The 144,179-nt window shown below is 40.1% G+C and overlaps 5 protein-coding genes, 2 long non-coding RNA genes and 2 other non-coding genes across 9 annotated transcripts; 6 read left to right on the forward strand and 3 right to left on the reverse strand.

The window, feature by feature from the left end:
* The first annotated feature begins 14,443 nt into the window (after positions 1–14,443).
* On the forward strand, positions 14,444–15,630 carry LOC141602486 (uncharacterized). Its single transcript, XR_012524472.1, has 3 exons — positions 14,444–14,557; positions 14,876–15,026; positions 15,478–15,630. It is a non-coding gene; the product is annotated as an uncharacterized LOC141602486 (long non-coding RNA).
* A 6,312-nt stretch (positions 15,631–21,942) lies between these two features.
* LOC141599309 (uncharacterized) lies at positions 21,943–29,591 on the forward strand. Its single transcript, XM_074419291.1, has 9 exons — positions 21,943–22,190; positions 23,375–24,958; positions 25,212–25,438; positions 25,526–25,858; positions 27,396–27,642; positions 27,999–28,127; positions 28,208–28,423; positions 28,626–28,749; positions 29,151–29,591. The coding sequence occupies exons 2-9, from the start codon at positions 23,417–23,419 to the stop codon at positions 29,384–29,386; spliced, it is 3,054 nt and encodes a 1,017-aa protein (XP_074275392.1). The 5' UTR covers positions 21,943–22,190; positions 23,375–23,416; the 3' UTR covers positions 29,387–29,591.
* Positions 29,592–30,325: 734 nt separating this feature from the next.
* LOC141599310 (proline-rich receptor-like protein kinase PERK15) lies at positions 30,326–34,324 on the forward strand. The gene is made up of 9 exons (XM_074419292.1): positions 30,326–30,341; positions 30,578–31,314; positions 31,476–32,018; positions 32,697–32,783; positions 32,993–33,063; positions 33,185–33,261; positions 33,373–33,517; positions 33,627–33,788; positions 33,876–34,324. Exons 2-9 carry the CDS (start codon positions 30,648–30,650, stop codon positions 34,098–34,100), a joined length of 1,977 nt encoding a protein of 658 aa, XP_074275393.1. The 5' UTR covers positions 30,326–30,341; positions 30,578–30,647; the 3' UTR covers positions 34,101–34,324.
* Positions 34,325–35,518: 1,194 nt separating this feature from the next.
* LOC141599311 (coatomer subunit gamma-like) lies at positions 35,519–42,843 on the forward strand. Its single transcript, XM_074419293.1, has 18 exons — positions 35,519–35,706; positions 35,993–36,090; positions 36,198–36,248; positions 36,971–37,084; positions 37,186–37,386; positions 37,472–37,573; positions 39,037–39,144; positions 39,222–39,452; positions 39,762–40,012; positions 40,140–40,311; positions 40,422–40,577; positions 40,656–40,706; positions 40,861–41,001; positions 41,074–41,271; positions 41,366–41,497; positions 41,593–41,766; positions 41,918–42,157; positions 42,419–42,843. Exons 1-18 carry the CDS (start codon positions 35,661–35,663, stop codon positions 42,611–42,613), a joined length of 2,661 nt encoding a protein of 886 aa, XP_074275394.1. The 5' UTR covers positions 35,519–35,660; the 3' UTR covers positions 42,614–42,843.
* A 993-nt stretch (positions 42,844–43,836) lies between these two features.
* TRNAE-UUC (transfer RNA glutamic acid (anticodon UUC)) lies at positions 43,837–43,908 on the reverse strand. Its single transcript has one exon. It is a non-coding gene; the product is annotated as a tRNA-Glu (tRNA).
* A 2,654-nt stretch (positions 43,909–46,562) lies between these two features.
* Positions 46,563–51,472, reverse strand: LOC141599312 (cyclase-associated protein 1-like). The gene is made up of 10 exons (XM_074419295.1): positions 51,025–51,472; positions 49,821–49,989; positions 49,657–49,721; positions 48,559–48,859; positions 48,322–48,469; positions 48,122–48,231; positions 47,965–48,020; positions 47,824–47,880; positions 47,394–47,537; positions 46,563–46,992 (listed from the first exon to the last, which is right to left on the reverse strand). The coding sequence occupies exons 1-10, from the start codon at positions 51,316–51,318 to the stop codon at positions 46,906–46,908; spliced, it is 1,431 nt and encodes a 476-aa protein (XP_074275396.1). The 5' UTR covers positions 51,319–51,472; the 3' UTR covers positions 46,563–46,905.
* A 90-nt stretch (positions 51,473–51,562) lies between these two features.
* TRNAE-CUC (transfer RNA glutamic acid (anticodon CUC)) lies at positions 51,563–51,635 on the forward strand. Its single transcript has one exon. It is a non-coding gene; the product is annotated as a tRNA-Glu (tRNA).
* A 255-nt stretch (positions 51,636–51,890) lies between these two features.
* Positions 51,891–55,750, reverse strand: LOC141599313 (putative receptor-like serine/threonine-protein kinase At4g34500). Its single transcript, XM_074419296.1, has 7 exons — positions 55,253–55,750; positions 53,565–53,669; positions 53,325–53,447; positions 53,071–53,241; positions 52,841–52,970; positions 52,539–52,748; positions 51,891–52,196 (listed from the first exon to the last, which is right to left on the reverse strand). The coding sequence occupies exons 1-7, from the start codon at positions 55,579–55,581 to the stop codon at positions 52,113–52,115; spliced, it is 1,152 nt and encodes a 383-aa protein (XP_074275397.1). The 5' UTR covers positions 55,582–55,750; the 3' UTR covers positions 51,891–52,112.
* Positions 55,646–62,047, forward strand: LOC141599314 (uncharacterized). The gene is made up of 2 exons (XR_012523796.1): positions 55,646–55,758; positions 61,850–62,047. It is a non-coding gene; the product is annotated as an uncharacterized LOC141599314 (long non-coding RNA).
* Positions 62,048–144,179: the final 82,132 nt, after the last annotated feature.

The following is a 144,179-nucleotide window of genomic DNA, read 5'->3' on the forward strand; positions in this document are numbered from 1 at the left end:
CAATTTGATTACTCAGACCGTATCTCATTTAATCACATTTCAATTTGATACGTAAATTTTACTTCCAAAATCGTCCGTCAATTTTCAAGTAATTTAATTAACTCGTAACATTATACGATTAATTAAATAATCAATTAAGAGTGTTGCCCTATAGGTATGACCTAGGGGTCAATCGATCACCACCGTCGCACGACAAAGTAATGTCAAACTCTAGTCGCCCAATCATTACCGATATATGTTGACCAGTTGACAAGAATAATATTACTTCCCAATTGTATTCTTTATAATGAGATTTAAACATGTGATCATCATGATCAACAGTCGTGATCGCATTATTGTCGGAGGACACATATTCCAACAATTTCCCACTTGTCCTCGACAAGTGTGCGTCACCAATTCTCTTGTCCTATTACTATCTCCCACTCAATGCAAGGTGTCTTTCAGGTCGTACTTGCAAGTGATCATATCGAGAGTGGTTTCCTCGATCTGGAGAATAACTGATTGGCCGGACTTATCTATCATAGATACTTTCCGAGCGTGGCCACGCATTTCCAGTTCATTACTCCTCGAGTGGCCCTGAGATATTGTTATAACCCTGACTAGGGGTGGACAATTCCTATCGCACTCATTCCCTTCGACTAGCCACAGCCATCATAACCCAAAATATGCTCATTTGACCCCATTTACGAAGGTCGTAGTAACACAAATCAAAGTTAATCTGAAACTATGCCATCTTAGGCGAATAGTCTTTAGTCAAAAGAATCGACTCATTTGAATACTATAGTAGCTCTCGCCACGACCAGGCTATATAAATTCGCCAGAACTCTATAAGCGGTCATTAGGCCCGACAAAATGTTCCTAATGATCGCCTATGTGATCGACTAGTCATCTCACATGACTCTATGGCACTTGAACTTGCCATCAATCGCATCACACTCTAGTCACTTCGAGACGTCACCTCATACAAGTAACTATGGGCAAATACAATGTTAATCCATGTTCACTTTAACGGGGTTCAATTGTCTCCACAACCCGTTTGGATATAACAATGTACAAGGTGAGTTAATAATAACTCAAACGACAAATGTCGACATCACACTCGGGTAGTCAATATCATATTACAACCTTGTGATGTATATCGTAAGTGTAAACACTTATTGATTGCAATAGAAGTTTAACATGCCATGTGTCCATGTGTTCAAACTTCTTACACTTGCAATTTCCTTCACATTCATGTTCTCTCTCATAGCATGAATCTTACCAAGTACACATCAAGGTTCCCGACCTTGGTTTTGGTTCTTTAACTTGAAAGAACTTTCTTATCGACTATCACATAACGAACGAATTTGTGATGAATGAAATAACTTGTACTGATCAAGTATTCCATCCACACACATTGCACTAGGTATATATTTTGTAGAATCTTGTAACAATTTGTCAAGATTATTAGCTTAGCACTTCTCACAAGTCCTAGCTTAACTAGGAAAGATTATTTTTGAATAACTTCTTATTCGACCAAGCATCTTTCCAAAACTTCTTATTTCTCTTTCTAGGCTTGAAAGATTTGGGATTCTCATAAATCCTTACATGTGCTCGGACTTTCTATAATATGTGCAACCTCTTATCACATAATGGAGTATTCCGTCAAACACCGAAATCGCTCATCGGATTCTACTTGAGAATTCATGACGTTTCTATTATGGCTCACCAATCAATCATCATGCTCTTATGCATATGATTCATAATTGGATATGTACATGATTATTCTAATGGCGGAAACATTAGTTACTAATAATCATGAGATCAACCGTTCATAGGTTCAATGAACGACCATGACTGCTAATGGTAATTCCATTTTCATCTACATGAATAACCTTTGTGAATGTTGATACGATGTGTATCTCTTAATACTAATCCAACATCCCTTAATGTAATTGGATTCATCATTGTCCATTTTCATCCAGAATTGAAAACTCAAATGCTTCTCTATGAAAGAAGGTATTAGCTCGTCATTCTTTAATGAGTGATGAGTTGTAAACATTCAAAGGATGATAGCTCCCACTAAATTCCATGTCTTCACATGAGAATTTCCTAACTCCCACTCAATTCTACACATTTCGAAATTGACTTCTCAATCGAAATTTATCAAGAATTGAAATATAAATTGCATTGCCAAGTTATTAGGATAGAACCATATATGTTCCCATCATATCCCTTCAAAATACCTATTTTGAAGTGGTCTCATCTTAACCTTACGGAAAGAGGTTTTAAATCTCCAACACACTCATGTCATAATGATGTGTAGTAATGTCATTATTCAAATATAAACAATATCTAGAATACGTCCTTCGCAAATACCCTTTTGGAAGGAGGTTTAACCATTTCATAGTGAGGTTAAGCAATGACATTTGCGTGGTTAAAACTTTGGCCATTGAAGATATCGGTATATCAATTTTTGCAACTCGATCATAACTAGTATGTTACTATGATTCATTTAGGTTCTTAAGTAAATCTCAAAGTTGAAACTATTGGTCAAATATTTCATAAACTTAGTCAAAAACTTGTTGAGACTTTACATTAGTCATTTTCTTCCAAAACCTTCTTTTGGTCTCCTCGTGTAGTTATCTTGAGAATATACTCTTATGATTACTTCATTTGGTCTCTTTAGTCATATAGAGCTAACATGAGACTATAGATCTTATCTATTCGGCATACTATGCAAATAGTTATGCCTTCATTCAAATCATTCTCTCTTACGTAGATCTTCATTTACACAAGTACACAATTTTTATCTTGCCTTGTGTGTTGTGTCCTCATATTTCTCCCACTCTATCTTTAGAATAAATACACTATAGATTCAAAGATAGCATATGAGACACAAATTAATGATGTTGAAGTATAAGGAGAACTATCTCATAGATAGACTAATAGTTCTTGATTTCATTTGTGTACTTGGTGGTCGACATTCCTTTAAGAGAGTTCATAGACTCAAAATCGCTTTATAAATGATCATACACAAGCTTTAAGCATGTGGACATATAATGAAACCCGTCATTATATTTGTCTATTAGATCACTTTAAGTGAATAATCTTATGTTCCTAAGAGCAAGCATTTAAAGATGAAAATTTAGAACATAAAGAATAAATGATAAAACGGGTGACTTGGGTTGCAAACCAAGTCACCATCATCCAAAATACAAACCATTATCCAAAATACTTTTCCATGTCGAACACGGAAACTTAAAGTTCTAAAGATTCAAAACATAAATTAAAGTAAGACAATGAAAAGCAAAACTCCATAAAAGCTATCCATAGCTTCTTCATGGTTTTTCATGCTTGCTTTTCCTTTCCTTTGTCTTTGCTTGGTGGAGGCCCTATTTACAATAAAAAGGGAGATACATTATCACAACTTTGTATTATAATACCATAGTTGAATTAGAAACATAAAAGAAGGATAGTCATTTACCTACTGGAGTGATCTTTCCAACTTTGATATCACCAAGGTATTTGGAACAATTTCTTTTCCAATGTCCCATGTCATTACAATAATGGCATTTATCAAGAGGACCCTTCTTGACTTTTGAGGTGCTAGCTTCATTAGGCTTAGCTTTGGTGAATGTGGGAGCTTGCTTCTTGCCCTTTCTCCCATTCTTCTTGAACTTCCCCTTACTTTTAGTGCTTATGTTAAGCACATCCTTGGGAGGGTTCACATTTAACCCCATGTCCCTCTCGGCTTGCACAAGTAACTTGTGCAACTCCTCAAGAGACACATCCTTGTCTTGCATGTTGAAATTCACCCGGAATTGCACATATGCCTTGACTTTGGACAAGGAGTGTAGAATCCTATCTACGATGAGTTCTTTGGGGATTTCAACCTTTTGAATTTTCAAGGTCTCGACAAGCTCCATGAGTTTGAGCACATGAGGGCTAACCTTTTGGCCCTCTTTGAAGTCGAGATCAAAGAATGCCGCGGCCGCCTCATATTGGACGATCCGCGGAGTTTGTGAAAACATGGTCACAAGTTTGGAGTAAATCTCATTAGCATTGCCCATTTTAAAGGCTCTCCTTTGGAGGTCCGCCTCCATCGCAAATATCAAGACATTTTTCATTGCGGCGGACTCCTTTTGGTAAGCCTCATATGCTTCCATAGTGGCCGCGGTGGACCTAGTGGAGGGTTCGGGTGGAGAGGCCTCGGTAAGGTAACGAAGCTTGTCGTCACCTTCGGCGGCTAATTTGAGTTGGGCATCCCATTCGGAGAAATTTGACCCATTCTTTTCAAGTTTACATCGATCCATAAAGGATCGGAGCCAAGACGAACTAGCAAGAGGCGTGGCATTAGGGGTTGGTGTTGCCATTTGTTATGAGAAAAGAGAAGTGGTCTACAAAACAAAATGGAAAGAGTAAAACAAATGTCGTTTTAATAATAATACTCGTAAAAATGTATGATTTAAACAAGTTTTATGCATTTTTCTAGTGACCTCTACCCAACTAGATAAATGATTCCAAGACCCAAATTCATATCAACTTAGGCACGGGGTAGCCGATGCAACCTTTATCAATATAACTCGGTGGATTAACCTTTTAATCGATTCTACTTTTAGAACTCTTGGTCGATAAAATTACTCTAATGTTTATCTATAGCCCAAAACACATCAACAAGGGCACGGGGTAGCTGATGCAACCCTTATCAATAACTTTTGTTGAGTTCAATCCAAATTTCGAATAAATGTGTCCATTATCCAAACCCACATCAACTTAGGCACGGGGTAGCCGATGCAACCCTCATCAACATGAATTCGGTGGATAGACATTTATCACCCACTTCCCCTACGTAACAAGGTTTGTACCGGCCGAGTGCACTCCCTCACGAAATAGGTTTTCATGGTTTCTACTATTTGGTAAGGCTATGTCTCAATTGTTTGTTTTAGCGAGAGGTCATGTCAATTTATTATCTATCACGTTTTAAGTGAACTAAAGCGGTGAACTACGATAATTCTAATTGACACGGTCGATAAACTCGATAAAAGATGCATGTTTTAGTTATGGCGATTTAGCGATGCATGTGACATAAAATAAAATGCAAGCATAAAGATAAATAAATCCTAGTATGGCCTTTCCTAAAATAGAAAAACTATTTAACTATTACAAATTCGGAAACCAACTCCATTGGTCCCTTGAACTTCGGTTGTGGCACGCATCTCGAGGTAACACCGTCTTTATGTATCGCCATCTTGAAGAAATTCGTCTTTGGGAACTCCGAAATGAATAAAATTACATAATAAATTACATAATTTCCTATTATACATTTGTAACTATAATAAAATAAATCTATTAAATTACAAGACGGTGATACGAGATCACAATAAAATTACAACCGAATCGATATTCCCATACATTTCGGGTAATAACAATTAAAAACTAAGGCCATACTAAGTAAAAATTACATAATTCAAAATTACATAAATAAAATTATGACAATCATAAAGAAAATGCAGCATTATAATATGTATGAACATGCTTAATTTTATGCTAAATCGCCTTTAATTAGCCAATATCGTATATTACTCGGTTTTTACGGATTTGCGTGATTTCAACATTTTATAATCACAAAAATACATAAACTCATATTTATGCATAAGTTAATTACCCTAACCTCTTAGGACTCAAAATTTAGTCTTCACTAATAATTTGACCATAATTAACCCATATTTACAAAATTGTTCATAAATGGACCAAAAATTACAAAAATAAGCTATTAAACTTCAAATAAATCACAAAATTTCAAATAAATTCAAAATTTGAAATTTAAACTCATGAACATTCTGGAAAAATACCATGACACTCATAATGTTCAAAATCTTAGGTTAAAAATTTCGAAATTTTTCCGGAAAAACAATGTTGCGGTTTATCGATTTTTAATAAAATAATCATAAAAACATGGAAAAATTATTTTCATTAAATTTTCAATTTTAGATCTGAAAAAGATAATAAAATGCAACATTTGACGTTTTTCCTAAGTCATAGATTATGTTTTATTAATTTTCCACTAATAATGTCACTATTTATGCTATTTTTCTTCAAAAATCCATAAATCATGCAAAAAGACTTCTTTATAGCCAATTATTTTACACACATCTTGTAAAATTGCATGTGAGAACATATTAATTTTCTATGACCAGATTCGAAATTTAACTCATATTAACCTATTTTTCACCTAAATCCGAATTTAATAATGAAAAACTCATTTTTCGAGCATAACAAGTCCAAAAATTATGAAAATTTACAGGTTATCTCAAAATAATATATGTGACAACATATCCAAAAATCAACTGAAAATTCGAAGTATAGCTAATTTTAGACCAAAAATGACATTTTTACTCATAAAATCATATTTAAATGTCATTATAGTATAATATGAACAATAAAAATCCGTAAAATTAACCAAAATATCCTAAAACATTTTAGGACCAGAAATATTAACATGCATGAATTAATTTCGTGATATATCATAATAACACAAATTTTACAAGTTTTATTTGTTATTCTTATAACTCGGAAAAACTTTTAACCAATTTGCATGCAAACAACCGTGGCTCTTGATACCGATTGAAAGAAATGTAGATCTTTATACACAAACATACTCATATATGTTGAAATTAATTTGTCATAAAATTAAATACGGATTTTATGCATGCAAACAATATGATAAAATAGAGGAGAAATCATGTTCTTACATTGGTGATTTCGGTTTTATTGGGCACAAAAGAAATCTCCTTTTCTTTTGTTCTTGAGCTTTCCTAAGATGGAAGAACAAGATCCAAGTGTAGGATCTCTCCTTAGGATTAATACCCAAAGCTTTCTTTTAATTTAATTAATATTACAAGAACTAGTATAATATTAATTAGTAGAAAATTGAACCAAAAATATTTATATACACTTAAATATTTCGGTTTATAGAGAGAAGAAGAGGAGAATTTTTGTTCTCTCTAGAAATTGTATTTTTTTTTTATGAGTGAAGAAGTGAATGAATACACTAAAACATTTTTTTGTGTTATTAGGTAAAAATTTAAGAGAAAAAACAATTGTTTTTCTCTCTTAAAAACCGGACAAGGGGAGTGGGAGGGGAGCCAATGCATGCACACATTTGTCTTCACAATGAGTAGTAGGGTTGCATGGCTACTAAAGCAAACAATCATTATGTTTACCTAGTAATTAAACAATTAATTAGCTTAATCCTCCTCTTATTACTTCGGTCCATTTGATAATATGGAATCCATATTATTTTTGTCAATTGTCAATATGTCACATGTCACATGTCACATAAATTTGTTATGTAATTTTTAACATATTAAAAATCAACGTATTATCAAAAATACGTCACATACAAAAATCGACTTAATAATATCATAATTACTTGTACCAAAAATTTTACCAATTTATAAATCACAACTGATTGTATTTATAACAATTCATTCAAATTTAATTGTTACATTAAACAATTATTTCATCCGAGTAATTATACAATTTGATTACTCAGACCGTATCTCATTTAATCACATTTCAATTTGATACGTAAATTTTACTTCCAAAATCGTCCGTCAATTTTCAAGTAATTTAATTAACTCGTAACATTATATGATTAATTAAATAATCAATTAAGAGTGTTGCCCTATAGGTATGACCTAGGGGGTCAACTGATCACCACCGTCGCACGACAGTAATGTCAAACTCTAGTCATCCAATCATTACCGATATATGTTGACCAGTTGACAGTAACAATATTACTTCCCAATTGTATTCTTTATAATGAGATTTAAACATGTGATCATCATGATCAACAGTCGTGATCGCATTATTGTCGGAAGACACATATTCCAACATTCAATGCCCCAATTTTGCTATAAATAGGGTTGGATTTACGGGATTCATGTTCTGCGTTTTCTCACAATCATCTTTCCTCTTTGCAACTTCCCTACTTCATCGACGATGTCTTGTAAAGAGGTCGAGAAGCCACCAACCGGTGGTGACCCTGGTGGTGACAAATGCTTCCTCGGTTGTCGAGGTTACTTCTGCCGCATTGGAACTTCTAATGGGCATGGCATTGCAGCCCATCATAGAGGACGTTGAGGATGACTTGGATTCGAAGGCGTCCAGCGAGGTACTTGTAGCCATTAGGGGTGGGCATAATCTGGTCCGGGCCGGAAAAATGGAACGATCCGGACCAGAATCTACCGGACCGGAACTGGAATTAAAAATTCCGGGCCAGTCCCCGGTCCAACATTTTTAATGATTCCGGTCCGGTCCGGTCTTGGAACGGAATTTTCCGGTCCGGAAAGACCGGAATTATTGTATTTTTTAATTTTTTTTAAATATTATATAAAAAACAAGTGTACGCCTATTTAATCCGGTCCAACTGGTCCGGTTTTTTGGACCGGAAATTTGAAAAAGAGGGTATGTAAAAAAAAAATCGGTCCAACCGGTCCGATCGTGGACTGAAATTTTTCCGGTCCGGTCCGGTCTCTGGTCCATGATTTTTTTGGATTCCGGTTCCGGTCCGGTCCGGACCAGTGCCCAGCCCTAGTAGCCATCCCTTATCATAGGGGGGTTGTGCACAATGATGATCTGATCCAGTCACTGAATGACGCTGTGAAGCCGATCTTAATACTGGCTTTCATGAGTCTCAATTTCCCGACTTCACTAACTTGGATAGCGACGTTATGACGAATCTCCGGGAGTCTTCCCAAGATTGTTCTTGGCATTGGTACAACTTCCACATCAGGGTGTCCCCGACGTCTCTTAGACAAGTGGACGTATCACATCCCCTTGTTGAAGAAAAACGTGACTTGGTTCTCCGAATGACTCAACAATCATCCCGATCACACCGCGACCCTTGCCGTCAAGAGGTTTCCCCTTGGGGGAAGGTTATTCGTCGGTGGTCCTTTGTCCAAATGGTACCGTATGCCAGCCACTCGAGGGCTGTATGACTTTCCCCTTCATCGTTTCTTGGTTGATTTGTTCAACCGGATGAACGTGGCCCTCAACCTCATCAACCCTCAGGCCATGCACACCATTATATCATTCGCTTGGGTTTGCCTGTATCATGGACTATCGCCGACGGTCTCTACTTTCCGAGTTTAATACAACTTCCATAATCCGGTGCAAAAGTCGCCAGGGTATTCATCCTTTCGCTCGAAGAAAAGGTTCATGACCTCCTTTCCCAAGTTGTCCTCTTGCAAGGACTAGAAAGACCAGTTTGTGTACATTTATTCTGATCGAGGGTGGAACATCCCCTGACGATTTATAAATAACGTTAATGCGAAACTCATTACTCTTGCCGAGCTCTGCCATCACTTCACTTTAACGATCACTCGTGACCCTCTTAATCAAAAAATTCCGGCGTTTCTTAGTCGTTTGATGGACGGCCAAACTATGCCCCAGAGGTGGCTTTCGCCTATTGTGATTATTGTTAGGGATTGATTTTTTGTTGCGGTCGGTCCGATCCCGGCACACTTGCCAGGTGAGCTTGGGCCGGGTCAGGCGTTCCTATTTGCTGCTTTGTTGATTATGCTTTCTGATATTCCTACTTATGTCTTGTATTTCTTTTTGCAGAACAATTTGGAGGCGACCAGCCGAGCTTTTCTCGAGGAGATCTGAAGCTTCTTGGACTTAAGCCCGATCGTACTCCTGAATCCAACATTCCTCCACGTACGAAAATGGAAACATTCATGAGTGAAGTGGAGGACTTAGCTAACCTTGTTTCGTTCAGAAAAGTCGCCAAGCACCCTCCTCCTCCTCGCCAATAGTCGGTCACTCCTTACCAATAGTGGGCCTCTAATAATTCGGCAACCAATCAACCACGAATTGAGTTTGCCGCTATTGATGTCATTGTCGAGTCGGCTCACGTGAATGAGGTAATCGACGTTGAGCAGATTCTGAGTCTCTGACTGATGGTCTTGGCAAGAGGAATATCTCAGAGGTTACAACCGTTGGAGGATCTACCACGTCCTCCTTGGGGCGGAAGGTAACTTTTTCTGACCTTACTTGTGGAGTCGTCGTTGACTTTCCCCTCGATATTCCCCCGGATAGCTTGAGTTCAGTTCCTTTGTTCGGTGAGATGAGTCTTACTAAGTTTTTCTATTCTCAGCAGACCGCTCACATATGTTAGGGCATTGGAGGACGACGCAACCTGCGTAGGGAGTTCCTAATGCTCAAAATGTGCCTACCGTGGGGACTGCCCTGCCTACTAACCAGATGGTCATCTCTACTTCTGTGGCTGAATTTTAGCCCGTGTCTTTGGTCAGTCAGACCTACCTCCCGGTGTTGCGGATTGACCGGGTCCCGTTATAAAAAATTTCGACAAAGTATCATGAGCTAATCTGTATGCTGTTAAGTTGGAGAGGGCCCTTCTTGTCTCTAGAGATGCTGCTCGGTAGTCCCGCCTCTCGGGGGATTTGATAAAGAATAGGGAGGAAGTTAAACAACTTCGGGTCGCCCAGACTACAGGGCGCAGCTAAGACGGAGAGGACCACACTCGGCTTGGATTTTGCCTCAGGCTTAGGCTGACAAAGAGCAGCTTGAGGTAAAGCTCTCTTCTGTTCAGGGGGAGCTCGACCAGGAGAGGCTCGTTCATCAAGCATCTCAAGGAGACGTTTGGGAAGGAGATCGAAATCGCCTTCGTTCTAAACTTGACTCCGTGACTGACAAGTTTTAGAATTTGAAGGTTCTAGTCAAGGATTAGCTTATCGATGCCCATAACCGCAGGAAGAAGGATGCCTAAGAGAAAGTGACATGGCGTCTTCAGTATGCTTATCCTGACTTCAATTTCAAGGACTTCTCTTTCGAGCCCCTGCTGGTAGAGTCCGAGGATGATCAAGGACAAGGCGATGGCAGTGATTAGCCACAAGGTGGTAGCAGTGGGAATAGGCAGTATCAGGCCGTCCATTGAAGGTGCAGGCGGATGTCTATTGAGTGATGCTCCTTGCTCTCCAAGGAGTGAGAATAGTTATGTCTGATCTGCCTCCAACCTACTTCTGAGACGAGCTGGCCGCTCCGTGCTTAAAGATTTGTATGTCTTCTTCTTTTGGGTTTATTTTTATTTTAGAGTAGGCGGAGTATATGGACATCGCCAAGCGTGGTAGGAAATTGTACTTAGCTTTGCATGACCTTTGTGGATCCGTGGGGCCTCTTTTAATTGTAATAGTGGTTTTGTTTGTAAACTTTATTCCAACTAAAATTTCTCCTTTAATGGAATTGTCATTTTCCAGTTTCAGATTCTCTGGGTTCGTTTTTTTTACTTTGACTTAACATTATGCATAAGCTTTTATGTGGCGTGGGCCGACCATTTTGGCCGTGGCCTTTGGATGCGTCTGATTTTTATTCATACAAGTGCCTCACCTCTTGTAGTCGTAGATTGGGTGGGTCCTTCTTATCTGAACCTCGGCTTGACCTTCTTAGCCGTAGCGTAGGTGGTACCTTTCGGTCTAAGCTAGGGCAGCTTTTATGTCTTCGTTTTGATCGGTGCCCGAATGAGACCTTCCTGTTCGAACTATGTTTGACAATCTTAGACGTGGCGTAGGTCGTAACTTTAATTGTTCAAGTCAGGGAAGCTTTTGTTTAGCCGCCCGCCCGCACCCCTTGCGGCCTCGACCTGGGTGGGTCCTTCCCGTTTTGACATAGGCTCGAGCCTATTTAGTCTAAGCCGAGATTCGCTTTTGAATCAGAAATCTCTAATTTATGATTACTAGGGTTTATTCGGCTTGGGAGGTGACCCCTCCCCTATATCCCCGTCCGTACTATAATTGAAGAGTCGTGCAATTCTCGATGATTACTGGGATTTATCTAGATGTCATTCTTGTGAGAAATCCATAAGAACCCTGTGTAATAGTCGTTTTGGTTAACCAAATGGGATAATTTTACACTGTATTTCACTATTTTGTATACCCTTGTATTGGAATGATACGTTCCGTTAAATTTAACTTAGGAATTGTAATTACGATGAAAGTAATAAGGTTTTTCAAGGAACTTCATAATGAAGCTTGTCAACTTAATTTGTGATTTACGTGTGAAGCTCAACGCACTTGTCATCTATCAAAATAATTGATTTACTTGTACCAAAAGGAATAATCGATTATTGAAATGATTTAATAATTTGAACATAAATTATATTTTAATTTCTTTAGCCGATCTAAGTAGCTGGCGAATATCTAATGTCTTATTCATGTCATGGTAATACTAGTCTAGATCCCGCGCAAATGCGAGGTACATATAGACCTTTTAATTTTTAATGTAATACTTATAAATTTTAGATTTATATCTCATGAATTTTTGTAAAAAAAATTAACCGTAAAATTAATCAAGAGAATTGAGTAATTCCATGAGATGTGTTTTTTATGAAAATATTTTAACTACCTCAAATTATTTTAATAAATTCTTTTTTCGTCACGAAGTTAATAATAGGAGTAATATAGTTTTATAGCAATTTTATTTTATTTTTGTTAAAAGATTATATTTTTATGTTTAATGATGAGAAGATTATTCTAAATGAAAAATTAGTTTAATAAATGAAAATCTAATTTGTTTCCATATATAAGCTTGAGCATTTTGAAGGGAAAATTTTAAAGAAATTTTATTCTCTTAGTATATAGGGGGATTTCTTTAGTATAAATAATAAATAATATAATTATTATACAATACAGTTTTACAATAAGATTATCACGAAACTTTCATTACGCATATATTAAAGTAAATGGTTGGGGGTAAGCTTTTTAACTCATTGACCGAACATTTAAGTTTCATAACTGTTTTTTTTTTTTAACTCTGTTTGGTAAAACTAACTAAAAATATAGCTGAAATATGAAAAGGCAGTTGAAAACTGAAAAGGTAACTGAAAATTAGGAGCTAATAAGGTAAGTGACGATTATATAAAAAATGTTTGACAAACTAGCTGAAAATGTAGCTGATTTTTGGTGAAATGATGTAAAAGAATATGATAATTATTGAATATTATAAATTGAATTAAGGGGAAATCAGGAAGATAAAATAAGATAAACCACCTTATTTCTCAAATGATACTCTATGTGCATTTCATTTCAAGTAGCTTATTTGATTAAATAAGCTATTTGTCAAACACTTGTAAGAAAATAAGATAGCTGAAATTTTGGTCAAATAAACTACCTGAAATGTTATGTCAAACAAAGCCTAATTGTTTTATATAACAGACAATTTATTGGATAGATTAAAAAGAAATCAAAGATACAAAATTACTTTGAATAATCTTCCATTATACTCTAAATTACATTTCAATCATTCATATTTATATTTATTCTACTCATACGAGACCTAGCTTAGGCACGTTTTTTTGGGATAATATTATGTGAGTTGGTCAAACATGTAGTGGCCTCGATCATTATAAGGTATGTACATTAAATCATTAATACATTTATGAAAGAGAGGAATTGATATTTAGGAAGATTATTTTGTGCCTAAAATGGAGAACAAGCTCATTTTCAAGAGTGTTATTTTCGTGGTTCTCATCCTTGCATTGGGTAATTTCCTTATTTTGATTTGTTTAACTTTCTTAAATTTGGAATTGGCACTAATTATCTTACCATATACCCGTTTTTAAGTAATTCGAATCAAATACTATGCGTTTTTGTATGCATATTGTTTATGTTTGGATTAAATTAGTTTAAAAACTCGTCTTATTCGCTTAAATTACTATCGGTCTTTGTATAAAGCAATGAACAACTAGAAGAATGCACAAACTAACTTCTTGTGAGTTTTGAACTTCATGTTGAGAGACATGAGAGTTGTATGAAAGTCCTCGGAACTCCCAAAAGTAATGCAATTTTTGAACAAAATACATGATATTTTTTATTTGTTTCCGCTTTGTACATCATATATTTTTTTTTGTCATTTGAATATATTGTTGGAATTAAACAACAATAACAAATTATTCCTCTAGAATTTAATTTTGTGTTACGGCTATGATTACTTTTTCTTATCGTTTTCAAATATGTACCTAATGATAGTTTTATCTATTACGTACATTATGTGTGAAAGATATTTGTCACAGTTGAACTTTTATATAAAAAAACAGTGAATTATTCGATTTTATTTAACAAATTCTATTCAAGTTTACGTATTGGTTAGCAGACAAAAATACGAGATATTGAAAATTCAAACGTGAAATTTAAATTGCAATGAAATACTACGTAATAGTTTAATTAATAAGCTAATTTGTACGTACATCATTTTATCATATCGTGAAATTGTCTCCTACAAAAAATGGTGATAAAAAATTTTCACAAAAAATAAAAGTTAACAAAGGTATCTTATTCTTCACAAATTCTTAAATATCGGTCTTAATAATTAATATAATGTATAAGAAAAAGTAATAGATGTGTTTGATATAATGTTTGATTTGAAACGATTTCAGTACAAGGCATGGAGGGCCAAAAATGTAAGAAAAAAGATGAGAAGTGTCTATCCGCAAGACCCGACGGTAAACCACATTGTTGTTCGGGATTAGAATGTCAGCGGGGAAGATGTAAATCACGTAAGTACATGACTGATAATGCATGGTTGACTCATGATTCCGAGTTCGATCCATCTTAATTTACGAAGCATCTAAGTATATACTTAATTACTTCGTAGTTTTTTTTTTTTTTTTGGCAGCCGTTATACTTGGTAGTTAAGTGCTGTACGAACAGAAAATGTGCTGGCTGGCCTGGATTGATTATATAATACCGTCAACATCACATATATCGGACAATATATGCTTTTAGTGATCATATATGATATACCTCTTGGTTTATATATATATATATGAATCGATTTCTTCTGTCATCTAATTTGTTATAATTTTTTGTTCAAGCCACGCCAGCACCAAAGATAGTTCCTAAATGTTTTCCCCAAGGGGGGGAATTGTGGCTTGGCCTCCTTGGAGGAGTATGGCCGAGACGCATTACTACTTGATTGTTGCTCGGGATACGAATGCAACGTTGACACCCAAAAATGTGAAACGGGTAAGTTAGTCTTTTGGTTTTCGGGTTGGTCTCTCTTAAGATGGACCTTTTTCATCTGAAATATAAAATGGAGTTTTATAATCATTTTCAGCCAAAGTCCAAATATGACCACTTTTAGAATACAAGCTACTAATAAGCTGTAAAACTAGCTAGATCATTATGATTACATTTGATCAAAACCTTGTCTTATTGTTTAAGACAAGAATTTGCGTTTTCTTAATAAAGAAGCTAAGTCTTATAGCATATGGTTTTACACCCGTATAGACATAATACATGATATTTAATTTGCATAACACAAATTCTCATTCACTCATTTGTGACGGACATATCCATCGCAAACTTACAACGGGTCAAATATTATATGTAGGGCAGTAGGGTTACATTATAACTAATTGTATAGTCTATTAATTAACTGTGTAACATGGGTTGAATGTTGAAAATCCATTTACAGAATCAACATGTATTAAACAAGGAGCTACATGCGGATTACTCCACCGTTGTTGTGACGATCTAAAATGCAAGGGCGGATTTGACAACAAGCACGCGATTTTCAGCGGCACTTGTTGCCACAAAGTCTATGGCTGTGATCCTTGAAGTCTTGAACCATTTGTTTCAACTTAAGTTTACTATCACTCGGAATTTTACTATTCCCTTCTATTTTTATTTTCTTGTATTCGTTAAACAATTTGTTTGAATTTATTTCATTGCTGGTGTAATTTGAATTGCATGGTTTAGTACGACCTTACTTGAACATGATCTGTTCTATAGGCTCGTACATCTGTATCGTTGAATTGCATGGTTTATTTGCCTCCACTTTTTTCATGTTTTCACCTTTAATTTGTAACAGTGCACACTGTCACTTGATTAATAAAATAAAACTTTCTTATATTATTTTAAAGAAAAAATTGTTACTTGTTTTTCTTTATCACAACGATGAACTTTCATAAAAAAAAAAGGACAGTTTACATAGCTTTAGTTTACATATTAACTAGCTACTATGAAAATGAGGGGGCACTAGAAATCCCTAAACTACTAACTAACCAACTAACTGAGCTAGAATCATACCTAGAAAACGAAGTAACATAACTAATCTTACAAATAGAGGCATCACAAGATCATAAATACGACGTTTCTTATAAAGAGGATGATAAAAAGGTTGTCGAAGTCAATTAAACGTTGCCTTTTTGAATGTGCTACCACCTTCGTAGACCTAGTGAACCTGCAAGAAAAAGTTGAGTGTCTAAGAGTTAACAAAGACTTTTCCTTTAAATTAACTCGACCACGACTCATTCAATGTCGCCTAAGAGAAAGATCCGCAAAACAGATGCATATAGTGATGGAATGCATCTTCACTACTGAGAATACAAAGTGAAACTGATTTGGCAAGGGGCTCGAAAGCTTCATAATAAACTGCTCTAAAGTGTTTCAACAAATGAAATATAGTTGACAGGATCAAGTGATTTGAAATTCCAAAGTGAAACTTATTTGGCCAGAGGAGCACTTAGGGGAGGTGAATTAATGTGTCTATTTAAAAATTTAAGTTCATTTTACCTCAAAAAAAAATTTAAGTTCAATGAAAGTTTTTTTTGAAAATTCTTAGACACTTTAGACTATACTTAATTAGATTAAAGGAGATGTTGATACTTAGAAGTTAGAACTATGGAGTTAAAAGTATGCAACAATAATTCAACATGTAGGAGTCACGGTTTAATCAACAATTGCTTCTGTAACTATATCGAGAGTTAAAGTGTAGCGGAAATAAAATGTAAATAGACTAAACACAACGATGTTTTTAAAACTGGTTCTCTCACTACTCCGCGACCTATGTGCAGCGTTATTTTATTGAACGTTTTAAAAGTAAACTCATACAAAGTCAAACCCCGAACAAAAAAACAACTCCCTAACCTACTCCGGTTGCTATTTGCTTAAAGTTACTCCGCTCCAAGACTTCTGCTTTGGGTTACTCCGCCGAAAGATTCCGGTGCTTAAAGCTACTCCGCAATAAGACTTTGATTAGTTAGAATAACCTCTATCCTAAGACTTTGATTTGGTTCTATCTCGGTTTTGTAACAAGACTCACGAATCTCATATATGTTCACACCTTGAACGGAGGAAGATAACGTTTAAGAACTAACACGAGATCATCGGACAAGATAAATGTCTTAGTGCAACGAACTAGCTCTTTTAAAAAGACTCGAAATGATTTTGCAAAACCCGACTCAAAGATTAAAAGTGAAAACGATTTTGCAAATTTACTCGATAAAGCTTATAGTCTTTTTCTCGTTTTAAATCGTTGTTGCACACATGCATGTCCAAATGAAATTAGTATTGTGACACCCCGCGATATAGCGGAAAATATAACTAATAATTTAAAGCGGAAATTTTGAGATTTTTAAAACTTTTTATTACTAGCTAATGTTTAACATGCAGGAGTCACTGATACAATGAAACAAGTTTAACGGTAAGCAAACTTAGGTTATTACAAACCAAGTCTTAGCCAAAAAGGGGAAAAGATATCCCACGAATGACAAGACAAGAATAGGTGAGTTTAGCAAACGATAAAAAGAAAGTCCAACGGTCAAGGTACTCGCTAGCTCACACATGTCTTCACCCCAAATAAGCACCAACTAATACCTGCACTACGCCAAATAAGACCTTCAATAACAGTCAGATAATGCAATTGCCGTTATTAAATAGAAACACGGAACCGTTATTGCAACGACTGTTGTTAAATATATACCACGGTTGTATACAAACACGCGACCGTTATATAACATCAATAACGGATCTATAACATCAATTGCCCGACTCAAGGCAAGATGCAAGCGACAAGGATCTTTGTACTAGTGAAGGATCGCTCACTAGCACGATACTCAGGTCTCGGCAACACTCGACAGGATTGCAACTAGAGCGTCAAGCACTAGTGTTTGTCAAGCACTAGGCATTCGTAATCGGTCTCGGGTGTGTGAGTCGGGATCCTAGTGTCGATCTCACAAACACGGCTTGTTAGAAAAGTGAAGGCAAAGAGTCGTTCACAACAAAGCAACAACAAGCAACACGAAGGCACAAGGTAGGAAGCAGATTTTCATTCACTAGTACTCCCTAAAGAGGGAAATTTGATATTTACATCCTGGTAGCAGGAGACATTGAAATTACAAAACTAGTGTAGAATAGCGATATACCTATTTATGGAAAGAAAGTTATGCTAATTATGCTAAACTAGGAAAGTATTTACTAAAAATATACAAGGGAAATGAAATTACATAAGCATGAATAAATCTAAGGGTTCGAAGTGTGCGGATCATCACACTCTCCCCCACCTAATCTTGTTGCCGCCCTCGGCAACGCCATAGTCTTGAATGGTGCTTCAGTGAGACATCGTGCTTGAGCCCTGGTTGTCCATGTTGTGTTGGGATTTGGCTTTCTCGGCACTCCGGCTTGTGGGCAAGCTTCTGACCACACAATGATCGGCGTCATCGTCCCTTCAAGGATAGGCTGAAGCTCCTTGACATAGAAGTTGCCGAACATCATGTTCTCCAAGTCCATTCCTCGCTCCTTGTCTTCCAGGAAATTCCACTTTGCCGTTGTCCGAGTAAACATCTCTCGGGGTCTCTCCAAACACTTGCTCCCATGGACCTTCCCCTTGTCTATCTTCACTGCGGTACCTGCATTCAAGGACATGTGAGATCTCCAGGACGCCGAATCGGCATTTCGGCGCGGCCTCCTGATGGTACGAGGCCTTATCTCTTGGGTCGACTGACCCGCAAACCAGGACGTCGATTCAGCATATCGACGCGGCCCCCTGATGGTACGAGGCCTACTTCTTTGGCCATCTCGGCCCTCATTGTCTACTCCTCGGTGAGGTGGTAGACTCTCCTTTCGTCCCCCAGGCCACTTAGCAGCGTAGTTAGCCTGGTCTTGTTCGCCCTCGGCTCCACCGAACCTTTAGGCATTCTCCAAGGTCACATCCTTTGTTTCGGCGTCGGTATCACCCTCATAGCCGAAATTCGATGCTGCCCCTTGTCTTCGTCGCCGTCTACCATCTTCACTACGATAGACCCCATTAGTAGCATCGATCCCTCACTCGGTTTCAATACTACCAATGCTTTCTGAAAGAACTGCATCCCGAGTACTAACTTGAAGTCATCCAGCGGAACGGTGGTGAAGTCGAGCTCCCTGCCCATTCACCCACTTGGACCGCGACCTTCTTAGCCACTCCTTGGACGCGTCTCAATTTCCCATTGACCGACTTCAGGCAGCTGTTAGCATCCCGCAGAACTAGCCCCAACCGATCAGCTTTCTCTTTCGTAACAAAGTTGTGGGAGGCGCCCGAGTCGATCAAGGCTCGTGCTAGCTTCCCATTCACCATCACGTCCACGTACATGAGCCCGTTGGATTTCTTGGCGCAGGAATCTTCGTACTTCCCCATCGCGCTAATCCTTTGAAGTGAGCCCATCCGTGGTTAGTCTTCACCATCACTCGAGTCTTCGTCATACTTTTGGTGATAGTCGGCCAATGCCCCATCAAGACGTTCATGAGCCCCTTTCGGCATCTTCTTGAACATGGCATTGAACTCCACTTTGTTCAGACAATCGGCCATCTTGTGAGGACCCTTGCACACAAAACACGCGAACGGTTTCTTCGTAGTGGAAGCAGTTGAGTTCCCGCCTTCGAAGACGAGCTTGAGGGCGAGTTCGTAGTGCTCGCCGATTGGGCTTGACTTCCTTGCGAGCGGAACCGACTGTTCCCAACTGAAACGGCGCTATTTTGTGGCCTTTGTCCATTATACCCACTCTGTGACGCACCAGTATTTCCCGTTGGTGCCACAACTCTTGGTGCCTCTCGCTCCCCGTGAAAGTCGAGCAGGCGCTCCGCAGCCGATATGGCCGAAGACAGAGTTTTGGGATTCTGCCTCATGACCTCCTGTTGTGCCCACCTCTTCAACCCGTCAATGAATTCGAATGTCATGTCCGTCTCGGACATTTCGGTAATCTCGAGCATGCACGCTGAGAATTCCCTCACATATTCTCGGATTGATTTGGTGTGCTTGATTTCCTTCAACTTCTTCCGAGCAACAAACTCCGTGTTCTCGGGGTAGAAGTGACCCTTCAAGATCCTCTTGAAGTCGGCCCACGATGTTACCGTAATCGTGCCCGCATCGATTTCCTTGTACCTAGCCCTCCACCACATCTTGGCATCGTCGATTAGATACATGCTTGCCGTGACAACTTCCGCGTCTTCGTCGAGCCCACTTACTCGGAAGTATTGCTCCATATCGAAGATAAAGTTATCGACCGCTTTCGAATCCCTCGCCCCATCGTAGGTACGAGGTGGAGGTGCCTTCACCTTATGGCCCCTCGCAGATTTCCCGTCATTGGCCACCACTTTCACGAGCGTGGCGCAAGTGTTCTCTAACATCTCGACCTTTCGGTGGAGATGATTGATCTCTTCCTCCCGGTCATCGGGGATCGCATCACTGATCGCTTGGATGCGGGTGTTCATCCCGTCCACCTTCGTCTCGAGTTCACAAACCGTCTTCTGCAACTCCTCGAGGCTCGCGGCCATCCGCATAACGACGCCCTCGAGTTTGGGAAACTTGACGTCGATTGATTCCTCTAAGGCATCCATTCGATCCTCAATTGTTTCGCCCATTTTCTCGATCTCGATAAACAAAAGCGGCGTGCAGAAACCCGTCCAAAGACTTGGCTCTGATACCAAATGTCACGGTCCGGTACTTTTGCCGGATCGTGGCGCGCACCCTTTCCCGACTCAAGGCAAGATGCAAGCGACAAGGATCTTCGTAGTAGTGAAGGATCGCTCACTAGCACGATACTCGGGTCTCGGCAACACTCGACAGGATTGCAACGAGAGCGTCAAGCACTAGTGTTTGTCAAGCACTAGGCATTCGTAATCGGTCTCGGGTGTGTGAGTCGGGATCCTAGTGTCGATCCCACAAACACGGCTTGTTAGAAAAGTGAAGGCAAAGAGTCGTTCACAACAAAGCAACAACAAGCAACACGAAGGCACAAGGTAAGAAGCAGATTTTCATTCACTAATACTCCCTAAAGAGGGAAATTTGATATTTACATCCTGGTAGCAGGAGACATTGAAATTACAAAACTAGTGTAGAATAGCGATATACCTATTTATGGAAAGAAGGTTATGCTAACTATGCTAAACTAGGAAAGTATTTGCTAAAAATATACAAGGGAAATGAAATTACATAAGCATGAATAAATCTAAGGGTTCGAAGTGTGCGGATCATCACACTGAGCAAGGGGTATTTGAGGTAGTTAGGGGAATTTTGGGTACTACATGGAGTGAGCGGAAAGATGTGCAAATGACGAGTTATTTGGGGAAAGTTGTACTAATTGAGTAATATGTATACTGTGAAAATAAACCCCAATAAGGTCGTAATTAGGGTTGTGCACTGGTCCAAACACGAAGCGAACCTGTTTGGACCGGAACCGAAATCGACAAAAATTCCGACAGGGATTGGACCGGAATTTGCCATAGTATGCCCACTTTTTCAAATTTTGGTCCATTGGACTGATCGGGTTGGATTATAATACTCCCTCCGTTCCGGCCAGTTTTTGTTCTTTGGTTTTGACACAAAGACCAATGAAAGAGGAGGGGACAAATTACTAAATGACAAGTGGACCAAATTGTGTAATCAAATTGCTTATCAAGTCAATTCTTAAAATAAAAAGGACAATAATTGACTGAGACACCCCAAAAGGAATAGGACAACAAATACCTGGGACAAAGGGAGTATGTTTTTAGAGGAAAAAAAAAAACAATAATTTCGAACTTTCCGGTCCAAACCAGTCTGGACCGGAAACCGAAATCTTAAAAATGTTGGATCGGAACCGGACCGGAATTTTTAATTCCAGTTTCGATAGATCCGGTTCGGACTGCTCCATTTTTCCGATTCGGACCGAATTTTGCCCACCCTAGACAAATGCATCGCGTAGAACAAGAGAGCCTTTGAGTCATCAATCAAATACGTGTATTTTCTCAAGTCTCATCTATCTTCTCTATTCTTCTCTTGACTCTTGAGCGTCTCACCGTTTTTACAATGTCCTTTCGACTTTCTCTCGCCTACCACTGATTCCTCTTCTTCTTCTTCTTCTACTTCTACTCAATTATTCTCTCCATTTTCAGGTTAATTATTCTTTTCTAAATTCGATCTTAATTCTTCATTTCTCCATTTTTTCGTTGAATTTTCGAAATTCTCTATCAATCTGTTGTTGAATTATGCTTGAATTGTTCATTTCAACCTATTTGCGATTCCTTAGATCGATTTCGTTGATTAATTATTGTTAGATGCATAATTCTTCTTCATAAGTTGATTAATTTGCTCTTGTTCATTTCTTTCTCATTTCTTATAATCTTACCCTAAGATTTTGCGTCATAGAATGTTTGGTTTCTGATCCGTTTGCAAGAGTAATATTAGTGATATTTTTGTTTAATGCTCAATTTAGCGAAATTAGCGACTTCTTTCGTCGTTGGTTTTGTAGGCGATTGTGAAGAAATTATGGTAAAATTAGTGATCTTGTGCATTCTGTTGTCAATATTCCGAGTATCTATGTTTGCTATGGTGTGAAATGATGTATACATTAATAGATAGGTATACGATACGATTTCTCCAGTTGCGTTTTAGTGTTTGTTAATTTCGGTTGTATTTAACCTGTTGTTTTATAAGTAGATGAATAAATGTATAAATGATGCTGTTCCACTCCCATTTGTCTTGGTCTTGTTTTCGGAATTGACTTGATTATAGTGTTTTGATGCTTTATACTCCCTATGTCCCAGTCGTTTGTTCTTTTTTATTCTTTGTGAAGAGTATTTTAATTAAAGGTAAACAAATGAATATGAATGAAGTGGAGAGAGTAGTAGGTGAGAGCTGGTTGTCAGTGAATTTGTGATCCGCAGTTATGGTTTGGTTTAGGCCTAGTTCTGTGGGACTTAATTTCAGTTCAGATTTTTTGGCCCTTCACCTCAGATAATTTTAGTCCAAAAAGAACAGGGCATTTATGGCCGGATCGTGGATTGCAAATCTTGTCATTAGGAGACCCTATCGCAAGGACGAACTTAGGAATTGATATATAGATATACAATGCGATTTCTTCAGTTGCTTTTTAATATTCGTTAATTTCAACTGTATTCAATATTCATAGCTTATTTAATTATTTTTTTGGGTGAAAATAGAGCTTTAAGCGGTTGTTATATAAATAAGCTACATTAAGCTACTATGGATGAATGACGTTGTTGCACTTCCATTTAGGTAGTACTCCTGATTGTTTTCAAGTTGGCTTGATTAAAGTGTTTTGATGTTGTGTAAGCAGGTTAGAGGTTGTTCTACAAGGGGGAATTTGTGATTCGTAGTTATGGTTTGGTTTAGAGCTGGATCGAGGTTGGCAAATCTTGCCGTTAGGAGAACTCTATCTCAAGGACGAACTTATGTGACCAGAACGCAGGTCATTGATACTCAAAGACGAGCTTTTCATAGCACACCGTTTAGAAGAGCTGCTCCGGTTCCTCGGGCCGTTCCCCTATCTAAGCTTACGGATAGTTTCCTTGATGGGACCAGCAGTGTTTACTTAGAGGCCCTACAGAGAGATTGGGAAGCTGACCCGAGCAGTGTTGACGAATCATGGGACAATTTTTTCAGAAACTTTGTAGGCCAAGCATCTACTTCGCCTGGGATCTCTGGGCAGACTATTCAAGAGAGTATGCGTTTGCTACTGCTTGTGAGGGCTTACCAAGTTAATGGTCATTTCAAGGCCAAATTAGATCCGTTGGGTCTTGAGGAAAGGCCGGTTCCTGATGATTTGAACCTAGAGCTATACGGTTTCACTGAAGCTGACTTTGATCGAGAATTTTTCCTAGGAGTTTGGAAGATGGCTGGGTTTTTGTCGGAGAACCGTCCTGTGCAAACCCTTAGAAGTATCCTTAATCGTCTTGAGCAGGCTTATTGTGGAAAAATTGGGTTTGAGTACATGCATATTGCTAACCGTGAGAGGTGTAATTGGCTGCGAGACAGAATTGAGACTCCTACTCCTATGGAATATAATAAAGAAAGACGTCAAGTGATGCTGGACAGGCTTATATGGAGCACACAGTTTGAAAGTTTCTTGGCCACTAAGTGGACTACAGCGAAAAGGTTCGGTCTTGAAGGCTGTGAGACCCTAATTCCCGGTATGAAGGAAATGTTTGATAGGTCAGCTGATCTTGGGGTGGAAAATATAGTCATTGGAATGTCTCACAGGGGTAGGTTGAATGTGTTGGGTAATGTTGTACGTAAACCTCTCCGACAGATATTTAGTGAATTTAGTGGTGGCACGAAACCTACAGACGAAGTTGGACTTTACACGGGAACTGGTGATGTCAAATATCATTTAGGAACGTCATATGATAGACCTACTAGGGGTGGAAAGCGGATTCATCTTTCACTGGTTGCCAATCCGAGTCACTTGGAAGCTGTGGATCCTGTAGTGGTTGGGAAAACTAGAGCTAAACAGTACTATTCTAATGATGTTGACAGGACAAAGAATATGGCTATTTTGATTCACGGTGATGGTAGCTTTGCTGGACAAGGTGTAGTTTATGAGACACTTCATCTCAGTGCTCTTCCAAATTACACCACTGGCGGCACCATTCACATTGTGGTGAACAATCAAGTGGCTTTCACAACTGATCCAAGGTCAGGGAGATCTTCACAGTACTGCACTGATGTTGCAAAAGCTCTGGATGCCCCAATTTTCCATGTCAATGGAGATGATTTGGAGGCCGTGGTTCATGTTTGTGAGCTTGCTGCAGAGTGGCGTCAGACATTCCATTCAGATGTTGTGATTGACATAGTCTGCTATCGTCGATTTGGTCACAATGAGATTGATGAGCCATCATTCACACAGCCAAAAATGTACAAGGTATACTGCCTATCCTTGTTTTCCTCCTTCATTGGGTTTTATGTTATTAGCCTTATATTTGGCTTGCTTAGAGGCTTCAAGTATGTGTAGATCATTCATATTCATCTGTTTTAATTATTGACGGAGTAGTACATATTGATTTCTGTCGTTGAGACAACAAGGTAAAAACTGTCAAATCTGTAATTGCATTCTCTGTTCCGGAGGGCGAGAAAAAAAATAGATAATAGTCTCAGCTCTAGTTGATTTGTAATAGGTCATCCGCAACCACCCTTCGTCTCTTGAAATATACAAAAAGAAAGTCCTTGAGAATGGAGAATTGTCAAAAGAAGAAATCGATGAGATCCAGAAAAAGGTTATGACAATCCTCAATGAGGAGTTCGAAGCTAGCAAGAATCATGTGACGAATAAAAGGGACTGGCTTTCAGCTTACTGGCTAGGATTCAAATCTCCTGAGCAGCTTTCTAGAATCCGTAACACTGGGTACTTTTTCTTACACCTTGGCACTATCTGGCTCCTTAGCTGTAGATTTATGGTCTGATTTATGTTGCAATCAATGGTTTTTTACAGCGTTAAACCTGAGATCTTGAAAAATGTTGGCAAGGCAATCACCACCATTCCTGAGACTTTCAACCCACATAAGGCAGTGAAAAGGATTTATGACCAACGTGCCCAGATGATTGAAACTGGGGAAGGCATTGATTGGGCTGTTGGAGAAGCACTGGCATTTGCTACATTGCTAGTGGAAGGAAATCATGTTCGGTTAAGTGGTCAAGATGTTGAAAGAGGTACATTCAGTCATAGGCATTCGGTAATTCATGACCAGGAATCTGGAGAAAAATATTGCCCATTGGACCATGTCATGATAAACCAAAATGAGGAATTGTTTACTGTCAGTAATAGGTGAGTTCTGAATATGGCTTTCTAGCTGTCATTTATGCGGTGATATATTTTATCATGTTCCTATTCCATATGTAAATTAACTATTATTATTCCGGCTTCTAGGTAGCTGAATGTTGTATATGGTATTCCTGCTCGTAGCCTAACTTTATTGTAACAGATGTTTGTTATTTTCAGTATGCTTGTTTATTTTATTTGTGTAATTCAACTCCATATAGGTTATCTTGAAGGTTCCTTATGATGGTTCTTTGCTAGTCAGCACAATTATGTAGGGACTATGGCTTTGTTGTTATGTTGTTGACGATAAAATTTTTGATGTGGTTTTTTGTGTTTTTTTGTTGTTGTTAGTTCGTACATATGTTCATACTCTCAGCTAGGGTTGTTTAGTTTGAGCCTTGAGGGTCTCGGGTAAGGGAATGAGGGATAATGATTCCCTTTGTTGATGTTTGTTTGCCTCATTTTCTCATTCCCTTTTCCCCTCTCTTACCCCCAAACTCCTTTACATCCATTCCCCCCACCCCCAAGGGTATCCCATTCCCTTTCCCTTCTAGCATAGTAATCATCAACTCCGATATCACCCACAACCAACCGCCAACCCCCATCCCTGCTAGCCCATCTATGGGTCACCCCACTCTGCCACCCCAGTTGCTGGTGACCCTATGACGCTGTCGCCACCGTCACTGCTACCATCAATCCTTAAATTAAGAAACAACCCTTAAACCACCACTACACCAACTGACCACCATCCTACCACCCACAAACACAGTATAATGGAAGTTAAAGCTCCACTATATGAATAAGTACCATCAACTGGAATTGTGCTCAAGTTTGTCGGCATGCGCATGTCTGACTCCAACTCATGTGACATATTGACAATATCAAAGGCAATCATGAAATTGACATTGTTGAGGGGTTTCAAGGGCGGTGTCCCTGATGGGTGGTTTCTAGGTGGTGGGGATAAGGATTTCATGTGGGTGGGGAGAATGGCAAGGGTTAATAAGGGAGGGTGGGGACGGGTGCGCTGGCAACCGGGGAGGCGAGGCAAGGGGGTGCTGGCAACCGGGGCAGAGAGGGACGCCGGCACTAGTGGTGGTGCTGGGGCCGTGGTGGTTGGTGCGTGGTGGGTCGGGTGGTAAATGGTAATGGGTGGTTAAGGTGTGATTACATTATTTAACTTATTTTTATCATTGGGTTACATATTTCGTATGGAGTATCAATGTACCAAACAACATGTTTAATCTAAGGGAATCCCTTTCCTCTCCCCTTGAATCCCTTTATTGATTTCATTCCCTTACCCTTTCTTGAACCAAACGCCCCTCAAATTATTTTTATGTTGCCCTGTTAGTCAAACATTTTCACTTTGGCTATTGGTAACTGTAGGCAAGTTTTTTTTTTTTTTTTTTTTTTTTTTTTTTTTTTTTTTGTGTTAGTGTTATCTTGAGAAATTAGTTTACTCCCTAATATGGAACTCTTGTACTGGCCTTTTGCTATCCCTTTTCTATGATGTTTAAAAAAAATTTCATCGATGTTCTGGATGCAGCTCCCTTTCAGAGTTTGGTGTTCTTGGATTTGAATTGGGTTATTCTATGGAGAACCCTAATTCTCTCGTAATCTGGGAGGCTCAGTTTGGGGACTTCTCTAACGGAGCACAAGTTATCTTTGATCAGTTCTTAAGCAGTGGGGAGGCAAAATGGTTGCGCCAAACTGGTCTGGTGGTGCTACTGCCTCATGGATATGATGGTCAAGGACCTGAACATTCGAGTGCAAGATTGGAACGATTCCTGCAGGTATATTGATGTCATACTGAATGTAGGTTTCAAGTATTATTATCTGGTTGGATAATGAGCATCGGCATTTGATATAGAAAGTTCTAGAGTGTCATTTTTTTTGTATAGTTTACCCATTCGAGTTTGTCAAGGGATGCCTACATTCACTGCTTCACTCTGATGCTATTGCTTCTATCCCAGGTGCCTGAATGAAGTTAATAATAACACACTATTCTTTCTATATATACGGGAACTGTAGTTAATGTTATCTAGATGCATCTGATAGGCGATAGCTTTGACAGTTGGGCCTACTGCTGCATGATCCATATTCATAGTGCTGACTAAATAATTTCGGATGATTTGCTTTTTCATTGCAGATGAGTGATGACAATCCCTACGTCATACCTGATATGGAGCCAACACTTAGAAAGCAAATCCAAGAATGCAACTGGCAAGTTGTCAACGTGACCACGCCAGCTAATTATTTCCATGTTTTGCGTCGTCAGGTTGGTGTTAGTTTTCTTTATTGTGTATAACCCTTTGGAAATGGAACTGTCTGCTTATATGTAGTTATTACTGAATTCAGATACACAGGGAGTTCCGTAAGCCTTTAATTGTGATGGCTCCCAAGAACTTGCTTCGACACAAAGAATGCAAGTCGAATTTATCTGAATTTGATGATGTCCAAGGCCACCCAGGGTTTGATAAGCAAGGAACAAGATTCAAGCGTCTCATTAAGGACCAGAATATGCACTCAGATCTTGAGGAGGGAATTAGACGTCTGGTTCTCTGCTCTGGAAAAGTACGTTAGTTTGTTATTATTTATATTGGTTTACTTCTACAATCTACATCATCCTCCATTTAGCTACTTGTTACACGATGATTCACTGCCCTCTTAATTGCTTTCCAAAATTATAGATGTCATCTGAGAGCTGTTTGACCACAAATTTTTTCTCTATCCGGCTGAGTGTGTGTTTTTTTCTCTCTCACTAAAATCTCTGTAGGTTTACTACGAGCTTGATGAGCAAAGGAAAAAGGTGAATGGCAGTGATGTAGCCATTTGTAGAGTTGAGCAGCTTTGTCCGTTCCCATACGATCTTGTCCAGCGGGAGTTGAAGCGATATCCAAGTATGTTCAAGTTTTTTATCACGTTTTAAAAGCTCTTGTACAGGTTTTTCCTTGTCATCATTCGTAAGATGATTTCTTCGATTTTTTTATGGGAGCATGAGAACAACAAATTTAGTTCACAAGTTCTAGTATACATTGGTTTCGAGTTAAAAGTTAAAATTTATCTACATTCTAGGATCCTGTTTTGTGCAACACCATTTTTTTTAAAATATTAATATAATGTGAGACAAACTTAACTAGCTAAAAACTCTACCCATGTATCCATCATCACGCTGAAAACTATACTACCCCATTTCCAAAATACGAGTCAGTCTCATGGTATTTTTATTATGAAGCCGTCTTATATAAGAATTTGTGATGCTGCAATATCTTACGTGCTGTAAACATTGGTGGTGTTGCAGATGCGGAGGTGGTATGGTGCCAAGAGGAGCCGATGAACATGGGTGGCTACAGTTACATTGCGCCTCGTTTGTTCACAGCAATGAAATCAGTGGGTAGAGGAAATATTGACGATATTAAATACGTAGGTCGCCCTCCATCTGCTGCCACGGCCACTGGTTTCCTCATGGTCCATGCTAAAGAACAGACCGAGCTTGTGCACAAGGCATTGCAGCCTGAACCCATTCAATTCCCTTGATCTAATGGCTCTAAATTTGACCAATTTTCTGCTCTTCTCATTGTGAAGGTGTTTTTTGCATATTGAATAATTTAGACCGAAGAATGGCAGTTTTGGTCATTGTAAACTACTATAAACTTCTTTTGTCTGGCATTACAATAATGATCAGCAAAACATTGTAAACAAACATCTTTTTGTATGGCATAAGATATCATTTGTTCGTCAAGGTTTCATGTAATGTGTCTGTTGAACTGTTGAAGACCATGTATCCGGCACATACAGAACAGTAATAGTTTTGTTATAAAACACAGAGAAGAAGCGGTGTCAAGGACGCGTATATGTTACCATTCTCAGCTTATATATTGCTCAAGTCTTTTTACGAACAATATGCCATCGTAAAATAACATTCAATTAACAATGATCCAAAAACAGGATACAAATGACCAACAATCGAACAAATATGTTCATGTCCAACAATCGAACAAATATGTTCATGTCGTGCACCCTCCGTTTTGGTTGATAGCTATTTATTTCCTTTTCAGGTGTATTTAACTATAGTTACCTATTTCTATTATTGGTAAGTTTTTGACACTCCGCTTTTTACAAAATTGTCCTACTACTTTCTTATCAACTAGGAGAACGGGAGAAGTCAAATTACTTTCCACGAATGGTAAAAATACCTAAACTATCGTAAAATAAATCACATATAGATACATGATTACCTCAATTACGATTTGCCAATAATATAGTAAAAATCGTCAAAATTTGCGATCAAATTAATACTTGAAATTAAAAAAAAAAAAAAAAAAAGGTAGAAAAACAAGGACAACCAATGCCTTCTATAATGTAGTAGGGGGTGGGAATTGTAAGGCATTATTTTCCCTAATTTTTGTTTGGTCTTTAATTAACAATACTCTACCTTTTTTGTTTTAAATTTTCTTGTCATTTGGGAATTTACCTGCCCTTCTCCACAAAGGTTATTTCCTTCTTTCTTCTCTTATTTTTTCTTGTTCTTATTATTTCATTTCTTTTTTATTAGATGCCATAACATATTGTTGAACTTGATTAATATTTTGCAAAAAATATGAGAAAAGGCTAAATATTGATAAATAGTTAAATTTTTGCTTTATACATTTCAACATTTTTTGTGACATTGTTGTAATAATAGTTACAATAAGCATGGCCATTCTAAAATTTGTTGCATAAACATAGGGAACTATTAGTTGGAGAAGAGGCAGTATTGTAAGGTCATACGTTAACCATATTAAGGCGTGACTAAAGTATGGCGTCCTCGGAAAATGATAACGAATCCTCGTCGTCTTCATCCGATTCTCCTAGTGATTCAAATTCATCCGGTTCTCCTACTGATTCAAATTCATCCGGTTCTCCTACTGATTCAAATTCGTCACCGCCTTCAGATACTAATTCATCCCCGACTCCACCATCCGACCAATCATCACCAACACCACCATCACCTCCAGAAAATTCCGATAATAACAAGAACAACAACGACAACACCAATGGTGGAGGCAACAACAATAATAACAATGACAATAACAACAACATCAACAACAACGACAGCAACAACAACGACAACAACAACAACAACAAGAAGAACGACAACAACAATAATAATAACAATGGTGACAACTCGTCACCATCAAATAACAACAATTCACCGAATTCTATACCATCACCACAAGCTCCGGAAACAAAAGAAGGCTTCCGATCATTATTCTTGTCACCTCCGAAATCAAGTCATCGTTCTTCTTCATCTTCACCGTCGTCTTCATCCAATAATAATGCTCCTATGATAATTGGACTTGTAGTAGGATTTGGAGTACTATTTTTGCTATTAATTATTATTCTGGTTGTTTGCTGCTGTAAAAGAAAAAAACACAAACGTGATGAAACCATGCAGCAATACTACAGAGACCCTTCTAAAAAAGGTACGTACACTCTAATTTCCTCTTATTCCGCTGTATTTCATCTGTTCCATTGAATTGTATACATTTTTCAAAACACGTGTCAGAAAGTTCAATTGGACTATAAATAAATATGAGACACTGTAAATAACCTTAAATAAATTTCGGCATGTAATATGTATCAGGACAATCGCAAGCACCACAACAACAACAGCAACAACAACATTATAGCGGGCAACACGCTCCATGGCAATCAGGGCCGAGCCAAGACATGAACTACGGAAACCCATCAGGAATGTCCATAAACCAATGGGGAGCGGCCGCGCCCATGATGAGCGCTGAAATGACAGCTGGCTACTCCTCAGGCCCCACCGGTCCAGCATTACCACCACCACACCCATCAATGGCCCTAGGATTCAACAAGAGCAGTTTCACATACGATGAATTAGCTGCGGCCACAGATGGGTTTGCCCAATCTAGATTGTTGGGTCAAGGCGGGTTTGGGTACGTACACAAAGGAGTGTTACCAAATGGTAAGGAAATAGCAGTGAAGAGTCTGAAATCAGGAAGCGGACAAGGCGAAAGGGAGTTTCAAGCTGAAGTTGAGATTATTAGTCGGGTTCATCATCGGCACTTGGTGTCGCTTGCTGGGTATTGTATTGCCGGAGGCCAAAGAATGCTTGTTTATGAGTTTGTTCCTAACGGTACTCTTGAGTACCATCTCCATGGTATGTTAACTTAATCCATAACGTCGTGTTCTTCTCATTTGACTCGACTTTTTAAGCTCAAACTTCGACCGTAAATATGTGCAAAAATACAAAGCATGAAACATTTTTTTTGGATAACGAGGGAACTGCAGACGCTACCTTTAATGTGCACTGTGTAAACCCCTGGGTATACGTAATAACCTACAAACCACGTATACTAGGTTAGTCACCCTTTTACGGAGTCACGGGCTCGAAATCTACAAGGCTAGCTGGCTAGGTATAGACTCATGCCATAAGTAACCCCTCAAAATTGCTCTTGATAAGGATTGAATTGAACCTGGGGCCCTCGGAAATTTCACAAAGCATGAAACATTATGAGATAATAGAGAAATATTTACATTTTCTATATAAAAAGGTTGACAAAAAAATTATATTTTCGACAAAATTAAATAATTCTCCAACATTACGGGAAAAACCTTCATAAAATCAATTGGAAATGATAAGAATGACACAGACGATATTGACTCTCAAGTCTCGATACTACCTTCTCACATAATGTATTTTAAGGATCCATCACATGTTTCTTTCATGGTGAATGTGAGAGAATGGAATCGAGATTTCAACGATTTTTAATTGAGTTTTTCACGGTCGAGTCTATTAAATTACAATTGGCAATTTTCTTTAAATTTATATGTATAGGAAAGGGTAGACCGGTCATGGACTTTCCATCGAGGATGAGCATTGCACTCGGATCGGCTAAAGGATTGGCGTACCTTCATGAAGATTGTAAGTACCATGAATTCCAATTTTTTTTGTTTTTTTTTTGTCTAAAGAGAGCCACAAGGGCAATTGTAGTGCTGACGGGATTTAAACTCAGGTCATGAGTATTACCTCACATACTTCACCAATTAAGCTAATTAACATATGCAAATTGCAAATTTTTTTACTCAATTCCTTCAACAATAATTATACTGATCTAATTTTACTAATAATAGGTCATCCACGCATTATTCACAGAGACATAAAAACCGCAAATATCCTCATTGACTTAAGCTTCGAGGCTAAGGTTTGCATCATTATTACGAGTTTTACTTCGCAAATACGGGTGTTCTATATGGTCTTAGTTGTTTAATTTGTATTCCGTAAATATTGTATATCGCTAATAACTGATATATTTTGGTTTCAAGGTGGCTGATTTTGGATTAGCTAAGCTATCTTCAGATACTCAAACTCATGTGTCGACCCGTATTATGGGAACATTTGGGTAAGTGGTTACACAAATTTGATATTTACCGGATTTCAAGTCCACCTTTTATGACTTTACCAGCTGAGCTAGCTGATACGGAGTTCAACATTAACGGGTTTTTAAATGAAGGTACTTGGCACCAGAATATGCATCAAGCGGAAAATTAACAGAAAAATCCGACGTATTTTCATTTGGAATAATGCTGTTGGAATTGGTCACCGGACGTCGCCCCATTGACCCTGACAGTGACGACGAAGATACCTTGGTTGATTGGGTTAGTTTATATACAACCGCGTTACAGTACACTCTTGATGCAGGCAAGGCCTCTTATATCACAATTACTTGTCTAAGACGGTTTTACAAAAAATTATATCTTGATGCAGGCAAGGCCTCTTATATCACGAGCGATGCAGGAAGGCGTATTTGATGGGCTTGTAGACCCACGCTTGGAAGGTAATTTTGACCGTCAAGAGATGTTACGACTGATCGCTTGCGCTGGTTCATCTGTCAAACACTCGGCCAAAAGACGACCAAAAATGAGCCAGGTAACAGTCTCTACACACGGCCTTGTCACAATTCTATATATAGGCCGTCTGGCTACTGATAGTCGTAATGACATGTATTAATAACAGATTGTACGAGCATTGGAAGGAGACGTGTCGTTGGAGGACTTAAACGAAGGAACGAAGTCAGCAGGAGGGAATAGTTCAAAGTTCAGCTCAAGCGGAGGAGGTAGCTCAGACTACGATACAATGTCATACAACAATGACATGAAACAGTTCAGGAAAACAGCATTTAGTAGCACCGAGTATGCTAGTAGTGACTACGGCAACACCAACGAATATGGGCATGTCTAAGGACAACCAACCTATATATGCCCAACAGGCAACAGGACTAGCCCATTTTTTGCGTAACGCGTCTTTTCACAGCTTTTTTCGAGTTTTCAGTATAATTGGATCATTTTTAAATTTACAAAGACGAATGTGATTTCGTCCTCGAAGACATGTTTAAATACTATTGTTAATGCCAATATAGCAATTATTTAGTGCCTTGATATTTTGAGATCGAGATGTTCACTTGTAAGTTTTATCCATAAAGAAAGCACAAGTTGAACGTTGCATTTGTGTGTGAAGAATCACATGTTAAGTCTCCCAGGAGAAATATAGAGGTGTAATTTACTTTATAAGTGAAGGGACTACTTCATCCATAGCCAATTGATTTTCAGATGAAATCTCTTTGAACTTGTAAAGTGGACCCTCTCTCCCTCTTGAGGGCGCGGCCCAACAACATGATAGCTTCAACAATGGGATATAATTCTAGCTTGGAACGTTGTGATTGTCAAGAAAATGGAGGAAATGGGAGAAATTCATAAAGAGAATCGACATTTTATTGACAGTTTTTCGTTTGTGCTTCTAACTATTACAATTGCGGTGTAATATATAGTACTACCGAAGATCACATAATATCGCTAACGAAATATATCTTATTCTAGAAAATTACACTACTTGCTTTCAACACCTTACTGATAACCAATTGAATATCCGATTGAGTAATCCGAGTAGTACTTGAAATCCAATTCAATCATAATTAAACTGAGGTTGAACCGCATTCAATATAATCGAAAGATACCTGAACCCGAACACATCTGAACTAGACATGTCAAAGGGGCCGGGCGAGCGGGTCACGTGTCCGGTCGTTTCGGATTCCGGTAAAATACAAGTTTGTACGGGCAGGGTTTATATAGGATTCAGGCCAAAAACGGATCAGACTAACGCCTTTTTACAAATGTTTATTTTCTTTAATTTCAATCACAAACATATGATCTATTATTATATATATTATCGATTATGAATTTCTTTACCTAAAGTTAATAATGGTTATCGATCTATCCTTTTTTCTTCTTCTTTTGTTTAAGCTGCGGTGTCCACAGCCAAATCGTGAGTAAATTTGTCATCGTCACTTTCCAAAATGGTAAACGGTCAGTTACAAAATTTGCTCCATGCTTATTACCGTAGACTAGGACTGGTCAAACATGTGAGTAGGGTCAGGTCGGACTGACCAGAGTGCGCGCTGAGCTTGGTTAGGGAGACCCAAAACCGGCCTAGTTAAGGCCGGGTCAAGGGCTCAGTGGAGGTGGAGGTGGACTCGGGCCCGACCCTAATTTTGAGACGAGCCGGGCCAGGCCGGGCTAGACACAAGTCACCCAAACCGGGTAAAAAACGATAGAGAACGGGGCGGGTCAACCCGAATGTTTGACCACCCCTGCAGTAGAGCATATATAACACATGAAATGAAATTAGCAAGATCCAACAATGCTCCACTAAACTCCTCTCCTCTATGTAACACAGAAACTTACCCCCAATTCAATTAATTCAATTCAACTCAATTTCCTCACCTTCGATTAATCCAATTCAACAATGGCGCAACCTTTCGTTAAGAAAGATGATGATCGCGATGATGAAGGTTCTCTTTCTCGTTTCTTCTTTATTTGTGATCTTAATTATTTAAAATTTATAGTTCATCATTGTTTTCGCGCCATTTTGATTCACATTATACACAATACGATCTATAATTCATCATTCAAACTACCGGATCTAATTAATTAGGGTTGGATTTTGAATTGTGCAAATTATGCCGCATTTCCGATTATCGAATTCCTTAATCGTAGTTCAGATCTAGGGAATTTAATTGTGTGATTTGAGTGAATTATTTTGTAATTTGGATCTGGAAAAATTGTTGTTGTTTACAGCCGATTACTCTCCTTTTATGGGGATTGAAAAGGGAGCTGTTCTTCAGGAAGCTAGGGTTTTCAATGACCCTCAGCTTGATCCTAGGCGTTGTTCTCAGGTTTCGCTTTCGACATTGTTGTTATTAGCGAATTGATTTCAGTTTTCGATTTCTTAAGTTGTTTGAGCTTATTTAATGTGTGTTTGATTGATTGATTGATTTGTTAGGTTATTACTAAGCTTCTCTACCTACTGAATCAAGGAGAGACTTTTACAAAGGTAACTACTTAAATTCCTTTCAGGGTTTAATATAATAGACCCTGATCCTGATCATTTCTCTACTTTTGCTTTTGACACAAAGCTTAGTTCAAAAATGTGTGCCTCCGGCTTGCTTGGGCCCAAGGCTTGGATGGGCACTAGCCAAAACACCTTATGCGCTAGTGCGCCTTGCACACAAGGCACATTCATGGAGGCACACTACTAGAAATTTTAAGAATTTTTCCTTCTCGTCCTTTATTTATGCCCTTCTCTTTGGAACATGACCCCTATGTTCACTCCTTACATGATAACCCTCGTTAACATACAAAAAAGGAATTTTGCGCAAACGATTATCTTAAAGATAAAGTACAAATTTATTTGTAAAAACTGTGTGTCTCATGTCTATAAGGCGCTCACGTTCGCCTTATGCCTTGCGCTTTGTTGCCTTGTCCTCATCGCTTCAATGCATCTCGCGCCTTTTAAAACTAAGGGGTCAAAGGCACAGAGATCAGAGATGAAAGAAACGAGAGAAGATATTTTTTAAGAAATATGAAAAGAGAAAAAGCTGCTTGCATGTGTGAAGGATTACCAATGTGTAGATGATTGAAACAGAAACGTAAAGAAATGACTCTAGAAAATGTAAAGAAATGATCGGGAGTACTCTATATATACTTGATCCTCTGCCTCGACTGTCATCTTTTAGCATGTTGAATTGGTGCTGTTTCTGATGTGATGTGTAATAGGTTGAAGCCACAGAAGTGTTCTTTTCGGTCACTAAACTTTTTCAGTCGAAAGACACTGGGCTAAGAAGAATGGTTTATTTGATGATCAAGGAACTCTCACCTTCCGCTGATGAGGTGTGTGTACTGCTGAACATTGATTCGGTTTATACCATGATAATGTGATTGTTTGTTGAAGGTTCTGATGCGGATCTGTTTATTTTGTCTTCCTTTTTTAGGTCATCATTGTTACCAGTTCCCTGATGAAGGACATGAACAGCAAGACTGACATGTACCGTGCGAATGCTATTCGGGTGCTTTGTCGGATCACTGACGGTACACTTCTTACACAGATTGAAAGATATCTGAAGCAAGCTATAGTTGACAAAAATCCTGTTGTTGCTAGTGCTGCTCTTGTTAGTGGCAATCATTTGCTCCAGGTAATTATGTGAGCCTTTAAATGTAAAATTAGCATTCTGTAATTCGTTGGTTTATCCAACTCTTGTATGTTTTATTGTTTACCAGACAAACCCTGAGATAGTGAAACGATGGAGTAATGAGGTGCAAGAAGCTGTCCAATCACGTGCTGCTCTTGTACAATTTCACGCTTTAGCTTTGCTGCACCAGGTACAATGTCCTGTATTTAACATGGTTTGCTTTCTCAGCAACGGATATAGGTTTTCCATGCATAAGAACATTTTCACATAGGTTTTCCAAATGCGCCCTTGTGATGTGTTCATGAATTTAGAGACTTTTCATAATGTTGGTTTAACTAGTACAAACTTATGTCCTGGCAAATTGGTTCACTTCTAGTGTAAAAAAAGACATGCAGACTTAACTAGCAAACCGTAGAAGTGAGATTTCTTGAATTTTTTTTTGGAAAAATTACAAATTACCACCATGTATTTACGTATTTTTACAAATAACCACCATGTATTTGCATTTTTACAAATAACACCCAAACTATCATGTATACTCCCCAATCACCACCGTATATCTACCTCGAGACCCGTCTTTGTTATTTTCCGACTCGTTAATTAACGATTTATGTCTAATACCCATATTACCCTTTCTCTACATTACTCCTTGTCCCCAAAATCATTCCAGATCATTTGTATAATACACCCAAATCACATGAATCCCTAACTAAATCCCCAAATCCATAGATCAATTGCTTACAATCAACTGACACCCAAAACCATCGATCAATTGCGCACAATCTTTCAATCTTAATCTGCTGAAGGGCAAGAAGTTGAAGGTTATTGGTTGCAAAAAATGCGGGATGAAAAATCAGCAGTATGCCAGGTTATATATAGCATCTCCGACGAAAATCGATTCAATGCAGAGACAATACTCGATTCAATTCTGGGACGAAAACCGTTTACAAAAAAGGGACGAAATTTAAAAACGCAAACTGGGACTAATACATCTCGGTTTCGATTCCGAGCCCGACCTTGGTGTTGCTCTAATGATGGTTTAAGCTACGGCGACTCGAATGGTAGTCAGAATGGTAGATGCCGGGTCTTGTCACCGAATCGGAATCGAACCAAGTAATGGCAGCCATTGGTGATGGTAGTACAGATTTGTGAAGTGAGGGTAGCTTTGATGGTGGTTGTCAATTTAATTACGGAGTATATGATGGATTGGTGATCAAAGGAGATTAATTTAGGATTGGATGATAATGGTATAAGCTTAGTGGTAGCTTTGTAGATAGTCGGTAAATGGTGTGAACTATGAAGATGCTGACTTGTGATCAATTGATCATGGATTTGGGGATTTAGGTGATGATTTGGGGGATTTGGGATTCATGTGATTTGGGTGTGATTTTACAAAATGATCTCGAATGATTTTGGGAGTAAAGCGTAATGTAGAGAAAGGGTAATATAGGTATTAAACATAAATTGTTCATTAACGAGTCGGAAAATAAGAAAAACGAGTCTCGGGACAGATATACGGTGGTGATTGGGGAGTATACATGAAAGTTTGGGTGTTATTTGTAAAAATGCAAATACATAGTGGTTATTTGTAAAACTACGCAAATACATGGTGGTTATTTGTAATTTTTCCTTTTTTTTTTTTGGCCTTCGCAGATAAGGCAGAATGACCGCTTAGCTGTTAGCAAGCTTGTGTCGAACTTGACCCGAGGATCAGTTCGCTCACCATTGGCACAGTGCCTTTTAATTAGATACATAAGCCAGGTAAACATCTTATCACCTTTGTTCCAACAGCATGAGTTATATATCCTGGATGTCCTTCTGAAGTTATTACCTTGTAGGTTATTCGAGAGTCGGGATCTTCCCAAACTGGTGAGCGTCCATTTTATGACTATCTTGAAGGTTGCCTTCGTCATAAGGCGGAAATGGTTATTTTTGAGGCTGCAAGAGCAATTACTGAGCTCAGTGGTGTTACGACTCGGGAATTGACCCCAGCCATCACCGTCCTACAGCTTTTTCTCAGCTCTTCAAAGCCTGTATTACGTTTTGCCGCTGTCCGTACTTTGAATAAGGTAATTTTATCCCTGTCACTTTTCCTCGTCTGCTTATACTCCATGATTTTTCCACTAGTCACTAATGATCAGGCTATACCATGGAAATGATATGTTGAGGGATCGGTTGGTGTGCTGCTTTTCTTTTACATGTAAGCTTTTTGGGGGAAGTGTGTTCCATGATTCTAACAAGGCATTGAAGTTATTATTTGAAGTACCAGTTGCTTGAGAAGCTTTTTGATTAGTATATATGTCAGCATTTATTTGCCGCTTCAGTTTATCCTTTTGCTTGTAGGCTGATATGCTGTGGATGACTCTGTTGATGTGCAGGTAGCTATGACACATCCCATGGCAGTCACAAACTGCAACATCGACATGGAGAGTTTGATTTCTGATCAGAATAGAAGCATTGCAACTCTTGCTATTACTACCCTTCTGAAAACTGGCAATGAATCAAGTGTAGATCGTCTCATGAAACAAATCACAAATTTCATGTCAGACATTGCAGATGATTTTAAGATCGTTGTAGTTGAAGCCATTAGATCGTTGTGTCTAAAGTTCCCCCTTAAGTTCAGATCATTGTAAGTTTTCATCCTTTGTTCTGTGTAGGTTTATAATAAAAAGTAGCTATCTACTATTTGATTTCGTCTAGTGCAATGAATATTTACCATCATAGGTGACTGATGTTAACACATGGCTCCATTCCAGGATGAATTTCCTCAGTAACATCCTAAGGGAAGAAGGTGGGTTCGAGTATAAGAAGGCTATTGTTGACTCTATTGTGATCCTTATCAGAGATATACCAGATGCAAAAGAAAACGGGCTTCTGCATCTTTGTGAATTTATCGAGGATTGTGAATTTACTTATCTTTCCACGCAGGTGAGTTTTCTGCATTTTCCAAAGGATATTTTTTTTAATATTATCATTTCGTTACATCTATTGCCACACTCTACAGCTATTAGTGCTGAAACTTGCTTTGTTACATTTAGATCCTGCATTTCTTGGGTGTCGAGGGACCAAAGACTTCAGATCCCAGCAAATACATACGCTATATATATAATAGAGTAATTCTGGAGAATGCTACTGTTAGAGCCAGTGCCGTGAGCACACTGGCTAAGTTTGGTGCAATGGTTGATTCACTGAAGGTATAATAAAGCTTTTTAATTGTCTTTAGTTCTTAGTTATTCAGCTGGGACTAATTGGAATCTATCTTTCTTTTGCAGCCCCGTGTTTTCACTCTGCTGAGGCGCTGCCTCTTTGATAGTGATGATGAGGTAATTTGATTGATTAAGATATTGATAATATGACTTGGGTACAATTGACTAGGCCATTCAATTTAAGTAACGTCTTTAATAACAAGAATGTCTACAATGACTACTGAGGCGCTGCCAACCGGACTTGATTTCAATATTTTATTGTTGTTTTCAGGTCCGTGATAGGGCTACTCTTTATCTGAACATGCTGGGAGGTGATGGTGCTGTTGTTGAAACGGACAAAGATGCAAAGGAATTCCTTTTTGGTTCTTTGGATGTCCCGCTATCTAATCTGGAGACCAGTCTAAAAAATTATGTTAGTATTAATTATAGCTGCTAGTCCATTATTGTATCGTGGTCAATATTTTATTGATTGTAATACTTGCAGGAGGCCTCTGATGCACCATTTGACATCAATACGGTTTCCAAGGAGGTCAAGTCGCAGCCCCTTGCTGAGAAGAAGGCCGGAACTAAAAAGCCAACTGGATTAGGCGCCCCTCCAACGGAATCTTCAACTGGTGTTGACGCATACGAGAAACTACTTTCATCTATTGCTGAATTCTCTTCCTTTGGCAAGCTTTTCAATGTATTATTACTTAATCTGTTTCTTGGATTGTGTATCAATTAATATAACAGTTTGCAATGTAAGTATTCTGATTATGCAATCTGCTGTCTTCCAGTCTTCAGCTCCTTTTGAGCTAACTGAACCTGAGACAGAGTATGCAGTTAATGTTGTGAAGCACATATTTGATGGCCACATTGTTTTCCAGTACAACTGCACCAATACAATCCCGGAGCAACTGCTCGAGAATGTAACTCATTCAGTCCATCTGACTTGGTGGTTTCTATTCTTTTCTCTTATTGTCCTATCTACAGAAAGTCAAAGCTGTTGTGTGCTTGCTACCAGGTTTCTGTCCTTGTAGATGCTTCTGAAGCAGAGGAATTTGAAGAGGTAGCATCCAAGCCTCTCAGGTCTCTCCCATATGACACCCCAGGACAGACATTTGTGGCCTTCCAGAAGCCTGAGGGAGTACCAGCTGTTGGAAAATTTACAAATATCTTGAGATTTATTGTCAAGGAGGTATTCACATTTTTTATTCCGCTTTCTGTTGATTGTCAGTCATAATTGGTCTACAATGCTAATATAGGTTATTGTCATCAAGAAAATGTATCCTTGAGTTTTCAGATGTGAGTATATGTGAATTTTATGTAAAGATTTATTGGTAATTCAGGTTGATCCGTCTACCGGTGAGGCAGAGGATGAGGGTGTGGAGGATGAATATCAGCTGGAAGACTTGGAGGTTGTGGCAGCTGATTACATGTTAAGAGTCGGTGTTTCTAACTTCAGAAATGCCTGGGAGGGTATAGGCGCTGACTTCGAAAAGGTAGATGAATATGGTCTTGGCCCAAGGGAGAATTTGGCAGATGCTGTAAATGCTGTCATCAGTCTTCTGGGAATGCAACCGTGTGAGGTAAGCTTGTTATAAAATGTTGGAACAATTATTTGACATTGTGGTTGAGGGAAATCAGCATAGCTCTAGAGCTCTATCTGAATTAAGAATGAGCTTCAAAAGTGTTGGTTTTATGGAAATTAGGTTGTTTGTGAAATGTGTTTGGCAGAAAGAGAATCTTACATGCTTTCTCGATAAAGGCATCGTTCTTATATCCATCAATGTCATTAGACATGTAATTTTGCTGATGATTCATTGATTTGTGTCTGTTGGAATTGGCAGGGTACGGAAGTGGTCCCAAAAAATTCAAGGTCTCACACATGTCTGCTTTCTGGAGTATATATGGGAAGTGCGAAAGTCCTTGTGCGTTTGCAATTTGGTCTTGATTCAAGCCGAGAAGTAGCCATGAAATTGACGGTTAGATCAGAAGATGATGCAGTGAGTGATACCATTCATGAAATCGTTGCAAGCGGCTGATTAAATGAGAAATGTTTTTTTGGTCTTCTTTTTGTTGAATCTCAAATAGTGTGAGACAGATAATATGTGATATTTGTAGAGTACAGACCTTTTCTATACACACAGCAACTTTTGCCTGAATTCCGGGTCTTGATTTCAAGTTTATGCAATTCTGTAGAAAATTATGTGCGATTTGTAATCTGGATCAAAGTGCAATTAAGATGAGTGAATACCCTAATAATGTTGTACTATTCGATACAGTATTTAACATCCCTCATGGAGTCCTGGTCTATCGCGATGTTTCGAGAAAGCAGCACTGAGATGGTAAACCATTTACGTGGTCTTGCGAGGCCGAATTTTGAAGGCCATCATCCGTGCACTAGATATCTCTCCGGAGTCCATTGAAGTTTGTCGGAGGGGTTACTCATAATGTTGGAACGTAGAAGTTGCAATCATATTTTAGCCCATTTTGAAATGATCACACTTTTTAATATTTGGGAGGACTTTACTCTTTCACATACATTTTTTCATTAACTTTCCATATCATACCCTTTTCCCTAACCTAAACAAATTAAGTGTTCTATATGTACATTTTCCCCTCAAATCGAATTTAATTGCTCTAAAACTTGAACAATGGATCACATAATTCTCCAAGTGAAATAATCTAGTTGTTTAGCAATTATTAATTTATTTTGTTGAAATTATTAAGGTTATCTATTGGTAAAATTAATGTATAGTTTATCAATTAGGGTTTATAATTGGTAAAAAGCAAGAAGTAAAAGTTATAGAGTTTCATATTAGCGCGAACCCTGATGATTGCCAATTTATTTGACAAAATATGAGCGGCCACACGATGCAATGATGATTGATTAGTAGTGAGGATTGATTAGTGGGGCAATAATGCAAGAAGTAGTATCAGTCGCATATCATAAGTGAGGCAGTAAATGGGTAGTCAAATCTTGCACTCTTTACACTTACGTCGAAGCATGGTCGGCTGGAGCACGGGCGTCGACCGGAGTATGGTTGGATAGATTGGGTTGTCGGAGGAAGGTGAAGGGAAGAGAGGTGAAAGGAAAGGAGATGAAAAAAAAAATCAATTCAGGGAGGAAAAAATGGTAAGGGTATAATTGTAAAATGCGTATGTGAAAGAGTAAAATTCGTATGTGAAAAAGCACAACCCATTATTTAATTCACTGTCGTCACATACAAAGCAAAATCAAAAAAAAATAAAGAAAAATAAAAAATTCCGATGCCGGGAATCGAACCCGGGTCTCCTGGGTGAAAGCCAGATATCCTAACCGCTGGACGACATCGCATTGTTGTTATCTATAGACATGTTTATTATTAAGTAATAAATCATATGTATCCTCTCAATCTATATTATTATTGTTAAATATCAAACGTTAACTTTTATTTTTTGTATTGATCGTACAATGGATATTGTCTTATACAAGTAGATTACTGAGTACATGAAAATTAATAAAATGTATTTCGCCTCAATTTCCGTCCATAGTTTATAATTTTTGGACTATGAAATATGTTACTCCATTCTAATCATAAAATTCTATGCCGAATCCAAATGTCATTTTTTTAAAAAAAAATCCGTAAAGTGGAGTTCTCACGGTTCACATTATGTTAGTGGTTCTCACCGGATCCCAATTCTATTACAAACTTTTTTTTTTTTTTTTTTTTTTTTTTTCTTCTTTCAGGAGACCAACTTAATGATGATTGTCTATTACTCCGTATTTCTTTTAGGCCGCTACCATGATGATTGTGAACAACTTCACGAAAAATTGACGGGAATAATCCCACCTTTACCTGGTCTTCCCAAAACAGTCTCACCTTTAACTATTCCGAAAATAATCCCACCTTTATATACAATCTTCTCAAATCGAGCCTCTTTACTTTTAACCTGATAAACCTATATCAATTTCTTAATCAACACTCGCTCACCCTTTTTCTCACTCTCACAATTTGTATTTGTATTGCTCCAGCCACATTTCCATTTAATTTTACTGTCTTTCCCGAGTCATCCAATATTAATGTAATTCCATAATTTCATCATCCTAAGTGATTAAAAACCCAAAGTTGAAATCAAAATTTGATTATCGAGCAATAGATGGCTACAATCAAGGTAAATATTATCAAACCATCTGAATTTATGATAAGAAAATTTCTCATTTTGTTATAGACGAATTAATGATTAAAATTATGAATATAACTTCAAATATAAAATTTCAATGACGCCGAATTTACAATTTTTGACTAACCATTATAGCTAAACCACTGGTTTGTACAATTTGAGGGCGCTTGTTAGGGGGATTTGGAGTTTCCCCATACAAATAAGTTGCTTTTAAATAATTATGTTGGGACTTTTTTGTATTCGCCAATTTATGGTATCTAGACATGAAAAGTGAAAACATTAAACTGTGTAATGTCAATGTGTCTGTCTGGTTTAATTTTAGCAATTATGTACTCGCAATACTAATGGAGTAATGGGAAGCTCATGTATGGCTGCGTATGTATATTGGCAACATAAAGGAAGGGGTAGAACCGTAGAAGTACGGAGAGTATAAAGGAAGAAAAAATGGGGTTAAGAAAGGAGGAGGTTTGAAAAAATAGAAAAAAAAAACAAAGAAAAAAAATCACAAGTTTCAGTCAGATCAGTATGATTACCTACAATAGTAGGTTATGTTTTAGTAAGGATCAATTTAAGAAGATTGTATATAAAGGTGAGACTATTTTAGGAAGATTAGGCAAAGGTGGGATTATTCTCATCAATTCTGACGCATTCTTAATTTCAGTTTATTAATAAGGCCAGAGTATTTGCTAGCTATCGCGTACAATCATGCTGGGTAGGGCTGAGCAAAACCGTATACCCGATACGGTTTTAAAAACCGTATCGGGTATACGGTTTTTAAATTCACAATTTTGCCGATACGGATCCGACCCGGTTTAACCGTATACCCGATTTTCGTATACCCGGTTTTTCCGTATATCCGGTTTTCGTATACCCGGATACGGATTTCAGTTGTTTGTTCTTCAATTTATTGCATACGCGATAAAACTTGTACACCCTAACTTAAATTTAATAATAGGTTACATATTAAAATAATCAAAATTTCAATATTCATTATACAAGTGCATTAGGGAAAAAGAAAGTGGACAAATTAAAGTGATTTTGGTTAAATTATTTAGTTTTTGTAAGATATTTTTGGGTTTTTTTATTTCTTTTCAAAAACCGTATCAGAAACCGTATACCCGGTTTTGTTTTTGCCCGACCCGGATACGATACGGTTTTCAAAAAACCGTATCGTATATACGGAAATCCGTATCGTATATACGGATATTCGTTTAATTGAAACCGTATACCGTATCGTATCCGTATATTAAAACCGTTTCGTATATTTTTGCTCACCCCTAATGCTGGGGGATTGCCGGATTGATATAAATTTTGGAAGGATAACAGAGCTTTCAATAAACTTCAAATGCAATGTTGAGTGCGAGCTCATGCTGGTAAGACGGTATGATGGTATGATCAGACGCCACTAATTCCAGTTCTCGGGAAAGAACGGTTCTCATCATCACAATTCACAGGTGAAAGTTCACAACATACCACTTTACTCCTATTCCCGATATTAATTTACGTATTCCACCTTGATACGTTCCACTAATGATACATATATTTACCAAAAAAAGGAAACATGAAATATCGGTGTAGACCAAAGGAGTATAAACCTATAAGAGGAGGCTAAGGAGCTTGTGATTTTGCTATCACAACTCGTCACCTTACAAGTTCGAGGCCCTTCTTCCTGGCTGAGAAGGGTTTTGGTTATCGATAGGCAAATCATAACAAAAATCAATAGAGATCAAAATATAAAACAACTCCACAAGATAAGCAGTTCAAGATCAAGCGTACAGATTCAGTAATCTTGCTACTAAGAATAATAGATCGAGAAACACTTTCATACAGGGAAAAACCAAGCAATATCTTGATATATATGTGGAATATGGCAAACCAATACAAAGTATGGGCTCATACAAGAGTGTAACTGTGACCTCACGACACAGCGCTCGAACAAACAAACAATTTCACTCACAAACAGCATATTACAACAACTCGATAAATAAAAAAATACAATAAAAGAAATGCTCACCAGATACAAACCTTAACTGTGGTTTAATAAAACAAATGGAAAGTAATTCAACCAAAATAGCCGGAAGTAGGAATATGCACTTCTTAACCTTGGCCAGGGAAAATTTGGGATATGAATTGAAAGAAAACCTAAAAACTTGTTTGAAGTCTCTTAGGTTTAGCCGCCCGAGTGAGAGACTGGACTGGTCACAAACTGGCCATCCTTGAAATTATGAATGTACTGCTGCGGCAAAGAATGCTCTCCCTACATTTTGAGAAGTCAAAACCAGAAGTCAACAACATTTGCCAATCATGTACAATGCACTAATAAGTGGAGTACTCTCTTTCTGAACCCTCTTCCACGTATTTCATTTTCGTTTGTCTTAGCCATTTCTCTATGTTTCCTGTTTAGTTAAGTTTGTGTCAAAAAGATAGCTTGCTCTCATCAATTTTCTAACTCGGCCCTCACGTGACTGGTGGATGAGTGGATCCACCATTTAACACTTAAATTACCCATAAATTTGATCACAAAATACCCCTACACCACTTGCAAATGTAAATAAATGGATGAGATTAACGGAGTAATAACCTAAAAAAACATGTACATATGCAGGAAAAATCAAAGCTATGATAGCGCAAGTTAAAATTCAAAAGCATGCTACATACCCAATCACCATCAGCATCAGAAGCAGGTACCATCACGTTAATTTCACTAGATTTGGCAGTTGTTATAGATGTCTCCAAAGAATCTTTGCTCAAGTACAACTGACATCCTGCCGTGTTATCAACAGAAATGGTTGGCGCTGAACCCTGAAATCCAAAGCTACCGAAGTTAGCGCTTACGAGTTTACGACACCCATGACTCGTTCACGCATGGTATTAAATCTTGGTTTAAGACTTGATCCCAAAATTGGTCGTCGTGGCCGAAAATCGGACATTACGCCGTAAATGTTGTTGCAGTAACCTTTATAACCTTGATAACTCGGTTGCCATTTGGTGCAGTAACCCAAATTTAATACCATGCATTTCACATCATATGTATTATGAATGCTAGTAAAATTTAAGAGAAGTGTTTGCTGCTTATTAGCCACAGTACCTGGCATTGCACCTCAACACTGTTACAGTTCACAACCTCACAGGCTGCAACAACATCCTGTTTCATGAACCATCACGTAAGTAAGTGAACACAGCTTCTTATATGTGTCGAATAAACTGAAAAAGTGAGTAACATACACACCTTAAATATAATTCCCATCTTTGTGCATTTATCGATTGTGATATTGTTAACTTTTCCTGCATTAGAAGGATATATTCATGAAAATCAAGGTGCAAGTAGCAAATAAACATAGCTATTCAAGGTCACAATATACTCCTACAAAAAGATACAAACATACCTTTTATCTGCAAAACAGAATCCTTACACCCAAAAACATAAACAGATTGCCTTGAGTCACAGTCTTCTATTACCAAATCCTTCTTTCCGATTTGATTTTCAACAGCCCACCTATTTAAAGGACAGAAAACAGAGGTATATATATCAGTGATCGAAACTATAGGAGATCTAAACAGAATCTAAAATTTGTGGTTTACTCACTTTCGACCCATCTGAAGCTCCAGCTTTGGAGGGCCTGTTTTCGAAAATGCTGGAGAACGAACCTGTGGGTCCTTCGCCACCACAGGAACAACACCACTGCGGTCAGCTCGGTTCTTTGTCTTCATGTCAGCTGTAACCTTTCTCAAGCCTAAAGAACAATATAGTATTAGTGAGAGTGTGAGACAACTAGCATTGCCAAATTAAAAATACTAACTGAAAAAGGCATGTAAAGTGAACCTGATGTAAGAGCACCGCCTGAACTGATTTCATTAAACACAGCAGACATCCCTTTCTTTGGTTGTGAAGAGGAAGGCTTAGCAGACTCACTGGAGAATAGTGAAGCCGGGGGAGCAGGAGGTGGTCCAGGAGCAGCAGCTCTAGGTGCAGCAGAGACTGTTGCTTTACCAGATGTACCCCAAACAGGACCCAATGGATAGTAACTCTTAACATAGTCCCTTAAACCAGGTAAATAGACTTCCTTCATGGCCTTGGCCCATTCTACATGATTGGGATCCTTGCTTCTGTACTCGATCAGAACCTACGAAATGAAAATATTAATATGTAGTACTTCCACTTTGTAAATCACAGTACAACAACAACAACACCAGAGCCTTAATCCCAAAATGATTTGGGGTCGGCTGACATGAATTATACTTTGTAAATCACAGTCTGTTGCAAAAATGCTACAGACACTTGCAGAGAGTACATGACTGAATTGACTAAAACGAAGTAAGGATTCATAATGCACATTTTCCATTCCTTCAAGAAAGAATTCAAACAGAACTATTTAAACCCTACTCCATTCAATAAATAACTCCCTAGTTTAAGCAACAGAAATTCAAATAAGTGACATAAATTAGTCATACAGACACCTATGAAAAGAGAACACCCCCTTTGGTTGACAATCTATGAAGCACAAATACTTTGTATGTCAAGACGGTAAAAGTAGAAGAAACTTGAAGGCAAAATGAGAGACATAGTGCGAGGAAGAAGAAAAGTGGAGAAGCAAACTTTTTTAAGCTCCTAAAAAGGGTGGATTTTTAGCTTAAAAGGGGATATAATGTCGACCTTCTTGATATTAGTCCTATTAGTCTATTACTAATTATCAGTTTATGCGAATAAGACTACAAAATCATATATTTTGAACAGCTACTAGTTAATGCTGGAAAAAATAAGATATCCTGGGAGAAAACATCAGGGCTGATGATTGATAACCAATCAGAATACGCCAAACTATATGTCACTCAATGAAGTGCTAAAATCAATTTTTGAATCACTCGCATGATAGTTATAAGCAGAACATAAAGGCAGCACTACTAAGAAAACTAACAATACCTTATTGTTATAAAATTCAGCCATTTGCCAGCTTTCTTCCACATGCGCTATGGGCATGCTCATGCCTATCAATAAAACAATTAAGTAACTTTTAAGAAACCAACAACATTGACTTAATAAAATATTTGCAGCATAATAAGGTCGGAAAGGGAAAAAGAACTGACCACAGTCTTTGCCAGTAAATGCAATCCATGCCAAAGCTGAAAGACTGTCTGCAACAGATTTCTGATGATTGAAAAAATTAGAGCGCTTGCCTTCCGTCAAGGAACTAGCTTTCATGATCACTTCATTCAATGGTTTTAAAAATTCAGCCAATCCTTTGTTGTCAGGTTTCTGCAAAAAATTAAAATACATTCAATATAAAATTCGTACAAACCCTGCCGTATCATGAGTCAAACCCTTCACCGCAACCCAACCAATGTCCTTAGTCAACTAACTGCACATGAATGAGAGTTGGGCACTTCACATTGACAATCCCTCTCTGTGCCAAAACCAAAAAAGAGAACCAAGCATCACAAAGAAAACCGAAAACCTACCCCATAGTATGTTGCTCTAACTCAGTTCGAAGGGTCGGAGAAGGGTGCATATCTAAGTGTCGGACATGATTATTTTAAGAAAAATTGACACGTCCTTGGTATAAAGTGAAGTTTCGAAGTGTCATACCAATGTCCATCCAAGGGCCAATTTTCCACACCCCTACCACAGTACCACCCAGTCAATTTTGTTCCCATAAACATTCAGAACGCGGAAAAATCAAGCTATTAAAGAATCAAACAAAAGTTCCATTGCCTAATATGTACCATTTTGTTTGACACCAAAGAACCATTCTCCTATCTAATCATACAAACACTAGCAACTAGTAAAAAAATTAAGCGAAAGTATTCGTTACTTATCAAATCAACAATGTATCAATCACATTGACACAGGATAATCGAACAATGAGAACTTTCCCCTTTTAAATTAATCAATCAACAACAACATTACCCCAATACCTCAATGGCTCCCACAAATCACGGAGTAAGGGGTCGGAATTACACAGCCTTACCCCAGCTTTAGCAATTAGCAACACAAATTGGCCGTTTCCAAATGACCCAAGGTGAAAGTTGGAAAATTGCATCGAGAACTACATCAAAGGATCGCTACTCGAAAATAGAAAGAAGATCAGCCACTTAATCAATTAACAAGTAGCAAAATTCAAGCAAAAATATAATCAAATCCATGCTTATACCAATCAATAACCTCACATTTCCGCCTAAATTAACACCAAAATCTTTCAAATCGCAAACAAAGTGTTACTACTCCAAACTCCTCTAAATTCAATGCGAAATCAAATGCATTAATAAATTCGATTAATTAATCAATTAGTACCTGAGTAAATTTGACTTTAACGAGAAGATCACGCAACACAGTAAACGCCTCTTTAAGAACATTCGAAGAATCTAGAACCTTGTCTCCAATCTTCTCCGCCGCGGCCGAAATCCTACCCACTCCATTCGCAATAAGATCGTCCAACGCCGCGATCGCCGGATCGGACGCCGCATCGCCGCCGTCTAAGGCGGTGAAGTCTAAATCTCTCGACGACGACGACAATTGCTGCGTTGAGGAAAGGGATTCTAACCTCGCCACTGCCTTCTCCAACCTATCGATAAGCTCGGCTTCCATTGTTGTAGCTCGATGAAGATGAGGTAAAATGGTGGATTTGAGGTGGTGTAACAATGGAGGTGAAATGTATAAGATTATATGGCGGACATTGTCGTATGGATTCAAGAAAAGAATGTTGTTTACCAGATAGTGGGATAGTGATGGGGGGTTTGCTGATCTGACTGACACCTGTCCGTAGCACATATTTTCCCTTTTTTCCGTACAAAGCTAGAAATAAGTGTCGTACTCTGCTTATATCAACTATTCCGTTGTAGTCTAGTTGGTTAGGATACTCGGCTCTCACCCGAGAGACCCGGGTTCAAGTCCCGGCAACGGAATTTTTTAATCTTTTTCATCAGCTTTGTGAATGAATTTTTTTTTTTTTTTTTTTTTTTTTGTTGACGAGGGACCCGCGCAGCCGCTACCTTCGTATTACATCTTTTATTAGTTATTAGACCTTCTTGAAAAAGGATACAGTCTTAAGTTTTCTTCATGTTCAAGTTTAACCAAATCCTATGTTTGCAATAGATACGGATAACTCGTGTCAGTATTATACGCAGAAGACATAGGAATTACTCTACGAAGAAGACATAGGAAACCAACACTTATACTCGTATTATAGAATACTTCGTATCTATTTTACTAATTACAAGACTGACTTAATGCCAATTGTTGAAAGTAGAGAACTAAAAATCCATAAAGCCAAGGAATCAAGCTTGAATTGTCTATACAGGGTTTATAGTTTTATGCCTTCTTTGCTTGTCTTCTATGTAATCACCAGCTTCGATTTGACCTCTAATTATCTCTGCTGATGGTCATCGTGCAAAGTCCTTAACCGAGTAACTTAATTTGCAGTTAGCAGATGCTATAGGAGCTTCCTGAAGAGTAGACCGATGATCCTGCAAAGCCCAAGATTGACATAGTTATTAACGTAGGTAGCATATTTTAACGACGACTGTCTGAACTGCTTTCTGAGTTCTTGTTGATAGGATTCCAGGTTAAGGAGGACTAGACCAGTGAAATAACTAAAGGGATTTTACAATACTGACAGGTATCGAACGAAGATCAGAAAATCATTACTCTGACTTTACCAACTAAGATGACATCTTTGTAAGACCGATATTATCAATTTCATTACTGTTGTAGTCTGATGCATATAATCAGTTTTTTTATGGAATACATAATACACTAAATTTGTTGAGAACACGAGGGTTTATCGGGATTGCAGAAAACAGACTTACAGAACGGAAGGGAAACTCATCAGCTTCAAGCATATGCACAATCTGACCCATCTTAGGCCGCTTACTGGCATCCAAATCTATACACCGAAGGCAGATCAGCAAGACTCGCTTCAGTGCCCTTGACGAGGGTTTTACAGTAATCAATGGGTCTACCATATCTTCTCCATGTCGGTTTGCTACCATTCCCTTAAACCAATCGACTAAGTTCATCTGAAACACACAGAAATACTCATTAGTTACGAGTAACCGAGAATAAAAGATAAGATACTGGAAGAACACAATTGTAAGGTTAATTCAGTAACCTCTCCAGGTGGTTTTGAATAATCAACCGGGCATTTTCCTGTAATTAATTCCATGAGAAGAACTCCGAAACTGTATACATCACTTCCTTCACTGAGCATACCTGTACTTGCATACTCTGGGGAGACATACCTACAAAATTAACACTTCAGCACAGCGCAACTACTACAAGATTTGTAAAACCGTTCTACAAGACATATTTTATGACAGAATAAAGAGAGGAAAGACAAACCCGAATGTCCCCATGACTCTTGTGGTAACGTAGCTTGACTCAGATCCCAACAGCTTCGCTAGCCCAAAGTCAGATACTTTAGCATTCCAGTTTTTGTCGAGAAGAATGTTACTGGACTTCACATCACGATGGACAACTTTCGGTTCTAGTCCTTCGTGCAAGTAAGCCAATCTGTGCCACAAATAAGTAATTTTACAAAGGTGATAGTCTTAAATAAGAGAAGATAGAGGATCTAAGCTAGGAGTGAAAATTACCCTTTCGCAGTTCCAATGGCAATTTTCATACGAATATCCCATGTTAATGGGCTTACTGGTCCGATGTCTCCATGCAACCATTGTTCTAGATTGCCATTATCCAAGTATTCATACACAAGCATCCTAATAAGATATAGCACCAAAGTTGCAGGAACAAGATATCATTAATTACTTTGTAAATTGTAATGACCATCAGATGGACAATATTTTAATCCAAGAGGTTAATAATCGAAAATGCACCTTTGCGCGCCATCTGCACAGTAACCAGCAAGTCCAACCAGATTCTTGTGTTTTACTTTTCCGATGGCTTCCACTTCCACTTTGAACTCCTTCTCAGCCTGCCCCCTACAGTAAGCATGTCCATGACTTGGTCATTTTTCGTCGCATTCTTTACATCAGGACAATTTATTCACAGGTTTACTAATACTGTCAGTAATGTTTTTCTGGTGTGAAAGAAGGCGCAGGGCGTAGTAATATTCATCCACACGCCCTCCTTCTCATACCATTATGCCAAGACCTCATCGGTTTCTCAGTAATTGATTAATACCCTTTTTTCAATTTATCACTACAGTGTTCTGTGTCATAGGATCAGGACTTAGAACATCATCTGAGCTCACAAGAGAAAGCAAGTGTTAATAAATGCCAATTCAAATTATTGTACCATGGAACACCCTGTCATAAATGATATACCTCACTTTGTCACTGGTTACTGTTTGAATTGTCATTTAAGCATGAATGATTTAATCTTTTATATCTTCATGCTCAGTTTTTCCGTTTCCAATAGAGCCGAAGACTCATTACTGTTTGGTTCTGGATTATGAAGGAATAAAGCAAAATGACTCACAAAAATAGTTGCACTTCTTTCGATTGTGAAGTACCAGTCCGTCAAAAAGTTCTTGACGCAATTCTCATCTTGGGTCATTCAAAAACAGTCTTTGACTCTTTATGTTGCTAATACAAGGGTAAAGTTGTGTACAGGCCGTGCACTCCCTCCCCCTACCTCTCAATTCAGTCAGCTGAGCTTGAGTACAAGTTAATTTTCCCACATTCTCAAAAGTAAAATAAAGGACCCCAATAAAGTGGAGTACTTGATAGTTCACATACATATAGAAAAAGAATTAAAAGAAGAGAAAGCAAAAAGTCTTCAAAGGAGCCAAACAATATGATGTAGATGACAAAAAAGGATTAAAGACTTAATTGAGCATTCTACTTTCTCTTACACAAGATACAAAAAAGATTAATAGACCATTATAGTATACTTAATTAATCTCCTACCCGACTCGAGTCCAGTCTACAACAGGGAAAAAAACCCTATACTTCATGGAATATGCAATCAAGTTCTGACATATGTAATTCCCAATTGTACCCTTAGATCTAAACAAACAGTGGAGTACCCATCAAGTTCTTCAAACCGACATCATGACTTTTTAACACACAACAATACATGGACAGAATAATCAAAAGTCATCAAAATTCAACACTACATAATGAAATTTCTGCTTTCATCATGGACAAAATTTGGTGCTTTATCATAAACATCAACACATACTCCCTCCGTCCTGATCAATTAAACGGGGTTTGAACTCAGGTCATGAGCACCATCTCGTCCTAATCAATTATACTCGAACAATTGCATTATTAATTGGTTCAAGGACTATTTGGATAGTATTAATGACTTAACTACAAACATTCTAGCAATAATTATAATCACTGTTAATAAACTCGTAGTATTCAGGGCTCGAACACAAAACATCTGATTAAGAGGAAACAACCTCTTGCCAATTGATCTAAGTACTCATAGAGTTTGAGGGAATCCGGCAATCCGATTTATTACATACCTGACTTAAATCCCTTTATGTAAAAGTATTCCTTTACGTGTCTCAATTAAAAAAAAAAGGTAAATAAATAAATGGAACGAATCAACATACTTGTCATACTTGTTGTTAAGGAGGTTCTTGACAGCAACAACAGAGCCATCTTCAAGAACACCTTTATAAACAATACCATAACCACCTTCACCAATCACATTATCCTCGGAAAATCCACGTGTCGCAACCTCAAGCTCTCTCAAGCTATACCACCTCCCCCAACCAATGTTAACCACCTCAACCGCCACAGTCGACGACGAACCCACCGACATCTTACTTGAAGAGCAAGCATCACTACTACTTTCACCAGACTCAAAATTTCTCTCTTTTCCTCCATCAACTAATATCCCAATTTCCTCTATTTTATTTCCCTTCAAAATTTCACTCATTTTCGTTGTCTTAACCACATTTTCTTCCTCAAATGCCTTAATAACTAAAGGAATTATTCCTGAATTCTGCCTGAATAATACCCGGTTGCGGTTTCGACTACCCACATTGTGTTTCCTCTTGATCAGACAGAAACAGAGAAGAAAACAGGAAAATATCAAAAAAGTAATGAAAATTATGTTGGAGAAAATGTGCAGCAACAATGAAAAAGCGAAAAAAACAGAAGAGATATAACCCGAATAGTAGTGCCGTGGTAACGGAGCCACTGCCTTGAAAACTATATTCCGGTACGACCGTGGTGGCGATCAGCTAGTGCCGGTAGTTCCCCAAGGATAACACTACAGTCTCCAACTCAGTTGCGCCCACTCGGAACTGTGAGACTTGGAACGAAAATTAATATCTTTACCCAGAATTATAAGAAGAGAAGAGAAGAAGAAGAGGAGAGTGATGATTTTGTGTGTGATTACTGTGACGGTAGGGCTCCTATTTATAGCAAAATAGGAGCTGTTAGAGGAGCGTAAACAGCTTCCTAAAACGGGGCAGTCAAGGACTGAAAGTGGGGAGGAAGAATCGCACCCACTAACAGTCACAAAGACTGACTAAAAAACCGCACAAGCCCACAAGCCCAATGAACTTAGACAGTTCAGAAACACACAAAACCAAAAACAAAGGACAAAAGGGGGCCTTTGGCCCGCACCGCAGGTGCTCTACCCAAACCCAAACCCAAACCCGAGCCCGAGCTCGAGCCGGGCCGGGCCGGCGCGCGCGCGCGTGTGTGTGTTGGACCCAAACCCACAGGCCCAACAAACACAACAAAACCCACCTTGGTCCATTCTCTTAACCATACAAAGGAGGGAGGATATAAAAACAAGAGGAACTTGTTGTTTCCCACCGATGTGGGACAACAAACAAGTTATTGCCTTCTTCAATTAGGCATTATGTCCAACAATCCCCCACTAATGGCTAAGAGAAGACAGAAAGAAAGAAAACTGGGTAAAGGAAGGATTGGATACTTAGGTATCAATATCTTTCGATTTGAATTGACACTTTAGTGAAATGAGGAAACAACTTACTTACAGCGAGAGAATATCTTGCGATTTGAATTCCTAATGAGCTTTGGTCGATACCCCCACAACACATATCATACCTTGATTAAGATCGTTCGCGAAAGTGCAACGCGCTTTTTAGAGCTATCGTTTACCTCGGTACTAATAGATGTGTTCGAAGACTTCACATAGTCTAATGATCGTTACATCTACGTAGGTGACTCAAGTGCTTCTCAATAGCACTTCTCACATGAGTCATTAAGGACCTAAGTCCAACCTGGTATATAATTCATCAAGTGCGTCTCAAAAGCACCACCATAAAGGCTATGAATCATGCAACGCCATAGGAATAGAAGCTTTAGACCTAGTCAAGTCTCACTCTTGACCTAAGGACTTAAGCCCCATTCCCCTCGACGTATCAACGACTAGTCTCCTAGCCTTGACCCTTTAGTAAAGGGATCGGCAAGATTGTTTCGGACTTCACATAGTCCAAAGCAATCACTCCATTGTCTTGGAGTTGTCTAACTGCAGCGTGCCTTATTCGAATATGTCTCTTTTTGGAATTGTAGACACTATTCTTTGCAACACCAATGGCGACTGCGAGTCACGGTGCGGGAGACCGGTGTTAGCCGTCCGCCCCCACATGGTATATCGGCTAAAAGGTTTTTCAACCATTGACCTCTTGTCCGCCAACTCAAGAGCTATGAACTCGATTCCATGGTAGAGCGTGCAATACAAGCCTGTTTAGAAGACTTCCACGATATAGCACCTCCACCCATGGTAAAGACATAACCACTAGTAGAACAGATCTCATCGTTACTGCAACCTGATTCGCATCACAATATCCCTCTAACACAAGCAGAAATTTACTATAATGCAAACACAAGTCAACTGTTCCTTTTAGGTATTTTAGTAAACGACGAAGAGCATTCCAGTGTTCATTGCTAGGGTTATGTGTATAACGACTCGATCTACTAACCGCATAAGCAATGTCCGGTCGAGTACGGTTCATTAAAAACATCACACTACCTAGGATTTTAGCATACTCTTCTTGGGAAACACTCTTGCCCAAGTTTTTACACAATGCTACACTAGGATCATAGGGTGTTCTAGCAGGCACATCATCAAAGCAGTTAAACTTTCTCAACACTTTTTCAACATAATGAGATTGACTTAGGCAGATTCCATTGGGGTTTCGGATGACCTTAACTCCTAGGATAACATCAGCTTCTCCTAAGTCCTTCATCTCAAATTGTGATGACAAAAAATCTTTGGTTTTAATTATCACCTCTAAATTATTACCAAGTATTAACATGTCATCAACATAAAGGCATATAAGCACACAATCAGATTCTATTACTTTTGAATAAACACATGAATCAGAATTGTTAACCACATAGCCATTACTTATCAAAGTGTTGTTAAATTTCTCATACCACTGTTTAGGTGCTTGTTTGATCCATAAAGAGACTTGTTCAGTTTACACACTTTACTCTCTTGACCCTCAATCACAAAACCTTCAGGTTGAGACATATAGATCTCTTCCCTTAGTTCACCATTCAAAAAGGCAGTTTTAACATCCATCTGATGTATAACAAGGTTATGAATAGCAGCTAAGGCGATAAGAGTCCTAATAGTCGAAATTTTGGTCACAGGAGAGTAAGTATCAAAATAATCAATACCCTTCTTTTGTGTGAATCCTCTAACTACAAGTCTAGCTTTGAACCTCTCTATTGTTCCGTCAGGTCTCATTTTCTTTTTAAAGATCCATTTACTTGTGATGGGTTTACTACCTTTAGGTAAATCAGTCAACTCCCAAGTCTGATTTGACACAATAGAGTCAAGTTCACTTTTAATAGCATCTTTCCAAAAATTAGCATCAATGGATTTCATTGCCTCACTATACGTTTTTGGGTCATCTTCTATTAAAAAAGCTGAAACAAATTCATCACTAGCACAAACAGAGTATCCATGTTCAGACAGCAAAGTTGAAACAAAATCAGCTCCAAAGTTCTTTGGACATCTAGGTCTCTTAGTTCTTCTAGGTTCAACAACATGATCAATAGAAGTGCTACTACTAGCATGTGAAGAGATATCACGGATGTAACAGGTAAACTAGGAGGTGAATCAACATTCTTCTGTAATGGAAAAACATGCTCAAAAACACAGCATCTCTAGCTTCAGATATAGAACGGTCACTTAAAGACATGAATCTATAAGCGAGTAACTATTTTGAGCATAACCTATAAAAACACAATCATAGGTCTTTGGTCCAACGGTAGGTCTCCTAAAATCTGGTAAACCCACTTTAGCCAAACACCCCCACACCTTAAGGTAACTCAGGTTAGGAGGATAGCCCTTCCAAATCTCATAGGGTGTCTTGTCAAGTTTCTTATGAGGTACACGGTTAAGAATGTGACAAGCCGATAGAATTGCTTCCCCCCACATATCGTCAGATAGGCCAGAACTTAAAAGCATAGCATTCATCATCTCTTTTAAGGTTCTATTTTTTTCGTTCAGACTACGCCGTTAGGAGGCGAGGTAAGTAAGGTGGACTAGTCTCGTGTATTAAACCGTTAGCGGCACAAAAGTCGGCTAGATAACTAGATTTATACTCACCACCCCTATCAGACCTTACCCTTTTAATTTTTCTGTCGAGTTGATTTTCGACTTCATTTTTAAAGTTTATAAACGATTGTTCTGCTTCATCTTTAGTCTTAAGCAGATAGACACGGGTGTACCTTGAACAGTCGTCTATAAAGGTGACATAATAATTCTTTCCACCTCTACTTGCCACATTTTTGAAGTCAGCTAGGTCGGTGTGAATTAACTCAAGAAGACTCGTATTCCTAGTTGTGACAGGTTTACTAGGTTTCTTTGTGAATTTAGCCTCAACACAGCTAGCACATTTAGAGAATTCTTGACTCGTCAAACTTGGAATTAAACTCATAGTTCTAAGTTTTTTAATATAGTCAACATTCACATGACCTAATCTACCATGCCAAACATCAATAGACTCAGCAATATAAGCAGAAGTAGATGCATTATTATTAAAAACTGAATCAGTGTTCAATACAAAAAGACCCCCAGACAGATAACCCTTGCCCACAAATTCCCCATTACGCGACATTACAACCTTGTCAGCCTCAAAAACAAGTTTCAAACCAGCTTTGTTCAATAAGGCACCAGACACGAGGTTTCGACGCAATGAGGGTACAAATAAAACATTGGTGAGAGCAAGTGTTTTCCCCGAGGTGAGTTTGAGAAAGATCTTGCCTTTGCCTGTGATGATTGCAGATGAAGAATTACCCATGTAGACACATTCCCCATCAGCTACTTCCTCGAACTCAAGCAAATAACCCCTTATCAAGCCACAGAGGTGTCTAGAAGCACCAGATATCAAGACCCATTCAAAGAAACATTGCCCACCAGATTAGCTTCCACAACCACGGCAAAGCAATGACATCGTCGATCACAAAGAACATTAGCTTCAGCAGATTTTCTTTTCGGTGCACCTTTGGTAGGCTTTGTGACCGGTCTTCCCATGAGACGTAGCAAACAATGGGACCCTTTGGTTTCTGAATCTTAGCAACTGGTTTGGTATGCTTCCCTGGACCATTCTTCTTAGCCTGACCCTGGTTCTTACCCTGACCAACCTTGGCCTTACCCTTACCCTTGAACTTCTCAGTATAAGACGGACCACCAGACTCAACCAGATTAGCATTAACAGCAGCAACAGAAGTTTTAACAGGTTGACTCACAGGTTTGTCTTTAAGGCGATTTGCCTCTTCGGTCCTCATGTGTCCTACTAGTTCTTGGAGAGACAGGTCCTTTTTCTTATGCTTAAGGTGGTTCCTATAGTCAGACCAGGAGGGAGGGAACTTTTCTAACAGAACATTAGCCACGAAAATGTCATCTAATTTCATACCCTCATTCACTACATCAGCACATAGGTTTTCGTAGACATGAACTTGTTCCATGATGGGTTTCCCGTCAGCCATCTGAAATTCCAGCCACTTACCCACAACATATTTCTTTTTCCCCGCATCATCAGCCCCATACTTAGCCTCTAAGCTTTCCCATATCAGTTTAGACGACTTATGAACCATAAACAGTCAAACAGGTGTCGATCATGTTGTTTAGAAGCGGCATCTAACAAGTTTATTATCCTTATCAAATTTCTTAATATCCTCTTCGTTTGACTTAACAGCAGATTTAGCAGGAGGGGTGTTCTCTACGGTCTCAGTAGGCAGCCTCTTTAACAGGAGCAGGCGGGTCACTAAACAGCACATAATCAATTTCCAATTGTTCGAAGAACATCAACAGTTTCTGTGACCAACGCTTATAATTATGACCGTCTAATTTTTCCAGTTTAGTCAAATCAGGAAGAGTTTTTGCTAAAACAGACGACATTGTTACAGCAATTAACAACAACAGATATATAGTTTTCAAATTGTTGGAGAAAATGTGCAGCAACAATGAAAAAGCGAAAAAAACAGAAGAGATATAACCCGAATAGTAGTGCCGTGGTAACGGAGCCACTGCCTTGAAAACTATATTCCGGTACGACCGTGGTGGCGATCACTAGTGCCGGTAGTTCCCCAAGGATAACACTACAGTCTCCAACTCGATTGCGCCCACTCGGAATCGTGAGACTTGGAACGAAAATTAATATCTTTTGCAGAATTATAAGAAGAGAAGAGAAGAAGAAGAGGAGAGTGATGATTTTGTGTGTGATTATCGTGTGGACGGTAGGGCTCCTATTTATAGCAAAATAGGAGTGTTAGAGGAGCGTAAATGACTTCCTAAAACAGGCGATCAAGGACCGAAAGTGGGGAGGAAGAATCGCACCCACTAATGATCCACAAAGACCGACTAAAAAACCGCACAAGCCCACAAGCCCAATGAACTTAGACAGTTCAGAAACACACAAAACCAAAAACAAAGGACAAAAGGGGGCCTTTGGCCCGCACCGCAGGTGCTCTACCCAAACCCGAGCCCGAGCCCGAGCCCGGGCCGGGCCGGGCCGGCGCGCGCGCGCGTGTGTGTGTTGGACCCAAACCCACAGGCCCAACAAACACAACAAAACCCACCTTGGTCCATTCTCTTAACCATACAAAGGAGGGAGGATATAAAAACAAGAGGAACTTGTTGTTTCCCACCGATGTGGGACAACAAACAAGTTATTGCCTTCTTCAATTAGGCATTATGTCCAACAAATTAGGATCAAAATGTAGAGTTTTAGACCCAGAAATGTTGTTGAATTAAGAGTTTGGGTGAGTAAATTTTCTTGTGCCATTGTTAGTTGAGATTAATGAAGTTAGTTTTAAGAAAGAAGTGATTTGAAAGGAAGAGTAGGTTTGTGTAGTGAGCAATAAGAGTGAAAGGAACAGAAACCAGAGTTCTTGGAGGACAGACAGTGGTTAAGTGAGGGAGTGTGACAAAAAGAGTGAGACAATAGAGTGAATGTGGGGAGCGCTTTCAACGGATACAAATCATACAATACAATGCAATTAAATGTAAACATGGCATCCCGCAAAAAAAAAAAAAAAAAATGTAAACATGGCAAACATGTCATTCGGTTCTCTTATGGATCGGGATAAATTGGTTTGGTTTTAATCGGATTGAACTTAATTTCGGTTCACTTCGATCTTGATCAGGTTTTCAGTTAATCACTTTAATCGGTTTGTACTATTTTGAGTGGGATATAGTTTGCGTCGGGTTAATATCAGTTTAAGTGAGATTCAGGTCATAATTTTCTTGACCTATGCTAAACAATAGTGGTTTAATGTTCCTTTTGAATGTAATAATTCAAACTACTCTTATAATAAATAAATAAATAATTCACGCAGTACTCCTATGATTTGACATATTTTCCGAAATACCCAATTTTTTTATCCGGGAAACTTTAAAAGGTCATAAAACGTGTTTACGAGCTCGGAAAGTGACAATTTTTTTTCAAATTGCTCATCTTTTTTAGAACTACGACTCGAAGAAAATTGTCGAGTTTGGAACTCATGACCAAGAGATATGGTCACTCAAAGTTTGTTCGATCAAAAAAACTTTGACGTACAAAAACTCCTAGCCATAGGATCCAAATACGACAATTTTTTTTTCAAATCGTAGTTATTATTTGTTTAGATGTATTCGGGCTCGCGTATCATTCGGTTATATTGAAATCGGTTCAATTTTGGTTCGATTTTGATTGAATCCAGTTTTGGGTGTTATTTAATTTAGTCATATGGAGTGTTCGATGATTACCAATTCAGATATTTTTGCATTTGATGTAATTAGAAGAATATTCATTTTGTGGTCTTTTGTACATGTATTTTATTGTTTTTATATCATTTCATTAGTTGTATACTTGTATTATTGACTGAATCGTATTTCCACCTGAGCAGTTGTAAACTTGTAATGGCTGTATGCTTGGCCGGATTGTATTTCCCCCGAGTAATTAGCACATGGTTTGTAATACTACGGTTTTATGAGTCTATGGGTACTCTATCGAGTGGGCCTTACTCTGTCGAGTAAGGGTGTTTTGGTTTTAAAAACAGTTTCTGTCTGTAGGGTACTCGATCGAGTAGCCTTGGTACTCGATCGAGTAGGGGGCACTCGATCGAGTATGTTGGGCACTCGATCGAGTGGCTCGGTTTACGGGTAATGTTTTATTGGGTTTTGTTAATAATGCGAATTAATATATAAACCTTTCCGTCACTTTCATAATACACTTTTATCAAACCTAATAACTTCAAAAGAGATTTCAAACTACGTTCTTCGCATCGTTCGCATTATTGACAAATCCCGGAGCTTGGGAGGTCGGAATCTATCGTTCTTTACATCCTTGTGATCCTTGCGTCGAGGGTAAGATCTACGTACCGATTTTATAGTATTTTATTAAGATTGTTTAAACCCTAATTTGGGGATTTAGGGGTTTTGTTGGTTTTTATGATTGTTAGTAATTATGTGATCATATGTTAGGAGGAGAATTCGTAGAGGAGGCTTTTTGATAACAACTGTTGAGATCGTCTGATTGTTTTGCATTCCAGGTAGGGTTTCCCTACTCAGTATTATTCACATATGTGTTGGTTGTGATCTTTGTTTGTTGAGTATTATCATACGAGTATTGTGACGGTTGTGGAATTGTTTACTGCTGGTAGTTCTGATTGATTGTATATGTCTGTGGTATTCGGGGTCCGTCCCTGGCTGAGTGGGGTCACTTGCGGGAGTGGCTTCACGCCCATTATTCGCCTTCTGTGGAACCCGCCACAGAAGGGATGTGCACATTAATGGATTTGGGTTATTCGCTCTATGGTATGAGCGGGGCTTAGGTGGGAACGGCTGCGGTCCCCCACTGGCGGAGTGGAGTAACCTGTTGCGACGGGTACTCTGGCAGGACTACACACTTTAGTGTGTAGTCGGTGATGAGGAGTTGATTATGGAGTTTGGGTTATGTGACGATTGAGACATGTTGGTTTCTGTCTTATAGTAGTGTACATGTATGATTGTGTGAATAGTACTGACCCCGTTTTATTGTTTTAAAAACTGTGGTGATCCATTCTGATACGATTCCGCATGATGACATATTTAAAAATTCATTAGTTTATTTTCTAATTTAGTTATCTCCTTATCTCAGTTTTAGGAAATTTAATTATCTATTATATCTTTTAGTTAATTTATTATTTAGCAAGAATAAGAAAGATCTCATCAGAGATACTAGGTCGTTATTAGGTTATTTTTGAAGCCTATATAAGGCGTGTAATTGCGGTCACAATAGATACGTTGAATATTGATATTAAAATTGAAGCTTATTGCTGCGTGCAATTGTGCCTCCGGTTCAACGCGTTCGTTCCAAAAGGTTTCTGTCTGACGCGTTTTCAGGCTTAAACTAGATCGACTAGCACGCGCTTTGCTACATCGGTCACCATTGTTCGATCTACAGGTCTAGATCGCACAAATATCCCACTGTTTCGATTTCTAGACAGATTTCGAAGCAAATATCTCTTTTTCACTATTGTTCGTTATTCTTTAAACCGCTTCCGCGCAACTTTCGTATCATAAGTGGCATCAGAGCTTCGGCTCTTGATTTCCCTAAATCTAGACGGTCCTAGGCATGTCAAAGCCAAGTTTTTAGTTGAATTTCTGATTGCGATTGGAGTTCAAGGGTTAAACTTGAACAGGTAGTTCGAGGATTAATCGGTTTTGCATCTCAGGAACAAGGTTCTAGTAACTTGTTATTCAAGGCGTGATCGGTAAAAAAAAAAAAAAAAAAAGAGTTACTGTTCACGAGACGTGGTACTGTTCATCTGCGAAAAAAAAAAACTTAAAAAAAGGGCAAAAAGAAGTAGATATGTCAGGAATGTTATCAAGTCAAAGCATCTACGAGGAGAATGTTAAGTTTGATCCGAAATTGCCTCCTATTTTTGATGATTATAATGATGAGGAGACAATTGAGGTTATTGGTGATGTTATTTTTCAAGAACAAGATCTAGTTAATAAGTGCATCAATGGAAATTTATTTGGTAATGCTGAAAAGCATAATTATTTTAAGAACCGGATTCATGTAGTTGACATAGGTGATTCAAAAAGATTAAAGCTTGATCTCATGCAAGGAGGGTGGTGGGGTGGAAGGCACGAGCTCGTATGGGAAAAAATGGATAAGCCTGTAGGCTGCATTGAAGACGACGAGCTGAAAAGGAGGGCAATTATTTTCACGAATAACTTCATGTTCTTAGTCAATTTTGCATCTGAATTTGCTAGGATTGTATTCGATCCCGGTGGATTCTGATGTTCTAAGAATCGGAACGATTCTTTTGAAGAAAGGGAGTATGATACGATTCCGCATGATGACATATTTAAAAATTCATTAGTTTATTTTCTAATTTAGTTATCTCCTTATCTCAGTTTTAGGAAATTTAATTATCTATTATATCTTTTAGGTAATTTATTATTTAGCAAGAATAAGAAAGATCTCATCAGAGATACTAAGTCGTTATTAGGTTATTTTTGAAGCCTATATAAGGCGTGTAATTGCGGTAACAAGATACGTTGAATATTGATATTAAAATTGAAGCTTATTGTTGTGTGCAATTGTGCCTCCGGTTCGACGCGTTCGTTCCAAAAGGTTTCTGTCTGACGCGTTTTCAGGCTTAAACTAGATTGACGAGCACGCGCTTTGCTACATCGGTCACCATTGTTCGATCTACAGGTCTAGATCGCACAAATATCCCACTGTTTCGATTTCTAGACAGATTTCGAAGCAAATATCTCTTTTTCACTATTGTTCGTTATTCTTTAAACCGCTTCCGCGCAACTTTCGTATCACATTCGGGGATGGTGAGCAGTTGTTGAGCAGGTATGAGTCGAGACATATGGGCTAGCTGGGATGTGTCACCTTCAGAAGATAAAGTCTTCCGCTGTAGCTTGAGTAGTTTATCAAACATTTGTTTAGTTGTTTAGACAGTTGGCTTATGAACATGTAAACCGTTTTTGGCAGTTTGGTTTTTGGAGTGTATTCACTTTAAAATTTATACTATTTAAACGTTGTTTCTTTACTGTCTTTTGATTATCATTGCCTCGGGAAATCGAGATGGTAACAGTTTTATACCTGAGTGGTCCTGGTAAGGCACTTGGAGTATGGGGGTGTTACAAAATGGTATCAGAGCGACGATCCTGAAACCTATAACTAATGAATCTAATGAACATAGGGAGTCAAATAAAATGAACCCAGGGTAAAAGTTGTAGGAGTTAATGCAAAGGCTTGGGAGACGTCCTAAAGTCACGAACTCGCGCTACAATTTTGAACCGGTCACATGGGGTGTATGTGTCAGAGTCGCGTGTGTTATCTTTTGGTTTGTGTGTGTACGTAATGATATATGTTGAGAATCATTGGATGTTGGAGATGGAGGATTGGGTGTGTGGTTAAAAGTTGAAGAGGTGTGTTTTATACGTGGAATTGAATGAAAGGCATGTTAGCTGTTTATAATGTGGCACTTGATAAAATGAAGTAGATTATCTTTTTTGTTGATTGTGCGAGGAGTTGTGTAGATTTGCATGCGTATTTGTTGTTATAATGTTTAAGATAATAATGAATGCAAAGTACGTTGGGGTATATGAGATAACATGCGGGTAGTATTCACGAGTCTGCATGACTCGATCGAGTGGGGGGGCACTCGATCGAGTGGGTGAGGTACTCGACCGAGTGGGTCTGACTCGATCGAGTGGGTATTTGACGTTTTCATGATCAGAACCGTGCTTTTGGGTACTCGATCGAGTACATAGTGGCACTCGATCGAGTAGGGGGCACTCGATCGAGTGGCTTGTCAGCTCGATCGAGTAGGTTAGAGATCAGAAGGTCTGTTTGGGGTCTCGAGTCGGGGTACTCGATCGAGTACGTGGGGCACTCGATCGAGTAGCCTCCACTCGATCGAGTAGGTTTGGACACTCGATCGAGTGGGTTCTGGGCAGGCTGTTTTCGTATTTTGAGTTATAGTACGTATGTTTATATCTACCTTTTCTTATATAGTTTCAAGATGCCACCAAAGAAAACGGCTTTGTATGCGAGAGCTGAGAGCATGAACGTGGATAACATAGTTAAGATGTTGGAGCACCAAGATGATCTTACGGAGGCCCTTAAGAGAGTGGGGAAGGATAAGGAGGTTGATAACTCTAAGATAAGCCTGTACATAGAAAGGTTTAACCCAAAAGAGTATAAGGGGACCGGGGAGCCAATTCTTCTTGACAATTGGCATAGAGAGATGGAGAACATTCTGGATTTAGTGCATTGTCCGGATGAGATGAGGGTAGAACAAGCTGCGTTCTACTTGAGGGAGGCAGCAGGAGAGTGGTGGGACAAGGTGAAAGTGAGTGCTAGAGAGATGTATGAGAAGCAGGGGCTGCCTGCTATTCCTTGGGAAGAGTTTAGGAAAGCTATGAAGAGGGAGTTCGTGCAGGAACATGTGAGGAGTAAGCTGAGGGAGGAGTTTGATGGGTTCAAGATGACCTCTGAGATGTCTGTGGCTGAGTACTATAAGCAGTTTAATGAGAAGTCTAGATATGCTGAGGATATGGGACTGCGTGAGGAGAACCTAGCTCTGAGGTTCGAGAAGGGGTTGACCCCCAAGATAATGGATGAGTTACCCGTGGGAGTCCTTACTGATGTTAAGGAAGCTTATGAGAGGGCTGGGAGAGCTGAGAGGTTGGTATAGATGGCCCGGGTGAGAGGTGCTGAGAAAAGAAAGGCTGAGAGTGAGGGTGGTGGCCAATCTAACTACAAGAAAGGCAACCACAATTAGGCTAGAGCGTATTCTTCTGGTTCAGGGTTTAGTGTTAGAGCTTCATACGGGCGTGGCCGTGGCAGTAGTGGTGGTAGTTGGGGTATGACCTGCTTTAACTGTGGCGGTGTAGGCCACAAAAGACATGAGTGCACCAGTGCAGCGAACGGGGGTTACCAGAGATCGGGACAGGGGAGTTTTTCTCAGGGGCCGGCCCAGAGTTTTGCGAGTAACAGACCAGCTGGGTCATGGAGCAACCGGGGAGGTCAGAGCAACAACGGTGGAGGTAACCACAATGGCTGTAATTATTATCAGAAACCAGTTACCAACACCAACAACAACCAGGGGTCGGGTACTAAGCCGACTACTTCAGCCAGTACTATCCAGGGAGGTGGGCAGAAGACCAGTGGAAAGTTGTTTATGATGGACAAACAAGCAGCTGAGGACGACGCACATGTTATCACTGATACCTTTCTTGTTAATGGTGTTCACACCTTTGTTTTGTTTGATTCAGGGGCATCTCAGTCGTTTGTATCTTCGAGTCATGTTAAACAGTTGGGCTTGAGGGAGTATGAGTCTGTAAGTGAGAAAGTTTGTATACCTTCGGGAGAGTCTGTAACATGTGGGAGGTTGTTTAGGGATGTATCTTTGATATTTGGGCAAGTTGATCTACCTGTAGACTTGCTTGAGTTTCCTTTAAACGGTTTTGAAATGATAGTCGGGATGGATTGGTTAGGAAAGTATAAAGCAAAGATAGACTGTCATCAAAAGAAAGTGTCTTTGAGAGGTCCTAAGGGCATTAGTGTGTCTTATCGTGGATTTGTTGTCAAACCCAAAGTTAAGTTGATTGCAGCCGTGACCTTGAAGTCCTATCTGAGAAAGGAGTGCCCGTTGATCTTGTGCCATGTGAGAGATGACCGGATAGAGAGTCCGACAGTTGATCAGATACCAGTTGTGGGGGAGTTTTCAGATGTCTTTCCAAAGGATATTCTGGGGTTGCCGCCGAAGAGGGAGATAGATTTCATGGTTGAGTTGAAACCGGGGACGGAGCCAATCTCTAAGGCAACGTACCGGATGGGTCCTAAGGAGTTGGAGGAGCTCAGGAAGCAGTTGAACTATCTAATAGAGAAAAGATACATTAGACCAAGTGTATCACCGTGGGGAGCACCCGTTCTTTTCGTGAAGAAGAAAGATGAGAGCTTGAGGTTGTGCATAGATTACCGGGAGTTGAACCGAGTGACGGTAAAGAACAAGTATCCTTTGCCAAGGATAGATGACCTGTTTGATCAGTTGAGTGGTGCATCAGTCTTTTCCAAGATTGATTTGAGGTTGGGATACCATCAGGTGAAGATTAGGGAGGTGGACATACCAAAGACAGCTTTCACGTCGAGGTATGGCCATTATGAGTATGTGGTGATGCCTTTTGGGTTATCTAATGCACCTACTGTGTTTATGGACTTGATGAACAGAGTTTTCAGTCAGTTTCTCTGGACAAGTTTGTGGTGGTTTTCATTGATGACATCTTAGTCTATTCCAAGACTAAGGAGGAGCATGAGGAACATCTGAGGATCGTGTTGCAGACCTTGAGGGAACACGAGTTGTATGCTAAGTTGTCCAAGTGTGAGTTCTGGTTAGATAAAGTTGTTTTTCTGGGACATGTGATCTCTAAGGATGGGGTAGTTGTGGATCCGGCAAAGATTGAGGCAGTGACCAAGTGGAAAACACCAAAGAATGTAGCTGAGATTCGGAGTTTCTTGGGTTTAGCTGGGTACTACATATGGTTCGTGAAGGATTTCTTCAAGATTGCTAGACCTATGGCAGCTTTGATGAGGAAAGAGAATAGATTTCGTTGGGAACAGAGTTGTGAGACGGCATTCCAAATATTAAAGGAGCGTTTGACCACAACTCCAATCTTAGCATTTCCTGAAGGGAGTGAGAACTTTGAGGTTTATACAGATGCCTCAAAGAATGGGTTGGGATGTGTGTTGATGCAGAACGGTAAAGTAATTGCCTATACTTCTAGGCAATTGAAGCCTTATGAGGAGAATTATCCTACACACGACCTAGAGTTGGGTGCAGTAGTGTTTGCTCTCAAGATTTGGAGACATTACCTTTATGGGGCGACCTTTAAGGTATTTTCAGATCACAAGAGTCTCAAGTACATCTTCACTCAAAAGGAGTTGAACATGAGACAGAGGAGGTGGATGGAGTTGATTGGCGATTATGACATGGATATTATCTACCATGAAGGGAAAGCCAATGTTGTTGTAGATGCATTGAGCAGGAAGAGTGTACATTCTTTATGTACAACTATATCTTTGATGAGGTTGAGAGATGAGGTGGGGAAGTTTGGGATACATATGATGCAGAGAAGGGATGCCATGGGAGATTTGACCGCGCAACCTGATCTTTATGATGATATACGAGGTAAACAGGCTCTGGATCCTAAGATGATAGAGTGGAGAGCTGGAGTAGAGAAAGGGACAGTGTCTAGATTCTCTATTCATTCAGATGGTAGTTTGAGGTTTGATGGGAGGTGGTGTGTCCTAATGATGAGGGGCTGAAAAAGACAATCATGACAGAGGCACATTGTACACCGTATTCGGTACATCCAGGTGGTGACAAGCTGTACAAAGATTTAAAGAACACGTTCTGGTGGCCTGGGATGAAGAAAGAAACAGCTGAGTTTGTGGCCCGTTGTTTGACATGCCAGAGAGTTAAAGGGGAACAGCGACGACTACAAGGTAGGATTCAGTCTCTTGAGGTACCTGAGTAGAAGTGGGAATCCATTTCTATGGATTTTATTGTGGGTTTGCCAAAAAGTCAACAGGGTAACAACATGATATGGATTATAGTGGATCGAGTGACCAAGTCAGCTCATTTTGTGCCAATGAAAGATACATGGACTAAAGCACAATTAGCTATGGCTTATCGGAAGAATGTGCTAAAGTTACATGGGGTGCCTAAAGACATAGTATCTGACAGAGATGCGAGGTTTATGTCCAAGTTTTGGAAAGAGTTACAGGAATCTTTTGGAACGACATTGAAGATGAGTACAACATTTCATCCTACAACAGATGGTCAGACAGAGAGAACAATCAAGACTCTTGAGGATATGTTACGAGCTTGTGTGATGGACATTGGTGGTAGCTGGGAACAGAGGTTGGATTTGATAGAGTTTTCTTACAACAACAGCTATCACACTAGTATTGGCATGACACCGTTTGAGGCCTTATATGAGAGGAGATGTAGGAGTCCGATCTGTTGGGACGACGATGCTGAGGCAGTGGTTTTAGGACCAGCGATGGTACATGACATGGTTGAGCAGATTAGGATGATCAGGGAGAGGATGAGAGCAGCTCAAGATAGGCAAAAGAGTTATGCAGATCTACATCGCCGGGATATCGAGTTTCAGGTTGGGGACAAGGTTCTTCTGTTAGTGTCTCCTATGCGTGGGGTTATGAGATTCGGGAAGAAAGGCAAGCTGAGTCAGAAGTTCATAGGGCCATATGAGATCCTAGACAGGGTTGAAGAGGTTGCTTACCGTTTGGCTTTACCGTCTTCTTTGGATAGGGTGCATAATGTGTTTCATGTATCTCAGTTGCGGAAGTATGTGAGTGATCCGTCACATGTGTTAGAGGCAGAGAGCATAGAGCTAGATGAGTCCTTGTCTTATCTTGAGGTGCCTAAGCAGATTCTTGACCGGAAGGTTAGGAAGACTAGGAGTGGTGAGACAATTTTGCTTAAGATCCTTTGGTCTAATCATGAGGTAGAGGAAGCTACATGGGAGGCAGAGGAGGCTATGAGAGAGCGTTAACCTTTCCTTTTTTATCAGGTATGTATGGTTACGGGGACGTAACCTTGTTTCTTTTAGGGGGGTAGGAGATGATCGCAAAGAGTTTTTACACCCTTTTGTGTTGTGTCGGTCTGTTTTGTAGTGGGTTGAGTCGGGTTGAGTTTGGTTGGTAACATGTTTTTATGTTAAGTTTTATGTTGGTTGTTGTGTCGGGAGTGTGGTATTATATTTTTGTTTTGTTGTGGTTTGAACTTCGGGGACGAAGTTCTTTTTAAGGAGGGAAGACTGTAATACTACGGTTTTATGGGTACTCTATCGAGTGGGCCTTACTCTGTCGAGTAAGGGTGTTTTGGTTTTAAAAACAGTTTCTGTCTGTAGGGTACTCGAACGAGAAGCCTTGGTACTCGATCGAGTATGGGGCACCCGATCGAGTATGTTGGGCACTCGATCGAGTGGCTCGGTTTACGGGTAATGTTTTGTCGGGTTTTGTTAATAATGCGAATTAATATATAAACCTTTCCGTCACTTTCATAATACACTTTTATCAAACCTAATAACTTCAAAAGAGATTTCAAACTACGTTCTTCGCATCGTTCGCATTATTGACAAATCCCGAAGCTTGGGAGGTCGGAATCTATCGTTCTTTACATCCTTGGGATCCTTGCGTCGAGGGTAAGATCTACGTACCGATTTTATAGTATTTTATTAAGGTTGTTTAAACCCTAATTTGGGGATTTGGGGGTTTTGTTGGTTTTTATGATTGTTAGTAATTATGTGATCATATGTTAGGAGGAGAATTCGTAGAGGAGGCTTTTTGATAACAGCTGTTGAGATCGTCTGATTGTTTTGTATTCCAGGTAGGGTTTCGCTACTCAGTATTATTCACATATGTGTTGGTTGTGATCTTTGTTTGTTGAGTATTATCATACGAGTATTGTGACGGTTGTGGAATTGTTTACTGCTGGTAGTTCTGATTGATTGTATCTGTCTGTGGTATTCGGGGTGCGTTCCTGGCTGAGTGGGGTCACTTGTGGGAGTGGCTTCACGCCCATTATTCGCCTTCTGTGGAACCTGCCACAGAAGGGATGTGCACATTAATGGATTTTGGTTATTCGCTATATGGTATGAGCGGGGCTTAGGTGGGAACAGCTGCGGTCCCCCACTGGCGGAGTGGAGTAATCTGTTGCGACGGGTACTCTGGCAGGACTACACACTTTAGTGTGTAGTCGGTGATGAGGAGTTGATTGTGGAGTTTGGGTTATGTGACGATTGAGATATGTTGGTTTCTGTCTTATAGTAGTGTACATGTATGATTGTGTGAATAGTACTGACCCCGTTTTATTGTTTTAAAAACTGTGGTGATCCATTCTTGGATGGTGAGCAGTTTTTGAGCAGGTATGAGTCAAGACATATGGGCTAGCTGGAATGTGTCACCTTCAGATGATAGAGTCTTCCGCTGTAGCTTGAGTAGTTTATCAGACATTTGTTTAGTTGTTTAGACAGTTGGCTTATGAACATGTAAACCGTTTTTGGCAGTTTGGTTTTTGGAGTGTATTCACTTTAAACTTTATACTATTTAAACGTTGTTTCTTTATTTTCTTTTGATTATCATTGCCTCGGGAAACCGAGATGGTAACAGTTTTATACCTGAGTGGTCCTGGTAAGGCACTTGGAGTATGGGGGTATTACATGGTTGACTTAGTAGAGGTTGTTAACTGCGGGCGGGTGTAGATACCCAGTATCTGCTGAGACTCCAACAAACACCCGATGATTATCGGACTACAACATGTTTTGGAATCGCGGCGTTTGATCGACAGTTTTTGTACAACTTTACGTCGGAAAACTTAAAACGATTTCGAAAATAAAACATTTCAAAACATTTCAAAAATACCTGGAGTGTTTAATGCACGACGACGGAGTCGCAATGACACTAACTAGAGTCAAAACCGACACCGGAACAAAAACCGAATCAAAAATTCAAATCCCGACTCCAACAACGAGTCAAACCGAGTCAACCACAAAATACCAAACATTTCAAACCTTCTACCTTAAGTTTTCCCGGATTCATGAATGGTCAAGTACCAAACATGTGACTACAAAACCTAGGATAGAACAAATCATGATTGCGTTTGTTGTGAAAGTGACAACACAACTCGAAGAACCGCGACGTGGCTCGCGCCTCTTTGAGCATCCCAGGTGGCCACGTCGCTCAAAACTCACACAACCACTCATTTCCCTATAAATACCCCTCAAATGCCACCCATTTGAGACTTACGCGAGTGTCCGCCCCCTCTTTTCTCCCTTAAAATTCTCGACTCGACCTCTTAAGTCACAACCCGGCGCGTATTTACGACCTACCGATCGTAAACACGAGCCTTACACATTGTTTGGTACCGTCATCGTGCATTAAATCACTTGACCGACCATTTCGACCACTACACCATCACTAACATTAAAACACTCTTTTTTTACTTACCAAAACGGTTTTAAACCGAGTTTTTTCCGATCAAACGAGTTGTTACACTTACGTCGGTCACTCGCCATAACCAAACATATAAGTATGAGGGTGTAAAAATCCTCTTTTATTATGTTTTCATTTGTTTCATGACTATAACATGCTAAAACATGAACCAAAATATGGAATAAATGAGCCAAAACTGATTTTCGGTCTGAGGCAGAAGCCCCTTAGGTCGCCAACTGGCCCGCGCCTAAATGGGGTGCTCAGACCAGAGATCAACCGTGTTTGTTCTCATTATTTCCCTTTAATCCATCTTCATATTTGTAATTGGTTTTCACCATTTCAAGTATTTTCGAATCCTTTTTATTTTATTTCACTTGTTTTAACCATAAAACATTTTTCACCCTTGGTTCCTCATACCATGACGGTTAAATCCGTGTTTCGGTGATAATATTTGGTTAATGACATTTAAAAGGTATTTTAAAGCCTTTTACTTCATTTCTTTACATTTTCAAACAAACATATTAGTCCCCAACACAAAGGCATCCTTGGTTCTACATACCATGCCGGATTTTAACCCGGGTACGATGGTGTATCGGCTAATTACATTCAAATGGACTTAAACAATTAGTCCATAATCATTTTCAAAACTATTCATGATAAGTTTGTCAAATCGAACCCGACACCGAATATTATCAAAATAATGATGACTATTCGAGTCTAGTTCTTCAAATCAACAAATGCGGTCTAAACGACCCCTTCAAATCAAACCGGGTTCAAATACCCATTTTTTAACACGTTTTATAACGTTTTCTAAAAGGTCAGAAGACGGCACATAAACCGTGGGCTAACCCGTGCCTAAACAGGCTCCCCATTTCTCATTTTCAAAACCAGAGGAAGGCCCCTTACACCGCCGGCTGGCTCGCGCCTCATATAGCCGTCTGGTACAAGGCCTGTTCCCTTTCAGCATTAGTCTAGGACGATCCCGACTCCAGTTAACCCGGATATAGGACGGATCAGATGACTATTCAAAACTACACTTGCAAAATGCCTTAAAGACAAATGGATCATGTTATGCACCCCAAACCTAATACAGTAAATGGATGTTTAATTTCCGTCTTGCATGCAAATCAATCATTAATCCAACTCGACATCTTATACTTGATACTTGGATTAAATCAACCGACTTAGAAAGCTCTCACATGTTAGGTTTAAATCATTGGATGCGCATTCATGCATTTAAACCGTTTTATCAACTTTTGCATTCAACCAACCAAGATCGATCAGTAGAGGTCGCTAAACGCGGGCGGGATTGGGTGTCTGATTAAAGGGCTTCCCAATACGTACCTTCACCTCTTACTCAGAAACTTTGGATAGTGGACGACCTTATCCAGGGCGTACGAAAGTCATTCTAGAGATAAGATTCTAAAGAGGGACGATTTCCTTATCTTTAGTACCTATGTCAAACGCTGCTTTGTGCTTCGATTTGACCGAGGTATAAAGTGGATTTCGAACGGGTTCCAGACATACCACAAATGCTTGGTGGCGACTCCGAACATCTCTAATCGTTTCGAGACCCTTACCGAGACGAAACCGACCGATCTAAAACGATCCGGTCGAAAGCATTTTTACGCTACCGAGCGTGGCTTTCAAAAAGACCGCTGTGCGTCCACAGATCGAAGTGGGCTCGCAGGTTGGCCGTGTCCACAAATTGGCGACTCCGCTGGGGAAAACTAGGACACTTACGTCTTTGTGATCCCTAGATGGTGAGACTCGAACGAGGTCTTGGTTGGAATGCATCAATTGATATTACGGTCACGGTCGGGTTCCTTGTCCGGGCCCACAACCTAACCTTTTCGACCAATTGGCTCGTCTCGTCGGCGTGAGTTTTTCTCATCCCCGCGTTTCGAATCCCGATTGAGTCAAGCATACCATTGACGTTACACATTTCTGTTTCGTCAAAGAGCTTTCATCACTTTCGAGCACGAGGCTAGGGCACCCTCCTTACACATTTTGTTTGGATTGGTATCCCTCTCGCAAATCGGGGTTTGATTGCTTGGTGTGTAACCCACCCTTTTAAAGCCAAAACCCGAGTCAGCATGATGCATAATATAATGAAACTGTGAGTGCTTATGTGCTACTTGATCATAAGTCCTTCCGTGTCATTTTCAAAATCACCTTTTCGCGCCGTTATAATGGCCGTTTCAAACCTCGGTCTTTCGCCGACCGATGCACGCCTTTCTAGGCCGTCATAATGACGATTTTCAAACCCGGTTTTTATAACCATTTCAACACGCCTTTCTAAGCCGTCGTAATGACGATTTTCAAACCCGGTTTTTATAACCATTTCAACACGCCTTTCTAGGCCGTCGTAATAACGATTTTCAAACCCGGTTTTTTTTATAACCATTTCAACATGCCTTTCTAGGCCGTCGTAATGAGGATTTTCAAACTCGGTTTTGTACAACCATTTCAAATCACCTTTTTGCGCCGTTATAATCGCCGCGTCTAGACATGGATTTTAACCCGTTTCGCGCCAACAATGGCTCTTTCAAAACCCGAGAAAAGCACACACCCTTTTCTCGAGACACTTTCGAGATCCCGAGGACCATACACCGTCCCCGAGACCTCTTCAAACATTTCAAACTCGATTTTCAAAACATACAATTTTGAATTTCAAAAACCGTCTTGGGAAACAATGCACTGTTTTCCGAGCCGATTCAAACTCAAACCGTCTATTGCAAATAAAATTAAGACAACCCTTTCAACTGATCGACTTGCGGAGATTTCTATCTTCGGAAGCCGTCCGTTTAAGCGACAAATGAATCTTTTTGAAAATTTTTATTTTCGAAAACTTCAGTCCACCATTCCAATTCCGCCTCGTGTCTATCGAGTCAAAGCAAACGTACTTATGGGTCTTTACTTATGAGTCGTCTCACCACCAGACCCGTCCAACGGTGTCACGCCGTCATGTTGGACTCGTGTCAAAAGTTCGGTCAAACACCGTCACGTCATAAATCGAGTCAGCACCGAGGGACCACACACGGTCATCCCGTCTGGTTGAGTCTGATCTTTGTCTCGTCCTTTGCGTTGTCTGCGTTCAGTCTTGGAACCGTGTCGGATTGAGTTGTAATGTGAACCGTTTTTCTGCCTCAGAGCCATGGCCCCGTCTTCAGCTTCGTCCCACAACAATGACAACAACAGAGATGTCACAACTGATCAACTAGCCAGCCTGCTTACCGCTCTTAAGGTCACCCTGGATCGCGTCGAGACCCGTATTGACGCCCTGGAGAACAAGGAAACTGGGGAACATGATACCCCACCTCGATCGAAAGCGAGAAGAGGTGAAACTCTTGGAAGAACAGCTCCTAGCCGGGGGTAACAATATCCATCTTGAGAACAACCGAAGGTTTGAAACTGTTGGGGACCGATTACCGACAACTTCACCCGACCGATGTGCCTAAGTTCAAGGGAGTGGAGGACCCACTCAACCATATCCGTGCTTTCAAGGACTACATGGCCATTAAGGGGGTCAAACAGGAGCTTTTTACCCGGATATTCCCATCCTCTTTGGAGCCGATTCCTCGCCAATGGTACTACTCCCTTGATCCGAAAAACCTTACTACTTTGGATGTGATCACAGTTGAGTTTGCCAAATAGTATGCCGACAATGTCAAGATCTAGGCCAATACCCGTACTCTCGAAGTGCTAACCTAGAACGACAAGGAAGGGTCACTGAGTTCCTAACCTGTTGGAGGAGGGTGAGTACTCAATTGGCCAGTAAGCCAAGTGAATCAACTTTAGTGGAAAAGTTTATCAACAATCTCCGCCCGGTTTATGCCAACCTACTGAGGTATCAGAATATCAAGACTTTTCAAGATCTGCAGATTTTGGGGACGCGTATTGAGGACGACCTCCGAAAGGGTGTCTTAGCCAAGACTACTGGCAGAGGTTACCAGGGATCCACCTCAACCGGATTGCGCCCTTACGGTCAGACGAACAAGATTGATGAGGTCAACCTCGTCGAACCATCTGCGAAGAAAACTGAACGCCCCCAGAGAGTGTTCACCAACATAGGGTCGACTTATGCAAGTGCCCTGAAAAGGCTCATGGGCCAAGGGAAGTTACAACCGATCGGACCCACCCCGGATCCGACCGATGCCAAGAAGTCCCGGTTTTGGAACCCTAACGCCTAGTGTCAGTATCATCGAGGGAAAGGACATGATACCGAAACTTGCTTCAAGCTCAAGCACCTTATTCAAGACATGATTGAGAAGGGAGATTTGCCATTACCCCCACCAACTAAGCCGAATAACAAGACGAATCCTTTGAGGATCCATGCTATCTCTGACGATGAGCCAACCCTGGACTCCTCTCACCTCATCCTGCCAATTGACGACGAGGTGAATGCTTTGGAAAAGGATCCTTCAGACGGAGTGTTTGTGTTTAGTGCTGCCACCATGCTCACTATGTTTCAACAAGTTGAAGAGGCCATAGCCAGCCTCTCTGAGAGAATCACCCGACTCGACGACGCCTACCGTTGACTCATCTTCAATCCACCAACACCGCGCCCAAGGGAGAATTCCCCAAGCATTCAAAACTACCCACCCCAAGATGGATTGATCCCGCGACCATTCTGGCATAGACCCCACGAAAATCACCCTCAAAATAACTACCCCCACAAAAACAACCTCACAAGAATATTCCCCACAAGAACTACCCACCGAGGAATACCCCTCCAAGGCATCCTCGAGACTCCAAAATTAACGGCATATGGAGAGATGATGTTGAGGATGTCTATATCATACCAGGGAAGGAGAAACAAGCAAAAGAAATCGGACATCTCACCCAGTCCGGACGTCCCTATCAGAATCCGAACAATCCAACGGTCATTCCAACAACGAATGACCAAATCGTCCCAGAGTGGACACTCAACCAAAGGCCCCTGAGAACTCAATCCTGAAACAGCTCTAGAAAGCGAAAGCCGAAATCTCAATTTGGCAACTGATCGCAACGTCTTTTGAGCATCGACAGGCCTTGGGAAAATTAACCGTGCCCTCCACCTCTTCCCCAGAAGAAATAGTGGCGCACATGACGAGGGACACCCCTGATCTGAATAACCCGGTCGTCTTCTCCGACGAGGACATCCCTCCGTTCGGAGCCAATCATAACCTGGCCCTGTATATCACCGTACAATGCCTCCAGAAAAATATACCCATGGTCCTCGTGGATGACGGTTCCGCGGTGAATGTCATTCCTCTTAAGACTGCCCATAAGCTGGGAATCAAGGAAGCTGACTTGGTCCCAACGAATCAAGGAGTACGCGCCTCCGACGGTACTCGTCGCAAGGTCGCCGGCCTTATCACTTTGACCATCGCAACCGAAGCACTTGAAAGACAAACCAGTTTTCAAGTGGTCGACATCGACGCGTCCTTCAACATGCTCCTGGGACGTCCCTGGATTCACGCCGTCGAGGCGGTCACATCAACTCTCCACCAGAAGATCAGGTTCCCCTTCAACGGGAAAACGATCACGATTCTCGCTTCCCCAATCAAAGCAGTTATGAGAAAGGGGATGGCCTCTTAAGCCATTGAGGAGGACGACGACGAAATGTGGGTTTTCCAAGCCATAAACACCATAACTGATGAACTGACGCCCTCTGATTGTGACCCGTTCACCAACCTCACGGTCAACCGTATTATGATGCGTCAGGGTTACTTCCCGGGTTTGCCGCTCGATCCTCTAAAGGACCCATTGCCTCCCTTGAAACAGGCTAAGGTCCCCAACATTCCATTTGGGCTGGGATACGAACCTACCGACGAAGATATCCGGGAAATGAACCTCCTAATCCGAAAACGCAAGAAGCACGGAGTCATCCTCCGTCCTTACCATCTGACTCTCAACGGATACTTTGTCCCCGAGGGAGATTCCGAGCCCTACCATGGCTTTCTGGAGCCAATCTATGACTTTGTGGTGAAGGCTAGGTAGCCGGGAGTGGAAGTCTTCCAGGACTGCTACTTTATCCCCGACAACATCGAAGCTGCATCAACTGAGTCCAAACCGTCACCATGCCTTGACGGACAAGCTGTCACACTCCTCTTTGAGGAAGATAACGTCAAACACCTCGACTATGAGGACATCATCAACATCGCCTTGAAGGACAATCAATTTGATCCAACCGCCTTGATCTCCGAAACTGACCCGGAGAAAGTCACCCAAGGCTGGAGGAAGACCGTCAAGTGGACCGATCGCCAAGGCCGCATTCTCAAGATAACAACTGGAGAAGGCCCTATATTCAAGGAGGGAAGTGAAGAAGGATCTGAGTCTGAGTCTGAGTTGGAGTCAGAGTCTGTCATGGCTCCTAACACTCCTGATGTCCCAGTCAAGGTCCCCTTCCCACTGTTTTATCACAAAGTCGTGGCTAATTCAGAGGCTGAGTCTACTAGGGTCACCCCCATTCCCATGAATGGTGACAACTTGGAGCTTGTTCCAGAGGCCACTTCCTCTGTTGTGTCGCCTATGACTGACCACGAGATGTTTGTCCTTTTCGAGCTTTTCGCTCGTGTCAACTTAATGAACGTTAAGTTTGCTTATGACTCGTCTCATTTTAACTGCAATGCCATTCTGAATGACTATGAGGAATTTGACTTGAGTGACTACCCACCATTAGACAATGGGGCCCACGGGGGCGCTTGGGAGAGAGAACAAGCGTATGCATTTTGTGGAGTCGCCACCAATTTTTATGGGAAATTGGAACCGTTCGAATACCTCGTGTCATGTCAAGACACAAAGTAGTGACATGAACACTAAGCAATCGTTACCCTTAGCATTCTATGTCTAGAATGACTCTCATCGATGCCAATGAACACGGATGTTCACAGAGATCTGGAGTAAGGGGTGAGGGTACGTATTAGGAAGCTCTTTTGATCGAACACCTAATCCCGCCCGCCTCGATAGCGGCCTCTACTAATGATTAGGGACATCATCTATACTTGATATATCGTCGATTATATGCATGCAATGCAACATCCAAGTTTTGATCCTAGCATGTGAGAAATTAACTAAGTCGGTTGACACGTAATTAGCAAACAATTGGGTCGAAGTAGGATTTAATGTTCAATTACATGTGAGAACATACAAATGATATAAAATTCAATGATAAATGCAATAAGAAAATTACGATAATAAAAATTACAATAATTACATCGGATTAGGCGATTTATGTCGAAAATACCTTTAAAACGGATAATTTGAGAAAAAGAATAAAAGAATGAATCAACGAACAAGTCAGAAGGTGATAATACGGATTGAGCTTGATGACGAAAACCCGCAAATATGAGATTATAAGGGATTTAAGTCGAATTTAACGATGAATTAAACGTGTTTAATGAATGAATAATATACAGGTGAAATTATTATGATTGTATCGAAGAATTAACAAAAACAAACGAAACAGACAAAGATTGACGAATTACAGAGGACGAAGGAAGAAGAAAGGAAGCAGGAACTGCGGCAACCTCACGAAGAGGCGCAGCAGGAACTGCGCTCCTTCGAAGAGGCGCAGCAGTTGCTGCGTCCTTTCTCGACGGTTTGTCATCTGGAAATCCGTAAAAAGGGTTTCAAAGCACGATTTTAGAAATCGGTTTTAACAAGGTGTTTTCGACATAAACCTTACATTAAAGATTACAAAAAGTGAATAATAATAAACAAAAGAGAGATTTACACCCTCAGACTTACATGTTTGACGAAACGAGATGAACTAAGTTATCGATTAGTGATGCTCGACTCGAATGTAGACGAAAGTGCCCTCGTAAGAGGAAAACGATTAGATTAATTAAGTTGATTAGGGTGGAGTTGGTCAAATTGGTCGGTCATGCAAACGAGGCTGGTACTCAGAAGGATCCGAGTTTACGTGGTCGAATGTTCAAGCACGTAGACGCCAAAAAGTAAGAACAAAGGTCTAGAATTCAAAGGGAGAAGAGAAGGGCGGACACTCGCGTGAGAAATATGAGGAGCGAAGGCTCCTATTTATACTAATCACGTGAAGGAATAGGGTTTTCGGAGAGACTTTGGAAGTGAATCTCGGAAAGATATGAAAAAGATACGAGAAATACGCAGAAAAGGATCTGGGAAGAGGCGCAGCAGTCACTGCGTCTCTTGGAAGAGGCGCAACACCTGCTGCGTCTGTTCCCAAGTGGTTTCCTCCTGCGGAAGAAAGATTTCCGTGTTTAAGTTATGGAAGGACGGAATAATTTGGTTTTCCTTAATATTTTGTATGAATATTACGGGAAATTGTTTACCAAAGAATAAAAGATTGTGAAATATTTATAAAATATGGAATAGAAATATCCGAAACATTCCAGAACATTCTGACTCGGAATTTTACGGTTATCAGAAAATGAAGACGGTTTTAGGCCCGGACTCCAAATGTACTCTAATTACTGTCAAAACGACCGTATCGGCGCGTAGATGACAACTAAGAGGTAGGCAATAATGTTTGAGCAATCACCTGACGATAAACTTACGAACTGGCACAAATCGTTCCGCGAACCAAACATGCGGCCCAATCATCACCGGGTGGTTTGCGGGAGGGGCAGAAATGAGGTGTCTACAGAGCCCCCACTTTGACTGAGGCTTGGACAAGGCGAAAGTCAAAGTATAGCCATCAGGTCAATCGAAGATTACAACCTGACGACGCGAGGCGGCTCAAGGGGTCTGAACCAAGGACCTGTCGCCGGGAACATTTTAGAGTCTGTCGACTTCCGGGGAGGGTCATTTAAATTCCATTAGACTACGTAAGGAGGCTCGCCAGCCATAAGAAGAGACCATACCTGAGACTTCTGGACGAAACGGGACTGAAGACGCTTCGACGAAACTCTTTGGGTCTGAAGATAAATTGGTGTCTGAAGGTCTGAAGGCTTATCCTGAAAGAAGGGTATCTGAATGATATGAAGGGAACAATGATTCTAAGGAAAGACAGAAGGACACAGTCTGGAACTGCTGGGAGAAATCTGTTCGTGTTCAGCTTCAAACAAACTTTGGAAGAATTCGAGGTCGATGTTGATCTCCATGTCTCGAGAGGAAGTGACTGTCGGTCGTGAACTCTCGTTGGGGAACATAATCGGGAACTTATCTCCATGTCTCGAGAGGGATAGTCTATCCGCTTACTCTCGCTGGGGAATATAATAAAGGCGCTTTGAAACACCTGTGAAGAAATACCTGCTCGTTGTGACAAGCAAGGTCTTGGAAGTGATAAATAACGTATGATAGTCTGCTGTTGGCTTAAAAATACGGGTCTGAACGAAAGATAATCGCCAAACGGACCAAAAAAAGATAAAAATGGCAATGAGGAAGAGGCGCACCAAAGATGGGCCCACAAATAACGAACTCATAACGAATTTTTGAAAACTCGTATGGAGGGAACACCAGGAAGAGGCGCAGTAAAAGCTGCGTCTCTTGGAATAGGCGCAGCACCTGCTGCGTCTGTTCTTGAGTGTGTCTTTTCTGCGTAAAAACGCGATAAATAGAGGGTTTTAGTTCATTTGTTCGAAACACAATCCCTCAAATTCTCTCTCAAATCTTAACCATTTCCGCCAAGATTCGATCCAAAAGCTTGCATTCATCATGACTAATCGAGGTATGTATACCATTCTTGCAGTAAACATCCGCATTTGCTCAATTTGGATCGAAAAAATTAGGGTTTTCAACCCAATTAATTCGAAAATTTGGGGCTTTTCCCCCAAATGGATTTGCCTTGTAAAATTGGTACTAGAAACGGATAATTGGTAGTATAAGGATCGTAACCATGTATTTGTTTCGAATTTTCGTTGAGTTTTGAGCATTTGGGCGAATTTGAGACGGTTTCACAGCTAAACCGTAAATTGCTTCGAAAATAGCCTTAGGATTGCCCATTTGCGATGAAACTTGATATTTGGGATCCTTGGATGATGGGTAAACTTCCTACCATCTCGGAATTTTGGTTTGTGACGTCTTTTTTAGGACAGTTTTCTAGAGCATAATCGCCGTTATAACGAAATGCTGCCGAAATTTCGACTCGAACCCATGACTAGGCTTCAACTTAGGCTTGACTTTACCCTAACTACCACATGAGTGAGCGGGTTTGTGAGAATGCGGCCAAAGATGGCTTGAAAAGAGCGATTTCAGGGCTCCCGAAGGCTCGAAAATCCCTTAACTAAGGCTCGTCGTCACGTGACGCGGCCTAAATTACTTTAATGTGGCAGGTGATAAGGCTTCTACTTCTGGGAGATCTCCCATGGAGATAGACGCTGCTGTGGACCCTTCTCGTACCATCGAGCAGGCTTTGGAGGAGGCATTCACCGCCGGGGTGATGGCTGCTGGGGACGAGGTCCGCGAGTTGGAGGCTGTTGAGGAGGAGGAGTCCCCGAGGAGGGCCAACGTTGGACGAGGAGGTTGTCAGCTGAGGGGAGCTCCCGCGTGGGATGAGACCTGGGAGAGTAGGCACCTGCTTTGGGCTGCTGAGGGTCACCTGTCCTATAGGACGGTGAAGAGCTTGGTAATCTTGAATTCATTACTCACCTGTCCTATATTTTTTTTTTCAACTTAAAACTAAAGATAGCTTTTTGTTTCAAATCACAATAGGAGGCCGGGAACATCAGGTCGTTCTCGGGTTACACAACAGCGATGGAGTGCTACGAGCGGCTGTCGGCGGAGGAGCGCGCCATGATCGAGCGTGGAGCGTTTGGTGCCTTGGTGCAGGCATGGAGGGATATCGCGAAGAGGAAGCTGCGGGCTAACCTTAACCTGGTCCGCGCTTTCTTGGACCGATTATGGGACATGACTTCCTCTTTTCACATGCCTTTCGGTGAGGTGGGAGTCACTCTTGAGGACTACGGCATGATTTCTGGTCTGCCGTGTGGGACTGAGGCTGTGGAGTGGCCGGAGACTACCAAGAGGGTGGACTCGGCCAAGGCTAGGAGGTTGATCGGCTGGAACTTGTCGCCGAAGGCTGTTATAGTGCCTGGTTTGGTGCCCAGTTCCTATGTCCGAGACTACTTTGCGGGGAAGACCCCGGCGCTGGTGACGATTGACGGGAGAGAGACGGCTCCTCCTCCATGTACAGCTGAGCAGAGGGCCCGTTTGTGGCTTTGGTGGTTTCTGTCTTCGATCTACCTCGGAGACAAGAGAGAGAGGCTGTCGACGAAGCTCCTTCCCTTCCTTTCTGACCTGAGTTCCCTAGGGCGTTGGGACTGGTTCACTGCTGGTTTTACGATCCTCATTCGCTTCATGAGGGCCATGGTTCGTCCGGAGTTGATGGAGAAGGGGACTTCTCCTGGTGCTGTCGGACCTGGTCTGCTGCTGGAGGTATGAACCTTCATTTAGACTAAAATCAATTCTTTTCTTTATCAAATTACGAAATATCGTTATTGACTACCTTGCTTCACAGGCGTGGGTGTACTCCTACTTTCCGAGCCTCTCGCCGAAGAGGACGGAGCTACTGGAGAGGGCCTATCCCGTCGTGAGGGATTGGGTAATGTGCAGGACGAGGAGCAAGCGTTCCTCTCACGGCGTTTACCGGCGGGATGTGAATGCTCTTCAGCTGGACAGCGTGAGCATCTCACTTATATTCATTTGCTTCTATATTGCCTTTAATCGATCATAAAAATGATTCCTTGTGTCTTGTCTCAGTGGGTGCCCAGGCCTTGGGCGGAGTACGCAGGAGCGCCTCCTTTTGTGGCCGAGGTCCTTCATCCTAGGAGCTCGAGCCGGCTGCTGTTGAGGACATCGATGGGTCCTGTGTGGTACTTGGGCGAGCGCTTGGCTCGTCAGTGCTCTCGGGATGTGTTGACGGTTCCCATCGATCCTCCTAGGACGATGTTCAGGGAGCCTTCTGAGGCTGAGAGGGAGGCTGACTTGGCTGGTGTTGGTGGCGACGCCCTCCTTCTTCCTGGCGAGGACTACTCAGCGTTCCTCTACGGGAGGTTGGCGTACTGGCTGGTTGTGGTAAGCATCTTTACTCTCCTTTATTTGATTTTGAGAATAAGATGAAAGATCATCGATTAATGAGAAACATCTGACTTTACAGGAGGTTGAGGCGGCGGGCATCGAGCCCCCAGAGTACCCCGAGACCCTCGAGTACACTGACGCGACCGGGAGGACGACGATCTCCGAGATGCGTGACTTTGACGTGGCTGTGACGGATGTTGGCCTGGACGATTGGCAGCATCTGGTTCAGAGGGTGAGCCTCTAATTTGCATAATTTTTTGTGTAAGAACACATTTGATTGAACTTATTCAAATATTGAGAATTTTCTCTTTGAAAATGCAGGTAGCGCCGTCTCGGTTCGTGGCGTTATGGAGGGTGGCCAACCGGCTGCGAGCTACTGCCGTCGGGGCACTTGTCGGCGGTCAAGGTCGTCAGGTATGAACCTTGTGTCCATTTCATTTTTGAATTTTGATTTTCCGACTTCTCTTGTAATTGCTTCAAATGATTAACATGAGTCAATCTTGTTATTTACAGGGGGACCGCGAGCTGGAGCGAGAGTTGGCCTAGTCTCGGGAGGAGACGGCTCGCTTGTTGAGGGAGCTCGAGGTTCGAAACGCCGAGGTTGCTCTCGCGGCAAGAGTTGCGGAGCTAGAAGGCGACCGGCAGTAGTTTTGTTTAGTTTTTGTTTGTATTTTTGCACATTTGAACATTTTGGACCTTCATTTTGGAAATTTTGGACTTTGTTTGGGGATCGAGCCCCCAGTTTGCTGTACATTTCCCTTTTTGTTGTATATATGATGGCCTGAGTGCCTTTGCTGCTGGGTTGCGTTGCTTGTATCTGCAGGTTAGCTTTGAACAGGTTTGGTAGACGACGGTTTACGCCGTCATGCTGCCGAAATTTACATAGAAATCACGTAGATCATACATTTGTATATACACACGGCCTAGACTAGCGCAAGATGAATGGCTCAAAGGAATGCAAAAAATGCAAGAGAAAATGCAAAAATGCAAAAATTTTGACGGAAATGACCAGACGGTAGGGAGGGTTACCCCTAAAAAAAGAAAAAAAAATAGAAACCTATAAGTTAGAAATGAAATGAGAAAGAAAAAAAAAATATAAAAAAAAATATATGAATTTTGAAATGAGTGAATTTACAAAGGAAAAACATTTCCTAAAATGAATTATACAAGTGTGGCAAAATGACGAAAATGTCGATATCGTCTCGAAATGCATGCCCGCGGAATTAGGAAACACGAAATATGGTAATTTCCATGTATTTACCAAAATAATAACCCGTAGGAATAGGAAATTATTCGTCAAGGAATTTAGGAAAGATCCAACGCGGAAAATCTCAGAAACCTAGCTAAGGAAGAGGCGCAGCATGAGCTGCGTCCTTTTGAAGAGGCGCAGCAGGTGCTGCGCCTGTTCCCAGGTGTTTCTGCTCTGGCAGATTTTAGGAAACAAAACTTAGTATAAATAGAGACGTCGATAGAGCTTTTATTCACACAATTCTTCCGTCTCTTCTTCGTCTTATTACATAAAATTCTTAATATAAGCACTCATCATGAATACTTTGGAGATTCGCCTAAAAGAGTGGACTAATGAGTTTTCCAACATGGAGAAATATGACATGGACGCCTATAATCTTGGATCACTGTTGAGTTTGAAGCTCATCAAGGTTATCCTTGGATGCTTGTCTTGATTATTGGGACCCGAATTACCATGTTTTTGCTTTCCCTGGAGGCGACATTTGCCCATTTCCTGAAGAAATTGCCGCGATTGGTGGATGGGATCCGGAACACTTGCCCGCTATTCCGTCTACTTCGCAAGGGTATAAGAGCAAATTCAGAGACTTTCTTGGGTTAACAAGACTTGAGGTGGACCGTTTAGTGACCTCAAAGGGAGTGCGAATGTTGGACTTCATTGACCGTTTCATTAATAGGGCCGACCCCACCGTTTCTTATGTTGCTAGGCGAAGGGCATTTGGATTTTGCTTGTTGCATGTGTATGTCTTCCAAGGGCATGTTGATGAAGACTTGAGAGGTGATCCCCGTCTTCTGGGCCTTGTTGAGCAAATGGAGCTACGCAGGAGCCCAGCTTGTGTATGCTTAGGCGAGGTCCTGTTTGGCTTGGATAATAGGAAAGCCAACCGTGACCTACCGTACTTGGGAAGTCCTGTTATTCTACAGGTAAAAGAACTTTTTTTTTCTACTTTTTTTTTTTTTGTTTTTTTTTGTTTTTTTTTTATGTCTATACCCGCTTTTGGTAGGTTTGGCTTATGGAGCGTCTCCGATTGATCGAGCCCCCAGTTCATGTTCATTCATATCATGCTCGTTCAATTGCAATGAGGACTAGGCTGTACATGGTGGACTTCACTCGAGTCTGCAATTATTGGGATAACAAACTGAAGAGTGATGATGGCCCCTTGATTAGGTAGATTGTACCATGGTGGCACCTCAAATCTGTCACTGGAGTATCTTCCCTGGATCCTACCCGATCTGCACGCATTCCTGGCTTGGAATTCATGGTGTGCATCTTCCCGGAGAGATTGATGAGACAGGTCGGACTAAAGCAGACGATCCCGAAGCTCGATACCGTCCCGCAGACTGCCGTGGCGCTTACTACTGAGAGTCGAAGGGAGTGGGCCATTAAATAGGCCCAAAGAAACATGTGGTTCTTGAACTCTTGTGCTAATGCCTTATGGGTGTCGGATTCTTATCTGCGATGGAGGAAAGCTACTACTCCGGAAGAGCGTGGGAGATTGAGGAAGCGGAGCCTGTTGATTACAAGGTGCGCGAGGTGGAAAAAGAGAAAGAGAAGCATTTGACTGAGGGAGAGGAAGAAGCCGGGTTTCGAGTTTTTCATCCTTCGAAGAAACCGAAGACCTCTCCTGTCGTGGATAAAGTGATTGGCAAGAGTAGAAAGTCTAGGCCTCGAGAAAGACCGTTGGTGATTAGGTCCGAAGTGGCGCAGGAGCGTCCGGCTCGAGGCCGCGACAAGAAGTATGACAAGAATGACAAGGGCAAAGGGAAAATGGAGGAATAGCCCAAGTCTTTATTATTATTTATTATTATTATTGTTGTTGAATAAAAAGGTGAGATTTTTAGAATCCTAGCCTGTTATTTATTTTTTTTATTATTATGTAGCGTATTATTATTAGAAAATGAATGAAATAAAAAGGTTAATTGGTTATGAAACCGTTGTGATTTTCTATTTATTATTCTTGTCGAATTCCAAATGCAATGCAAATGTCCTTCTATTTACATTTTTTTAAATAATGGGTTGTATCCTGTGAAGGATTGCCTACGTATTCATTAAAAAAATGAAATCAAACCCTTGCGCGTAGTTCGAGTAAATGTAAAAGAATAATTGTTCTAAGCAAGAGCTTGTAATGAACTTAGAAAAAATAAGCATGAGCTTTTGCTTACTCTTAAGGTGCAAATTTAGTTTGTTTGATGATATGAGGATGACAAATTCGTCAAAATGCAAGAGCAGAGTGACATTAGCTTATTTCAGCTTGGCCAGGGGCCGTTTATTTAGTGCCACAAGAGCAACACGTGAGGTTACGCGAGGCGCGTTATTGTTCCTATTCTAGGCATAATACCGCTTTAGTTGGTCAAGGTTTGTCGGGTTGGAAAACTCATTCCCATCTAGGTCTGTGATTCTAACCGCACCCCCTGAAAGTATTGATTTGACTAGAAATGGCCCGGCCCAATTAGGTTTGAATTTTCCCCGTGGATCGACAGGTGAAAGAGCTCTAACCGACTTGAGTACTAAGTCTCCTTCTTTGATGTTCCTGGGCTTAACCCTTTTGTTGAAAGCTCGTTTGATACGTGCTTGATATGTTTGGACATTATGCAAGGCGCGTAGCCTACGTTCATCCAGGAGGATGAGTTCTTCATATCTATCCCTCTTCCAATCGGCTTCTGGGATTTGACTTTCGAGTAAGATACGCAAGGATGGTATTTCTAACTCGACTGGTCGTACAACTTCCATGCCGTAAGTCAAATAGAAAGGTGTGGCCCCAGTAGGCGTCCTAACAGATGTGCGATATCCCCACAAATCAAAAGGTATCTTGCTTGGCCAATCTCGATAGTTGTCAATCATTTTCTTGAGAATTGTGACAACGTTTTTGTTTGCTGCCTCTACCGCGCCATTAGTCTGTGGTCTATAGGGCAAAGAGTGGTGATGCCTAATTTTGTACTTGGCTAGCAATTGCTCCGTCTCAGCTTGGAAATGTGATCCATTATCACTAATGATCTCATGTGGGCAACCGTATCGACAGATGATGTTGTTTTGTATGAACTTTGTCACGTTTTTAGCCGTGAGACTAGTGTAGGAAGCCGCTTCTACCCATTTGGTGAAATAGTCAATTGCCACTAGGATAAAACAGTGACCTCCTGTTCCGGCCGGGGTTATCTTCCCGATTATGTCAATTCCCCAGGCAGAAAATGGCCAAGGAGATGTCATCGTGTAGAGCAATGAAGGAGGGACATGTTGTACATTCCCGAAAATTTGGCAATTGTGGCAATGTCTTACGTATTTGATGCAATCGGATTCCATTGTGGTCCAATAATACCCCAAACGTGTGATTTTCTTTGCCATCATGGGCCCACCCATGTGAGGACCGCATTCTCCATCGTGAACTTCTTCCATCACTTTCCGTGCCTGTGAATGATCAAGGCAACGTAGGATTACACCAAGAGGTGTTCGTTTTTACAATTCTCCTTGTATGAGAACGTATTGGAAAGCTAGCAGGCGTATAGCACGTTGTCCCCTATTGTCCATATCCGGTGGATAGGTACCGTTGAGCTTAAAATTTAGGATTGCTTGGAACCAGGGTTCCTGTGCGATTTCCTCTTCATCGGTGATTTGATAGACATAGGTCGGCTCTGACCGTCGTTCGATACATAAAGGCATTTCTACCATGTTATCTGGCATATTAATCAAAGATGCAAGTTTTGCAAGAGCATCTGCAAATTTATTTTCTTCCCGAGGTAGGTGTAGATATGTCACGTGATCAAAGAATTGGGCAACTTGGTCTATTCTGGCCTGATAAGGTGCTAGGCTTTCGCTTCGGATTTTCAAAGATCCCGTAACTTGATTGATGATTAGAGATGAATCCCCATGTACTTGAAGGTTTTTAATGCCTAAGCTCACTGCCGCTTGTAGTCCAATGAGACAAGCTTCGTATTCTGCAGCGTTATTTGTCACCTCGAAGTCGAGTTTGACAGAGATTGGTGTATGCTCACCTTCAGGAGAAAGGAGCAACACTCCTATTCCAAATCCTCTTAAGTTTGATGCTCCATCGAAGTAAAGGTCCCAGGAGTCTACATCAGTTTGGAGTATATCCTCGTCTGGAAATGACCAAGTGTCTATTGTTCGTGCATCATTGATGGGATTTTCTGCAAAGAATTCGGCAACAGCGCGCCCTTTTATAACTTTCAGGGGCACGTACTTGAGATCGAACTCTGAGAGCATCAAAGTCCATCTTGCTAGACGTCCGTTGAGGACGAGTTTTTCGAAGAGGTATTTGACTGGATCCATTTTGGAGTATATTTTGACGGAGTAGCTAAGCATGTAATGACGTAGCTTCTTCGTCGCCCACACAAGAGCGAGGCATGTCTTTTCGAGTTGTGAGTATTTGCACTCGTACTCCAAGAACTTCTTACTAAGGTAGTAGATAGCCCTTTCTTCTTTTCCTACGGTCTGAGCTAGCATGGCACCCATGGCTGTTTTGGTTACAGTGAGATACAAACCAAGAGGTTGATCTCGTTGAGGTGGCATGAGCACTGGCAGTTTAGCCAATATCTCCTTGATTCGATCAAATGCCTTTTGACAATCATCATCCCATATGGTGTAATCTGTTTTCTTGAGCTTCTTGAAGATAGGCTCACAAATCATGGTGAGTTTCGATATGAATCGACTTATATATTGCACTTTTCCCAGGAATCCTCTGACTTCTTTTTCCGTTTGAGGTTGTGGCATTTCGATCAGAGCCTTGATCTTGGAAGGGTCTATCTCTATACCTCGTTGGCTAACGACGTATCCCAGGAGTTTGGCAGATGTTACTCCGAATGCGCACTTCTGAGGATTGAGCCTCATGTTGTACTTTCGTAGCCTTGCGAAAAATTTGCGAAGGTTCGCAATATGCCCCTCTCTATCCTTGGATTTGACAATCATGTCATCTACGTATACCTCAAATTCTTTGTGCATCATGTCATGTAAGAGTGTAGTTGCGGTGCGTTGATATGTAGCTTCGGCGTTGATTAACCCAAACGACATTACCGTATAGCAATAGGTTCCCCATTGAGTGACAAAAGCGGTCTTATGCATGTCTTCTATGGCCATCTTGATTTGGTTATAACCCGCATACCCATTGATACCTGTCGATGTGAGTACCAAAAATAATATTTATAAAACCAAACTACAACTAGCAAGTGGTAGTAAGGGTCGATCCGCAGGGAGGTAGGGAGATAATAGTTGCTTTATATAGTCTATAAGTGACGGGGGGTGTTTGAATTGGATTAAATCTAATAACATAAGATAAATAAGCAAATAATGAAAGAAATGCAAATGATAATTAAAAGAAGTCTAAGACGGTCGGTTCACTATAGCTGCGATGGCACATAATCCTAGGTAAGTCCGAAATACAGTCGTGTAGGATGGGTAAAACATGTCCTCTTGGTCCAAGTTAACTAGTAGCTCCTTTCGGCCTATGCTACCAGTCCCTAGGTCTCACTAATACTAGCTCTCGCCCTGAAAAGTGATTCCTAAAGCCTAAATTACTTATCTCTCGATCTCAGCAATTTAGTCGTCTTAATTCGTTAATTAATGCCCTTCCCTATCTCTCGATCTATGGGTTGGTCAAAACTAAGCATCTAACAAGTCTCCTCTCGGTCTCATTGTTAAATATTGTACTTAACGAATCAAACGGTGCTAATCAGACACGAAGTCAGTTGATCGACCAGCCGGCTCAGTCGGTCGACTAGTTAAGCCAGTCGATCGACCAAGCCCTAATGCGGGGTCACCTATTCTAATGCCATCTACGCTATAGTTCCCCTACATCCTAGCACGGGGTATTTAGCTATTCATAATGGTATTAATAACGAAAACGAAATTAAAGTTGCGAATAATGGAATTCATAATTAAATTGAATAAACAGTAAAACCGCATAAAAGAGAAATTAGGGCTTAGGGATTCTAAACTTGCAAGAACTAATTCTGATGAAACGAATAAAGCAATACGGAAATTAAGGGTCTAGAATTACCGAAACAAAGGAACAAGCCACGAATCCGAAAGTAAGATGCGAACTTTATTGAGAATTCTAAACTACGAAAATAGCTACTGTATTTTAGGAACTAGATGATAATGAATCTGATGAGGAAGAGTTACGTTATAAAGAAATTATCACGTAACCTAATCCTCATAACCTAATTACAATGGGCTTTGTCACGTCTTTTAATTTGCGCATCAGCTCGTGGGGTGGTCGATCGAACACTGGGAACAGTCGATTGACCACAGACGCTGTACAGGAATGCATTCTGACGAATTCTGCAGCGCGCACCGATCTTAAAACGGCTGCCATTTCTTCGTTATTTGATCAAATCAGGCGTTCTACGCGGCGTTGGAAAGCTAAGAGGATAATCTTTCATCTTCAATTGGAATCACTTGATTATATGCTCTAGAACTCGAGATATAGCCATCTGAATAAGGCTGCAATGTCGAGAAGCATTCTGACAGTCTATAGACCATGTAGGTCAGTCTATAGACCACTGTAGCTGGTAATCCGCTTCTGAAACTCTCGCAAATACATCTTTCAGGCCTTAAAATGCGCACCAAGTTCGCTTCCCGAGTCTTTACTCCATGTCAAATGCAATGCTAAGTACTTAGGGACGGATTCGGCTCGATTTCCGCTGGATTCTTCACATTTCTGCAATATTATACAAAAACACGAAAGTAGACGGAAATAGGGAAAATAGTAGCAAAAACTACATAAATGAACTCTGAAATGCGTGTGAAATAGGGTGTAAAACGTCATATTTAGGACACACATCAAACTTCCCCAAACCAAACCCTTGATCGTCCCCAAGCAAGAACTAGACTCGATCCTAAAATCTACTGGAACGATTTCAAACTCAGAGCGAAATGCAACATGTAAAGCCTAAACCAGTTTAATGCAACAACTAACAATCAATTAGCAATATGAATCATGCAAACGAGTTATGTAATCGTTAAAACTGCTGAACCTTCGACCTTGCAAGACCTTTAAAATTAAACTCTCACGGGTCACTCTTCTCTCATGAAGCAAAGGGTAAGCATATATATGTAAGAGAGGAAGAGAAAAAGCCGCTCACCTAGACTATGACCCACATAATCATGCATGCAACTATTATTATAGACAATTCTAACTACCGTACATACATTCCAACCAAACAAGGTCCTGTCACAGCCGAGGGCTTACAAAAATATGGTAAAGTGAGGCAATTGGTAAGAAAAGGCAAAACATTTATAGAAATGTGGAGGTATAGGTGATCAAGATAGTACCTAAACAAAACCATATGACAACATCCATTTCCAACTCACTTATAGGATTAAGCACATGCGCCCTTCAGTTGGCACAAAACTCACCAAACCGAACTGAAAATACTCCTCAATAGATATAAATAAAGCATAGGAGTGAAACCGTCTCAACAAACAACATCTTTTTTTTTTCACTGTTCTCTTTTTTTGAATTTTTTTCAATTTCTTTTTCTTTCCTTTCTCACGTTTTCTTTCTTTCCCACATTCTTTTTTTTCATTTTCCAATTCTTTTCTTTTTATCCTCCTTCTTTCTTTTCTACCATCTTCAAATAACGCAATACAAACCAAACTTGGCACAATAAATTATATACCGCAAAGATAATCTAAACTAGCTTGACAAGGCAGGCTAAATTTGGATGTAGCTAAGGGTCAACAGGCAAATTTGGCTAATGTGGAGTTTATGGGTAAAAATGAAAGAAAAGGAAATTGTAAGCACCTCCCTGCATGTGACACCAACCACTAACCCGAATGTATGCAGGCAAAAAGCAATTGAATTTCATAAATGTGCAAATTAATGATACATGATATGTAAGGAGAAACTACTCACAATCTTACATGAAACCGGTCACAAATGACACCAGTTATATGAGCTCTAATCCTTAGAAATTATAAGTAGGTTGCCAAAATTCAGGTTAAGTCTATAATCCAGCAAATATACTAACGAAAACTCGTAGGTATGCACATGTGATTCTACTAATAACATGTCAATTAAGCAAGGCTTAAGCTTAAACAACTGACAATGCAATGTCATCATTGAAATACTACCGTTCCGACTCGACCTACATGCAAAAGTAAACGTGATATTTTTGAAATTTTGAAATTTTTTTCAATTTTTTTGAATTTTTGTATATATAAGGGAAAATAAACAATGCAAACTGAAATGCAATAAACGTGAAACAGAAATGCAATAAAACATGTGAATGCAGTGCAAAACCCTTCCCCAAACCAAATCACATAATGTCCCCATTGTGCAAAATCATGTGATGAAAATAGCAAAGGAAATGGGATTTTTGCGTTAATATAACTAAACAAGCCATGAAGTAAGTACTCGGAAACTCACAAGACTTTAAGCGCAGCAAAAGGAAACCTCCCCAACCAGTGTGAGCTAGGAGGTTTCAGTAGCCAACAGTGCTACCAATAAGTACCTGAAAAGACAAACAATACCACGCGTAATTCCGAGAAAGCAATTTATGAAACGCAAAATTATGTGCACAATAAGGAAACGGAAGAAAACAGAAATAAATCGGAGAATAAAGTGGAGAAAAGACTCCCTCAACTCCGCAAATCGGTCAAACACAGCAGGGGAATGATCGAAAACAGGTATAGCAGCAGGCAATGGTCGATCGACCACCTTACCCAGTCGATCAACCAGAGTGACAGGAACAGAAGCTCCTGGAACTGTAGCGCTCAGTCGATCGACCATACTGGCCAGTCGATCGACTGAAATACCTGCTGTAACTTTCTGATTTCTTCAATTAGCTCAATAGATTGAGCTAACAAGGTCTATGAACCTGCAAATACACATAATAACGTGCCCAAAATTGCGCAAAACCCAAAGTAACTTTCTAAAGTCTTTAAAAACCAAGCACACGACTAAGAGTTTTTATTTCTAAACAACTATGAAGTTTTATTCAAAACAAAAACAAAACACATCTGGGTTGCCTCCCGGCTAGCGCTGGTTTGAGACAGGTCCCGCTCGACCTCTTTTCCTTCAACCAATTACTCTAATTGAGCCCAATCAAAGCAGCTCAAAGCTCGCATCAACCTGTCAAATAGCTGCGCATGTGCTACACAAAACTGTAAGTAGCACCACAAGATAATAATAACATAAGAAATTAAAATGGAAAATCGTTTAAGTCTGACAAATTTCCTATGACAGCTCCCCAAATTGTCCACAAAGCTATTCTGCCCTCCAGCTAAGGGCGGAATATAAAAGCTCAAGTTGAGCACAGGTGGAGAATTAATGAACTCAGGTGCATTTGACTCAATAATAACGCGAGTAGAATTAAAATACTCTGACGGGTATGAAATGTGAGGTGGAGGAGTCTGGTCAACTAAGGGAGAAGGTGGATAATCGTCCCAAATGCATGGGATAACAAAGTCAAATTGGTCAATGGGGTCTCCTAAAATAGGCTCATCATCGATATCATCATAAGTATCCCATTTAACCTCTAGACTATCACTCTCCTCATCGCTAGATTCGTCAAGATGGAGGTTCTCAAAGAGAGCCTCCAAATCGTCCTCACTAACATTGCAAGAATCATAAAGGGGTTCTAGAATATCCTCAAAAAAGGGATTGCCAACCACGCTAATGGTCTCCTCTACGTCTCCGTTGGTATTTCCTAGATTGGTTTCTAAGGTCTCACCCACCCCCTCATCTGAGTCAACATGAAGAGAACAAGTAGGTTTAAGAGATTCAGTAGCAAACAAATTAAAGAATTCTAATACCTCAATTATGGGGATTCCTTCGAAATCCCACTTACCTATAGACTCGAGGTATGCTCGCGTAAGGTCATTCATATGCCGGAAAATAGTACAGCATATTTGGAGATCAGAAAAGGCATCTCGTCCGGGCTCAATAAACTCCCAAAGTCTGGCTAAATAAGCACCAAAGATTTCATCCTCTTCCTGTGGAAAACTCAGAATATGAAACATGAGAACGGTCTCAAGGAACCGAAGTTCCCTGAGACTAAAGAAAGAAAGACTAAAATTAAAAACAACTAAAACTAGCGCTGCCTCCCCGGCAACGGCGCCAAAATTTGATACCTGTCGATGTGAGTACCAAAAATAATATTTATAAAACCAAACTACAACTAGCAAGTGGTAGTAAGGGTCGATCCGCAGGGAGGTAGGGAGATAATAGTTGCTTTATATAGTCTATAAGTGACGGGGGGTGTTTGAATTGGATTAAATCTAATAACATAAGATAAATAAGCAAATAATGAAAGAAATGCAAATGATAATTAAAAGAAGTCTAAGACGGTCGGTTCACTATAGCTGCGATGGCACATAATCCTAGGTAAGTCCGAAATACAGTCGTGTAGGATGGGTAAAACATGTCCTCTCGGTCCAAGTTAACTAGTAGCTCCTTTCGGCCTATGCTACCAGTCCCTAGGTCTCACTAATACTAGCTCTCGCCCTGAAAAGTGATTCCTAAAGCCTAAATTACTTATCTCTCGATCTTAGCAATTTAGTCGTCTTAATTCGTTAATTAATGCCCTTCCTTATAACTCGATCTATAGGTTGGTCAAAACTAAGCATCTAACAAGTATCCTCTCGGTCTCATTGTTAAATATTGCACTTAACGAATCAAACGGTGCTAATCAGACACGAAGTCAGTTGATCGACCAGCCGGCTCAGTCGGTCGACTAGTTAAGCCAGTCGATCGACCAAGCCCTAATGCGGGGTCACCTATTCTAATGCCATCTACGCTATAGTTCCCCTACATCCTAGCACGGGGTATTTAGCTATTCATAATGGTATTAATAACGAAAACGAAATTAAAGTTGCGAATAATGGAATTCATAATTAAATTGAATAAACAGTAAAACCGCATAAAAGAGAAATTAGGGCTTAGGGATTCTAAACTAGCAAGAACTAATTCTGATGAAACGAATAAAGCAATACGGAAATTAAGGGTCTAGAATTACCGAAACAAAGGAACAAGCCACGAATCCGAAAGTAAGATGCGAACTTTATTGAGAATTCTAAACTACGAAAATAGCTACTGTATTTTAGGAACTAGATGATAATGAATCTGATGAGGAAGAGTTACGTTATAAAGAAATTATCACGTAACCTAATCCTCATAACCTAATTACAATGGGCTTTGTCACGTCTTTTAATTTGCGCATCAGCTTGTGGGGTGGTCGATCAAACACTGGGAACAGTCGATTGACCACAGGCGCTGTACAGGAATGCATTCTGACGAATTCTGCAGCGCGCACCGATCTTAAAACGGCTGCCATTTCTTCGTTAGTTGGTCAAATCAGGCATTCTATGCGGCATTGGAAAGCTAAGAGGATAAGCTTTCATATTCAATTAGAATCACTTGATTATATGCTCTAGAACTCGAGATATAGCCATCTAAATAAGGCTGCAATGTCGAGAAGCATTCTGACAGTCTATAGACCATGTAGGTCAGTCTATAGACCACTGTAGCTGGTAATCCGCTTCTGAAACTCTCACAAATACATCTTTCAGGCCTTGAAATGCGCACCAAGTTTGCTTCCCGAGTCTTTACTCCATGTCAAATGCAATGCTAAGTACTTAGGGACGGATTCGGCTCGATTTCCGCTGGATTCTTCACATTTCTGCAATATTATACAAAAACACGAAAGTAGACGGAAATAGGGAAAATAGTAGCAAAAACTACATAAATGAACTCTGAAATGCGTGTGAAATAGGGTGTAAAACATCATATTTAGGACACGCATCACCCATCCATGAAGGATAGTAATGCATGGTCTGCAGTATTGTCCACCAATATGTCAATATTTGGTAGAGGGAAGTCATCTTTAGGACTTGCTTTGTTTAAGTCTCTAAAATCAACACAAACATGGATTCTCCCATCCTTTTTGGGTACAGGTACTATGTTGGCTACCCAGTCAGAATACTCGGAAACTTTGATGAACCCGGCTTTGAATTGCTTATCGACTTCTTCCTTATTCTTCAGAGCCCATTCTGTTCTCATTCGACGAAGCTTCTGTTTTACAGGCTTGAAACCTGGCTTAATCGGAATTCTATGTTCGGCGATATCTTTGTCGATCTCTGGCATGTCTTTGTAGGACCACGCGAAAAAATATTTGAATTCGTGTAGGAGGTCTATGAAGTCGGCCCTTTCGGTAGAGTTCAAGGTAGTCCCTATCCTAAGTTCTTGGGGTTCTAGTTCGATTCCTACATTGATGGGTTCGGTATTCTCTATTACTGGTCCCCCTTCCCCTTCCTGTAGTATTTCTTTGGCTACGTAGGGAGGTATTTCAATTGAGTCTGGGTCTTGGTCATCCTCAGTATCATCATAAACAGAATTGTACTCAAGATAACACAAAGAGTAAGCAGAACCTGATTTATTCATATTAAAGTTTGAGAAAAGTTGAAACAAAGAAGCCATATGATCTGTGGTCAGTGGCGATAAAGGGATAGTGGTTGGACATTTCCCGAACTACTGTTACTACTCTAGGCTAAGCTTGGAGAAACAAAGGGAATGAGGATGACGACAGGAGGAGACTCCTTAGTGACTTCTCTAGACTCCGACTCTGACTCGAACTCATCATCTTCTGGTTCTCCTTTGAACATCTCTCCTTCTCCAGTGGTGAGCTTGAAGAGTCTTCCTTGATTGTTGGTCCACTTGATTGATTTTCTCCATCCTTTCTGCTGACTCGTGTTTGTTTCTGTGATTAACGCGGTAGGGTTGAAGCGATCGTCTTGAAGTATCATGGTAATGATCTCATCCTACGCGGCTCTAACGAATCGATCCTCTCCAAACAATAGACTAATAGCTTGTTCGTCTAAGCAAGGTGCTTGACGAGTTTTGACGGTAGGAACCGTTTCTGGAGGGATAAAGTAGTAATCGTGAAAGATCTCGATTTCGGCTAACTTCCTCTCGAGATAATGCCAAGGTTCGGGAAATCTGTGAAAGAGTTCTAGACTTCCTTCTTTAATGAAGTACTCATTTAAGGTAGGGAGATAGGGTCGCATTTGGACTCCTACGTACTTATGGTTTTGAACTTGAGCAAGCATCTCGAGAACTTCCTCTTTAGTGGGTTTGTACCCTAGTCCAAGTGGTATCCTCTTTGAGTTGCCTTCCTTGTATATGGTGCGAAGGTGTTTCTTCGGATAGGGTTTAAAGGCATTTCAGGGAAGTATCCCTGGGATTTGAGTATGTGGTTGACCACCAAGTTGGAGTAGGGATCGTAGTATAAAAGTGCCAATTCACTTTCTATGACGCTTATGCTTTGGAAGCCCCCAAGCTCATATACTGGATCCGCAAGGACTTGATTGTTCGACTTCTTTTCGATTATTGCCTTGATGGGTGATGAAGTGATCGTCACCACTTTGCCATTTAGTGGGATCTTGATCTTTTGATGAAAGGTGGAGGTCACCGCTTTGGAAGCGTGAATCCAAGGCCTTCCTAGAAGTATGTTGAAGGAAGCTTCAATGTCCACTATTTGGAAGTTAACCTTTCGCTCAATCGGCCCTGTGGCTATGGTTAGGTTAACGAGTCCTACTACCTTTCGTCGTGTACCATCATATGCGCGAACACCTTGATTGGTAGGGATCCAATCCAACTCTTTCGTGCCTAGTTTGTATGCAGTTTTGAGGGGTATGACGTTGACCGCGAAGCCATCATCTACCAAGGTCATTGGCACATTCTTCTTTAGACAAATGACAGTGATGTAAAGAGCCAAGTTGTGACTAGCGCCAAAAGGTGGCAAATCTTCGTCTGAGAAAGTAATAGGATTACTTAGCTTTGGTGATTCTTGGAAGACCAAGTTGACTACATCTTCGGGTGTGGAGTTATGTGCTACACTTAGCTTGGCCAAAGCTTGCAGTAAAGCTTGGCGATGTGGGAAAGAGCTTGCTACTAGTTTCCAGACTGAAAGATCAGCCTTTGTCTTCTGTAATTGCTTGAGCAAGTGATCGTTGGAGTCATCTTCGTTATCATTTGGTGTGACAACGTTGGTTGGACCATTTTGAGTAGTATTTTGATATGGACGGCCCGATCGAGTTAGGTGGTCCACATCTTGGTCTTCGCCATTTTGGACTATTTCTTTGACTAGGGAGTTTTCAATGAGATACTCGTCCTCATCATCATCGGCCCATACTCCATTAATTGTAGCTAGTTCCCTCATTCTCATGATCTCGTCTTCTAGTCGTGTGATTTGGTCGATTAGTTTATCAACCATGGCGACTATTTTTTGCATAGTAGCATTTTGAGAGAAGATTAGTGGCACATGCTCCTTAGGTGTCGCGTTTGGGTCATGTAAAGTTGTCACCACATTTTCCAATTCCCAAACTTGTCTATCCACACTCCTTGCCCATGTGATGAAGTCGGAAATGGTAGGGGAGATGGTAGAGTAGAACCCTTCATTCTCGATCGCGTGGATTTTATCTTCAATTGGAGAAATAAGGTGTGAACAATCTAAGGTAGATTCTTCACTTATGATCACTAGAATCCCAAGAGGGTTCTGAGTGTTGTTGGGTTTACCTCCCGGCGGTATCGGTAGTCGACCATCTTCAATCATATCCTGAAGCACATTTTTCAACTTGTAGCATTTTTCTGTGTCATGTCTCTTACCCCTATGGTATTCACAGTACGAATTCTCGTCCCAGAAGTTTGATTTCTTTTCAGGTTCGGGAGTAGGTTCTATGGGTTGGAGTTTGCCTTGCTTCATTAACCTCTTAAGAGCGTTGGAGTAAGTGTCCCCAAGATTTGTGAATTTCCTTGGTGGGGTACTTTTCTTGGATGGCTCAAGAAGGTTAACTTCATCGGTCTTGCTAGTGGAGGCGTATGAACGACTTGTTGAGCCTTGATATCCTCGACCTACCGTTTTGGACAAGAGCCCTTTATGGATGTCATCTTCAATCCTTGCTCCTAGTACGGTTAAGTCCTTGAAAGTTTTGATGTTTTGGTATCTCAAATGATTGACATAGATGGGTTTGAGATTGTCCACAAACTTCTCCACAAGGGTAGCCTCATCTGGGCGTTCAACTAGTTGGGTACTAGTCTTTCTCAACCTACTTAGGAAGTCGGTGAATCCTTCTTTGTCATTTTGGGTAAGAACCTCTAGAGTGCGCATGTTAACTTAGATCTCGGCATTATCCGCATATTGCTTAGCAAACTCGATCGCGGCATCTTCCCAAGTAGCGATCTTCTTGTGTTCTAAAGAGTAGAACCATTGCTTTGGGATGGTGTCAAAAGATGAAGGAAAGATCCTTAAGAACATCTCGGGTTTGATGCCTTTTATAAACATGTAATCCTTGAAGGCACGGATGTGGTTCAAAGGGTTTTCGTGCCCCTTGAATTTAGGGATATCCGTCATATTGAAGTTGGTTGGCAATTTGGAATTGATAGCCTCATACTTGCGGTTGTTCTCCCTATAAATGTCATCCCCTTTAAGGTACATCAATTGCTCCTCTAAGTATTGAAGTCTTTTCTCGGCTACAGTCATTCCCATGGGAGGATTTTCGTCCTTGGATTCACTCGCGAAGTCACATACTATTTCACTTTCTTGAGGAGGCAACCTCCCCTCTACGGCGTAGATCCGGCCCTCGATGGTGTCAAGGCGATCAAACACTTGATCTTGGGTAACTTGGATTTGAGCTAGTGCGGCTAGGATTCGATCATTACCATCTTGAAGTTGATTGAAGTTAGCGTCGCTTTCCGGCATGTTGAAAACTGGATGAGAGATCGACGACGAATCAAAACACGATCGATCATTCTAACACGCTTGCTAAGAGAAGAAATGATTTGACTCTTGAAGTGGGTGTGTGCCACTTGTGTTGAGTGAGCTTTGAAGAAAAGACAAAGTTTTGAAAATGTGTATCCTAGTCAACTATAGTGTAGTTGTAGTAGTGGACTCGAAGTGAAGTTTTGAAATGGGCTTGGGCCCGAAATTTGACTCGATAAACGGACAGAATTTTGACTGGGTTTTGCACTAATCAATGGCCCTTTCGAAATTTCTGTTTAAAAAAAGGGTTTTGATTTTTTTTTTTTCAAAAATCGTCATGGTTTCGTTTAGAAAAGGTGATCACGTAAGGTACAAACATTCATACAAACAATATAACGAGATGCTGAGTGCATTTAAAAGGGTTTTGGTTTAAAGGGTGGGTTGCCATACCGAACGATCAAACCCGAAGTCTGTGGAGAGGCTCGTACCGAACAAGAGTAAGGCAGATTCCTAGTCCATTTCCTCAAGTAGTGAAAGTCCTTGATACAAACAAGAGTAAGCACCATGGTATGGATGACGTCAATCGCTATCCATCCTTGGGCCCAAATAAGAATTAGGACCGTTTAGACGGGATGGTTGGTCGAATGGGTTGGTTTGGGCCTAGGAAGGCCGAATGAAACGATCTAGAAAGACCGAGTTATGAAAACCGATAATTGTCTTGTACAAACTATTCCCTAACCTTGTTCAAGTTTCACCCTTGGCTACACGTAAGTGTATTATCCCTAGTGGAGTCGCCAAACTGTGGACAATTGGGCCCACGGGGGCGCTTGGGAGAGAGAACAAGCGTTTGCATTTTGTGGAGTCGCCACCAATTTTTATGGGAAATTGGAACCGTTCGAATACCTCGTGTCATGTCAAGACACAAAGTAGTGACATGAACACTAAGCAATCGTTACCCTTTGCATTCTATGTCTAGGAAGCTCTTTTGATCGAACACCTAATCCCGCCCGCCTCGACAGCGGCCTCTACTAATAATTAGGGACATCATCTATACTCGATATATCGTCGATTATATGCATGCAATGCAACATCCAAGTTTTAATCCTAGCATGTGAAGATTAGACTAGGTCGGTTGACACGTAGTTTAACATACAATTGGGTCAAAGTAGGATTTAATGCTCAATTACATGTGAAAACATACAATTGATACAAAATACGATGATGAATACGATAAATAAAATTACAATAAAGAAAAATTACAATGATTACATCGGGTTCATTGATCTATGTCGAAAACACCTTTAAAATGGATGATTTGAGAAAAAAAAAAAGAATAAAAGAAAGAATTAACGAACAGATCAGTGGGTGACAATACGGATAATAGTTAATTATACGTAAACTAATTAAACTAGGTCAAGCAACAACGGAGTTCAGAGACAGAACTCAACCTGGAACAGGCGCAGCAGGGCTGCGCCCTTTGGAAGAGGCGCAGCAGTTGCTGCGTCTGTTCCAAGGATGAGTTCTGGCTGTGAAGTCGGAACTGCAAATCGTTAATGTAAATTGGTGATTTTAATGGATTGATTATGATATTTACTCGGATAGAAGTGATTAATACATTGTTTACATGTGATTAATGGTCATGAAAGCGATAAAACATGGATGAGACGGAATTAAACGAATTAATTACATGAATGAAAGATTGATTAGTGATATAGGTGAACAAAATAGATTAAACATGACAAATTAATGACAAATTAATGACGAAAACGACAAAAGACAGATGGAAATATATCAAAGGTCGAATTCCAAAAACCCGATATGAACAAATCGAATTCCTACAACCCGGATTGAGCTTAATGACAAAAACCCGCAAATATGAGATTATAAGGGATTTAAGTCGAATTTAACGATGAATTAAACGTGTTAATGAATGAATAATATACAGGTGAAATTATTATGATTGTATCGAAGAATTAACAAAAACAAATGAAACAGACAAAGATTGACGAATTACAGAGGACGAAGGAAGAAGAAAGGAAGCAGGAACTGCGGCAGCCTCACGAAGAGGCGCAGCAGGAACTGCGCTCCTTCGAAGAGGCGCAACAGTTGCTGCGTCCTTTCTCGACGGTTTGTCTTCTGGAAATCCGTAAAAAGGGTTTCAAAGCACGGTTTTAGAAATCGGTTTTAACAAGGTGTTTTCGACATGAACCTTACATTAAAGATTACAAAAAGTGAATAACAATAAATAAAAGAGAGATTTACACCCTCAGACTTACATGTTTGACGAAACGAGAAGAACTAAGTTATCGATTAGTGATGCTCGACTCGAATGTAGACGAAAGTGGCCTCTTAAGAGGAAAACGATTAGATTAATTAAGTTGATTAGGGTGGAGTTGGTCAAATTAGTCGGTCATGCAAATGAGGCTGGTACTCAAAAGGATCCGAGCTTACGTGGTCGAATGTTCAAGCACGTAGACGCCAAAAAGTAAGAACAAAGGTCTAGAATGCAAAGGGAGAAGAGAAGGGCGGACACTCGCGTGAGAAATATGAGGAGCGAAGGCTCCTATTTATACTAATCACGTGAAGGAATATGGTTTTCGGAGAGACTTTGGAAGTGAATCTCGGAAAGATATGAAAAAGATACGAGAAATACGCAGAAAAGGACCTGGGAAGAGGCGCGGCGATCACTGCGTCTCTTGGAAGAGGCGCAGACACTGCCTGCGTCTGTTCCCAAGTGGTTTCCTCCTGTGGAAGAAAGATTTCCGTGTTTAAGTTATGGAAGGACGGAATAATTTGGTTTTCCTTAATATTTTGTATGAATATTACGGGAAATTGTTTACCAAAGAATAAAAGATTGTGAAATATTTATAAAATATGGAATAGAAATATCCGGAACATTCCAGAACATTCTGACTCGGGATTTTACTGTTATCAGAAAATGAAGACGGTTTTAGGCTTGGACTCCAAATGTACTCTAATTACTGTCAAAACGACCGTATCGGCGCGTAGATGACAACTAAGAGGTAGGCAATAATGTTTGAGCAATCACCTGACGATAAACTTACGAACTGTCACAAATCGTTCCGCGAACCAAACATGCGGCCCAATCATCACCGGGTGGTTTGCGGGAGGTGCAGAAATGAGGTGTCTACACCACCTCAGCTAGCCAAAGAACTTGACAAACGGGAAACCAGAACCCCCATCATTGAGGAAACCGAACCTATTAACGTAGGAACCGACAATACACCTCAAGAACTTAGGATAGGGACAACCCTGGACCCCTCGGAAAGACAACAGTTCATCGACCTCCTCCACGAGTACAAGGACGTGTTCGCCTGGTCTTATAGAGACATGCTTGGGATTGACAGAGAAATTGCAGAGCACCGGATACCCATTAAATCCGGGGCTAAACCTGTGAAACAGAAGCTACGCCGGATGCGTCTTGAGTGGGCCCTAAAAATCAAGGAAGAAGTGGACAAACAGTTCAAGGCTGGGTTCATCAAAGTGTCTGAATACTCTGACTGGGTGGCCAACATTGTGCCCGTACCAAAGAAAGACGGAAGAATTTGGGTTTGCGTCGACTTCAGGGATCTGAACAAGGCGAGTCCAAAAGACGACTTCCCTTTGCCACATGTTGACATTCTGGTGGACAACACTGCCGAACATGCTCTCCTATCATTCATGGATAGGTATGCTGGGTACAACCAGATTAAAATGGCTGAGGAAGACATGCACAAGACTGCGTTCACTACACAGTGGGGTACATATTGCTACACGGTTATGCCTTTCGGTCTCGTCAACACCAGGGCAACCTATCAAAGAACCGCTACTACTCTCCTACATGACATGATGCACAAGGAGGTAGAGGTGTACGTCGATGACATGATTGTCAAATCAAAAGAACGGGACGGTCACATCAACGCCCTCCGGAAATTCTTCGCTCGTCTGCGGAAATATAACATGAGACTAAATCCTCAGAAGTGTGCATTCGGGGTCACCTCCGGAAAACTCTTGAGACATGTCGTTAGCAAAAGAGGCATTGAGATTGATCCAACCAAAATCAAAGCCCTTCAACAAATGCCTCGGCCTAGGAACGAGAAGGAGATTCGGGGATTTCTCGGTCAGGTCCAATACATCAGCCGCTTCATTGCCAAGCTCACTATGATTTGTGAACCGATATTCAAAAAGCTTCGTGCCTCCGATCACACCGATTGGGACGACGACTGTCAGAAGGCCTTCGACAGGATAAAGGAAATCCTATCCAAACCTCCTGTCCTCATGCCACCTCAACCAGGGATTCCTCTATCCCTATACCTGACTGTTACCAACACGGCCATGGGAGCAATGCTAGCACAAACAGTTGGCAACGAAGAACGAGCCATCTACTACATCAGCAAAAAGTTCATTGAGTACGAGACGAGGTATACCCAACTGGAAAAGACATGCCTTGCCCTAGTATGGTCAACAAAAAAAGCTGCGGCATTACATGCTCAGCTACACGGTCAACATCTACTCCAAGATGGACCCGGTCAAATACATCTTCGAAAAACCCGTACTAAACGGAAGGCTGTCTAGATGGACACTCATGCTGTCCGAATTTGACCTCAAATTTGTACCCCTCAAGGTTATCAAGGGAATAGCAGTTGCCGATTTCCTAGCAGAAAATCCCGTCAACGAGGATCCTACGACCGACACATGGTCACTTCCTGACGAGGACATCCTTTGTGCCGACTCCGACGCATGGGACCTATACTTCGATGGTGCATCTAATCTGAGAGGCTTCGGGGTAGGAATCCTTCTAATATCACCAGAGGGAGAACATGTTCCAATCTCGGTCAAGATAGACTTCACCGTCACCAACAATGTCGCTGAATATGAAGCATGTCTCATCGGCCTACAAGCAGCCATCACACTTGGCATCAAGAGATTGAGGGTCCACGGCGATTCCTCACTCATCATCAATCAGGTATCCGAATCATGGAAAATCCGATCTGATAGCTTAGCTCCCTACCGAGCGAAGATCAATCAAGAGGCCGAATTCTTCGACCAAATCGACTACTTCCACTTGCCACGAGAGGAAAATCAATTTGCTTATGCCCTGGCAAAACTTGCCGCGCTCGTCAACATACATGACGACATGACATCAATGCCCCTGTGTGTCGAGAGAAGGAGCGAGCCAGCCCACATTTGTGCCATTATCAACGACGAGGAAAGCCATGATGAACCTTGGTACCAAGCCATCCTCAATTACAAAACCAAAAACGAATTCCCTCCCAACACTGATCAAAGAGGATAAAGAGCCATCCGTTTACTTGCATCACAATTCGTGATAAACCAAAATCAACTCTACAAAAGAACACCCCAAGGAATTCTTCTCCTTTGCATCGACCATCACAAAGCCAAAAAGGTCATGGGAGAGGTTCACGACAGAGAATGTGGCCCTCACATGAGTGCAATGATGTTTACACGGAAAATCATACGGCTAGGTTACTACTGGACCACCATGGAAGCCGATTGCCGTAACTACGTCAAACATTGCCACAATTGCGAAATCTTCGCAAACATACAACACATACCACCATCCCTTTTGTACACCATGACATCACCCCGGCCTTTCTCAACCCGGGCATCGACATCATCGGGAAAGTCAACCCGATAGGCACCAAGGGGCATTGCTTTGTCCTCGTCGCCATCGACTACTTCATCAAATGGGTGGAAGCACAGTCATATGCAGTCTTGACCGCTAAACAAGTGGCCAAGTTCATTCAAAACAACATCATCTGCCCCATGAAATCATCAGCGATCAAGGCTCTCACTTTCGGGCGGCAACTCAAGCTTTGCTGGACAAGTACAAAATCAAGCGACATCGATCATCCCCCTACCGTCCCCAAACCAACGGAGCGGTGGAGGCAGCGAACAAAAATCTTGTCACCATTATCAAGAAAATGCAAGACAACTACCGCGATTGGCCGAGCAAACTCCCATTCTCACTCTGGGGATACCGAACCTCCATTCGAACACCGACAGATGCCACACCCTTCTACCTAGCATACGGTATGGAGGCAGTTCAACCGGTAGAGTTAGAAGTTCCATCTCTACGCATCCTACTGGAGAGTCAAGTCCCTGAGGCGGAATGGACCCGTCGAAGGTACGAACAACTCACTCTTCTAGACGAACGGCGACTCAACGCCTTGCACAACGTCCAGTTATACCAACGATGTATACAACGGGCGTTCAAGAAGAAGGTCAAACCCAGGAACATCCGGGAGGGCGACTTGGTCCTCAAGTCAGTTCGAGCACCATTACCCGTCGATCCGAGGGAAAAATTCAAACCCAACTGGGTCGGGCCATACCTGGTCAAGAAAATACTTTCGGGGCGCAGTGAGACTGAGTGACCTAGATGGGGAGGATTTTACAAACCCAACCAACCTAGACCAACTCAATAAATACTACCCTTGAACCATAACAGCCAACGACTTAGCCTAGTTTTACAACTAGCAACGACCTCAACCCTTTTCAAGTCAAATTCCTCAACGTGTTCTGATTTGAAATTGCATGTTTTATCGAGTCTAAGCTGCGGCGCCTTGCCCGCTTCAAATGTCCTTTGATCAGTCAAAGGCAACGTCCATTTGCACTAAAACAAAACAACCTCCTGAACTACGAGCATGGTTTGATTTCACCTCTTCAGGTGGATACGTAGGCAGTCCCTCTTATGCATGAGGGATACAACCACAAAACCCAATTAAAATTCACAAAACATTTTGAACTACGATCATGGTTTGATTTCACCTCTCCGGGTGAATACGTAGGCAGTCCTTTCTTACACAAGAAGGATACAACCATTCCCACAATAAAAAAAACAACCATCCCCACATACAAAAATCCCTATCAAAAAAAGAAGAAAAGGGAAAACCATTCCCTTTCCCACAAAAATACAAAAATGAGCCTTTCTCCCTTTCCACAAAATACCACTTTTCCAAGTGCAATTGTTTAGGACGATTCAAATTGAATTGCCTTCACCAAATGAATGGAAGAAACAAGCGTTCACAATTTTCGACATGAGCAATCCTCTTATTTAATTAATAATGGGAGGGATTACAATTTCAACAAATAGAGCTCGACAAGTCTACAACTTGTCGAAGCTAAGGTGTCAACTAAAACACCTCACATAATAAAACTAGCACGAAATACACAATAACTAGCTAGTACAACATAATAAAAACTCACAACAATAATACAACATAATAATAAAGTGGGTAATGGAGGTCTTCACTCTTCCATTCTACCCTTGCCTTTTTCCTCGGGGTACATCTTCTCCTTGTTCTTCTTGTTAGCCCGCCTAGCATGGATTTCCTCCTCGGAACGGATCTAAGACGGCGACGGCCTCCGGTCTAGCACAAGACCCTATATTCGACCCAAGATGAGCCAATGCACGGCCCACCATATTCTTGGGGCCGAAACTCCTCCTCTTAGGTGGTCTCATCACATCGAGGGTAGCTCAATCAACAAACTCCTCAAAGAAGGCACGGTTGGCCTTGCCAACCTCTCGATACTTCAAGTCGACAACCTCGTCCTTACAAAATTTGGATCTCTCTTCCCAGGACGGAGCACGTGACCACTTGACATAAGCGGGAGTCACCCATGTCGTGGCAGCGAGGTTTGGCACCTCCCAAAGCGGCCGAGTGGCCCACCATCTTTCAAAGAATTCCACGAGCTCGGAGTTCCGGAAAACATTCTCTTGGACAAGGGTATCTTGAGCGGGCACCTTTTGTTGACGCCCCATTTGCCTCATGAGCCTTTCGGGATATATGAAGGAAACAACCTTCAAACCCACCACCATCAAAGAACGAGGACTAGCACCCGAAGCGGGCAACCCCGTGAAGGACCTCAAGTGCCACCACGGCACCACCCAACGGATATGAGGACCACCCTCCTCCGCCAACCTTGTGTTGGAGCTTGTGTCCTCCACAAATTAGTGTGATAATATTTATAAATCTCTTATAGGTTCACAAGGGTATACTTCGTATTTTATCAGTTGATTAACGATTACCTAATAACGGTTGGCTTGCTAGAAAGTTTGACGTTATTATCATACTGATGGCGGTGATCAACTGGTCCCTAAAAGTCACACCTAAAGGATGTGTTTGAGAGATGTGATTATTGAAATGTAATCACATTGATGCCTTATATGACTAAAAAGTTAGTTCATGTATTTGACTAAACAGTTAGTCAACGTGTTGATGAGACGATTATTTAATGTCGATTAAATAATATTAGCTGAGACGAATTAACTGTTAATTCGTAAATTGAATATAATAAGTTATATTTAATTAATGTATATAATGTTAGCTTGAACGAATTAATTTGTTAATTCGTAATTAAATGTAATCGGTTATATTTAATAAGCTAATTATAAATATGCGATATTTATAATTAAAGTATATATTATACGAGATTGTCATAATAAATTAATACAGACCGGTATTAATAAATCGACTGCAAGCTGATGTATGTAGACTTATTAATACGGAATAAATTAAATGACAATTGATGAATTATACACTTTATATACATTTTGTAAACTACCAAAAATAAGGAGATTTAATCACCTTATTTTTGTAGGTGACAAAAACCGAAAATAAGAAGAAATATCCTCTTATTGTTTCGGTTGAAATGGACCGAAATTAGGAGAGAAAATCTCCCCTTGACTTCTTTATTTCGGTGTAAATAAGAGGAGTTGGGAGATTATTTTTTCTACCCTAATTTTCCTAACCTAATCTTGCCTCTCATCAAAAACACAAAAACACAAAACCCTAATTAATTAGAGAATTGGGGATCGATTCTAGCAAGAACACAAAGGGCATATCTCATATCATCTTGGGTGCAACTGATAGGTGAATATCATTGCGATATTGTTCTTAGGCCGATTTTGCTAGGACCGAAGGTTGAATCTTCATCTCTTTTCTATTTTGTTTATGTAATTTATTTTATGACTCGTATCATCATGGTAAATTCGTTATAATCCTTATAATTAAAGGGAAGCATACAGATTATTCCCACAAGTGGTATCAGAGCCAAGGCCACGAATTTTATTTTGATGATTTTCATAAATTAAATTTAAACAAAAGGATTTCGAAAGAGAAAAAAAATTAATCGGCTGAAAAAATTTTATATGCCGAGAACAAAATTTTTTCAGCCGAGTTGTTTTTTTTTTTTTTTTGTTGTTTTGATTTCCATTTTGATTTTTCATATTATTGTTTTAATCGGTTAAATGATTATATGAAGATTTGGTAGATGTTTGATTTAATGAAGATTAAGTTAAAATGTAAATGGAAATCGTCATGTTGATGATATAAAAATTTGTTTTTGCTATATAGTTTTTGGCATATACGGTTAATCATGTTTCATTAATTAATATGCTAATCTTGTACTAATAGCAACAATAAACGAATTTGTTCATCCAAGTTTTTTGTTTTAGGGCATTTTTGCCGCAAAAAGAAAAAAAAAGGTGGGGGGGGGGGCTGTTTTTAGGGTTTGCCGAGTCAGAAGAAGAAAAAAAAATTTCTGTTATTTTTTCCGTTTTGCTGTTTTGCCGAATTTAAAAAAAAAATTGTTATTTGGCTAAAACTGTGAGCAAAGAAAAAAAGGGATTCTGTTTTTTTCGGGGCTAAAACCGTGAGCAAAAAGGAAAAAAAAGGCTATTTTTTTATTTATTTTTTTGCAAAAATGCCGAGATTATTCAAAAAAAAAAAGAAGTTTTTTTTGTTTTTGTTTGTTTTGGCCAATATTGATTATACATTAAATTGAAAATGTATGATTAATTGTTGTGAAGAAGTTCACAATTTTTAGATACCTAATTATTTTAAAGCAGTTTAAAATATTGATGGATTAATTCATATTATAGGTAAATATGAATTAAGATTGAAATTAATGTGATTAATTGAGGAATTGTCACTTAATTTGATCAATTAAATAGGTGGTTTGGGAAATTAATCTACATAATTAAAGAATTATGTCTTGCATGTTTAATTTTTTTTTAGTTGATGCTTTATTTTTGTTGAATGAATCGTTGAATGGATTTATTTACGTATTTTTGCAATCGGTTGTAATTTGTAATACCTAGTGTGGCCTAAGTTAATTATGTTTTCGTAATGAAGGAAACATAATTTTTATGTAATTATGAGATCTCGAATCTCCTTTTATTTTCTTTAAGTATTATGGTTTTGAAATTAGAATGTAAATAGGTTTATTATGTAATTTAAATTGTAATTTTAAAGAAGACTAAAGATGGAGATTGGAGCTCACTCCCGCTACATGGACCAAGATGGAACATCAAGACAAGCTTCTCGGGTCCAAGGATGGATTCCAAATTTGTATTTAATGTTCATTTTGGTAGATAGGCCACACTAGGACTTTTTATTGTTTTTACGTTTTCGTTCTTATTGCTTTTCATTCACATGATAGTTTATGCATCATATTCCGCCTAAAACCAAACCACCTACTAAAATGCATGAAAATTGACTCATATAGATTGTATGTTAGTTTTCATAGACATACAAATGTCACTCAGTTTAAGCCATCACCTTAGTTTATTCATTCACGCATGCTAGATATTAGTTCACTTAAAATGAATTAAAATAAAGTTGATGGGATCTTCCTCTAAAATGGAAATTGAGATTAGTCTTTATAAGGGCAAACAACTATGAATCCCTTCTTCGTCGGTAGGCATAATATGACCCCTTCTACGTTGGGTAAGTAGTTTGTGTTGACTTAGTTTATCTCAACATTATAGTCCGAAGAGTTTCTCGTGATTATGATGGACTAAAGATAGAATTTACAGAAATTTATCGACCAAGAATTATAACAGTAGAATTAGCCAAAAGGTTGGCTTATCAATTTACAGATAATTGAGTCTTGGGATCATTTATATAATTCTTGAGGGAGGTCAATTGTATAAATGCTTGAGTCTTCGCTTATAACAGTTTTGTATTAAGACTTAAAATCAAAATGATACACATGCTTATTATTTTTATTCTTCTTTTCGCAGTGTAGAATTCATTTATTTCGATAATACTGTTACAATAAATGGCTAGAAATAACGCAATCCCTATGCCAAGTGCCACACTTGGACGCGAGTCCTAGCTAAAAGCTTTCATGGACCACATGAATCAGTTCACACGTCTGAAAAATGACGGGTCCAACTTTGCGGACTGGGAGGCATCATTGCGGAATGCTGTCATTGCTGACGGTAAGCTCAAGTACTTAACTGAGTCAATACCGCCAAACCCAGGTCCCAATGTAGGATTCAATGAGTCACTTGCTTATAGTGACTTCATTATGGAAGCGGGTGCGATAAAGAACGTACTCATCTTTGCAATGGAAACCAATTTGCAGAGACGCTTCATTGCCCAAGGTGCAAACAAGATTTTCACCACGCTCACTAACGAGTTCTCAAAAGCACCGAGAATCGTTACTTATGAGCATACCTGTCGCTTCTTTGATGCGAAACTCCAGAAGGGCTAACCGGTTAGCCCACACATTCTTCACATGATTGAGTATGTCGAGAAGCTGGAGGCACTTGATTGCAAAATCAGTGAGAACATAGTCATTGACCGAATGCTTCATTCTCTTCATGATGGTTTTGCCCTTTTCAGGGCGAACTACTACATGAATGACTTAAAGAAAAGTCCTCATGAGCTACACTCACTTCTCGTACAGACCGAGAAGGATATGAAATTTAGTGAGAGCATGAAGCAGGATGTTCTCACGATTTCCAACAAGAATAAAGGTAAGGGCAAAGCTCCAGGCGACCTAACCGTAGGTAAGCCAAAGTTTAAAAAGCCAGGAAACGGTAAGAGTGGGCCTGGTGAGACTAGTGGCTCACAGGGCAAGGCAAAGAGCAAGAACGGTAACGTTGAATGCCACCATTGTCACAAGTCTGGACATTGGAGGAGGAACTGTCCCGTGTACCGTGAGGACATAAAAGCAGGCCGCGTCGTTCCTGTTGGTATGTCATCTTATATTCATATGATTGAGATTAACCATGTAAGTTTCGGAACTTGGGTACTTGATACTGGTTGTGGTTCTCATCTGTGTAATCATTTGCAGGGCCTAAGAAACATCACACCTCTCGAAAAGGGTGATGTGGACCTGCGAGTCGGGAATGGAGCTAGAGTTGCTGCAGTCTCGAAGGGAACATATGCAATCCAACTCCCTAGTGGTTTTGAGTTATTTTTAAATAACTGTTGCTATGTACCCAGTTTGTCTAAGAACATTATTTTAGTTTCCGTACTTGATAAGGACGGTTTTTCATTTTTAATAAAGGATAATAGCTGTATTTTCTCTTTCAATGAAATGATTTATGGCAAAGCAGATTCCATGAATGGAATTTACATCTTAGATCAAACCACAGAAGTATTACACGTGAATAATAAGAAATTAAAGGTTGGTGACAAAGATCAAACCTATCTATGGCATTGTCAAATGGGACACATAAATGAGAAACGTGTAAAGAAACTCGTCGAGAATGGGACTATTCCCGCATTCGATTTTTCTACATATGGTACGTGTGAATCATGTCTCATTGGCAAAATGACTCGAATTTCCTTCAAAGGTGTTGGAATTCGCGCTAGTGACCTATTAGGACTCATATATACTGACGTATGTGAACCTATATCAATTAACGCTAGAGATGGCTATAGATATTTTATCACTTTCACGGACGATTTGAGTAGATACGGATGTGTCTACTTAATGAAGCATAAAAGTGAGTCCTTTGAGAAATTCAAGGAATACCAGAACAGGGTTGAGAACCAACTGGGTAGAAAGGTTAAATCACTCCGTTCAGATCGGGGTGGCGAATATCTTTCAAATGAGTTTGATCAACACCTTAAAGACTTTGGAATCGTTCTACAGTTAACTCCACCTGGAACACCTCAATTTAACGGTGTGTCCGAACGGAGAAATTGAACCTTACTTGATATGGTCCGATCCATGATGAGTCACACGGTGATACCTGATTCATTATAAGGTTTTGCTATTTTGTCAGCAGCTCTTATACTTAACCGAAGTCTGTCTAAAGCAGTTGACAAGACTCCATATGAATTGTGGAGGGGAACGGTCCCCAACTTGTCCTTTATTCGGGTTTGGGGCTGCGAGGCTTATGTCAAGTGGAGACACGAGGATAAGCTCGGCCTGCGATCGGTCAAGACATACTTTATTGGTTATCCAAAAGGAATGTTTGGTCATTACTTCTATTCACCTACCGAACATCGAGTTTTTGTTGCGGCTATTGCGGCGTTCTTAGAGAAAGAATTTCTCGAGAACAAGACAAGTAATAGAACCTTCGAGCTGTCGGAGATTCCAGAACCAACAATCGAGGAACGGATGGAGGAAGTTGTTCCTTCAACTGATGATACGGTTAATATTCCTCAGGAACCTAGGAGGTCGGGTAGAGTCTCTAATCCTCCGGACAGATACATTGGTATGGTCGAGGAGAATGATGTTTTGCTCCTAGAGAGTAATGAACCCGCTACCTATAAAGGTGCTATGGCCTGTTCCGACTCAAAGCTATGGCTTGAAGCCATGCAATCCGAGATGGACTCCATGTATGAGAATAACGTATGGGATCTTGTTGATTTACCTGATAAGGTAAAACCTCTACAGTGCAAATGGCTTTACAAAATAAAGCATTCTGTAGACGCGCAACCAGATACCTACAAGGCGCGAATAGTGGCAAAAGGTTTCACCCAAGAGCACGGATTGCATTACGATGAAATTTTTACACCTGTAGTCATGCTACGTTCCATTCGGATAATCTTAGCGATTGCCGCTTTTCATGACTATGAAATTTGGCAAATGGATGTGAAAACCGCCTTCTTAAACGGTTATTTGGAGGAAGAGTTGTACATGGTGCAACCCGAAGGTTTCATAGATCCTGAAAATCCTAAGAAAGTATGCAAGCTTAAGCGTTCCATTTATGGACTTAAGCAAGCTTCTCGGAGTTGGAATCATCGTTTCGACCAGGTAATAAAAGAGTATGGTTTCACTTGATCGGTCAAGGAACCATGCTTATATATCAAGTCGAGTGGGAGCAAGATTGTATTCTTAATATTGTATGTCGATGACATATTTTTGATTGAGAATGACATTCCTCTCTTATCTTCGGTTAAAGGATGGTTGAAGAACCATTTCCAGATGAAAGATCTGAGTGAGGCACAACGCATATTGGGAATCCGTATCTTCCGAGATAGATCACGACGGACGTTATCACTTAGTCAAGAGCCTTATTTGGAAAAGATTCTTGAAAGGTTCAGCATGACAAACTCCAAGAAGGGGAACCTTCCAATGACGTCTGGGATGCAGTTGAGCAAGTCCCAGTCACCCACGACGCCTGAAGAAATTGAGCGCATGAGTCGTGTTCCTTATCCATCTACAATAGGATCAATCATGTATGCCATGATATGCACACGTCCAGACGTGGCATATGCATTGAGTATGATGAGTCGGCACCAAAAGAATCCAGGTGAAACACACTGGATAGCTGTTAAAAACATCCTCAAGTACCTACGGAGGACTAAGGATAGGGTATTGACTTATGGAGGTGATACTAAGCTATGCGCAATCGGTTACGCAGATGCTAGCTTCCAAACGGATTGAGATGATTCAAAATCTCAGTCCGGGTTCGTCTTCACTCTTAATGGTGTTGCGGTCAGCTGGAAGAGTTCCAAACAGAGTGTTGTAGCAGATTCTACCACTGAATCCGAGTACTATGCCGCTTGCAGCAAAGGAAGCTATATGGATGCGTCAATTCTTACAAGGACTTACGATAGTTCCTAGTTCGAATGACCCAATCACCATCTATTGTGACAATAGAGGTGCCATCTTCCAGGCTAAGGAGCCAAAGTCTAGCAACAATCTAGACATATACATCGGAAGGCTCACCTGATCCATGATTACGTGGAGCAAGAAGAGATAGTGATTGACAAGATAGCTTCGGATGATAACATCGCTGATCCTCTCACTAAACCGTTGAATTTTGATAAGCATGAAGGGCACGTTATTTCCATGGGAATTAAACGTGTTCCTGAGTTATAGTAGTTGATTATGGATTTGATACATTATCTTTTTCATATACTATTTATAACTTCATCGTTTTAATATAATATTTTGTTTTTCATGTGGATTGTACTGACAACATTGAACGCCACAAAGTGAACTGAATTACATTATATTTTGTTTTGGTTCGTAATCGCCCATATGAGCTGATAACTCTGGCTATTATATTGTGCAGTCGATTGATGGTGGGTTCAACGAGCCATAAGTCAATCAGTTGGCTGATCGATCACAAATACGGGTTATAACGATACCTCGTAGGACAATTATTTTTGTGACAACGTAATGGAGTCCTAAATGCTTAAAAACATTCGGTGCCAGGTCGTGGATAGGACGTTCATTGTGTTCTTAGAGTCTATTCTTTTGACTATCGACTGTCTCTTGAGATTAAGGCAATTTTTGGGTGACTTTGGTTTCTTTCTCATGGTCTGCCGTAACTGGAGACTAAGTAGATTTTTTCTGGGTCATTTCATACTGTGCTTACATCTGCAGGATTCGAGTTGAGGAAAATATCCAATCCTTATCAGGTTTAGTTATTTCTCAGGACCACTCGAGGAGTTGTAACTAAAATGCATGGCCATGCTCGAATGATGATTCGTTTATCAGTTAAGTTACTCTCTAATCGGGGAAACCACTCTTGATACAGATCACTTGTAAAATACGACCTTTGTGAATGCAGATTTTGCAAATTGTTTTACATTGAGTGGGAGAAATTTTAGATATGAGAATCGGTTATCGCACATACACTTGTGAGGACAAGTGGGAGTTTGTTGGAGCTTGTGTCCTCCACAAATTAGTGTGATAACATTTATAAATCTCTTATAGGTTCACAAGGGTATACTTCGTATTTTATCAGTTGATTAACGATTACCTAATAACGGTTGGCTTGCTAGAAAGTTTGACGTTATTATCATACTGATGGCGGTGATCAACTGGTCCCTAAAAGTCACACCTAAAGGATGTGTTTGAGAGATGTGATTATGGAAATGTAATCACATTGATGGCTTATATGACTAAAAGGTTAGTTCATGTATTTGACTAAACAGTTAGTCAACGTGTTGATGAGACGATTATTTAATGCCGATTAAATAATATTAGCTGAGACGAATTAACTGTCAATTCGTAAATTGAATATAATAAGTTATATTTAATTAATGTATATAATGTTAGCTTGAACGAATTAACATGTTAATTCGTAATTAAATGTAATCGGTTATATTTAATAAGCTAATTATAAATATGCGATATTTATAATTAAAGTATATATTATACGAGATTGTCATAATAAATTAATATAGACCGGTATTAATAAATCGACTGCAAGCTGTTGTATGTAGACTTATTAATACGGAATAAATTAAATGACAATTGATGAATTATACACTTTATATACATTTTGTAAACTACCAAAAATAAGGAGATTTAATCACCTTATTTTGGTAGGTGACAAAAACCGAAAATAAGAAGAAATATCCTGTTATTGTTTCGGTTGAAATGGGCCGAAATTAGGAGAGTAAAAATCTCCCCTTGTCTTCTTTATTTCGGTATAAATAAGAGGAGTTGGGAGATTATTTTTTCTACCCTAATTTTCCTAACCTAATCTTGCCTCTCATCAAAAACACAAAAACACAAAACCCTAATTAATTAAAGAATTGGGGATCGATTCTAGCAAGAACACAAAGGGCATATCTCATATCATCTTGGGTGCAACTGATAGGTGAATATCATTGCGATATTGTTCTTAGGCCGATTTTGCTAGGACCAAAGGTTGAATCTTCATCTCTTTTCTATTTTGTTTATGTAATTTATTTTATGACTCGTATTCATCATGATATATTCGTTATAATCCTTATAACTAAAGGGAAGCATACAGATTATTCCCACACCTTGCGGCCCAATAGGCCTCGGTGGAAGCGAAACTATCCGGGTACAACTTCTTCCTCATGGTAAGGTGACGGAAGGAATAAGAAGAAGAATCAACCGGAGGCTCTACATACCTTAGCCTCTCCAATAGCCACACTTGGAGGATCCTTGGAGATCCGAAAGAGGGAGCTTCTCCACAAGAGCCTTCCTTGTCCAAAGCTTGGATAATCTCCCCAAGCACCAACTATGATGGATCTCTACCATGCTCCATTTGCTCAATCACATGGATAAGGGTCATGCTACCATGGCATCTTGGCCCCTCCTTCTTCAAGACATCAACAAAGAGGTACACATGGACAAGGCAAAATGCAAGAGCCCTTCTCCTAGCCACCTCCGAGACATTAACATCTAATCGGTTTGAAAAGATATTGTTAAGAGCCAACATATCCACACCATGTGGAGCAAGAAGAAAGTTGATTTGGCTTGTTGATAAGCCCAACATGGAACGGAATTTCTCCTTGTAGCACAACCGAGTCAGAGGAAGCACCGGAACACGACCCGGCCACCCACCAATGGCTCCAACTTCTTCGGCAAGAGGGCAAATTTCGCCTTTCGGGAACACGAAAACATGATGTTTCGAATCCCAAAACCGAGAACATGCTTCAAGAAATGAAGGTTACACCTTGACTTGACGAAGCACCAACAATTGACCAACTCCCATACAAGCGAGTTGATACTTTTCGGGAGGCGACAAATCCCGGCACCATTGTCGCAATGCGTTCTCGAAAGCATCCATGAAATATTTTTGTGGAAGAAGAAGAGGTTTTGTAGAGATGATTTTGTGTTTCGGATGATGAAACAATGAAGCGCAAACGTCCCTATTTATACAAAAATGATCAACGCATTTTTCAGAAAAAGGGGAGAGCTGGCTTCCATCGCCAGGCTGCTCGCGCCTCTTTGAATCTTCCCCAGGATTCCCGCTGTTCACTTGTCTCTTTCAACTTGTGCTTTCTCCTGACACCTCAAACCTCCCGCCAGGAAGCTCGCGCCTCTTCGGGATGATTCAGGATATTTTGTGTTTCCTCACACTCACATTTCCTTGTTTTCGCGTTTTACGAAATCCGACACGGTTTCCATGACGCAGCTTTAAACATACGGATTTTTCTTTCTTTTTTTTAAAGGGGGGAAGGGCTAGTCGCCCCGATCCGCGATGGATCGTTTCCATGTCAGTCGAAATTCCGAAAATTTTTCGCTTTTTCGCAATTTTCCATTAAAAATCAAAATCGAAGATTGATAACACGACATCAATATTCCTCAAGAATTCAAGCACTCACAAATTCGAGTCTTGACCTCAAAAATCAGATATACTCGCAAAAATCCTTTTCTAAAAATTTTTCCTGACGGTTTGAGTTTGATTTTTTCGAGTCAATTTCAATAATTTCGATGCAATTTAATTCACAACACGAGTTAATTGCTCAAATTTTCAAATCATTTCCTTTTGAATTCCGAACGTGACGATTTGTCACGGAATTTTCAAAATTCATTTCAAATTTCAATTTTAACTTCAAGTCATCTTGGTTAATTTTGGTTTTCAACCAAATGCTTCTACGTGTTTACGTTTATGCGAATGTGCTATCTGTTGCTTCTTTTCTACACTAACGACGCAAGAACTAGTGCTAAGAAAAAGGAGAATCAACAGCCGATAGCGCTCCTCCGAAACACAACACAAAAAGCCAAAAATCACAAAACAAACCACAATCCAAAAACACATATATACAAACCGCCTCACGCAAAATATATAACACGCGTTCGATACAAACAACTGGCCGTACAAACAGGGTTCAGTACAGACATCTATCATACAGACACTAGCCTAAAACAAACCGTCTATCATACAGACACTGGCCTAAAACAAACCATATATCATATAGACACTGGCCTAAAACAACCGTCAATCATACAGACACTGGCCTAAAACAACCGTCTATCATAGACACTGGCCTAAAACAACCGTCTATTATACAAACACTGGCCTAAAACAACCGTCTATCATACAGACACTAGCCTAAGACAACGAACTGGGGGCTATCTGCCACCTACCGAACTAAGCACTCCCTACCTTTCCGATCAGAAAAGAAAGGGAGCAACATAGGGAACAGAGGAGCAACAACGGAAGCAGAGGTGATTACCATTATGGTAATACCCCGTTCCTGCTCCACGACAAAAAAGAAGACAGTGTCTTGCAGATTTCAGATGATGAGGAGGCCAAGAACCATGATGCGATGCACCACTCCGGTGCTGACCCCCAATCATCAGCCATCCTGTCTATGAGCCACAACGAAAAGGACAAACCGGCCACGTCGGCCGCCTCTCCTCCTCTACGGAAGCATCCTCCACCACCGCCTCAAAATCGGCAGCCTCTTCGGCCGTCTCTGTAACACCCCCATATTCAGAGGAGCCTTAACTAGGCCTCCCTTAGCATATAAGGGCGTTACCATCTCGGTTGCCCGAGGAAAGTAATTATCAAACGTCAATAAAAGAACTATTAAGTTATATTACAAGCGGTTTAAACAACAAACGATGTAAAAGGTACAACTCAGAAGCTACTCGCTACTGTAAAAAAATCTCGTGAAGACTCATCCCTGCCCGGACTCCAGCTATCCACAACATCAACACCTGCTAAGACCGACTGTTCACCATAAGGGATCACGGCAGACACATAACAAACAAACAACCACACAAGGTCAGTACTGAGACAAGATAAGACCATGGCAACTACAATCAACAATACAAACAATGATATCGGTCCCCCCAACCGCAATCACAATAATCCAACCAAATCGTCGATCGTCCACCTGGACCCGACCCACGATGGGGGACCGCGGCCGTACCCACCAAATCCCCGCTCATCAAACCGAGCGATAACCCTGTCCATTAATGTGCACATCCCCTTCCGTGGCGGGTTCCACGAAGGGCGAAACTAGGGCGTGAAGTCACTCCCGCAAGTGACCCCACTCAGCCGAGAACGCATCTCGAGAATCATCAACAACGACCACAACCATCATGATACAATAACTATAGCAAACAACCAAACACAACACAGCCACAATATCCGACACACTAGACCATCTCTAAACCGAGTAGGCGAACCTACCTTTAAGCAACCGCAACCAATCCATGCCGACAGATAACACATCCAACGACCAAGCAAAGCCTATAACCACCATACAAATATCTATTACTAACAAGCAAACCCTAACTAAAGAGACAAAGACACGGATGATGATTGTGACATACCTATTAGGGGGAAACTCAGCAAGAGATCGCTACCCGACACCAGTGACGCCCTCCCAAGGTTCAAAGATCTTCAAAAAGGCTTCCATGGAGGTTTTGAGGTGAAGGGAAGGGAAAGGGGCGACTGAAGGATAGGAGGAAAGTGGAGGAAGTGATTTGCGGATTTAACAAAACGCGATATAAAACCCTCGCTGAAAACCCGGTACTCGATCGAGTACCCAACATACTCGATCGAGTGGCCCCTACTCGATCGAGTACCCTAGCTACTCGATCGAGTAGCCTCTACTCTATCAGTACCTCACTTAACACGTACCCCAAGATGGTTTTGGCATGCCTTTCTAAGACTACTTCCGCTCCCAAGGTCGGTCAACTATGGTCAAAGGGTCCCTAAAAGGGCGGGTATTCTGATCTTCCCCCTTAAAAAGAACTTCGTCCCCGAAGTTCACCTCACCCATCTCCCGCTCGAGACACGAGAACAACACGTCCTCACTCATCTTCCCGCTCAACCCATTACTCCCTGGAAATATCATTCCCCCCCCCATGTCATCATCATCACCGTCTATACTTATATCTAATGACTTTTACTACTATCATGCAAGCACTATTACCGTTAACCATTACTTTATATACATATATAAAGCATCCAACTCGCAATGCGAATCGTCACTCACGATCTCCCAACATACAATAATTACTATCCAACCATCAATCTAGAACATGTCTCATATCAACTTTCATGTGGTACAACTAATGCCACCATGTTACTTGGCAACGCGATTCAAATACGATCACACTCACTTTAAAGAACTAAAGAAAGTAAGTCGTTATACTTCAGAAATTTTTTTTTTTTTTTTTTTAAAGCAACACATGATACCAACAACATTATAACCAACTACCAACAACATTATAAACAAGCAAAACCTTATTCAAAAACAACCTTTTTATTTCGCGACATTACTCTTCCCCTCTAAAAAGGAACTTCGTCCCCGAAGTTCACCACCCAAATTTCAACGCATATTATTTATTATTTGCATCTTAATCATTAAAGAAAGCCATACTATTTGTTGTGGACATTACTCGCTAATTATACACTCGTCAAGTTAGAAATCATACGCAAGTCACCGGAATAACTAGTTACCGTTGACAACACACGTGAAAATGGTATGCACAAACATAGGCGAAGTTACAACTCCGATAATTAGATCGTAAGGAGGCGTATGCAATATTAAAGTAACCAGAAATCATTACCGCTTCACTAATTGTGACAAATACGCTTATAACACTTCAATCACGACTTGTAACATGTGAAATTAACGGTTCAAAGGTGTTACTACGCACCCACAACTACTTTAAACATTAAACTCGCAATTATAAAACAATTGAACATTTTTAATTTTCGAAAACCCCTATGTAAAGGTGCTACTCGATCGAGTATGTAGCGGTACTCGATCGAGTGCCATGCTACTCGATCGAGTGTCTTGGCTACTCGATCGAGTAGCCCGAGTTCGGAATGCTTTCTTTCTTCCTTTCCTGCAGCTACTCGATAGAGTGTGGGGTACTGTCGAGTACTGCAGGCCAAGTACCTTACACAACCCGTTATAGACCAACACATATAAACATGACTGTCACATAATTTGAGTCGGGGTGACGCCCCGACTCTCAATCATCCTGCAAACGGTTAAAGTAGTTAATCCGGCCTTATGGCCTAACGATACAAGTTCATAAATAAAGTTTCAACTAAAACAACCGAAAATCTAACCACACTACCAACAACAACTACTACTAACAATCATGAACAAAGGTAGAAACAAGGAGTATCACCCCTGCTGCTGCTGCTGCTCAAACATCACCTCATCATCACCACCACCACCTCCAGCCATACCCGCACCTGATGAACCCACTCCCGTATCACCTCCTGCTCCTGCTCCCGGGCCCACGTACCATGGAGTCAAGCCACCGTAAGGGAAAGACTGAGGTGCCCCCCACGTCGATTGATCCACCCCGTAGGAATGGAAAACCCCTGTGTAGTCCCCAACTCCGCTCCACCAAACTGGATGCGGTCCCTCGGTCCCTATCCCCTGAGCGTACGCCATCTCGTGCATGTTCCGGAGTGTCAAGGTAGATGACACTCTCTCCGCGTGTAATCGGATCGCGTCTCGGGGGTGTCGAGGTAAGGGTAGCATGGAAAAGACTGCTGCTGTTGTGGTGCTACTGGTTGTGGCCTAGTCTCCGAGGCCCTCTCCCTCACTCGACGGGGTCCCCTCACCACTCTGGGTCTCTCTACCACCTGAACTCCCGCATTCTCGCCCTTCGTCGGCTCCGGCATCTCCTCAAGGATGGTGATACAAAATAAAGGTTTTCCATAAATCATTAGGACTAGTTTATTTCCTAATTAGATTATTGCTAGTTTATTTTATTTCCTAATTTCAGAATAAGAATAATATGGCAATTGTTCAGCCATATTCGGTTTTAGTAAAGTCAATTTTAGGAAAATATTAACTTGTGAAGCAAGGCAGCACTAGGTCGTTTATTTTCTAGTATAAATAGAGGTCGTTGTATGTTATTTGCATATCGATTGAGAATTAATAAAAATTGAAGCATAAGCTTTTTTCGTGTTTGCAAGTTTGTAAACATAGGATCGACGCGTTTTCGTTCCGAAACTGTTATTGTTTGACGCGTTTCAAACTCTAACCCGATTGATAGCAATAGGTCTTGTGATTCAATCACCATTGTTCGATCTATAGGTCTAGATCGCGCAAATATCCCATTGTTTCGATTTCAAGACAGATTTCGAAGCAAATATCCCTTATTTTATTATTCTTCGTTTTTTATTAAACCGCTTCCGCGCAAATTTTTGTATCATAAGTGGTATCAGAGCTTCGGCTCTTGATTTCCCTAAATCTAGACGGTCCTCGGCGTGTCAAATCCAAGTCATTAGTTGAATTTCTGATTGTGATTGGAGTTCAAGGGTTAAACTCAAGCAGGTAGTTTGAGGGTTAAGCGGTTTTGATCCAAGGAGCACGGTTCTAGTAACTAGCTACTCAAGGCGTGAAGGTTGCAAAAAAAAAAAAAAAAAAAAAAAAGTTACTGTTCACGACGCGGTACTGTTCATTTGCGAAAAAAAAAACTGAAAAGAAACGGGCAAAAAGAAGAAGACATGTCGAGAGTATTCTCATGTCAAAGCATCGACGACGAGAATGTTAAGTTTGATCCGACATCACCTCCTATCTTTGATGAATATGATCATGAGGAGGCGTGGTACTTTATTGAGATTAAGGACTTGTTGAATTTTAGGATGATTAATTTTCAAATAGAGGAGCATGATAGAAGTGTTGAGAAGTTGTTCTTTCAAGTTGAATCTGTTATCAAAACGATTCATAACAATCAGGCTGATAGAGAATTTTCAAGACTTGTGCATGGAGGGAGGAGGGGTGGAAGGCACAAGCTGCTATGGCACAAAAGAATGTTGAAATTAAGTGGAAGGCACGAGTTGAGACGGCATAAGAGGATTATAGATGATTATTATGGTTGCAAATCAGTAGAGATTGAAGATGATGAGCCGAAGACGAAATTAATGATTTGCACACATAACTTTTTGTTCATCATCGTCAATTTTGCATCTAAATTTGCTAGGATTGTATTCGATCCCGGTGGATTCCATGGTTCTAAGAATCGGGACGATTCTTTTGAAGAAAGGGAGTATGATACAAAATAAAGGTTTTCCATAAATCATTAGGACTAGTTTATTTCCTAATTAGATTATTGCTAGTTTATTTTATTTCCTAATTTCAGAATAAGAATAATATGGCAATTGTTCAGCCATATTCGGTTTAGGAAAGTCAATTTTAGGAAAATATTAACTTGTGAAGTAAGGCAGCACTAGGTCGTTTATTTTCTAGTATAAATAGAGGTCGTTGTATGTTATTTTCATATCGATTGAGAATTAATAAAAATTAAAGCAGAAGCTTTTTTCGTGTTTGCAAGTTTGTAAACATAGGATCGACGCGTTTTCGTTCCGAAACTGTTATTGTTTGACGCGTTTCAAACTCTAACCCGATTGATAGCAATAGGTCTTGCGATTCAATCGCCATTGTTCGATCTATAGGTCTAGATCGCGCAAATATCCCATTGTTTCGATTTCAAGACAGATTTCGAAGCAAATATCCCTTATTTTATTATTCTTCGTTTTTTATTAAACCGCTTCCGCGCAAATTTTCGTATCAGATGGTGCCGTCGATGAGATAGGTCTGTAGCTGGCGGGGTCCGTCATCATCCTCCTTCTCCTCGTCATCGGAGTCCACCGTCACTACTGTCGGCTCCAAGGGCTCCGTGGGTGGGAGGTGCTCAGGAGCTGGAATCTTCATCCAACTCATCCCATACACCCTCCATGCTAGGCTACCGTCAGCCAAGGTCCTCAACCATTTCAGGTCGAGATAGTATTCACGATCCATGGTAGGCACTGGGGTCGCTAGAGGCACGTACGCCGAAGAAGCCTCAAAGGAGGTTAGCTTTTCAGCTAACCGAGTGGCAATAGCACCACAACTCAGGTACCGGGAAGGGGAAGAAGCCATCAAGGCAAGGGCAGCACAAACTATAGAAGGAGCATTAAAGACAACTTTCCTGGCCCGCTCCGGGTTGAGGTACGACATCAAAAGTAAGACCTCATGATTATTCAATTTATCGATATCCTTTCGTTCATAGAGGAGGTTCGAGAGAGAACGGAGAAAGACCCTCAAGGTAATATCTTTGAACATCATTAATCGCATGTTGCTCGAGGTGGGAGCTTGCTTCCCAGTCAAGCAAGGCATTAGGCGGCAGATGCCGCACTCAGCTGGAATGTCGGTAATGGAGTCCTTGGGAGGCTTGGCCAACCCAACGTGAGAGGCAAACAGGTCCATAGTCACAGTAAAAACTGGTATTCATCAATCTAAACTCACAGTCGACCTACTGGGTCATAGTTAAAAGAGCTCAGGAACTCCAAGGTAAGAAAAGGGTAAGTATGCTTCCTCGGCCTATACAAACCCGTAAAACCCAAGGTCTCGAATATGTGACGGACATCCGTCTCTATCTCCAACTCCTCTAACACACTGGTGTCTATACACTTTGTAGGTCTCATTTTGCGTTTTTGTAAGGCTACAAAACGCTCCCTTTGCTTGAAGTCAACAAAAACAACTGTAGGGTATTCGGGGACTGCGGGTACTACAGGTCCACTCCCCTCTCCCGTCTCAGGTGGGTTACCCCTTCCCGCTTACTTTGGCGGAGTCCAAGGTTCAGTCTCGGCATCTGCTTAAGGCATATGTTCAAACAATTTGTATAAAACATGTAGGCATATACTTCATACAATTTGAGTTCTATATACTTAGCAAGTTCACTAACTCATCAACCAGTTCCATATTTGAAGCACATAAATCATGCTATTAAACTTAGATGCTCAGCTAGGTACACACATTTCATCAATAGTTTCCTCAATTTTAACATATAGTCTCAGTTTGTAGCCACTTATAAACCGCAATTATGAAAATTTGGCATGTGAACACATATACTCAGCAATTCGAATATTCTAGCATGCTTCTAAAGGTCGTTCCATTTACATTGCTAATTACATGTTACTACTTCAAGAGAAAGAATAATTTATGGCATATCATCATCACTTTCATATTATGTTCAACAACTCAACTAAAATTTTCAGACGGTCTTTACAGCTGAGACAATTTTGGCATATTTTCATCAAGCATCGTTTCTATTACTATATTGAAGTTTAACTTATACTTATAATGTCATTCACAACATCAATTTTCCAACTATAAATCACGAATTTCCATTTGAGGCACTTTTAAGACGGAGTTTTAAGGCAACTTTCTAAGGTAAAATCACCAAAATCTATCCTCCAACATGATATAAACAATACTTAAGGCTCAATTCTACCATCTAACCATTGTAAAACAACCAAAAATCGATTTCAATTTTGGAAACCCTAGAAATTTCGGGTTCATCTTTGCAATTTCTAATCTCATTTACAGCAATTAACCACCAACAAACATGGAAAGAGGGCATGTGAATCATGTTTCAACAATTAAAAGCACCAAATTGGTCATTATAATTGAAAATTTCAGATTGTTTTACTTTCCTAGCACATTCAAAGCAATAAACCATGTACATTAGGAAGAATAGCATACCTTGATTGATGAACAAAGTAGAGAAACGAAATTAAACTAAGAAATCAACCCCAAGAATCACTACTAACCCAAGAGAAAGAGAGGATTTGAGAGGAAATAAGGAATTGAGAGTGATTTAGGTGTGGGTGTGTCGAAATATAGAGGAATAAGAAGAAGAAATAGAAAGATTAGGGGTTTTAAGAAAACCCGTAGGATTTGCTGTACAGTAACCTACTCGATCGAGTGCCTGGGGTACTCGATCGAGTACCACCCTACTCGATCGAGTAGGAGCTAAATCATCGAGTAACTGCAGGAATTTTCCCACATCCCGACATCATAGCTTCCTAATTAGATCGAGTGAGGTCTACTCGGTCAAGTAAGCACTCGCACTCGGTCAAGTATAGTTAAGTACTCGATCATAAGTACGAAGTAACTTGAAGATTCCTGCAAAAACAACACCGCGTGTCGATTCCAACTAAGTTCGGAATTCGGCACTCATTATCAAGTTCATTCACGCATTACTATTATTAACAAAGCCTACCATATTGTCAAACAAATGAAGTTTATTCCACTTACACTACACCCATTACCCTACTCGGTTTACCTGCTACCGAATCTTCCATAAACATAATCACGTCATCGTATTACATTTAAGCTTACTTTATATATTACTACTAAATTGAAACATTTAAATTAACATTAGTTCATTCTTTCATTTGACATGTAATTGCATAATTTTCATAATAAATTAATCTATCACTTCTCGCATAAATGCATACTTTTAAACAACTTATTCGATCATGTCTTACATTCTATCATAAGCAGTTCACCTTGCACGAATCAAATATTACGCAGCGGAAAAATTTCGACCATCTTATAAGGCAATAACGCATTATCATATGCTATGTCTCGAATTATAACTCACTATACTATAATTATCATCATAGCAATTACATAAACTCTCGTCACATATCTCATAACCATCATATAAGCTCACTAATCATCCAACGAGCTTCAATAATCTCATCAATAATTACCATACTTGGCCCAAACATTACTATCACACCTCTATTAATTCTAACAAAAACTTAACCGGAGGTAGCCCCGGTACACTTAACATACACATCACACATATACCCACTGACTCCACATTCCCATACCACGTGACTGGCTTAAGTATCATGGAGCCAAGATTTTGAAATGAGGGCGCCTACTCACCCAAAACCTAGCATCAGCCGGGGCTCCCATTATACATACACCAGGTTCATTTTATTAGACTCGCTACGTTCATTAAATTCATTTGTTACAGGTTCCAAAATCGTCGCTCTGATACCACTTTGTAACACCCCCATATTCAGAGGAGCCTTAACTAGGCCTCCCTTAGCATATAAGGGCGTTACCATCTCGGTTGCCCGAGGAAAGTAATTATCAAACGTCAATAAAAGAACTATTAAGTTATATTACAAGCGGTTTAAACAACAAACGATGTAAAAGGTACAACTCAGAAGCTACTTGCTACTGTAAACAAATCTCGTGAAGACTCATCCCTGCCCGGACTCCAGCTATCCACAACATCAACACCTGCTAAGACCGACTGCTCACCATAAGGGATCACGGCAGACACATAACAAACAAACAACCACACAAGGTCAGTACTGAGACAAGATAAGACCATGGCAACTACAATCAAAAATACAAACAATGATATCAGTCCCAACCGCAATCACAATAATCCAACCAAATCGTCACTGACTGTCCACTGGACCAGCCCTGCCAGTGGGGGACCGCAGCCGTACCCACCAAATCCCCGCTCATCAAATCGAGCGATAACCCTGTCCATTAATGTGCACATCCCCTTCCGTGGCGGGTTCCACGAAGGGCGAAACTAGGGCGTGAAGTCACTCCCGCAAGTGACCCCACTCAGCCGAGAACGCATCTCGAGAATCATCAACAACGACCACAACCATCATGATACAATAACTATAGCAAACAACCAAACACAACACAGCCACAATATCCGACACACTAGACCATCTACAGAAACTGTTGGACCTTTAGTCCTAATTAATTGTTTTGATAATGACAGTAATGATTTGTATGTGGACTTAATATATAAACATATGCGTGTAATTGTGTGCTTAAGTTTTAATTTAGAAAGAAACAATTACAAGACGCAAGCTTGAAGTTTGGACCAAGGAGGTACAACTTCAAATATACTTGATCGATGTTTTCAAGCGAGATCAAGATTGGAAATCAACCACGAGACTCAAGATGAGAGACTTGTGAAGAGACGATTCGTGTGCTGAAGATCTACTGAAGATTAGTTAGTATAGGTCGTCATTCGGTAATGGTTTTACTTTGTTTGATTTAAAGGTTAGTGAAGTTATGACCTAATAGACATAACTTCATTACTAGACAAAAATGATGCGTTAATTTTTGGAAAATATATTTTTAATGGTTTTTTAAAATAAGAGAGTATTTATTTGGTTGGAATTAATTAATTAGAATTTAAGTTAAATAAACTATTGGTTTGTAATACGATATTTATATCGTCATGCAACCTAGGGCTTTAACTAAATTCTATCTCGATTTGTTGCGGGCTAAAGAAGCAAGTATTGGACCGATGGAGGCCTAGAGGCCGGCCAAACCCTAGAGGCCGAAACCCTAGGTGGGCCGAACCCCTAGGAGGCCGAAACCCTAGGGTGGCCGAATCCCTAGGGAGGCCAAACTCCTTCCTCTTGTTTCTTTCTTGTTCTTCAAGTCATTTGTTTCCGGAACATTCCTATGCCCTAGTTCCAGAATATTCCAAACCTTAATTTACTCTACTATAAATACTCTCATTCATTCAACAATAATTGTTGACACACACATCTACAAATTTCAAAGAGAGAAAAATATTTTTAAGCAAAAATCATTTGAGCTTTAATTCTTATTTTCATATTTGCTTATACAAAAATCACGCATCAAATTTGTCAATCACTCGAAGAAAATCGTTATTGGATATTAAATACACAAGGATAGTATACTCACTCGCATAACGTGAGATTAGTATTTATCGTTGTATTTTTCTTATTAACGTAAGAGCAACTTAGAGTATTTAGCGATACTCAATCTGAGTTATAATCATATAGTTGATTATACGAGTGGATTGGTAATTTTTGTAATCCGGAGAAAGGTACTAAAAATTATTAATCGAGAATAGTGGACGTAGGTTTCGACTTGTGAAACTGAACCACTTCAAAATCCTGTGTGTCTCTCTTTCTCTTTCTCTTTATTATTGTTATTTCGATTTTGCATTTATTGTTAATAATTTAATTAGTTGATTTTAATCAATAAAATCAAGTAATTAATTTATATCATATATTTCGAAAAAGCGGTCATCGTTTTTAATACTCAATTCACCCCCCCCCCTCTTTCGTATTCGATCAATAGACTCCACAATTGGTATCAGAGCCTCGTGCTCTTGATCGCCTAACAGCTAGAGTTGATCGATTTTTTTTTGTAGTCTATTTATCGTTTTTTTATTTGCATTTATTTTTTATCAAATGGATTCCAAACACCTAAAGTGTCCTATATTCAATGGGAAGAACTATGGTTTATGGAAAAATATGATGACCCACTTCATTAAGGGAAACGACTGGGAGTGTTGGTTGATTATCAAGAATGGTCCGAATAAGATCTTACTTGCAACCAGTAATGGCACTACCGTCGAAAAGAAAGAAGAAGACTATATTGAGGCGGATTATAAAAAGGCTGAGAAGAATTCAAAAGCAATAAGCTTATTGCAAAACGGTATGATTGCCACTGAATTCGATCGTTTCTCAACCAGTTCATCTGCCAAGGAAATATGGGATGGTCTAGAATTAGCCTATGAGGGAACCGTTGTTGTCAAAAAGCAACGTATGGCATTGCTAATGCGAAAATACGAGTTGTTTGCCATGGAGCAAAACGAGTCGATTGATAGCATGTCCTCTCGCTTTTCTAGCATCATCAATGAGCTAAAGAATTTAGGAAAAACTTTTGACTCCGAGGAAATTGCTAGAAAAATACTCAGAAGTATGTCTCGCAGATGGAGACATAAAGTATCTGTCATAGAAGAATGTAAGGACCTAACTTCATTATCCTATCAGGAGCTACTCGGAACCTTAATGGCTCACGAGATCACTCTTAATCAGGATGAGGAGGAAGTTGGCACAAGCAAAAAGATGGCCTTACAAGCTGAGTCTAGCAAGATTAATGATTCTTCAGATATTGAAGATGAAACCGTTTTGTTTGTTAAACGTTTTAAGAAAAAGGCTTTCTTTCAAAATCAAAATAAAACAAATAACAAATCAAAACAAACTCCCAAGAAAAATTTTGAGTCAAAAGGGTCTTTCTCTAACCCTGGATGCTTCAAGTGTGGTGATATTGATCACATGATCAAAGATTGCCCAACATGGAAGAAAATTAAAGATAAAAATCAACGTGACAAAACAAAGAAGGAGTTCAAGCAAGTCTTGATGGCTTATTGTTGGGGAGACCTGGACGTTGAAAATGACGAGTCCGAAGACGAAGAAGAAGAAGTCAACGTTTGTCTAAATAGCGTCAGTCTTGACCTATTCTCCGAAAGCGACAATGAAAGCAATGCTTCAAATGCTGAGAAGTGTCTTGTTGGAAATTCGGATTCAGATTCAGAAGATGAAGAGGTAAGTCTTCTTGAACTTAAAAAGCAAGTCAATAGATTTTCGAAGAGTGATTTAGTTAAGACCTTTGAACAAACCCTCGATATAGTTCATGAACAGAAATTAGAATTAAAAGACCTTAGGGAACAAATCCTAGACATTGCTGAGGAAAACCAACTTCTTAAAGCCAACGCCAAAAAGCTCAAATCTAAAGTTATGGCTACTCCAGCTATAACTTCAGACATGACGAATGCTGAGAAGAACGCTCTTGAATCAAAAGTTAAGGCTAGTGATGCCATAACTTCAGAGCTTAAACTCAACATTAAGCATCTTCAAGCTAAAGTTACAGCTAGTGATGCTATAACTTCTGAGTTGAAGAAAGTCAATGAGATCTTAAAAGATGAGCTTAATGACAAAGATAGTGTGGTTTCCGAACACAAGAGAGAAATTGTATTTCTCACTAAGCAATTAGAAGAAACTAGTAATAGCATGTCCAAACTTAAGGAACAACATGAAATTGAGAAACGTGTCTTAAATGAACGTTTTGATAAATTTCGTGATAACTTTGAGAAAGGTAGCTCTTCCAAGGATTCAAAAGAAGATCATTCAAAATGTGAAAAAGAAATTGAGTCCTTGAAAGAATTACTTTTACATGCTCGAAAAGTTCATGATAAATGGGAAGGTAGCACAAAGGTTTTAAACTTCCTTACTGAACAATCTGATAACAACATGAAGATGGGACTTGGTCATGAATGCTATAGTCGTAGAGATCATGATAAATGCAAATCAAATCCTTCTGAAAATGATTTCAGAAAAAGAAAATACGTTAATCTTCCAGAATACTTGATTTGCAATTACCGTGGCTCTCTTTGGACATATACAAGTCAATTGTGTCAAACTTGCTTGGGATAAGAAAAAGAATGTCGAAACTGCTAAGACTTGTGATTTCATAGTAGAAGATGATGTCTCTACTATAGATGAGCCTAACGACAATGAAGAGCGTAATAATGAGTTTAGATGGACTTATGATATGGCTTTTGATTACTCATCTATTCCTTCAAAATCAACCAAAATAAATGAGAATCGAAAGCAAACGTTCAAGCCCAAAGTTCAAAACCCTAAGCCTAGAGCGTCTCATGAAGGTACTAGACCTAGAGCTACTTTTGTTAGAGCAAAACCTAAAGTACCTTATGTTCCGATTGTTAGACAACAACCAAGACAACCCAATGTCAAAGCCAAAAGGATAATAAGACAAGTATGGGTTAGAAAGGATCAAATATATAGAATTACTAACCATAAAGGACCCAACTTAGCTTGGGTACCTAAAAGTTGTGTTTGATTCATTTGCAGGAAGAAGTGAAAGAAAATAATTTATGGTATCTCGACAGTGGATGCTCGAGACACATGACAGGAGACAGAAATCTTTTTCTTTCACTAGAGCCCTTCTTTGGTGGCAAGGTTACCTTTGGAGATAACAAGAAGGGTATGATTATTGGAGTAAGAAAAATTGGAATTTCAACCTCTCATTCAATTGATAAAGTATATTTGGAAGAAGAGGATCCAGATGAGCCCGATTTCTTTCTAGCAAGAAATGAGCCTTTAAATGAAGAGGAAGATATTCAAGGTATCAATGATGAACTAGAAAATTCTGCAAACAATCCTAAGAGAAGTGATGAGTCCATAGTTAATGATACTATCGACCCTTCCTTGGATAAAGAAAGAGATCTTGAAGTTATACCTAATGGTGTTGTAACTTCCGATCCAAATCATGATATTTCTAATGAAGTTAGTGATGCTTCTGAAGAAAATCCCGAGTCCAACTCAGGGGGAACAAGTCATGATTCTTCGTCTGCAGATAATACTAGTCCATCAAATGATAATGAGCCTAGAGTTCTCAAAAAGTGGAAACATCAAAGCTCCCACCCTTTGGATAAAATCCTAGGGGATCTAGAGCAAGGCATTAAAACTAGAAGGTCCTTGAATAATTTCTGCTCGTTCTTTTCGTTTCTATCAACCATTGAACCTACCAATATTAAAGAAGCTCTTGCTGAACCTGATTGGATAACCGCTATGCAAGAAGAGCTTCAACAATTCGAACGCAATAAGGTATGGCACTTGGTGCCACGACCTAGTGATCGAACTGTTATTGGTACTAGATGGGTGTTTAGAAACAAATTGGACGATACAGGACTTATTACAAGAAACAAGGCACGACTAGTTGTCCAAGGCTACAATCAACAGGAAGGGATCGATTATGACGAGACCTTTGCACCTGTAGCGAGACTTGAGGCTATACGTCTCATTATTGCATTTGCCGCTCATAAGGGAATGAAACTGTTCCAAATGGACGTTAAGACAGCATTTCTTAATGGTTATTTGGAGGAAGAAGTCTATGTAGAACAACCTCCTGGATTTTTAGACAGCAAGTTTCAAAACCATGTCTATAAATTAGACAAAGCTTTATATGGTTTGAAACAAGCTCCAAGGGCATGGTATGACAGATTATCCAAGTTTTTGTTACAAAATAATTTTACAAGAGGATCTGTCGATAAAACCTTGTTCCTAAAATCCGAAGGTTCGAATTTACTTGTTGTGCAAATTTATGTAGACGATATTATATTCGGTTCTACTAATGAAAAATTGTGCAAGTATTTTTCTGATCTAATGACTTCTGAGTTTGAAATGAGCATGATGGGAGAACTGAAGTACTTTTTAGGCTTACAAATTCAACAAACAGAGGATGGTATAAAGATTCACCAACAGAAATATATCAAGGAACTAATCCGAAAGTTCGGTATGGAAAATGCAAAATCATACGATACACCTATGGTACTTGAAAAGAAGATGACTATAGATGAACATGGTAAGTGTGTCGATGAGACTACATATCGAGGTATGATTGGTTCACTTTTATATTTAACTCGCAAGTCGTCCCGATATAATGTTTAGCGTATGTGTTTGTGCTCGATTTCAATCGTGCCCTAAAGAATCACATATGATTGCAGTTAAACGTATCTTGAGATATTTAATTGGTACATCTAATTTATATTTATGGTATCCACTTGAGTGTAATTTCGATCTAGTAGGATATTCGGATGCAGATTATCTTTGGATGTTCTTTAGATAGGAAAAGCACTTCGGGTATGCAACGTTTGTTGGACCTTGTATTATCACATGGGGATCAAAGAAGCAAAATTCGGTTTGCAATGTCTATGCTGGCCGAGTATGTATCTCAGGATCTGGTATGTTCTCAATTACTTTGGTTAAAGCAACAACTATGTGATTATGGTATTAATGTAGGTCGTATGCCTATTATGTGTGACAATACGAGTGCTATAGTAATTTCTAAGAACCCCGACAAGACTCGAGGACCAAACATATAGATATTCGACACCATTTTCTACGGGATCATGTAGAGAAAGGCAACATTTCACTTGAATTTTGTAGTACTGAAAGGCAATGGGCTGATATCTTGACTAAGGCATTAGCTAGAAAACGCTTTGAGTTATTGAGACTTGAGATTGGTTTAATTAGCGATAATTAAATCCGTCATAATTATGTCCTGGGAACTGAATGATGGCTAGGAAGATAAGATTGTACGATTGTGTCCGTATATTTTTGTTGCAAGTTTAATTATGTTAAATAATATTTATTTTACGTGTTATATCTTGCTTATGTGTATGGTAATATTTTATATTCTGCATAATCACTTTTCCTTACAAAAATCGACAAAATCTACAATAAATTGCCTTAATATAATAAAGATAATTCTATCTTATTATATTCCTCCACAAATCCTGCCTAAACTCCATCAAAGATTTTCTTTCCTAATCTTACATCAAATAGGAGATAATGCCAAAAACAAAAAAAAAAAAAGAAGTGCGAAAAAAAAAAGAAAAACGCACGAAAAAAAAAAAAAAAAAAGGAAAGTGCCGTGAAAAAAAAGGGGACACGAAACAAAAAAAAAAAAAAAGAAAAGAAAGATGCCGAAAAAAAAAAAGGCATTAAAGAAATAAGGAAATTGGTACTATTCTCTATCTTTTAAGGAAATCTATTCTTACCTTAACTCAAATTCCTTATATTATATATACCCCTTTAATCTCTCCATAATTCTCATCAATTATAATCTCTAAACCCTAATTACCTTCTATCTTTTACTTTCATAATGACTAATCAACCTACAACCCGTTTTCAATCAAAGAAACATGTCGTTATTAGAAAAAAGGTAAGCCAATCACCACCTCGCACTCGTTCCACCTCACCGGCCGACCACCCTCGTTCCCCACGGTCCGCCGTCGACCAACCGGCCAACCTCACCAAGCGTCGGAAATTGTTTAAAGGTAAGGGGAAGATGGTTTCGGAAATTGAGGTAAGTTCAAAGACTGAGAACTATAAACTTCAAGATGGTTCTTCACGTATTCTTTACGCACAGCATATGGATGATTACACCAACAATGGACTAAATAATCTTAGACTAACTCAAGGAGAAAGAAGAGATGTCAATCAAGTTGCTCAATATCGCATTCACGCAGGACGAGTATATTCGATTGATTGGTTAAAGAAATACAAAGCACTTGGGTTTTTCAAAAAATTTCTCAAAGATCAAGGATGGGAAAATATTGTTGCTGTAAGTGGTCCTATCTTTCCTATTGAGGTATATCAATTTTATGCTTCTGTTCATCTTAAGGAAGGAAATTTGTTTGCTGTGGTCAATGAGACTTCCATAAAAGTCTCAATTGGTGATTTCTGCGACTTGGCTCGAGTTCCTGAAGGAGGAACTGAGGTCAATCCAAGCGTAGAATGGGGAGGTCTTTTACCTGAAAAAAGGTTGATAGTGAAACGGTACTTCAAACAAGATGCAACTTCGTCTGAGACTATCTTGACTGCAAAGTTGTCGCCAAAATTAAGGTTCTTTTTGAACTTTCTTTGGAGTACTATTGTCCCTAGAAAAGAAGGTAGAGATAAATTTGGGGCACATGAGATGATTTTAATGAAGGCTTGGCTTGAAGGAGAAAAGGTTAGTCTACCCTTGCTTGTGTTTCATAAAATTATACAAGCTAGTGTAACGGCTAAGATGGAGGATTTTGCTTCTACTTTAAGTCTGCCTTATGGGAATTGGATCTCACGAATTTTAGAGAAGAAAGGAGTAATTGGGAAGCAGAGTTATGGAGTTATCACTAATGACGAGATGAGCGATCTTTATCTATCTTATATGAAGCTCGTTATTAATGGCAATGAATTAGGTTTTGAGATAAAAGGAGAAAAAGGAGAAAAAGAAGGAAAAAGCTATGTGAATTTTGATATGTTGGATTCAAAGATGGATTCAAACTTTACTTCTATTCTTGGACGAATTAATGAACAAGACAAGAAATTGGAAGAATTGTTTGACCTAATTACAAAGCAAAGGAGAATTAATACTAGTGGACCAAGTGAAGTTAGCAATGCTCACATCAAGACCGTGTTGTCACGGTTTGAAACGCGCCTCGACAGTGTCTGTAAGGCCGCGGTAAGAACTCACTCTGAGTCTGTTCAAATCAAGGAAGGTATGGCTAGTTTGGTTAAATTTGGTGATGATCTTTTGCAATCTGGGAAGGAGATGAGGTCTGAAATGCAAACAATATATGAAGCAGTTAAAGCAATGACTTTGAGGATTGGTAACTTTGATACTCGATTAACCGCTCAAGCTGCACTTCTCGACCATTGTCATGCGCGACTCGAGGACTTGGAGTACCGTACCCGTCCTAGGTCGAACCCACCGAGCCCTCGCTACCCATGATCAATTTGCCCTAATCCATTCACCTTAGCCTTATCTTTTAAATCCTTGCTCACAATAAAAATCCATTCTTATGGATATTAGCTTTTTCATTTCCGCATTATTCCTTGTGTGATTCCAGTTTATATTATTATTATGCTAATTAAGAACTAGATTACGTTTAATATAATATGTTTTCATGATTATTTCTTGTTTCATAATATATTATTCTGGTCGTTTTATGTTTGTTCTTATCTTTTCAATGATGCCAAGAGGGGGAATTGTTTTTATGATTTGCGACCGTCTCAGGTTAATTCTCTCATGGCGTTCTATAGTTATAACTTTGAAGAGATCATTAGTTTCTACGCTCAACTGTTCTATAATTTGGGAAGTATTATGTTGAGGGGGAACTAGACTTAGACACAAATCATAGGAGACTTGTCATCATCAAAAAGGGGGAATTTGTTGGACCTTTAGTCCTAATTAATTGTTTTGATAATGACAGTAATGATTTGTATGTGGACTTAATATATAAACATATGCGTGTAATTGTGTGCTTAAGTTTTAATTTAGAAAGAAACAATTACAAGACGCAAGCTTGAAGTTTGGACCAAGGAGGTACAACTTCAAATATACTTGATCGATGTTTTCAAGCGAGATCAAGATTGGAAATCAACCACGAGACTCAAGATGAGAGACTTGTGAAGAGACGATTCGTGTGCTGAAGATCTACTGAAGATTAGTTAGTATAGGTCGTCATTCGGTAATGGTTTTACTTTGTTTGATTTAAAGGTTAGTGAAGTTATGACCTAATAGACATAACTTCATTACTAGACAAAAATGATGCGTTAATTTTTGGAAAATATATTTTTAATGGTTTTTAAAAATAAGAGAGTATTTATTTGGTTGGAATTAATTAATTAGAATTTAAGTTAAATAAACTATTGGTTTGTAATACGATATTTATATCGTCATGCAACCTAGGGCTTTAACTAAATTCTATCTCGATTTGTTGCGGGCTAAAGAAGCAAGTATTGGACCGATGGAGGCCTAGAGGCCGGCCAAACCCTAGAGGCCGAAACCCTAGGTGGGCCGAACCCCTAGGAGGCCGAAACCCTAGGGTGGCCGAATCCCTAGGGAGGCCAAACTCCTTCCTCTTGTTTCTTTCTTGTTCTTCAAGTCATTTGTTTTAACATTCCTATGCCCTAGTTCCGAATATTCCAAACCTTAATTTACTCTACTATAAATACTCTCATTCATTCAACAATAATTGTTGACACACACATCTACAAATTTCAAAGAGAGAAAAATATTTTTAAGCAAAAATCATTTGAGCTTTAATTCTTATTTTCATATTTGCTTATACAAAAATCACGCATCAAATTTGTCAATCACTCGAAGAAAATCGTTATTGGATATTAAATACACAAGGATAGTATACTCACTCGCATAACGTGAGATTAGTATTTATCGTTGTATTTTTCTTATTAACGTAAGAGCAACTTAGAGTATTTAGCGATACTCAATCTGAGTTATAATCATATAGTTGATTATACGAGTGGATTGGTAATTTTTGTAATCCGGAGAAAGGTACTAAAAATTATTAATCGAGAATAGTGGACGTAGGTTTCGACTTGTGAAACTGAACCACTTCAAAATCCTGTGTGTCTCTCTTTCTCTTTCTCTTTATTATTGTTATTTCGATTTTGCATTTATTGTTAATAATTTAATTAGTTGATTTTAATCAATAAAATCAAGTAATTAATTTATATCATATATTTCGAAAAAGCGGTCATCGTTTTTAATACTCAATTCACCCCCCCCCCCTCTTTCGTATTCGATCAATAGACTCCACAGAAACTGAGTAGGCGAACCTACCTTTAAGCAACCGCAACCAATCCATGCCGACAGATAACACATCCAGCGACCAAGCAAAGCCTATAACCACCATACAAATATCTATTACTAACAAGCAAACCCTAACTAAAGAGACAAAGACACGGATGATGATTGTGACATACCTATTAGGGGGAAACTCAGCAAGAGATCGCTACCCGACACCAGTGACGCCCTCCCAAGGTTCAAAGATCTTCAAAAAGGCTTCCATGGAGGTTTTGAGGTGAAGGGAAGGGAAAGGGGCGACTGAAGGATAGGAGGAAAGTGGCGGAAGTGATTTGCGGATTTAACAAAACGCGATATAAAACCCTCGCTGAAAACCCGGTACTCGATCGAGTACCCAACATACTCGATCGAGTGGCCCCCTACTCGATCGAGTACCCTGGCTACTCGATCGAGTAGCCTCTACTCTATCGAGTACCTCACTTAACACGTACCCCAAGATGGTTTTGGCATGCCTTTCTAAGACTACTTCCGCTCCCAAGGTCGGTCAATTATGGTCAAAGGGTCCCTAAAAGGGCGGGTATTACAGTCTCTTCCCCTCCAGGATCGTCCTGCTCCTCCAAAACCTCAACAACGGACCCCATAGGTCCCAAACGATAACCTATGATCAAAAGAACAAACAAAAAACGTCAGGCGTAATTTCGGCATTACGACGGCATGAAATGGATAAATCCAAAAAAACACAACCTGCAATACAAAACAAGGGCAATCCCGCCCAAAAACAAAACCATTCACAACAAACAACACAAAAAACGACTCGCCCCTCTTTTCAAGCAAAAGACGAGTCAAAACCAAAAAAAAAAGGGCATTTCAAGACCCCTACAGGGCCCGCCAACAACCCAAAATACATTCCCGACACAAAGGGGTATTTTTCTACGGTTCAAAAAGGCAATTCATACGCTAATTTGAGCCCAAACCGGTCAAAATTCAAAAACGACCGCAAAAAGGCAGGCGTAATTTTATCACGCCTCAAGGTGACCTAAATTACCAATGAGGTCCATTTCAAGGCAAACTGACTCAATTCAAGCCCAAACAGACGCTTATTTTGTCAGACGTAAGACCGTCACAAAAGGCAAAAATCCAATTTTGCCTACAAATACCCAACGGAGGTCCATGAATGGCAAATACGGGTTTTCCCAACTACAATGCAACCTAGTGGGACCCACGACCCAAGCAAATAAACTTTGCATTGCGAAGTGAGACGGTTTCTCACCTCACTCGCGTTTTTCGAGCATAGGGAACGGGAACGGGGATCAAAATGCAAACTAAAAGCACCCCTATACTCCTAAACAGGTTTCTAACCTAATGCAAGCATCAATTTCACTCGAAATGGGCTCAATCAAAAAAGCCCAATTCGATTTTTTAGGGTAAAATCTGCCCTAATTCAATCAAGCTAAAGATCAACAAATTTGAATGGATTCAAGAGGAAATACTTACCTTGAGATGACATTGTTGATGATGGCAAGAGTGGAAGCTGGTGAAGGTCCTTCAATGGCGACTTTCGCGGGTTTTGTGTAGAAAATGAAAAAGACAGAATGATGAATGAGTTGCAGTCCAACCTCGCGTCTTTTTTACAGAAAAAAGGGAAGCCCCTTTGGTTCGCCAGGTGGCTCGCGCCTCAATCAGGCGTCCCTTGCTTTTTCAGCGAATTTTGGGCTTTAGCCCAATTTCCACATAACAAACTTCGAATTTTCATTTGACGATATTAAAGATCGTCATTTCTCAAAAACAAAAACAAATAGTGAAAATTCAAATTCACTATTTTCGAAGGTTTTAAACGGCGGCACATAAACCGTCACTCCAATCAAATAGTGAAAATTTAAAATTCGCTATTTTCAAAAATTTCAAGCAAACGGCGACCAAAACCGCCAATTTCAAAATAATAGTGAAATCAAATTCACTATTTTCCTTCAATTTCAAAAATAATAGCGAAGATTCAAAACCCGCTATTTCTTCAAATTTTAAGCGACGGCGATTAAAACCGTCATGCTCAAAATAATAGTTGGAAATTGAATTCCACTATTCTCATCAAATGTCAACGACGGCACATAAACCGTCGCTTCAATCAATAGTAAAGATTCCAAATTCACTATTTCCACACATGTCAACGGCGGCACATAAACCGTCACTTCAATCAATAGTAAAGATTCCAAATTCACTATTTCCATCAAATGTCAACGGCGGCACATAAACCGTCACTTCAATCAATAGTGAAGATTCCAAATTCACTATTTCCATCAAATGTCAACGGCGGCACATAAACCGTCACTTCAATCAATAGTGAAGATTCCAAATTCACTATTTCCATCAATTGTCAACGGCGGCACATAAACCGTCACTTCAATTAATAGTGA

This window comes from Silene latifolia, chromosome 9, assembly GCF_048544455.1.
Source record: "Silene latifolia isolate original U9 population chromosome 9, ASM4854445v1, whole genome shotgun sequence".
Lineage (NCBI taxonomy): Eukaryota > Viridiplantae > Streptophyta > Magnoliopsida > Caryophyllales > Caryophyllaceae > Silene > Silene latifolia.

What these genes read in the sequence shown, in the direction of transcription:
- LOC141599309 (XM_074419291.1), top strand. Translation starts at nt 23,417, where the DNA reads ATGGTTTGGTTTAGAGCTGGATCGAGGTTGGCAAATCTTGCCGTTAGG. An exon ending in CACAGCCAAAAATGTACAAG is followed by an intron (nt 24,959 to 25,211) that starts GTATACTGCCTA and finishes GATTTGTAATAG; the next exon opens with GTCATCCGCAACCACCCTTC. An exon ending in GATTGGAACGATTCCTGCAG is followed by an intron (nt 27,643 to 27,998) that starts GTATATTGATGT and finishes TTTTCATTGCAG; the next exon opens with ATGAGTGATGACAATCCCTA.
- LOC141599310 (XM_074419292.1), top strand. Translation starts at nt 30,648, where the DNA reads ATGGCGTCCTCGGAAAATGATAACGAATCCTCGTCGTCTTCATCCGAT. An exon ending in GGCGTACCTTCATGAAGATT is followed by an intron (nt 32,784 to 32,992) that starts GTAAGTACCATG and finishes TACTAATAATAG; the next exon opens with GTCATCCACGCATTATTCAC. An exon ending in CGTATTATGGGAACATTTGG is followed by an intron (nt 33,262 to 33,372) that starts GTAAGTGGTTAC and finishes TTTTAAATGAAG; the next exon opens with GTACTTGGCACCAGAATATG.
- LOC141599311 (XM_074419293.1), top strand. Translation starts at nt 35,661, where the DNA reads ATGGCGCAACCTTTCGTTAAGAAAGATGATGATCGCGATGATGAAG. An exon ending in TGATGATCGCGATGATGAAG is followed by an intron (nt 35,707 to 35,992) that starts GTTCTCTTTCTC and finishes TGTTGTTTACAG; the next exon opens with CCGATTACTCTCCTTTTATG. An exon ending in TAATTAGATACATAAGCCAG is followed by an intron (nt 39,145 to 39,221) that starts GTAAACATCTTA and finishes ATTACCTTGTAG; the next exon opens with GTTATTCGAGAGTCGGGATC.
- LOC141599312 (XM_074419295.1), bottom strand. Translation starts at nt 51,318, where the DNA reads ATGGAAGCCGAGCTTATCGATAGGTTGGAGAAGGCAGTGGCGAGGTTA. An exon ending in ATTTACTGGCAAAGACTGTG is followed by an intron (nt 49,722 to 49,820) that starts GTCAGTTCTTTT and finishes TTTTATTGATAG; the next exon opens with GCATGAGCATGCCCATAGCG. An exon ending in GTGTTGAGGTGCAATGCCAG is followed by an intron (nt 47,538 to 47,823) that starts GTACTGTGGCTA and finishes TTTGGATTTCAG; the next exon opens with GGTTCAGCGCCAACCATTTC.
- LOC141599313 (XM_074419296.1), bottom strand. Translation starts at nt 55,581, where the DNA reads ATGAGTGAAATTTTGAAGGGAAATAAAATAGAGGAAATTGGGATATTA. An exon ending in GCCATTGGAACTGCGAAAGG is followed by an intron (nt 53,242 to 53,324) that starts GTAATTTTCACT and finishes TTTGTGGCACAG; the next exon opens with ATTGGCTTACTTGCACGAAG. An exon ending in AGAGTCATGGGGACATTCGG is followed by an intron (nt 52,971 to 53,070) that starts GTTTGTCTTTCC and finishes TTAATTTTGTAG; the next exon opens with GTATGTCTCCCCAGAGTATG.